The 140,845-nt window shown below is 50.1% G+C and overlaps 2 protein-coding genes and 1 long non-coding RNA gene across 3 annotated transcripts in view; 2 read left to right on the top strand and 1 right to left on the bottom strand.

Moving 5' to 3' along the window:
- The window catches only part of LOC121359799, a 7,502-nt gene extending 855 nt beyond the window's left edge, over positions 1–6,647 (top strand). Inside the window, exons 2-3 of the long non-coding RNA XR_005956083.1 lie at positions 4,851–5,000; positions 5,960–6,647. This is a non-coding gene — a long non-coding RNA (uncharacterized LOC121359799). The remainder of the gene's footprint in view (positions 1–4,850; positions 5,001–5,959) is intronic.
- A 21,425-nt stretch (positions 6,648–28,072) lies between these two features.
- On the top strand, positions 28,073–116,618 carry PAPPA2 (pappalysin 2). The gene is made up of 22 exons (XM_041479056.1): positions 28,073–28,544; positions 33,733–34,795; positions 57,814–57,959; positions 64,781–65,074; positions 65,754–65,946; positions 67,446–67,567; positions 69,046–69,538; positions 70,044–70,172; positions 71,187–71,278; positions 71,544–71,737; positions 72,863–72,997; positions 76,528–76,663; positions 76,865–77,090; positions 86,034–86,205; positions 88,419–88,596; positions 90,892–91,105; positions 97,416–97,584; positions 98,280–98,412; positions 99,470–99,579; positions 102,187–102,258; positions 114,521–114,619; positions 116,544–116,618. Exons 1-22 carry the CDS (start codon positions 28,073–28,075, stop codon positions 116,616–116,618), a joined length of 4,917 nt encoding a protein of 1,638 aa, XP_041334990.1.
- Positions 116,619–129,676: 13,058 nt separating this feature from the next.
- Positions 129,677–140,845, bottom strand: part of ASTN1 (astrotactin 1) — a 45,127-nt gene continuing 33,958 nt past the window's right edge. Inside the window, exons 9-22 of the mRNA XM_041479011.1 lie at positions 140,298–140,372; positions 139,705–139,842; positions 139,237–139,387; positions 138,387–138,553; positions 138,015–138,209; positions 137,617–137,744; positions 134,848–134,952; positions 134,489–134,677; positions 131,879–132,147; positions 131,536–131,669; positions 131,016–131,167; positions 130,542–130,677; positions 130,324–130,424; positions 129,677–129,864 (exon numbers count right to left, since the gene is read on the bottom strand). Coding sequence (XP_041334945.1) covers positions 129,677–129,864; positions 130,324–130,424; positions 130,542–130,677; positions 131,016–131,167; positions 131,536–131,669; positions 131,879–132,147; positions 134,489–134,677; positions 134,848–134,952; positions 137,617–137,744; positions 138,015–138,209; positions 138,387–138,553; positions 139,237–139,387; positions 139,705–139,842; positions 140,298–140,372 — 2,128 coding nt within the window. The remainder of the gene's footprint in view (positions 129,865–130,323; positions 130,425–130,541; positions 130,678–131,015; positions 131,168–131,535; positions 131,670–131,878; positions 132,148–134,488; positions 134,678–134,847; positions 134,953–137,616; positions 137,745–138,014; positions 138,210–138,386; positions 138,554–139,236; positions 139,388–139,704; positions 139,843–140,297; positions 140,373–140,845) is intronic.

A 140,845-nucleotide genomic window follows, 5' to 3' on the forward strand; every position in this document is an offset into this window, starting at 1 on the left:
CCCTCAGCCCCCGGCACCACAGAGAGATCCTCTGAAGGGTGGGGCTGATGTGTCTCTCACAGGAGGTTCTTCACCTTAGATAAGTGCCCCAAAAGGCAGCTCTAAGCATGCTGAGCTTTATCCTGTGCCATGCAGCCCCACATGAAGAAATGGATCCACAGACCGAGGCCCATTGTGTGAGGTTCAACAAGTGCCCAGTCTGCACTTGGGTCACAAGAATCCCAGGCAATGCAACAGACTGGAGGAGAAGTGGCCTATGGAGGAGGACCTGAGGTGGCAGCACCCTCACCTCAAGTACCCTGTCTAGTTCTGGGCCTCTGACTGCAAGAAAGACTTTGAGGGGCTGAAGTGGCTCCAGAGAAGGGCAACAGGGCTGGGAAAGGGGCTGGAGGACAAGTCCTCTGAGGAGCAGCTGAGGGAGCTGTGGGGGCTCATGCTGAAGAAAAGGAGGCTCAGGGGGGACTTTATCACTCTAAAACTCCCTGATAGGAGGGTGTAGCCAGGTGGGCATGAGGCTCTGCTCTCAGGTAACAAGTGACAGGAGAAGAGGAAATGGCCACAACCTCAGGTCAGAGTAGGTTAAGGCTGGACATCAGGAAGAATTTCTTTATGAAAAAGGTTGTTAGGCATTAGAACAGGCTGCCCAGGGACGTGCTGGAGTCCCCATCCCTGGAGCTGTTCATGAAATGACTGGACATGGCACTCAGTGCTCTAGTCTGGGTGACAAGGTGGTGATCAGTCACAGGTTGGACTAGATGATCTTGGAGGTATTTTCCAACCTAAATGATTCTGTGATTCTGTGAAAGGTGTCTGGTGATGAGTGAACAGTTTTTCCCAGGTATGTGCCAGCTCTCTGCTGCCTGGGTGGGTGGGAATCCCAATGGTGAGGACCACAGCCTGTTGGGTTCCTGTTGCCCAACAGCAGGCCTGAGTTTTACAGAGCAAGGGCAGACCAGTTTCTACACAAGTTAATGAGTTAAGTGTTGATAAAGGATGCCCCAAAGATGTTTTGGGTGTTAGGAGAAATGTTGTCCCCAGACCCAGCCTTTTGCAAGCCAAACTGAAAAGTTCATGAAACACAGCACTTGTCAACTCCTTGGCTTGGCCAGAAGTCCTGTGGAGAGATAGCTGCTGTTCCCTTTAATTTCTCTTTCAACAGGCTATGGAAACATATTGCCTCCTTTGCATTGAGTAACTGTATTTTCTGCAGTCAGCTTTACTTGTCCAGAGTGGAGGAGGCAGCTGGTGAAACACTAGGGCATTCCCTGAGGAGGGTAATCCTAAACCCACGTGTGGGAAAACGCCCAAAAAGATCAGCACTGCAGCACTCCTCCCAGCAGGGACAGCAGAGTGAGCTGTAAAACCAGTTTGGGAGCTGGTAAAACTGGTCTGAGAGAGAGAAAAGGGTGCTTCAGGTAGGCAGTATTGGTGAGGAGACCTCCCAGGCATGCAGCAGGCTGGCAGGGATGCTGGATGACAAATGTCCCAGAGGCAGCACGGCAAAACACAGTTCTGAATCAGCTGGAGGTGCAGCTGAAGGGGTAGAGCTCTGGAGTGCTCCTCCTGACCTCCCCTCTCAGAGGTGCTGGAATACCATTGGGTATTTGCATCTGTAGGTTTACCCCTCCTGTTGGGAAAAATCACTGAAGCAGTCAGCAAAACCCAAAATGTCTCTGAGGAATTCAATTCAAGCCAGGAAATTCAAAGTTAGAGTCCCTGTGAGATCCAGGTCAGCAGTCTCACCTTTACAAGCTGACATCTGCCATTAGAGTCACTCCCATGATTTAACTCTTTGCTGCTGTTGTCAAAAACATTTTTAATATAGTTTTGGGGGCTCTTTTTGGTGTTTTCTTTTGGGTTTGGAGTATTTTTTTTAAAGCCTTTGGGTTCCCCTGCTTTCTGTAAATAGCTTTCTGCCTGGCAGGTCTCAATACTATCTCCATAAAGTCATTGAAGTGTAGTGATTCCCCTTGTTTGCAGTGGAAGCAAAAGAGAACTGCGGTTATTTAGAGCTTTCTTTCAGCCTGGCTGTTAGTGTCTGTGTGCATCTTATTTTCTATTGCTAAGAGAAAGGGAACTCTCATTTCCTTCTCTTCCAGAGGGATAAAAAACTTTATGGATGAGTGCCTACAATAGACTTTCAGAACTAGTAAGCAGTAGTACTGGCAATAGCACAGCCCCATGCTTCACACTGAAATACTGGCTGATCCTTGAAAAGTCTTGCTGTTGCCATTACTGACTGCTCCAGAGAGGATAAAATTACACAGGCAAAAGCTGTTAAAGATCAAATATATGAGCACTTATGCCTGTGCATAACTGGCCTTCACAACATCCCCTCCACCCACAGCCCTGGCAATGAGTGTGACTCCCAGCACTTGGGAAGATCTCCCTGGTTCCTGAGCTTTAGGATACCATTATGAGCTCTTGGAGATCCTCTGAGTGAATATCTTCTTTCCACTGCCCAGGTGCATCAGGAGCAGACTCTGGCTCCTGGAGACACTTCTTTCCTGGGGGTTACCTTGCATTACCAGATCTACAATCCATGTATGCAGCCTAAGGGAAGGTTAGATGCCACTTACTGAAGATACCTCTGTGTTGTATCAGGAAAAAGGACATGGAAAAAGTCTTCCAGTTTTAAAGTTCACTGCAGCTGGAACAGTGATGTGCCAGTTATCTTCTTGTTAGCACAAGATGAGCTCTAAGAAATAGTTTGATTTAGTCCAGATATCAACAAGACTGTGATTACTCTCAGTGGCCAGGGTAGAAGAGTGAAACAGGATAGATCAGCTGTGAGAGGTTTCTCTGTCTCCTCCAGTCAGCAGTGTGCCTTTGCACTGCCTGCGGGCCAGAATCCTGCACTGCAGCGCAATTCACAATGGGCTCAGGACAGAGGGGAAAGTCTTGGTGTGGGGACACCTGCACCCTCATGTAGCACACTCTTCATAGGTCCTGCTTCAGAGGATTGCCTGTGTTTCCTCACTTAGTCTTAATGGACATAGGTCTGCCTGCCTTCAGAGGTGTGTGAATCAAGCATGGAAAGCAAACATCACCTATTCCCAAGTAGCCTGCAACTTAGGCCAAAAACAAATCAGTTTCTTTGGGATAAGCTGTCTCCAGCTATAGTCCTTAGTGGTTATTTTACACAAAGAAACTGGTATTTCAGACAGATGTACCTTTTGTAAGACTGACTAGAGGAATCTGCTCTCTTTTCTGTACTTTTTAGCCTCTCAAGCCAGTCACTGACAATGTCCCAGCAAAGTATCAGTTCTGATCCTGTGCAAAGAGAGAAGACACACTACCATGGCATTAAAGGAAGGAGAAGCCAAGTACTGTCTATAGATGAATCAACTTTAATAGCTTTGTAAGATTCTGCTCTTTTGGGTACACAAACCCTACTTAATACAACCTCCGAGTTTGTGACATTTGCAGCTGCAGCTCCATTTACCTGCTCAACAAGCAGCTGCAGCCATGGTGTCCAAGTCGCAGCACAGCCATGGAAATCATTAAGGATACTCTGCATGGATCATCTTGCAGGGAGACTGAGATTTCTTCCACACAGAGTGATCCATGGGCTGTGTGTCTGGGGGAAGTGACAGTCACCTCCCAGGCTCCAGGCTCTGGATTGTTGATGACTCATTAGGAAAATTGCTTCTACTTCCGTTTCTGAGCCTGCTGCTGCCACCTAATTTCCACTGAGTCCGTTAGTCCATTCAGGAGCTCAGCAAACCCTGCTAGGGGCTGCCACCCTGGCTTGGGAATTGCTTCTTTGGAGGTTATTAGGGAACTTTATTAATAATCATTGCATTAACCTCTCAGCTAGTCGGTGATAGAAATGCCATTTCTTCCATTTTATAGCTGAGAAAAATGAAGCGTAGACAGATTCATCACCTGGTTACAGAGTCAATGGGAATTCTTAATGCTCCATAAATCTGAAAATTAGGCTGTCAGCAACTTCTGGAGTGAACCTGCAGCAAAGCCATTCAGGAGACCGAGTTCCTACCCATCATATGTCTCCTTCCCCAGTTTACTGGGAGAAACCAGGACACATCTCTGAATTTCAATTCCTGCAGCCAGGCACAGAGACATGGGGATATGGAGGGGATGGAGGAACACAGCTCAGTGCTTCCTGCCCACAGCAGACATCTCCTCCACAGCAAAGAGCATTGAGGAGGGGGCATGATGCGCTTAGTGACCATGCTTTGATACAGCTTTGGTACATGCTTTGATACAATTAGTTCAGAGGTCATATAGAAACTCAGGTATGTGTCTGGTCGCCACCTGAAACTTGACTCTAAAAGATTATTTTATTGTTAAAATATACAATTTAGGTTAACTCAGGCTGCTTGGGATATGAGAAGAGCAGGAGCTGTGGAGGACTGAGCTGGTTGGTTGTTTTTAAAATTTCTAGTTTAGTAGTGCAAAAGCAAGTAGTGCTAGGACGGAGGATGCTTAGAGACATGTGCTCTATTTAAGATTATACAGAGTTCTTAAAGATTTTTTCCAATGCTTTATAACACCACCTTTGCTACTTGCAAGATGAAATTTGATGCCTCAGCCTTAGGCTAGCTTCAAGCTGATATAGGGACTTTAAGCAAAAATGGTTTAACCCCTTTCAGAAGCCAAGAATCAGCAAAAATAAAATATTTAAATTTATTTCTGTGTTTGAAAAGGTCAGCTGTTTTAAAGCAAAAAAAAAAAAGGCAAGAGGTATACGGTAGAAGTGTCACCTTTGCACTGCAAACAATTACATCATTTTGGTCTTCTGAGGAGAAATTTTCACTTGATTGAACTAAAATGAGGTTAAAATAATTTGGTGATTCTTCTGTAATACTGAAATACTGTCTTCAAAGTTTCTAGGCTCTACAGAGACCTGAAGAGAAATGTCCATGGAACTGCGGTTTTAATATGTGTGCACTGAAGCAAAGCTACAGAGGAGCCTGACCTACAGCAGCAGAAATACCTGATGCACTGCTCAAAATTAGGGAATTCCCTTTACACAGGTAAAAATGATGATACCATCTTATTATTAGACACCACACTGTAACAGATGTGGCCGGGGGCAGAGTGAAGGTTCCCTTATGGCACATCCTTTTGCTCCAAGAGTGTTTGACCTCCTATTAGGAGTAGGTTTTCTAGGCAAATATTAACTAAACCCTCTGCTCAGTATAAGCGTGGATAGAGATGGTTTCTGACACACACAGGCTTGACCCAGACTCAGCTTGTGCAGCCCCAGGTTTGTCTTGGGATGCTGAAGCTCTGCCAAGCTCTCTGCTTCTCATGCGGTGCAGCAGCAAGGCTCAGCTGTTCCTTACCTGCTCCCATTGACACCCCTAAACCTGGCCAAACTCAGCCCCTCTTGTCACTCCCACTCAGCTCATACACCATGTCTAAATGCAACCACAACCTAATTACCTTCTTGTCTAACTATAATAATCATTTTCATACAGATGATTTAGTATCTTATCTCTGTCTAGGCTGATTTCTCTCCCACAAAATATGATAGCAATGATGTAGTTATGTGCCCTTACAGTATGGAACAAGTCTATTTAGTGCATTTGGGTCTTTGAACATGAGCATGTGCTGCTATCTCTGAAAGCTCCCTCCTTTATTATTATGGAAAGCAAAAGTCATAGAACCACAGAATTGTTTGTGTTGGAAGGGACTTTAATGACCATCCAGTCCCCCTTTTTATGGACAGGGACAACTTCCACTAGACCAGGTTGCTCCCAGCTCCATCCAATCTGGCCTTGAGCACTTGCAGGCTTGGGGCAGCCACAGCTCTTCTCTTTCAACAGAGAAATAGAAGAGAGGCAGCATCATGCCAGGTGTCAGGACCTTGCAGGCACAAGAAGTGTTGCTTGCCTTGAGCAGCCTCATCTGGGACCTCCACACACACATTCTCTGGCAGTTGGCCCAGGCACTGTATTTAAGGTAATCCTGGGACTTCTGTCCTCCTTAGGATGTAGGGTGATGACGCCTGACCCTCTCAATGGATGGGACCTGGTGCCTCTGCTGTTGGTAGCTGGTTTCCAGTCCTGTCTCCTCTGCTGCTGCCTCTGGATGGGCCTAGGACCTGACTCTTCTGCTGTGTCTGAGAGCTGGTGGACCCTGTTACCAGAATCCTGCCCTCCCTGCTTGCTCAGACTGGACCCTTTTTGAGGAGTGCCCTGCTGTGCTGGGGTTACCCTGGGCTCCTGGCTTGGCCCCTGCATGGGGCAGCCCTCAGCTCCTTGGCTGCGTCCACTGCCTGCTGTCTCTTTGCTTGGCTGGGTGGATGGCAGGTGACAGGGGTTAGTGCTGCAAGAATCCCCCCAAAAGAGTCAGCTCTTGGTTTGTGGTAAGCTGTAGATGGCTGGGAGAAAATCATAGAATCTTAGAATGGTTTGGGCTGAAGGGGACCTTAAAGATTATCTAGTTCTAACGCCCTGCTATAGGTACGGACAACTTTTATTAGCCCAGGTTCCTCCAAGCCTTGTCCAGCCTGGCCTTGAACACTTCCAGGGACTGGGCAACCACAGATTTTCTGGGCAACCTGTTCTAGTGTGTCACCATCCTCATAGAGAAGAATTTCCTCCTAATATCCCATTTAAATCTGCCCTTTGTCAGTGTGAAGCCATTCCCCCTTGTCCTGCCACTCCAGGCTCTTTTCCGAAGTCCCTCTCCAGTTCTCCTGGAACCCCTCTAGACCCTAGGGTCTTTCTGAAGTCTTCTTCAGGCTGAACACTCCCAGTTCTCCCAGCCTGTCTTCACAGGAGTTTATTTTCCTTTGGTTTTCTGCTTCTTTTTTAAACTAGTCCATAAAAAAAATTTCTGTGGCCTTGCTACCCCTTTTGAGTTGCTGTAGCAACCCTGCATTGCCTCAGTTGGCCTTTGCCCCCCCAGCCCTGTGTAAGGCAGGGCACAATTTAGGCTGTCATGGCCAAGCAGAAGCTTCCCTCATTGGGAAGGACTTCAGCCCAGGAGCTGAGGATGCCTTCATGGCAGCAACACTCTTACATGCTGCTTTAGCATCGGGCGATAGCTGGAGTAGGGAAGACAAGGTTTTGAGAGCTGCTTCTTCTCAGTACCAGCGCTTGCCATCAGAGGGCAAACTCAGCCCAAGTGAAGATGCTCCGTACCCGGTTGTAGCAGCCTGCTGCTTCCCAGACTCATCTCTGCGAGGTAATGACAAAGGCAAGAGGCCATTTACCGTCCTTCTCACAGAGGACACATGCAGCTTCCCATCTCTGCCTGCTGCCGGGAAGGGCTCTGCTCCCCGGCTCCCTCGAGAGCAAATCTTGCTCTGCAGGAGCATCCCAGCCAGCAGCAAGAGGCAAGGATGGTGCTGGAGCTTCAATTCAGAACAGTGTGTCACTGTGGGTCTCACTAAAGAAAGATGCAGGACACATTTTTTTATGGAGCAAAAAAGAAGATCCCAGTTTGTTCATACATCTCTTCATATAGAGTTTCAGAAGAACATCCCCTGTCTATCTCCAGTTGATCAGTAACAAGTTGTTACCCTGTATTGATCGGTCACTCAATCCCCCTGTGTGTACATGCAGAGAGAGTTGTTTGTGACATACTGTTTTCATTCTCCTACCTAACAGTGTAAAAACAGTTTATACAGGTGCCTAGTGTTTTTCACAGTCCTAGAGTTCTTTCTCAGGAAAAGCAGGTTGTTTTCCACAGTCCTAGAGTTTTTCTCAAGGAAAACATGTTATTTTTCACTGCTGCAGGACTCTGTTCTCACAAAGAGCTGTCAGCTTTCTTATGGCTTCTGTTGGCTCAAGTTAGGGTTCAGTATGTAAGGCCTCTGGCCTGCTGTTCCACCACCACCCAGTGTAACACAGAAGGGATTCCCAGAAACCAGCAGGTCTGGGCTTTAATATCCCAAATAGAGTTTAACCTTCCTGCTCTAGCAGAATTTGTATTTATGGCTGAATATAGACTTTGAGCAGCACTCAAAAAACTGTACTGGTTGGTGCTTGCTTTCTGTACAGCTTCTTGCTGCTCTCCAGAGCCACAGGTGTTTATGGCTCTACAGCCCCATAAAACCAGTGGCATTAAAGTAACCTCTGCTTTAGGGAAGTGGTGCTTCTCAGATGCATCCTAGAGGAGCAAAGTGTTCTATACTGCTGCAGCTCTGACCTCTCCCAGGAGCCCCATCTGCTGGCATGTGGGCCCGGCTGCCAGCCCAAAACCCTCCATGCTTCCCAAGGCATTTGGGGAGGATTTAAATCTTGCCAGCTCTCCCCTTTGCCTCTTCCAATGAATCTCAGTCTTAATCCACACTCCCCTCATAGCCAGAGACTTCCTTTAAAAAGCTTCAGGGGTTTTCAAAGGGGAATAATGAACCAGACGCTTTCCCGGTGTCTCTCTTTGTTTTTACAGCTCTGGGTCTCCCCTGAGGACAGAGAGTCCTTTGTACTGCATGGGGTCTCCTTACAAAAAGGGGCTTGTGAACAGAGCATCCTCCCACTGGGTACCACACCACATGGATTTTTTTTCCCACCTGTCCTCCTAGGCATAGCCAGTGTCAAATCCCTTTCTGTGTGTGAGGGACTGAGTCAAAAGCTTTAACCTTGGAGATGCAAGGTGGATGTATGCCAAATTGCTCAGTGCCATCCTGCTGCCCACCCTCAGTCTAGCTGGAAGGTAAACAAAGGGTTAACCTGGTTGTCATCATCTCCCCTGCCCAGCTGATATTTGGAGTGAAGCCACATTCCAGTTTAAAGACAGCTGATAATTGAATAAACTCTGCATCTTGAGTGAATTTAAAACCAAGACAGGAGCTCTCCCCATCAGAAGTCAATACATTTCCTCTTGCAGGGATTTTTGTCCTGAGTTAATGCTGCAGCTGCTGCTTCTAGGGGATGAGTGCATGCTTGGGAGCAGTCAATTTTTGCTTGCCTTAAGGCTTTAAATTTAGGTCTCTGTGCGTAAAGGAGATTCCTATTTCTATTTCCTGCTAAAGGTGAAATCTCAGGACTACAACCTCAATTGCCCTTAAAACCATTAAGCTTTAAGCAACTTACTGATGGTGTGGTGTTGTCCAGAATCCTCGTCCAGGTAACAAGGAAAGAAAGGCAGAGGGCTGCAAATACAGCTCAGGTACCTTATTATGTTTAGATCATGGTATGAATGGAGGAAACCAATGTGATGTAGCTAATTGACATCATGCTAATTAAATGTTGGATACTCTCTGCATATATCCTTGCAATAAATCACTCCTAGTTTCAGGTGGGAAATTCTCTCATTGTCAATATACAGATACAGTATGGACCTGGAGAAAGATGTTTCCTGAAAAGCTGAGGTTGGTGATTTATTGAGCTCTGTAAAATATATTTGCTTTGGTCCTTCTTTGTGTTCACTGTTCAATGATATTCAAACAAATGCCTTTGAGCCTGGGAACCAGCAGCTTTTTGGCACCTGTTCCTTTTGCAAATGGGGGCATTCACACCAGAAATGCGGTTCTACGATTTCATAGCCACGTGGTGGGTAAGAAGGGATGTGCCATGCAATCTGTGCCCCATCAGAAATACCTGGCACTGCTTCTGTTTCAAACTTCACTAAGCAAAATAATTGCATGGAGCTGTTTACTGTCAATCTGCTGCCTGCATGTTATTAATAGGAGAGATGGAGTGAATAATTAGGACTAATGATTAGAGAAAGTTGTCATCTGTTCATGAATAATTTGAAGAGAGGCAGTGTTCAACAATTAACTTATTGGCAAAAAAATGATTTATTCCGTTTGGGAAATGTGTTCTCTATTGTGCCAATACATAAGCACCCACACACTGGGCCAATGTTCAGACTTCAGCTTCCCCCAGCTCTGTTTTTGGCACTCAAGCTGGTGTGATGTGATTTCCAGAGATGCTGGGGATCCCCTGCCCCAGTGAACTTCCCTACCAGGATTTGGAGTTGTGTGTCTTTAGGAAAGCAGGGACACCTTTCTAAAGTCCAAATCATGGTCTGAGGATCACAGAATGGTTTAGGTTGGAAGGGACCTTAAAGATCTTACAGTTCCAAACCCTTGCCATAGGCAGGGACATCTTAGACTGGATTGCTCCAAGCCCCATCCAGCCTGGCCTTGAACACTTCCAGGCATGGGGCATTAAATTCATGGCTTCTCTGGGCAATCTGTGTCAGGGTTTATCACCCTCATAGTTAAGAATTTCTTCCTAATATCTAGTCAAACCTGCCCTCTGTCAGTTGGAGGCCATTCCCCCTTGTCAGATTATGACATGGTCTGGTAAGAGTCTCCATTTTCTTTTAAGTCTCCTTGAAATATTGAAAAGCTGCAATAAGGTCTCCCTGGAATTTGTCAGGCTGAGCAACCCCAATTCTCTCAGCCTTTCCTCAAAGGGGAGGCTGTGAGTGCACATCACCCACTGCTATCCCCAAGTCCTTCTCTGTGAGGCTGCTCTCAATCTGACTTCAGGCTCTTCTGTTGGATGCTGACAACCAGCTTGTGGAGATGGATGAATCTTGGTTTTCAGTGGCCTCACAAATACCAGGAACTTAGTGTGAGTGTGGAAAAATTCGCCAGCGTGGGAAGACCAGGGAGCTGGGGCAGTTTACCAAGGGCAGAGAAGACTGAGGAAAGGGTGTAGAAATAGGCTCCAAAGGTATTGAAAACTGCCCCAAAAGGAAAAAAAAATCTGTTTCTTGAGAAAAAAGTGAGAAGTGATTGGTTTAAACTGCAGCAAAAAAATTATGAAAAATTGAGGAAACAGCTTTCTGCCAGTAAAATTAGTGAAGCACAAGGAGATATTGTGGGAGGTCTCTGTTCCTGGCAGAAGGATCCTCTATGGGAAAGGCCAAATAAGGTTTACCCTGTGAACTGGGGTGCCCTGCATTTTCCTCTCCCACTGCTGGCTGTGAAGGTGCAGCCTTCCTCATGCAACAGCTATGGGGGATAATGTGTGGAAGTGGACCTTGGAGAATGGGATGTTCAGACAGTGGGAGAGAGCTGCAGAGGTGCAACTGGGCACCAAGAGGTAGGATTCATTTTATCTAGCTTCAGCCATCCAAAAGCTAGTTATGGCAGCAAAAGCTATTGTCCAGTATCCCTCAATGACAAAAGGACTGAATGAGCAACTATGTGAGAGTTATCCATCCCATCTGAGCCAGTTGTCCCAAATACCTCGGATAAATAAACTCCTGGATTGAACCATAGCTTGTCTTTTCACTCACCACAGAGGGAGCCTGGATGATGTTCTGGCCTTACACAACAAAGCAAACCAGCCAATCTTACAGATGTGTGAGGTGTGTTCAATTTAAGCATCACAGGGATTCTCCATTGAACCGCTCAGGTGAGGGCAGGGGCTCTGCTGAACCTGTAAAAGCCCTCTCTAGACTACATCAGGCTGACTGATGTCAATACACCAACCCTATGCACCATTCCTTCTCCTCAACCACCTTCTGCCCACCAACGCTTTTTTGTTGAGTCTGGCTCTCACCAAGTCTGAGGCTTGCTGAAAAAGATCATCCCACAAAAGTTCAAATGTTTAAATCCATTTGCTTCCAGACAGGAACCATACATGGGGTGCTCACTATCCCAAAAGTTGTAGAGCCAACTAATTCTGTGGTGGGAAAGCCTGCCAGCATGTTGAAGGCTGAGGGAATTCTGTGGAACATGTTCAGAAAGCAAATGATTGATTCATCATCAGTGGTGGAGAACTGATTCCAGGAATTATGCGTGCGCCAAGCTGAAGCCTGTCGAAGCCAGGGAAAAGGCATCTTTGAATTCAGGTCATCAGTCAGGGCTGGGAAATGCATGGAGGCCCTGGTACAGGAAAGCTTAACTTCCAGTGCGTGCTCAAGCCTAACTAACCTCCGTTAACGTCAATGGTGATAAAATTAAACATGAGGTCAAGATTTTGGATAAGAATGTTATATGGCCTGGAGGCTTACAGGGATGAGAATGTCAGGCCAGCAAGCCAGGGCGTTCGATATTGATCAGCCTAATCAAGGAACTCCTGCGTAAGCTGCCACGTGAATCAGGGAATAATTCGGGATAGCAGACACATCTGAGTAATTTGTGAACTACTGGCAGATGATTCATGCAGACAGGCAACATCCATCAGATGCATTATTCCTCGCAAAGGACTTCTTGGAAGGCTTATGGGTCTGTGGGTGGTCCCACCTCCTCAGGGGGTTCATCAAGGGAGAAGCTGGGAGCAGGTGGGATTGTGGGGCTACCCCAGCACCCATTGCTGCATGGGGCAGAGCTCGTCCTTCATCCATCAGCAGCCCAAGAGCTTTGGGCAAAGAGGGATCTTCAGGATTTTCAAGCTGTCTTTGAGAAGAAATGGATCGAGATGAGGGGGTTGTAACTGTTGACCCCATATCCTGTCCCTGTTCTGCCACACATCTCCCATGTACCCTTGTTTGGGTGTTCTTTATACCTTACTTTCTCACCTGAAGCACCAGTGCTTGTCTCTGCTTTCTGTTCCAAGTGTAGTCTGCAAGATCGATCAACTATATCCTGATGTTTACCAAGAGTCATCATGGAACAGTACCACAGGTACTGGAAAAAGCCTGGTTTGGACCTCTGAAACTGGTGTTAAAGTGTAAGACTCAAAACCTGGAGAAAACCAAGCATTGTTCACCACAAATCAACTAGTTTTTGAGTAGGTAAATACCTACTCCAGGGACATATTGCCATGGGATAAAACACCTGCCTTGCCTCTCCAGCCTAGACACACAAAAATGTTATGGCATTACAGCTGTATCTGTGTTAGGGCTGTGGTTTGCCATGCTGTATCCAAGATTCTACATCAGACAGGAAAGAGGTTGAGCCTGACACTATCAAATTCCTGTTTGACAGTGAATCAGCAGTGCCTTTTATGAGCTTCTTTTGGGTACACTGTACCTTTGCTCCTTTTCATGGACCAAGTGATGCCAGGCAGTACCAAGTGTTCTAGAAGCAGAAAGTTCCTGTTCCCCTTAGGAGATCTAGTCCAGCTGTTTCACCTGGCTTGAAGGCACAAAGGGGAGAGGGTGGCCCCAAGGCATTGGCAGATGGGATAGGAAGTGTTATGGGGTGACAGGGCTTGGATGCAGCTGGAGAATCAGCAAAGAGTCAAGGGACAAAGCTTCCAGAGATCGCATCAGGAGACCTACACTGGCTCCAAATGTCCAGGGAAATGGGCTCCAAAGCAATAATCTGTGGGTCTGGTTCTTTGCCAGAAAGTCTGAAAATAATTGCAAGTGTAGCTGCAACCAGAATCTATGAAAGACCAGTGAGGAGAAAGAGTGTCTGCACTGTGTTTGCATGATCAGCATCAAGGCTGGAGATGCTAGAAAAAGAAAAATAAATCTCTTTTCTGCAATGGAAAACACAGTGAGAGGAGACAGCATGTCAGGTTCCTGATGGAGTTTGGCTGGGACCTCACTAATGCCAGGCTCTTGAAGAAGGTGTAAAAGGACTTGCAGATGTCCTGCTCAGGCTCTCCTTTTGTGGGATGCCCCCAGACCAGGGGGATGGTACCAGCAGGATGAGCACCTTTCTTTTCCCCAAAGGGCTTCTGCTCCACCTTGGAGATGAGAAGCAGCTCAGAGCAGTATGGAAATCTTCATCCTCACCTCATCACATGATCATGGACCTGACTTTTGTTAATTTCTCACAATTTTTGTCAATTGTTTGTACATCATTGGTGCTCTGGAGCCTCCTGCATGGGGGCTGTAGCCTGTCCCTGCTATCTGGCCTCTGTCTGCATGCTGCAGCGTGGCAGGTAACCTTCTAGTGGCTCCCACTTAGCTTTAAGAGTGGCTATAAAAAGAGCTTGACAAGATCAAATGCTAATAGAAAGGTTTTCCAAAGGTTGAAACTGATCTGCTCGAGGGCATTCGTGACTGGGAGATGCCAGAAGAAACCAAATAACCAGTTCATTGTGGAGTAAATAATTGGATTTTAAATACTCTCCGGGAAAGAATTCCGGGCAGGGTGGGGAATGGGGGGAATACTGCGCTAAGTGCTTGGAAAGCTGTTGCTCTTCTAAATCGTCACTTCACTGCAACATGTATAGAACATTGTCATTCAAAGCTACAGATGACAAATGGGGGACTTTCTTCCCTGAATTTGTCTGTGGTGTGTGAAGCTTTAGCTTCTACAGCATCCAGCACTCATGGTGTCCATGGATGATGTGGAAAGCCATGTCCCACTGCTCATATCCTTTGTTGGCCCTATTTTTGTGTAAGGGGGGTCAGCAAGCAATTCCCTGGACCCTCAGTCGCTGGAAGTGCTTTGGTCGCAACCCTAGGTATTGTCCCTTCCCACACTGGAAGAAAGGTCCTACCAGGAGAGCTACAACCTCCCACCCAGCTGCACCATGAAACAGTGCCCATCTCGGGGCCTGGAGAAGCTGTATGTCAGTATTGGCTTCTGGAGCTTAGCTCAGTGCAATTCCACCCAAAACATGACCACTGCCTCCTTCTGAAATGAGGAGGAGGATGTCAGGATTGCTCTTCCAGGTCAAGGGTCAAGAGCTGTAGCATCAGCAGCAACTGGGAAGCACCCAAATGGCTCATTCAGCCCTGCCAGCATCCACATCCTCACCCTGACTGGGTTGGCTGTCCATGTGAACAGCAGCCACATTACTGGGTCTTCAGGGCTTTATCCTTGTGAGCACCTGGGCCCAAGTATCCCAATTTTCAGTCTATTCTGGTGAACAAAGGCTCCCTCTTCAGTGACTTCTTTTTGCAGAATAGACGTGAACCAAAAATGGTCTCAGCCCTGCTGACATCCACTGCAGCTGAGCCAGGCATCCTGTTTTGCAGTGAGTCTGTCTGTGGGAGCACAGGACCACACAACCACGGTCACACAGCTCTTGGACCACAGCTGACTCCTAACCAGCCATGTCTGAGCTTTGCCTTGCCCCAAAAAAGCCATGCAGCCATGCTTTTGGGAAGAGCTGGCTCAGATCCTGCAGCAAGCATCCTCAGGCTGCCTGGGGACCAGAAATCTCCAGCTGTCCTGTGTGTGATCCCCATCTTCATGCTCCCACTCCTTCTCCCCCCATTCCTCCTCTCCACTAATGCATCCAGCATATAAAGCTGAGGTTTCCAAAAGATCTCTGAATCCAAAGAGACATTGAGGAGATGGAAAGAGAGAGAAAGAGAAAGAGGCTTTTTGAATATTGAATTAAAGCTGTCTCCAGCATTATTGGATTCCCATAAGGAGGCAGCCAGGGAGCCCACTGCTTTAGTGTCCTATGAATATTTCATTGTTTGACTTAAGCTCAGTGAGGGGTGTTTCTTTGCACAAAACCACCTTTTTGGCTTGTGGGTTTCTCTCCAAGCTTGTGGTTATTGTCCCTGCTCTTATAGTGGCTATGGAATCAACCTGGCTTGTGGACAGAGTCATCTGACACTACAGCAAGCTAAATTTGTCAAACCTGGGTGATCTTTTGGCACAATCTACCTAGGAATTTCCAGAAGACAGCCAGACATGGCTCAAAACATCTTGGTGGCCCACTGGGTCAGACTGCACAAGTGCAGCAGCAGTGATGCTCAGTACCTGTGTCCCATCCAACCATGGTGACATTGAAGAAGGTGCATGGTCAGGGGGGTCATTTCACCCCACTTCAACCTATGCAGTTGACTGCATAGAAGTGGGGAAATAAGTTGTGCTGCCTGGTACCCACTTGGAGGCACTGGCCTGAAGGGTCTGGGTCTGCCTTGGTTTCCCAAATTTTAGGTGCTTAGCTAGAGCTTCTCTGGGTATTCCAAACCATTAATTCCCCAGGCTGTAAATCTTTCTAAAATGAGCACTTTCACAAAAATTTGTGGGCGTCCTGCCTTCAGGTAGGCTGCAAACCACATTCACCAATGCAATGGAGAATCCCAACACGAGCATTGGTTGCCCATTCTGCACAGACGAAAATGGTCTCAAATACTGTGAAAACACCTAATTTTCCCTCTCCGGGACTGTTTTTTGGAAGTGCTGCTGCCCTACTCCTACCACCTGGTGCTTGTCCTCCATGACCCAGGAACTTCCTTTTATATTAGCCAACCTGCTCAGAGATGGCAGTGGCAGGAGCCTTTTCCATGTTTATTAGATGAGCTCAGAGGTCTCCCATTTAGCACCTCTCCTTGCTCTGCCAGGTGCTGTCACAGATCTAGAGTGATTCAATTCTGGAGGTGGTTGGCTAATTCCATTGCTTTCTTCTCCTTTTTTTTTTTTTTTTTTTTTTTGTCTTCTCTCTCTCTCCTGCCCCTCAGTCTACAAATCCTCTTCAAAGAAGGAAAATAATGAAAATTAATTGTTTTATTGTAGGCAGGGCAGATAACACTGCTTGTTACTGAGATTGCCCAATACTTCCCATTATGGGGCTGTGTTTTCCATTACTTAGAACAATGTCAAAACACAGACATTTAGGCAGAAATTGTCTCCCAGGGATTTGCCTCAACCTGAATTTCTGTGAAAGATTTCAGCCAAACTGGGTCAGTTTTTTCTGAGAGAGAAGCCATGGGAAAGCCATTTGGCTTGCCTGTGGCCAAACACTCTTCCTGAATTTCCTTGGGAAAACTTTCACCCTATGCTTCACCTGAAGAGGTGAAATTTGGTGAGAGAGTACCCTCTTGGGATTGGGAGCTGCAAACCCTTCCTGGTTTGCTTAGAAGGACACTGTGCCTTGTGCAGTTTATTTAAGGTTCTAGAATTATTTTTCTTAGTTTATAGTTTTTGCAGTGGTCGCACAACCTACTGACCAAGAGGTGCCCACCACATGGTGTGCAGCCCCAGTGCCATCCTCCCTGAGCCATGGGTGCAGGGTGGAGACCCTCCATGTCTCCTGCATTACTGAGGGGCATGCAGCATCTCCAGCGCATGGCTGTGGGATTGAACAGTCCCCACAGAACCCAGAACGACAGCAGACAGTGGGACAGAGAGCACAAATCCCACTTCTCCTTGCTGGGCACCTGCCTGCTGCATACAAGGAGCTTCTGCTTATCACAACTGTTCGTCTCTGAGGAAAGATGAGAAGGGAGGTGACAACACATTTTATGAGCAAATTTCTGATGACCATAGATCATAGCATCACAGACTGGTTTGGTTTTGAAGGGACCTTTAAAGACCATCTTGTTACAACACCCCTGCTGTGGGCAGGGACACTTTCCTCTAGACCCAGTTGCTCTAAGCCCCATCCAACCTTGTAACATCCTCATGGTGCTACACTTGCTACAAAGTTTGGAACCTCTCTTCCCCTTGAGGCAGGAGGGCAGCACCCTGCTACTACCTGAGACACCCCCTGAACCCCTCTGCAACATCCCAGGCAGGGACAGTGGGGAGCCAGGGTGCAGCTGCCACTGCTGGTTACCCATGTGGCACAGGTGCAGCCTGATCTTTTTATCACAGATGAGAAGATGATGCCCCAGGACCACACCACTGGCCCCCTTTTGCAATTTAATCAGGAGAATCAAGATGTTCTCTGGGTTAATTGGGCTCATTGCACACTGAGGCCACAAGGTCCATGTGCTCCACGGCAAGCCCGGTGGCACATCCAGTCCTGATTACAACTACAAACCCCTTCAGTGCCCACCTTGGTTCTTCCCATCCTAGGCTGTCATTTTCTAGGAGGGTGACAACGGGTGGCTCTGCTTGACGTCAGTGGAATTGTGTTAATGCTGCTGAAAACCAGCCCCGTGTCTTCTGCTCCAGCAGAGCCCTCTTGGAGCGTGGCAGCACACGGAGCCTTTTGGCATACATTAGGTGGGCAAGACGGATTGCTCAGCTCCTAGCTAGGACAGATAGATAAGGATAATGGATGGATGCCCAAAGAGCAACCAAGCTTTAGGCAGATGAATAAATCACTTTGATTGTTCTTATATAAACAGGAGGTACCAGGACAACTCAGCTTTCAGAGCAGGGTGCGTCCAATTTAAGCCCTATGATTGTGTTTAAGGATCTAAAAACCATTCAAAATGGACTTTGTTAATAGAGGAAACCCCATGTATAGTACTCCCACGACAGAGCCATTGTCACTTAGGGCTTGGCTGAGAGCCCCAGTCCCTCTGGTCCTTTGGAAACCTCCATCTGAGATAACCTGTCCCTGTGACACCTTTCCTGGGGAAGAAGGGGTGCCCAGGAAAGGGAGAGGGGCAGTGCTCTCCTGCTGAGAGAAGCTGACTGCAAGACCTGCCTTACAGCTGCCTACCTGTCTGCACCAATCACAGACCCCCAGCTATCCTGGGAACAGGAGGAGTCTTCAGGAGGCTTTACAGTGCATGGAGTGCCCTTAATTTCAAAGGATGCTCCACTCTGACTTCTCCAGTATCTTGGCATGTGGTGGTGGGGTGATATGGCTCAGTATGAGTGACATACCTCCAGCACCTGGAGATGGGGCCATGGGGTGTTACAGGGCCACTACCAGAGCCATTACGTCTCCAGCCTGGCCTCTTCATGCTACTGAGCACTGCATTTACAGCAGCCCATGTGTCCAGTGGGATGGCAACCACCAGGCTCTTGGGCTGTGACATGGGGACATCTTTCCCACCCAGAGCAGTGGACAGTGTGTGCCTGGTTTCAGTATTTTTGGTACACGAGTTCTGGCTGCTCCCGTGGGTATTCTGACTGTGCTGGGATCTGTGCTGAGCACTTGTGGAAATGCTACAGTGGCTGCAGAACGGATAGGAGGAGATCAGATAGGATCAGATAAGAGAAGACCTCCAGCTTGTGCAGGGATGGGGCAAGATATCAGGGCCAGCCCATGACCTGCTGTAAGAGGAGCACCTGGTGTGTTGCCATGCAAGGGCTGTGCCCACACTGAGAAACTGGCCTGTTGCCCTGCAGATATCCTCACATGCCCTGCACTAGGTTGGGAAAATATTTTGGTACCCATTGACGCCCCACACGTCTGTGTCTTCCTTGCCTATGCCCAAGTGAGTGTGGCTTCATTAGGAACTCCCCCTGTGTTTCCACCCCCAGATAACTGAGCTGTGAGTCTGGTTCATGAGGCTGGGCTGCCCTGGCTGCTCCCCCAGGCCAAACCACAAGGGCCAGCAATTGGACTCATCTCAATTCCGCTTCACTCACAGCACCAACTGCCAGCTCATCCTCGGCACCCAGCTCCAGAGATGCTTCTCACCTCCCTCTGAGGGCTGAAGCAAGCCCTGAGAGACTCCAGGAGCCAGCCAGTGGTGTCTATCTTCTGATCCATCATTTTCACCATCCCTTTTATTTGCCCTCAGCAACACAGCAAGCCAGGATGATGCTTCAGCCATTTCTTCCCAGAGCAGTCGGGGTCCTGGATGCAATTCTGCTCCTCTACCAAAAGCTGATTCAATCCCTTCCCACCAGGCAACCCCTCTTTCTCTGTCTGCTTGCTGCCTTAATATCCCTCTGATCAATCTCAGAAGGATCCAGTAACATGGAATGGCAGATGGGGAACAGAGCATGAATATTAATTAACAATGAATTCCAAACAGAGGACTTTAATTACATTAAGAGCGCAGGCTCAGAGGCAGTGACTTACTTCCTGCTGTAAATCTGTTGACAGGTCATTTGCCACAGTGGTGTCAGTGCTCCTTAATGAATCAATATATACATTTCTAGTGCTGGTGTATGGGAGAAATAGGGTCTTGTTACCAAAAGTGGCAACACAAGCCTGCACACCAGCGAAGAGGGCTTTGCTCACGGGGAGGATTCTGGGAAATAATGATTACTGTAATTACCTGGTAATCATCCACCAGGAGCTCTGCTCGTGGGGCTGGAAATCCCCAGCATGAGCCAGACCTGCTGCTTTGTCATATGTGGTCTGGTCACTGGGGGGAGACCAAGAACCGCAGCACCTTCGCCGGGGCCGGAGGGTGCCGGGTCCCGCCGCGCTCGGTGCCAGCGATGTGCCCGGCCCGCTGCCCGCCTCGCCCGGGGGGGGGTTCCCTCCACGCCGCTCCCACGGGGCTCACGGTGCCCTCGTGGTGAGATGCGGACACATCTCAGCCTCCAGTGCTGGTGGTGCTTTGGCAGCGTGGCAGGGGACATCAGTCCTGTGAGGCCAGGGGGTTAGCTGGGAAACCCATCTAGGCAGGATCCCCTCTCAGCCCAGGGGCAGTGGCAGGTTGGAAAAGCATGTTTTCCCCAGCACGGTTTAATCCCAGGAAAAATACAGCCAATGCTGAAGACCTTCTGTACTGGCAAAAAGGTCTTTCTGTTTTAATCCTTCAAATTGGCCTGGGACAGCAATGCTGCCAAATAGCCTTTTACAGGGACTACTCTTTCTGTACTCAGAGATTTTGCTGGATGAGTTTGATCTGAAGTTTTTTCACAGAAAACCAGCTTGAACTAAGAGGGTCGCATGAGTGCCAGCATGCCAATATCCCAGCAAAGTGAGGCTTTAGCTTTATCTTTCTTCTCAGCTGCCTTCAGTCTGGGCAGCAGCACGTTCCTCCACAGTACCCGGTGGCAATGCTGGAGAGCTGTGCTCTGGCTAGGAGCAGCACAAAGGCACAGACCCCGTTGGGCAATGGGTAATGCTCAAGGGACTGCTGCATCCCTGGAGCTCCTCCTGCTTAGCCTAGTGCCCCCAGGCCCAGCTGGGAAGCAGTGTGTGTTTTCAGAGTCTCCAGGGCCCTAGAGAAGGCAAGGAGGGAAAGGATCACTGTGGGTGATGGTGGTAGAGCTGCAGCAGTGGGCACAGTGCCGTGGTCTGCAAGAAGGAGATAACGTGGGATCTTGGCTGCTTGGCCACATTGAGCTGCAGGGGACTCTCCAGCAGCAGATTCAGGAACTGGAGGCTTGCACAGGGAGGACATGGCACGAACAGCCTCTCCATCTTTAACTGGAAAGACCTTGCCTAGTAGGTTTACATTCCAAGTGATAGATTACTGATTCTGCTGGCTCTCCCCAGCCTGAAATTCCTGCATTTTTCCTGTTCTTGCCAACACAGTGAGTCTGGCAGAAGCTGGAAGCGCTGCTGGCCAGCTCTGCCAGTGGCACGAAAGAGAAGTCAGGGATGGGTTTGAGTAACCCTTCTCAACCAGGGATCACTCATGCATTTACAGTTCCAAAAGAAGTCATAGAAATGGTTGAGAGGAAAACCTGACCTAGGATAAAGATAAAACAGCTAATTAGTTCTGACTGGGCTGAGATGAAGACTATGACAGCAGGCTACAAAAATCCAATGGGTTTTAGCACCAAGGAAGGTTCTGATTTGGAAGGGATGGTTCTTGCCAGCAAGATCTTGTCCTGACCAAGGCTTTCACACTTGTGCTTTGCTCTCTTCTGCTCAACATCTATGTTGAGCACTCTGGATTGAGAAGGTTTTAAGTGCCACTACTGGGGTTAAGATTGGGTAAAAAATGCCACAAACATCTCAGGAGCAAAACACCAAAAATCCTTAGGTGTCTCTGTGCTTGAGGTGGTCCACAGAGGTGCACCATAATCACAACACCATTGATAGAGACACTGAAGGGCTCAGGAGCACAAAACCAAAGATTCAAGGGCTTCAGCTAACTGGCACAGGAGGCACAACGTGGCAGGACACATCCCAATGCAAGTCCAATGGGAAATGGAGGTATCCACTCTGGCTGGAAAGGCTGGAACGAGCCAATGCTCTTGGTGCCTCCAGCTCCTGCTTCATGTATGGACTCACAAGCACCAGGATGCCACTGGCCTGGGGGTGCACACCTGGGCCTGCTGCCACTTCCTACAGTGCAGGTGCAAAACCACGCTGTGGGCAACATCCTACAAACAAACTAAAAAGTAGCTGAAAACTTGCTGGATAGTGGGCGGTGCCAGAGTGCATCTCTTGCTCTTTTCCTTGTCCAGGGAAAACCAGTAGGTGTCATATCCCCAGCCTGGTATAACCCCTTTTTTCTCTTGCTTTCTCATGTGTATGTGCTCAGCCTTTCTTCCACTTTTTAACCAGAGTTCCAACCTGCCCGAAGGTGGGACTTGAATGGCCTGAGTGGTGGATGTCCACAGCACAGTTGTGAGCTGGAGGCTGTGAGCTTCCTTGGCAGCTGGCACGTGGCTCCATCCCCTTCTCTCCCCTGTCTGTGGCTCTTCTGGAAAGTCTATTTTTATTTGTCTGTTCTAAAAATGAATGGGGAAGGCAGAGGTGTTTCCTTGTTGTGATGAACTTGTCCAAACCCCAAATACTTAAAACCCTGCTGGCCAGCTTTTAAGAGCTGAGTCTGACTCTTTCGTGCTTCTTTTTATTGCTCACTGCCAAATGACAAAGCAGGTTCTCTGCAGGATAGAGGGTGTCCCAATGACAGTGAGTTTTGGTTCAACAATAAGGTGCCACCTCTGATTCACAGTGCCAAAAATCCTGCTTTACCTGAAGGCAGAAGTTAAATGCAGCCCCTTTACCTCTACTCCAGCCACTGTGCTCATTTACTTCTGCTCCTTTCCTTCTTGCTGCAGCTGGCTGGGGTCAGATGAGAGATCTTAAAAAGTGAATTTTGAGGAACTGCTGGGCTTTGCATCTGCTCTGAGGTGGCACAAGGCATTTCTCCCTTCCCTCGTCCTTCAGATACCAGTACCAGATTAAGTGTTCACTTCATGTCTTATCAGCTGGCTCTAGCAAATGGTTTTTCTGTCTGGGCAACACATGGAAAGTGTCTAAAAATGCAGGAGCAGGGTGAAGGCTATCAGGAGATGGTGGAGCTTTGTACAGGTAATTACTCTGACCCTCCTGCAAGGGAAGTCATGCTCAGTTAAGGAAGTGATGTTATCATGTGAGCAGCATTTCCAGCAGGGATTAACAAGCAGATGTTGGTGTGGGCACACGGGCAATGAAAATGCAGCAAGATTGTGTCATTATTCCTCCTGGCCACCAGAGCTGCCATGAGTTGTAGTAGTGCTCTCCTGGAGCTCCTGCCAGCAGATTTGGCTCTGCTGGTGTGGGATTTTGAAAGTCTGAGCGAGTTCCTGCCTTGTTTGTACCAACATGTTTCTCCCTTTGGAGCCTGCACAGCTCCTCTGGGATCTTGCCTCTGCTGCAGGCACAGGGGCTGTGTGGCATCCCTTGGCAAGCACTTCCCACTGAGCTGGGATAGAGTTGTGCTTGGACTATCCTGACTTAATGGGGCTGAAACTCCCCAACAACAGTAGCAGAATGGAAGTGAGAAGCTAGATTCCATTTTCCCCCTGCTTTTTCATGTATGCTTTTCCTCCTTGGCTGCTAGAAGAGCCACATTACATAAAGGCAGATAAGTCCCTGCCTTTTGTCAGCAGTGGAAAAAAATTTCAATATCTGAGACACCCTGTCTGGCAAAGGTCATGCCCTGTTCTCTAGCAGATCTTAATTTAGCACCTGCAAGTTCTTGGTGAAGTGTAACACTTCAGGATGCAGGAAGATCCTTGGAAGCTGTTGTGTAGGGAATGTTTTCCCTACGCAGAGATGTGAATGAATTGCTGAGCATCTTCACCATCCTCCCAACTGGAAGCAAATGGTTTTTACTGGAAGCTTGCAAGAACCATCCAAAGCAGAGCTCTGCTGCAGCTCTGGGCTCCAGCATGATGTCTAAGGCTGCTCTGAAATAGCTGCAGCTGATGGTGATGCAGCGAACCAGCTTCCAAGCACCTCAGCTGATGGTGTGGCTAGTTGGCTTCCTCCATGGACTCCCTGCATTCCTGCTGCCCTGGGCAATCTACAGGCTGTGTGACTTGGAGCACAGGGGAGGAGGCAGGGGTGAGGTGTGAGGATGAGGCAGCAGACATATCCTTTGCTGTTATTTAAATTCATTCCCTGGCTCCATTGCCAAAGGACTTGAGGTCATGTATGTGGCTCGTTAAAGCCTTGAGGCAGGTACAGATGAATTCAGCAGAGAAATTGCCGTCACCACACTCATTAGACTGAACAGCACAGGGAAACCTTACTGGGTGTTGCAGGGTGAGGGGAACCCAGCCTCCCAGGCTGTGGAGAATCCAGGGGAGTGCCCGTGGGAGGTCTCTGTGATTGACTCTCATCTCTTACAAGATGTGTCCATCTGCAAGGCACAAACACACAGGGGACAGGAATTTGACAAGGGCATCTAGTGATAGGACAAGGGAGATTACTTTTAAGTGAAAGAGAGTAAGTTTTGATTCAGGTATTAAGAAGAAATTCTTCCCTGTGAGTGTGGGGAGGCCCTGGCACAGGGGGCCCAGAGAAGCTGTGTGTCTGCCCCTGGATCCCTGGAAGTGTCCAAGGTCAGGTCAGACAGGGCTTGGAGCAACCTGGGATAGTGGAAGGGTCCCTGCCCATGGCAAGAGAGTGGAACTAAATGATCTTTACAATCTCTTCCAATCCAAACCGTTCTGTGATCCTTTGATTGTATAGCTCTGGAGCTTTTGCTGCTGGACTTTCGGTGTGTGACTGTGGACTCCTACCGGCACTGGCAGCAGACGGTGGCTGCACACCAGGGCTTATCTCCAGACCTACCAGAAGCAGGAAACTCAGCGAGTTCCCAAACAAACCTCTGGTGCAGGAGGCCAGCGTCTCTGACCTCCGGGGGTCCTGAGTGTTTGAACAGGCTCCTAATCTGCTTGGGAAAAGCAGGAGAGCTGGGGAGGGAGAGGAGGGAGGGCTGGGGCTGTGCCCTGAGCGGGGTCGGCTGTTGCTCGTGGCTTTGATTGCTCAGGCTTGCTGTCTCAGCCTTGCGGGATTTGGCTGCCTGGCCGTGAACAAAAAAGCTGGATTCTCCCAGAGCCTTTATTCCCATGTCAAGATCACTGGTGGTTTTCCGAGGAGGAGTGGAGGGAGAGGAAGGCTATTGTTGATGGTTTTTGACAGGCGTGGGGAAAAGCAAGGCTCAGCCTCTGCTCCAGCTAAATCCTAGGATCACAGAATAGTTCGGGCAGGAAGGGTTCTTTAAAGGTCATCTTGTCCATTCCCCCTACAGTGCACCCCACAGCTGCTCCTCACCTTCCCCCAGTGTGGGCTGAACCAGCCCTGGGTACCTCACTCCTGTGCTGGAACCATCCCAGAGCCCTCACTCAGCATCTCACTTTGATAGGGTTCCCCCCGTGCCCTCCCTCCTTCCAGAGGCTCCTGGCTTCCTGCTCCTTCCCAGCATCATCAGCCTGTCTTATCCAATCTCCACCCCAAATAACCCTGACTGCAGAGACTGACAGACCAGAGGGTCCAAAGAACAGGGACATGCCAGGAAGGACAACAAGTGGGGAAGGGTTGAGGAATAACCAGGCACAGTGACCCTCTGACACCCCTCTGCCCTCCTCCTGCCTCCCACCCAGCATCCTTTTACTTGCTCCTGAACATCATTAGCAGATTTGAACTGCAGTGGCACCCTGCCTGCGAGGATCATCTCCATGGAAGGTCTCCATGGAAGGCTTGTTGCATGATTCCATGGCCTGGCTCGGAGCTGGGATCTCTAACAGATGCCCACTCTGCTTCCCTGAGAGACAGAAAACATGCTGAGGGCATGTTGCCACTAGTCAGTCACCCTGGAATCCCCACCTTATCCACAGGACCAGTCTTCTCTTCACAGGTTCACAGGCAGCAAAATCATCTCAGTAGTCAGTTAATTGTGGGGTTTTTTGTTTGTTTTGGTTTTGTTGGGTTTTTGTTTTGTTTTTGTTTTTTAAAGCAAATTGCTAACAAATTATCCAAATGACAGGGATTTACTCTGTAGCCCACAGTGGTGCTGGGATGGGAACAGCCTCCCAACATGTCTCTTCCCCAGACACTGAGCCAGCCCAATGATGTGCCCCCATTATCCTGCCATCCTCATCCTCACCAGCCCCACATTGGCAGGGATTGCCAGGGGAACCTGCCTGGGTGGAGAGTGCTCAGGAGCCAACACGGAATAATGATTCATAGTCTCAGCTTCCTGCTCCAGTGGTTCCTAAATCTGGACAGACTCAGGCTTGGACAGGCAGAGCAGGGGAAGACAGGGGCTTGGCATGGCAGGGAGCCTTCCTCTGCTGTAGTCCATCTTGCCCCCAGGAAGTGGGCTCCTTGGTGGGCTTTGCAGCTCCTGGTGCATCCTAACCCTGCAGATAGCGAAGCTATTTTGTTTGTGGGTGTTATTCTGTCAAGGGAGCAGCTTAGCCCAGGCCAGAGCCTATATATAGAGTCCCTGCCTGGGTGCACTTCTGGAGAGTTTTGTTGTCTTGATGCTGGATTCATCCCAGCTAGGCTGTCCCTGAGGAGGCAGTGCTGCTGAACCTCTTGGATGGCAGCTGAGGATCTTGCTGAGGGTCTTGCTTCTCTGGAGTACCTGGGGAAGAATGTTGTGTGGCAAGCCTCTTAATAAAGTCACCACCATTCAAAATTAGCCATCCCATGGGATCCTCTCTTATCAGACCGTGGTAGACAGAGCTATCAGGAGCCTGGTTCATTCCTGAATGAATACGCACTGTAAGCAGCGCTTGCTGGCGTTGGCCCCAGGACAACACTTGCTGGGCCACCTCACCAGTGCCAGGCCCTGAGCAGGGTTGTCTCTGTGCCCCCACTGCCAGTGGCTGCAGGCAGGAGAGCTGCAGACTTCTTCTCACCAGCTCCCTGCAAGCAATGGGTGTTGGTGTTGTGCTTGGATGTGGTTCACTCCGCACATGTCCTCGGGAGTTGCTTGAGCAACTTTGAATGAGCCATCCTTGCTCTGCCTGGCCTTGTTTGCTCCCTTGTGTCCTCCCTTCCTCTTCACACCCTGCCAGCCCAGCCCTCACCTCTCTGTGTGCTCACACCCACCTTCCTCCTTCCCAGGCAGCAGGAGATGTGCTGTGCTCACCCCTCCTAACCCTCAGATTTTCCAGCACTGTATTTTTCTATCTCCCCCTGACTAAAGGCACCAGTCCCCCACCCTTATTCCCATCACCCTCCCACCTTGAGAAGACAAAAAACCCGTCCAACCCCAGCCCCACTCAGCCAGCTCCTGCCGTTTATTCTTAAATCCCTTCCCTCCTGCCTTGCTGGTTTGAAAGCCTGTACCCTGGAATGGGCCTCCCAGCTTTCGCTGGCAACCCTGCTTCAGACTGACCGCCACAGATAGTGTTTGGGAGTGAAAAAAATAATATATAAAATAATAATAATAATAATGAAATGGAAGCGTGAAAAAGCTTCTCATCTCACTGAATCTCCTTGATGAAGTTTTCCTAGTCTCCTATGCCATGTACTGGTGTGAGGGAGTCTTGGGAACCAAGAGGAAACTTTGGGGGTTTGTTTTCTCACCTGTATGCTTTGAGAAACTCTCCCTAGCAGCGCTGGTGCTCCAGCAGAGGGTGGGTGAGATGCTTTTCACACTGCTGCCCACTCCCTTGGTGCATTCATAGGGGTTTTTTTGGCTTTTGGATGTGGTTTTTTCAGATAAGGCACATCCACCCCACCTTTCTGCACGTGTCATTGTTTGGGAAAGGAAAAAAAAAAAAAAACAATAAAAGCAAGAAAAAGCAGAAAAAAATCTCTTGCCGAGAAGGGACCCCGAGTCCAAGAAAACCTCTCACCTTGCCTGGGGCAGGGCTGAGGGAGGGTGTCCCCTCCTTTCAGCTTCTTTTCTAGGTGATGGAGATGGAGAATGGAGGCGAGGTGAGAACTACAACAGGAGAAAACACGGGCAGGGACAGGGCAGGTGCTGTCCCAAAACCCCGAGGGCGGGAAGGGGGTGAAGAGGGTTGTGTCCCTCCCGCATCCCCTCCCCGCCAGCATCCTGGGCAGCGCTCGGGAGGGCGGAGGGAAGGGAGGGCGATGCTCCGCTCGGGGTTTATTAGATTGGACATAATCATCTTTAAATAAGGGCAGCCCCCCCTCCACACCCCTCCTCGAGGTGGGGGTGGGGAGCGGAGCGCCTCGGGGCTTTCTAGATAAGGGCGACTAACGCATCCCCCGCTCCCGCAGGCAGAGCCGGGCAGCGCCGAGAGCCGCGCAGGGTCCGCCGTGCCCCGGGAGCCCCGGCTGCAGGCAGAGAGGGGGTCCCCGCCGCGGTGCTCTCGCCTTCCTTCTCCTCCTCCTCTTCCTCCTCCTCCTCCTCTCGCAGGAGCAGAAGGGAGGAGAGCGGTGCCGGGGAAAAGTTGGGGGCAGCGGCTGCGGCGGGGGGCGGGGGACTGTGCCCCGGCGCTGCCGCCCGCCGCCCCCCTGAACACCCCATTTCCCCCGCGGCCACTCGCCCCCCACCTCCCAGCCCCCAAACTTCGTTCCCAAGGAGGATGCTACGCGGCGGAGCACCCCTGGCCGCGCTGCTGCTGGCGGCGCTCAGCCTGGCCCGCGGGGAGCCCCCGCCGGTCTCGGGGTGCGGGATGGAGGCTCCGAGCCGCCGCGCCGCCCCCCCGCATCACCCGTACGGGCTGTACCCGCAGGGTCCCGCCGCGCACGGGGCGCTCGGAGCTGCATCCCCGCGGGGCCGGAGACCGCGGGGAGCCTGGGGAGGAGGAGAAGAGCCGGAGGGCGAGGCGGACGGCCGGGGCCGGGGCCGGAGCCGGGGGCAGAGGCGGCGGGGCCGGGAGCCGCAGGTGTCGGACCCTCCGCGGGAGCGGCCGCTGCCCGCCCTGTACTTCTCGGGCGGCCGGGAGCAGCTGGCGGCGCGGGCGGAGGCGCTGCCCGCAGTCCCGCGGGAGGAGTTCACTCTGGAGCTGTGGGTGAAGGCGGAGGGCGGACAGAACAACCCGGCCATCATCGCAGGTAAACCCCGGCAGGGAGGGATGGGGACCCGACACCCCCCGACCATCCGCAAACATCCGCACGGGGAACTCCCCGACTTCCCCGCTCTGGCAGGTGACACCCCGCGCCCACACCCGTGTTGTCAGCACCGCGGGCGTGGAATATTCCTCCTTCCCTTGAGACCAAACCCTAAACCATCCCCTCCCCTCTGTTCCCACCCGCCCCGTCCTCCCAGCCGCCGGGAGCTGGAATGTATCTCTGGGTGATACGCTCCCCCTGATTCTCCTCCCTTTCCCCCAACCCACCAGTCCCCCCTGCTCGGGCTCCGGGCACACTGAGGCTTTCGGGGCTCCCGGCGGGTCCCCGGGGCGGTGGCCGCACGGTGGCAGCCGCGCCGCGCTCACGGCCCGGCCCCGGCCCGATCCCCGGGCTGCGGCCCCGAGGGCTCTGCGGAACGGCTGCGGGGCAGGGGACGGCCCCAGGGGCTTGTTCTACCCATAACTACCCCCTCAAGAGCTTGCTGAGAAACCGGCAAGGAATGAGCGAGTGCTATGAGGAGCTGAGGGAGCTAGGGGGTCAGCCTGGAGAAGAGGAGGCTCAAGGGGGACCTTATTGCTCTCCACAGCTACCTGGAAGGAGGGTGTAGTGGTTGTCTGTCTCTTCTCGTAAGTAACAAGTGGACAAGAGGAAATTACCTTAAATTGTGCCAAGAGACGTTTATGTTGAATACTAAGAAAAATTTCTTCTCTGAAAGAGTTGTCATGCACTGAAACAGGCTGCCCAGGGAAGTGGTAGAATCACTATCCCTGGAATTGTTAACAAATGTAAAGATGTGGTGCTTAGGGACATGGTTTATTTGTGGGCTTGGCAGTGCTGGGTTAACTGTTGGACTTGACCTAAAAGGTTTTTTCCCAACCTTAATGATCCTTCTCCTTAATGGAGAAGCTGAGGAGACAGAGAAGACTGGCACACAGGCACAGAGTGGGGCAGATGCCACCTTCTGCAGTGGTGCTTCATTCAGCTGTGCCACGAGGGGTGTTTGTGTCTGGGTACAAGCTCGGCAGGGCAGTGCAGGGATGCTAGGAAGGGCTGGGAACAGATGGCAGAGTCAGGATGTCTGGGGTCCCCACAGTGTGGGCTCCTGTGCTCCTGTGCTGCCCCAGCCAAGCTGATTGGGGAATCCCTCTCTCCATCATAACTCTCCCTTGGCTTGTGCTCATCCCACTGAGCCTCCCTCTGCTTTGTCTGGTCCCTTTCATTGATTTATCTCCTCAGTTCTAGAGCAATAACCACACCTGTGATGTGGAAGTGGTAGGAGGGACGAGCTGGAGTCTGTGGCAGAGGGGAAAAACAGCCATGTACAAGGAAACTACCAAACTCCCTAGCATCCACCTCACTGTGTGCCTTCCCATCGCCATCCCTCTGCCCCCCTGCTGGCGGGCAGCACCTTGGGATGCATGGAGCACAGTTCTCAGTCATCACAGCGACAGCACGGCTGTTTGCATCTGGAGGTTTGGCCTGCAGGTGCTGGGTTCTGTTTCCCAGCTAGCTAGCAGAGTTTTTTTATTACTATTTTTTATTCTTTATTTTTTAATTTCCTTCTGGAGGGTGGGACAGTCGTTAGTGCTGAAAGCACCACCCGTGAACACTGGCATTCACTCGAGTAATATCCCCCAGCTTCCCTGCTCCGGGGCTTGAGTCAGCCCCAGGAACCTCTGGCTGTCTGAGTCACTGTTCACTTCCCACTGTCTCCCTGCAGTTGGGACCAAGGGGCCCGGGTGTGGGTGGCCAAAGAGCCCAGTGCTGCTGGCATTTTGTGTGAGCAGGTGACAGAAGCAGCTGCCAGCCCTCAGCAGGTGCCGAGTCTGCTCCTGATCTGTTGCTCCTGCTCTCTCAAAAGAGAGGCGACTGAGCATGAGGTCATCCAGAGGTGTGGAGGAGCTGGAGAGGCTCCAAGTGTCCATGTATGAGGGAAGGCAGGAGGAAAGCAGGGCAGAGCTGAGCTCTCCCAGCATCAGTGCCTGGGAAGTAAGGGCAGGCTAAGCATATCTTGCATGGAAAGCAAACTGTCCTGTCAGCTGGTGTAGTTGCTGCTTGGATTGAAGGCTCAGGAGTTGCTGGTGTTTTCCACTAGATGCCACATTTTGCCTCAGGGCCACCCTGGATGGGGTAGCTCATCCTTCTTAGTCACTCCTTCTGCTGGGGTATAACCTGCAACAGCCAGTGTTAGGGAAGGAAACTGGTCCTTCTTCCTTGTCCTACTCATTTTGGGCAGCAGATGAGAGTCCTTTCATGTGATGCTGTTTCCTTTTCTACCTTTTTTGTCTCCCGTCCATCTATGCCTGCTCTGCTTCTGGAGAACCCCAAGAAATTCCCCTATGTGCTGGGCTGAGGTTTGTTTTTACTCAGATTGTAGGTGATTTTGTTGGGTCAGATCCTTCACCAGAGACCATCTAAAACATCTGCTGTGTTTAAATCCGGATGTCCTCTTTGGGTCCCTGAGGTGGTTCCCACGGCATACCCTGAGGGGTGACCGTGACTAGAGGCTCCTGGCCTTTGTCACACCCTCTGGACCTTTAGCAGCCGATTTCCCACAGTATCTGGGTCTCAAAGCATGACTGAAAGCTATTCCTTGTGCTGCAAAATTCCTGGCCCCAGTGGGAGAGGCTGCTTCCAGTGTGGTCCTTACAAAGGAGCACACTTGATTTCTTTGTGGGCTTTTTCTCCTCAACCTTCCCTGGCAGGTACCTTCTTCAAATTTTTTTGCACTGTTACCAACAACTCTTGTTTCACCCCCGGAGGAATTCCCCTGAGGCACAGGTGAAAGATGAACAGCCTAAACCAGGCTAGAGCTCCTCTTTCCTGCCTGAGGTATCAGAGGCAGAGTTGTACTTAGAGCTGCTGAGGAGATACTTCACACTTCTTCTACAAAGCTTTCCCTTCTGGTGGGTTGCCTCAGGACAAAATGCCAAGCTCCTTGGCAAACCCTGGGGTCTTCAAACTGCTCCCCTGATGATTTCTCATGAAGGCCCTTGAGAGATGTCAGGACCTGCTGCTACACCTTTTTTGTTACACTGTTCTGCAGTGGTTGCCAGCTGTGGGACATGCTGCTCTGCCTGCAGAACTTTCACTGCTACTGATGTGCAGGTGTCATCCCTGGCCATGTCTAGGGTGCACCAGCTGCTGATATACTGATTTTCCTCCCCTGTTGTAGAGCTGGCCTTGGCCTCACATCCCTTTGAGAACTTCGATTAAGTCCTTATACCTGGGCTCACTTAAATTTCTTTTGGCCAGTGTTGTACTCATCAGGCACTGCCAGGCATGGCTTGGCTCCAGCATGAGTTTGTGAGGATGATAGCTTACATTCACCCCAGGGGCTGTTCCACCCTTGATGCTGTTTTTCCCATTTTTATCTTGGGATTTAATCAAATTTGGGCCACTCTGCATCATTTCAAGGTGAACTGCATGAGTTTTCCCAAGAGAGATGGTACCAAGCCCTGTTTCCTCAACCTCAGTGAGGACCAAAAGATGGCTTTTGAGTGTGCAGGTCTCAGCACATTTCAGCCAGCACCCAGCCCAAAAGTACTCTCCAGCTTTGCCTTCTCACTTCTGCAAGGCTCCTTTGCTGGCCTCCTGCTTTTTGGCTTCTCCTGGTTTCAGCTTCCCCTGGTCTTTCTGCTTCCCTTTCACAATCCACCAGAAAACAAGAGTTGGCCGAAGCCCATCCGCCCACGGAGGCTTTGTGTGCGGCTGCCTTTGTAGTGAGCAGTGACAGGGATCCATGCCCAGGGTGGTTACGGCCGTGGGATGGTTTAGAGGCCACCACCCATCTCGCTCTTGGTGAAAGTGATGGATGGAGGGAGGGATGCTGCTTCCTGGGGTGCAGCAGGGCTTGACATGGCCTTTGCCAGCCGTGTTTATAAGGGGGAAATGTGGGGTCATGGTAACCTGGCTTCGGACACATCCCCTGGATGAGAGCCAGGAGATCCTGCTCCTCCTGGAGCTCCTTCTGTTCTACACTTCTGCTTCTCTCTACTGGCCTCTTCACAATTCTGGCAGTAATTGGGGCATCCCCAGGGACAGGCAAGACAGTGGCACAGGCAGGAGTGCTTTGTTTTGGACCACAAGGTCCTGATGCCATGAGGATGGGCAGGCCGTGTATGTGACGAGAATGGCACAATGAGTGGAAGGAAAAGCAGGATGGAGGATATGAAATACCGCAGCAGAAACATAAAAAGAGTCTCTGGGCATGGCAGAAGGTTTTGTCAGCATTGGGACACTGTTTGTAGGGGTGATGAATGGGAGAGCAGGGTGCCCCCAGAAGGCACCACTGGTCGCTCAAAGAGTGACTTCAAGCTCATTCACCTCAGCCAATGTCCTGCAAGAACATCCTGGCTGTGGTGGTTTAGGAGCCCAAGGCATTTATTTCAAGCAGCAGGTTGCTTTATGCTTGCCAGCCTTTAAATGCCTTATGGCCACTGATTCCCAATGGCATTCCGTGCCTGCAAGCCTCTGGTTCTTTGTTGTGGGCACTCAGCAGTCTGGGAGAAAGTCAGCACAGCTCCAGGTCTTGCCCAGCCTAAAACAGGTTTGCAGCATGCTTGGGTACAAAGGGAGAGGCTATTCCTGGGAGTGGATTTGTGTTCAGGTGACCTTAGGGGCTGAGGAGTGCACTCGCCAGGCTGGAGGCAGCACAGCCCTCTCCAACCCTCTCCCGCCAGCACTGGATGCATGACTGGGAGGGAAACTGGAGCATAAACGAGAGCTGTAAATCTGTCTGGAAGCTGTTGGGGAAGCAGTCCCTGGAGGAGCCTGTATTGCTTTGGGTTGCTGTGCTCTAATTTTTAAAAGCTTTGGCTCGCAGATAAAAAGCTTAGCCTTTAATCCCATCCCGCCGGAGCACTCCTACAGAGAGCAACTCAGAAACACCTCGCTCTTCAGCCTCTCCTCCCATCCACGCTCTTCCTCCCCTCTCCATCCTGCCTTTCTGGCTCTGCCATTCTTCCTGGTTGCTCCACCTACTCATCCAAATGATTTTGAATGGGGGCTGGGGTGTCACCCGTGGCGGAGCACTCACTGCCCAGCCTCTGACCACCTTCATTTACCTGCTGCCGAGGACCCAGCCTGTGCTCCAGGGAGGGGTGGTGATGCTCTCTGGTCCTTACCAGCTCTCCTCTCTCTCTCCATCCCTGTCCCTGACCTGCTGCAGGTGTCTTCAACAACTGCTCTCACTCAGCCAGCGACAAGGGCTGGGCGCTGGGTATCCGTGCCCTGCAGCTCAGTGGCAAGAAGGACGCCCGCTTCTTCTTCTCCCTCCGCACGGACAGGGCAGCCAGTGCCACTGAGGTGACCTCCCACCACCGCTACCGCCCTGAGGCATGGACACACCTGGCTGCCAGCTACGATGGGCGGTGGATGGCCCTCTACGTCAATGGGGTGCGGGTTGGTCGTTCTGGCGGGCAGGAGGGACCCCTGCACAGTGCCTTCATGTCCTCCTGTCACACGCTGCTACTGGGGGGGGACGCCTGGGGGACCACCCACACTTTCCGGGGACACCTGGCTGGGCTGGCCCTGTGGCGTGGTGCCCTGTCGCAATCCCAACTCCAGCGTTCCTTTCTAGAGGAGGTGACTGGGGAGACGGCAGGGCTGGCTCTGGCCGCTGGCTTTGCCACCCCGGAGGAATGCTGGATGCCTTTTCGGGAGGGTGCCTTCCCCCAGCAGTGGGTGCTGCTGTCCCCACCATCCCCCATCCTGCGGCCGCTGGGCCCCCCTGCCTGTGGGCAGACTGCCTGCGATAACGTGGAGCTGGTGTCCCACTACAACCAGCACTGGCCGCTGCGCAGCTGGAAGGTGGTGTGGTACCGCGTGGTGAACCTGGCGGAGGATGATGGCGGGCGGCCGACGGTCAGCTGGGAGCAGATTTGGCGACAACACCGGGCTCTGAGCGAAGCTTTCCGGCCCTACAACATCTCCTGGCAGCTCAGCTTGCTGGAGGTACACAATTCTTCACTGCGCCGCCGCGCCGTCCTCCTGGGCTGCGAGCCCAGCAAGGTGGGCAACGAGCGCTGTGACCCCGAGTGCGAGCATCCCCTCACCGGCTACGATGGCGGGGACTGCCGAAGGCCCGGCCGCTGTTTCTCCTGGAAGCGCCGCGACGGCGTCTGCCACATGGAGTGCAACAACATGTTGGACGACTTCGATGACGGTGACTGCTGTGACCCGCGGGCCACCGACGTGGCCAGGACCTGCTTCGACCCTGACTCGCCCCACCGGTAGGCGTGGGGCTTGTGGGGGGTGGTATGTCAAAGGATGGGATGCACCCTCTCCCCAACAGCTGTTCTGCACCTGGGTATTGCTTCCGACCAGTGGCTTTCCAGTGTGGGAAGGCAGAGGGGCATTTTCCCATGGGATGGGTGTGTTTGCCATCAAAAGACGTGAATCCTATGGTGTGACATGGCACCCCTCTGTGAGACCCTGCCAGTGAGTGTTTTTCCCCCCCAGGGACACTCCTCCCCCCTGCCCCGTCAGGGGGATTCCCAGTGCAGAGCTGCCAACCTCTGGGTACATGCCAGTGGGAATGTGGGCATTCCTGTGGGTGGGCAGAGCAGCCCATGTGAAGGATATTCCTTACCCTGATCCCCTGCCTGGCATGTAGTTGAGGAATTGCTGTGCTTTTCCACCTTCCTTGGATGTGTCTAAAGTCTGATTTCTTAATTTGTGTTCAAAATGCCTTTTCTTGATTGCTGGACTGGGGAGAAGGAGGCAACCCAGCAGTGCTAGATGTGAGGTGCAGGATTTGAAAAGGTGTGGGTGGGTATGCATAAGCCTTCCTGAATCTTGCCCCAGGGTGTAATGCCCACAAGGAGATTCCCTTGGTTGGAGGAGGACGTGCGCCTTTATTGTGTGCTTCAGGTGCAAAATACCTTGAAAATCCACATGGACTAAAACCCATGGAACATCAATATGCTGTGTTAGGGGACCCTTGCTGTCCCCAGGGATCTTTGGAGTCAGCAGCAAGGCAGGGCGATGAAGACCCATTCACATAATGGGTGACCCTGGGTTGTTGTAAACAGTGTCCTTGGTGCAGTCGGTGGCTTGCACCCACCTGCTCTCCTTGCTGGAGCCTCTGAAGTGCAGACAGCCCGGTTGATGGCTTCCAGCCCTTGGGGCTCTGCTAAATGTACTTTCTGTATGGAGCTGGGGAAGGGGGAAAAAAAGTAATGGCTTTTCCTTTTTTTTTTTTTTTTTTTTTTTTTTTTTTTTTTTTGTTTTGTTTTGTTTTGTTTTGTTTAAAGCTGTTTCTGTCTCAGTGTCAGAGAAAATTCATTCCCTGCTGTTGGCTCCCAGTGACAGGCAGATGTGCCCACTGGAGCAGGAGCAGTACAGCACAGATGGCAGCATTTGTCAAGAAAGTTGCAAGGGAGGGTTTTAGGGACATATCTACCCTTTGATCTTATCTCTCCTTCACTTTCCTTTCCCTGGGCTGTGGGAGCAGATAGACTGCAGTCATAAATCCCTTTTTCCCAAGTCTGCTTCTTCTCTCTGCTCCTTCCCAAGCAGGATGGAGGGAGGAGGGAAGGAGGGGTCTCTGTTTGGGCACTGGTGATAGAGAGAAGCAGCACTTTCCCTCCTCCCTTCCTGAGTCCTTCTCACCCATCCTTAAGTTGGCTGAGAAAACCCGGGAAGAGGACAGGGAACCTTTCTTCCAGTGCATCCCAGTGACATAGAGAGGCATCACACTGTGTCCCTGCCCAAGCAACCCTCCCCAGATATTTTCCCACCTCTGGAAGTCTCTTTGGTGACAGCCACCATTGCTACCCTGTGACCACTTGTCCCCTTGTTTCCCATGCTGTGAGCCATCATGGAAGTGCTTTCCTGATCATGGAGCAGATGAAAAGCTTCCACAACAACTCTCCAATTGTGGTGGCCGTCAGCACCCAGCACCACTTGGCCTTGGCTTTGGCAGGGCAAAGGCTCTGTCCTTGCCTCTGTGTGCAGTTAGAGAAATGTTTTCATCCTCAGACAAGAAGGGCTCCACCTTAAATTGAAAAAGGCCAAATTTTTGCTGGTATGAATCAGGGCTTCCATTTGTCAGGATTTTCCCCTGAAAGTTGGGAAACAAAAAAGGCAGAACAAAAAAATCCCTTGCTTCTGTGGGAAAGGAATGGGAAAATGGGAACACTAGGGAAATAACAAATCTTTTGCAATTTTCTTTCCGCAGACCTCATTGGCCTGCGCAGAGAACAAGAATGATTGATTGTAGACTAAACTCAGAAAAATGAAATCCAATGTGCCTGGCATTTGGGAAATGAGGGGGCATGGGTTGAATCCTGCTGCCACTGAGGTCTTCTGAGCTGCTTTTGGCTGGCTTCTTCAGAGATCACAGGAAAAAGGAGTCATTGAATGGCTCGGGTGGGAAGAACTTTTAAGTGCATCCAGTTCCACCCCTCCTGTGATGGTCAGGGACACCTTTCACTACACCAGATTGCTCAAAGCCCTGTCCAGTCTGGTGATGCTGGTGGATATCCACCCTCCCTGTGCTCATCCCTGCTGAGGATGGTTTCTAGGGAGGAATATATCTGTTTGTGGGAAAACCGCTGGGAAACTAGTAGTGTGTGTTTGGGAAAAACCGAGGTGAACTTGTGCTTGCCAAAGGGCATGGCCAGGTTTGTGGTGTTCCCCCAAAATTGGCAGGTGAACCCCAAGACACAGAAGCAGGGGACCTCATCCTGGTGGGTTTTGTTCAGGCAGAGCTGAGTCCTGCTGCATTTGCTGTAAGGTATTGTACTTAAATGAGCAGGGTAGCTGGCAAACTTATAGAAGGGTTTTTAGGGTGGAAGCCAAAACAGAAGAAATAATGTGAAATAAAATTTAACAAACTGCGGAAAGGCAGCACAATAGGAGCCAGGTGCTTTGATGCAAACAGCTTTGGGTCTGTAACTGAAGGAGAGCACGCTGGCTGCTGCTCAGCCAGACATCTCTGTTTCCTCATACCTGTGCCAGAGCCCAGGAGGGAGCTGTGGCTTTGGGACAATCAGGGGAGAGGGAACCCCTCTCTCCTTGCAGATAAGATGGCAAGAACAAAAATCTTAAGATCTTTTTTCATGGGTTAAATAATCTCTACTTAATTTCAAGCCTTTCTCAAAGAGTGGTTTGGAGGTGAATGTTTCTTACTATGGCCAAAAATAATTGAATTGAGAAAGTCAGAGTGAGATGCTGGGCAATTTCTTACCAGCACTGTAGACAGATTCAATATATTTTGGTGAAGGGTCTCAACACCGTGTCTTGTCCTTCACAATTTTAAGCACTCAAGCAGAAGCTTTTTCCATCTTAACACATTTCTGATTTAAAATTCCCTCTTGGGCTGCAGCTTAGAGAGAAGTAAATTAGAGGAAAAGCTGAGGAACAGTGGTGGCTTCAGTGCTTCTTAGCTGGTGAACATCTCATTATAATTCCAGGGCTACAGCTGGTGCCAGCTCATACCCTCACCCAGGGAAGGGAAATGAGATTTTGAAAGAAGGATGATTAATTTTTTTTTTTTTACAAGGGTATGTAGTGGCAGGACAAGGGAGAATGGGTTTAAGCTGAAGGAGTCAGGTTTGGATTAGGTATCAGGAGGAAATTTTTCCCTGTGAGGGTGGTGAGACCCTGGCACAGATTGCCCAGAGAAGCTGTGGCTGCCCTGTCCCTGGCAGTGTTCAAGGCCAGGTTGGAAAGTGTCCCTGTCTTTGGAAGGGCAGGAATGAATTGATCCTTAAGGTCTTTTCCGATCCATACCATGCCAGGGTTCTGTGACAACTCTGGTGGGACTGGAGCCACCTGTGGCCGAGGCAGAAGCTGAGCACTGAAACACATTGCTGAGTCCCTCCTGCACCTGCTCTGATAGCACATGGAACCAGACAAGTTCTGCTGTGCTATGAGACAGCTGGGCCACCACCCACAGGTGAAACCCACCAGTGGGACTGCATTTGTGGCTGGAGTGAGACCTAAGCAAGAGCTCAGGTGGAGAGCTGTGTGTAGACATCCCTGCAAGGCAGCCCAACAGGAGACATGGGAAGCAAGTCACAGTCTCCAGACTCCCATTCACCCTTGGTCCACCTTATGAGGAACAAAAGGACAGGCAACATCAGGAGAGTTACTGACTATCATGCTTCACCCAGTTTTATCCTAACTTCAAGCGTTTTCCAGGAGTTTCTGGCAGTCCAGTGTCGGGGTCTGGAGTAAAATTTGCCTTAATTTTCTGCAGGCTCCCATCCTCTTGCAGAGCTTGAGTGCTGCTGTAATTGGTGCTCTTGGAAGGAAAGCAGCAACAGCTCATTAGCAGCAATTAACACTCAGCGAGGGTCCCCCTCGGGCACTTAGTCAATGAGAATCTGGTGTGTGACACAGTTAATGTGAAAAGAAAAACCGGAGGGGAGTCTGGAGAGCAAAGTGGGTAAGGGCAGAGCTGCTGGGCCTTTCATCTTACTGCCCAAAGTAATGGCAGAAATAACCTAAGTGACAAAAGGAGGTGAAAAATGATGAGGTGTCTCCAGGCTTGGTGGCCTCTGCAGGGATGACCAAAGCTCTGATGTTGAAATGTACCTGATTAACTGGACACTTGATGGGCTCTAACACAAGCTTAGCTGGCCTCCTTCCTAAGGGACTGGTGCTTAATTGGGTTAAGGCTGCTTGGGAGTCTCCTGCAGCTTAAGCCTTGCGTTCAAAAGCTGATCCAGACTAACCTCCCTGAAAGACTCTGGTGACAACCACGAGAAAGAAGGAATCACTCCAAGGTATCCCCAGGCACCTGAGCCTTGTCAGGAGATGTTCAGCTGAGTGTTGTTGGACCTGAGAGCATAAAGGGTGTCAAATTGAGAGCAGGTGAGGCAATGAGGTATCTCGGGCCAGAGCTGACCTGCCTAGGCCTTAATCTCAACCAGATGGTAAAAGAGCATTCCAATTAGCTGCTCCCTTCCCCTTCTTCTTCCCCTGCTACAGGAAACCTTAGCAGGTCTTTCTTACTGTGAAAGAGAGCAGAAACATGCAAAGTTATTGCAAAAGCTTTGCATACAACCTCAGGCCACTGAAGCTGTTGCAGAGAACAGATTCAACTGTGTGGCAGTACCTGTCGTTGGTTTTTCTGGGTCTGGATTGGAGGCCAACTGGAGATGGTGTCCGCTGCTTGTGGTGGTTGATTGTTTGAAGGGTGCATGGGAGAGGGTGTTTTCAGTGATTTTCACTGCCTGTACAGTGGCAGAGACTATGTTGGTCCCATGAGGAATGCATGGCAAGGGAGCTCTCTGCTCAGAACCTGAGCTCTGGCTGCTTTTGAGCTCCCTCTGGCACCTCTTGGAGTCCTACTGGCATGTGCCCGAATATTGTCCTGGTGTATCCAAAGAGCCTCAAGTTCTGAGCTTGGGGCTTTAAAGTGGTGAGGAGGGGAGTGCTTTGGAAGCACCAAAAGTGGCAGTGATGGGTTCACTGGCTTCTGAGCTTGCTGCTTCTAGTCTCTAGTATACTTGCTGGCACTGTGGGGATGCAGTAGTAAACAGGACCTTTTGCTGCAGCCTGATGGTTTGTTGGTGGATGCTTTAGAGTTTTGTGACTGCTTGGATTTGAGCTATTTGGAAAACTTCTCCTTTCCTTGTAGGAAAGTCCCTTCTCTCTGAGCTTTCCTATGGATTAACCGTTTTAAAACCTAGCAAAAACAGGAGGGAATGTTTTTGGTAGAGCCCATTACATCAGGTGGGCAGGATGTCTCCCAAGTTGCTTGCTTGTGACGGGATTTGGAGGCTGCAGCCATGTGAAGGTGCCTCAGCCTACCAGAGCCCTAACTTGGGGGTGAAGACCTTCTTGGGGCTTTTGACCTTCTCAAAATGTTGGCTAGTATGGAGATAGATATTTTCTGATTGGAGGGAGTTTGGCATGTTACCATTGCTTAGTTGCAGGAGCCCAGCAGTGGGATTCTGTTGCCAAGAGAGAGGACTTGGGATGGTGAGAGACTGCATTGCTGTGGCAGAGGAGGGGGTGGTGAGGGCTCCAGCATGGAGACTCCCTCTAAGGGAGGCACAACAGGGTCTAACTCACCCCATCCAACAGCTGGAGGGCAGTGGGACTGTGGAAATTACTTCTTTCCAGAGGGAAGTAACTAAGTACTGAGGTGCTGCTATCCAAGGACCTGTGCAGGCTCTCAGGAGCACTTTCCAGAGTCAGAGTGCTCCCTTCTGGTGGGGCCAGAGCTCTGTTGTGTTACCCTGTGGAGCTGAAAGAGCAGCATGAGAGTCTAGAGGTGTTTAGCTACAAAGGGAGGTTCCCAGTCCCATCTTGTTGATGTGCACAAATCTTCCCTGCTTTTTTTTTCGGGCGCTAAATTAGGAAATAAAATCACAATAATGCACTTCTTTTCTTGCCAAGGTAGAAAGCTCAGGGGTTAATTTCCAAAGAGCCTCTGTGGGATCATGAGTCTCACTCATTCCCATCAGTCTTCCTGTGAGCATGGAACTGCCAGGCAGCGAGTTCCTGGAGGAACCTGCTCAGTTCCCCCAGTGGTGACCACATCTCTGTGGGAGAGGGAGAACATGATCTGCGTGTGAGCGAGGGCACAGGACCCCTGCCCAGTGGCTGTAGGCAGCCCGGGTGCTTTTGGGGAAAACAGCTGTCCCAGATGTGAGCTATTGTTCTCGAAAACACCACCGACTCGGGGGCTCACTCGAGGGGGGCCAATTGTGTTGGGATGGCAATTGTGAAGGAACAGCGTGTGTCCCATGGCTGGGAGGGGTCACTCTTTGTTAGGCCTCCCCAGGGCTCCTCCTCATCCTACTGTACCCTTGCCTGTGGGTGGGGAACACCAGCCGAGGCCCTGGCCAGGCCAGTGGGACCCCAGGAGCCGAGGTGGCAGGAGCTTGGCAGCCATCGGGAGGGACACCCGTCGGCTGGTGCTGACAGGGTCTCTGGGATGATTTAATCTGCCTTGGGTTGGCAGCCTGAGCTACGGCCAGGGGAGTCTTTAAGCGAACATACTGCTTTTAGTTTTCCTTGGCCCAGCCAGCACTGTTATTTAGGAAATCAAATTGCCCCTTTCCAGAGGGCAGTGGGGTGAGAGGGAATGAGTCCAGCACCACCCAAACCAACTGAGATGGTGTGAAGCAGAGGACTTGCTTTGGAGGCTTTAAGAAGGATGAGGATGCTGATTGTTTGTGACTGTTGCTTTTCAAGGGCTGTGCTGGGGATGAAAGACAGCCTTGGTTTTATTTTTTTTTTCTGTTAATGTATGATTGTTACACTACAGAATTTCCCCAACAAATTATCTCATGTCCTTTTTATATCTGTGAGGAAGGCATTTTTAGAATACTGGCTTGTGCACTTTGTGCCCTGGCTGGGACATCCAGTTGCCTGGGTCTAAAAAAAAGTTGGAGGCTTGGGACTTGGTTTTACCCTAAAAAAAAAAAAAAAAAAAAAAAAAAGCATATAAAAAGCAAGTTGGAGATGTTTGGCTTGAACAGATTTCTTTTCCTCTGTCTCAGTCCCTTTCCCTACCAATATCATAGTTACAGGTTTTTGCCCTTCAGTGAGAAGTTTAGGGTGAATGAAGCAAAGTTTTGGATCTTTTGGGAAGATTAGACATTGCCATCATGGTGAAAAGTGCACGAGGAGGGGCTTATTGACCACAGGGCTGTGTGGTTCCTCTTGAGCAGTTAGCTTAATGCCCTGGGAGCTTCATCCTTGCTCAGCAAATTGATCCACTGTTGTCAGGCCTGTTAAAGCATCCTTATCCTGCCAGTGCCCAGGAATCTGAACAGAAGTGACAGGCCACGACTGGAAGGGACTGGTCTTCTGCCACCCTTTTATTGCCTATGCTGCCCTGCTGGTGGATAGGGATGCCCACTGCAGCTGGCTGCAGGCTTGTCTGGCACCAGCAGAAATCCTTCCCCAACTTTGCAGTGTCTGTGGTGCCTTTTCTGCTGCCCTGTTTGTCAGGGAGGCTGGATGAAGAAGAGAGACTGATTTTTTTTTTTCACCCCCCCACCCCCCCCGCTTCCTTGTCACTTTGGCTGTTTCTGGAGATGGCCTCAAGCTCAGGGTTCTGCCTTTTGCATCCATGTAGAAACCAGTTTGTGGTCTGGCCCCTCTTTGCCAGCCATGCCTTCTGTCAGGAGGTGACCAAGCTGCCTCCTGACACACCTCACACCATGTTTCTCTCCAGCCTTGACTGATTCCAGCACGGATCTCCACACACTCCCTCTGCTGAGGCCTGGTGCTGAAGGTGATGTGCACCGCTCCCAGCTCTTTGGTTTTAGGCAGCGTGTAGCAGATCTTCACTGTGGGGTCACCTTAACCATCTCAGCCAGTCCACTGCTCTCCCTCTTTCCCTGTAGCTGAGCTCTATCCCGTGGAGCAGGGTGGTGTGAGAGAGGAGGAGACATTTGGGAAGAGCTGGACACTTGCTTTCCCATGAACAGCAGTGAGATGTGGATGCCTCACTTCTCTGAGCTCCTGTGAAAACCCTGCAAAGCAGAGGTCACATCTTTCAAGATGCTCGCAAACACTTGCCTGTTCTGTGGCCAAAGGCAATCATCAGCCAGGGAAACTGAGGCACAGAAGTCTTGGACATCTTTCCTCCAGTCATGCAGCAATGGAGAGCTGCTGTTAGTGCTGGCATCTGGCCCTTCTGCCTCCCAGTTCTTGGGTAGCAAGGAGAGGCATTTAGTGAAAGGAGATGAAGCTGCTCTGTCCTGGCTAAACACAAGGAGAAAAGTTGCAGCATTCCCCTCTGTCTGGAGGACTTTAATGAGCCTGCTGGCACTGAGACACTGCTCAGTCATGGAAGCCCATGTAGTGGTGGGGCAGGAGAACTGCACCCACTGGGGTTATCCCCTCTCCCTTACCTCAGCAGATTGTGAATTGCACTATAAAAATTGATAGTGAAATTTGGATTCCTGGTGACCCTGAGCTGTGTTCAAATACCATAAGGCCTCCCTAAGCCTGGAACGTTACTTTGTTTTTTGTTTTAGGCAAAAAATAAAATAACTGATGTACAGATCTGTTCTTGTAGCTTAGGTGGGACAAGGCTAATCTGTGCAACCTTAGGCAAAAAAGACCTGTAAAACTTTGTCCTGGCTTGGGATGTTTTTTCTTATTTTGCTTTGAAACAAACAATCCAGACATAAAGGGAACCATCCCTGACTTTGTTTAGCTTGGAGCCAGCTCTAGAATAACTTGCCACCGTTGAGTTCTGCCTCCCAAAACCACACAGGGCTGCAAACATATTTCTCCATTTCCCCTGCTGCTTCTTGCTTGCCCTCTCTCCCACACACTGTGTAACTCCAGCCAGCATTGGCCTTGCCAGAGGAAGGTGAGTGCTTACCCTGTGCTGTGGATAGCAAGTCTCTCCCAAGTTGTTGGTGGGTGCTGGAGCTGGGATGCTGCCTGTGCTGGGCTTTGGAGGGCAAGGCTGGACTCCCCTCCTTCCCTGAGCTGCTGCTTCACTGCCTTTCTCCTAAGCAGAGCTCTCTTTCTTCCCCTCTATGGTTCCAAACTGGTTCTTCAACTCATTCTTTTGAATTTTTTTTACTAACTCCCTGCAACTACAGCTCTTTCCTTGTTTTCAAGGATGATGTCCCAGAGAAGCTGTGGCTGCCCCATCCCTGGAAGTGTTTAAGGCCTGGCTGGACAGGGCTTGGAGCAACCTGGTCTAATGGAAAGTGTCCCTGCCAATGGCAGAAGGGTGGAATGAGATGGTCCTTCAGGTCATTTCCAGCCTAAACCAACCCATGATACTTGAACATGGAAGTGGGAGATGCATTACTGGGGTGGAAGCAGGTGGGGACCTGCGGTGTTTGTCTCCTTTGCTTATTCCACTTATGAGGACAAGAGGCAACAGTCTGTGTCTCTGAACTCTCCAATTGCTGCTTCACTGTGTTTTTGAAGGAGAGGGTTAGAGGTATCAGGGAGATGTCCCTTTGAAATTTGGGAATTTTCAGGTCCTTGGGGTTTTTTTCTGCTTTATTCTAAGGGATCTTGCTGTGACCCTCACCCAGCCCTGCTGTACTGCACACCTGTCCTTGGATCTCCTCTTTGTAGGGGCTGAACCCACAGTATAGTTTCAAAGAGGTAAAAATATTGGGCCTCTGTGTTCCTGCAGCCTCACAAAAAAGGCAGCCAGGAAGGAGCTGCTCCAGTGTTGGGAAAAATGAGGAATAACTGCAGCCTTGTGCTTGGTAGACCTTGGAGGGCTATCGGGGGTGATAACCCTTAATACATGCCCTAGTTGGAGCAGGGGGGCTTCAGTCAGTGCTCACAGGCTCTGTGGAATAAATATCAGGGTTTAGTCTGTCCATTGCTTTTTAGCAATTAGTGCATTCCTTTGGAGTTCACTCCTGTTGATGTCTTTGATATGTGTCAACCCCAGACAAACCAAGATTTCTGCCTGGGAATTTCCCTGAAGGATTGTCAGCTGGGAGCCTGTAGGTTGAATTTAAACCTAAGAGTCTGAGGCACACATGTGTTTTCAGCTCCCAAGGAGTTGTCCTGTGAGCAATGGGTGCATCATCCATGGGAGATGGTCCGTGCATGCTCTGCTCCCACCATGGAAGCATCTGGGAGCCTGGCTGTTCTGAAAGCTCTGCATCATTGCCTGGTCTAATGAAAGACATCCCTAGACCCTCCTGGGGCTCAGATGGGCTGTGTGCTTTAGGATGATCTCAGCCGTGAGGAAATGGTGAGCCTCTCCGAGGAAGAGATGGCCATGATTCACTCGGATAGAAATAGAAAAGCCAAGCACGCAAATGGAGACTCCCTATTGACCAGGTTCCTGCAATTTAAATGGGTTTTTACTACCTATTCCAGTATTCATTTGAAAATCACATGCATTTACTCATACACACTACAATCAGATTGTTTTTAAGCCATTAAGGCCCATTGGGTCAATAACCAGCATTTTCAAAAATCTATTAAATTCCCATTTCCGTGGAAATAGAGCTTTTACAATTGATCATGGCTACTGACTCCCATTAAAATAAACCCTAAATGCTATCAACTCCCCCAAGATGTGGAGCACTAAAAGACAGTTTGCCAGGCCAAATTTATCCCAGGGGAAAGTTGATGGCCCATTATGCTTAAGCAACATGAGAATTGTCATATAAGTCAGGAAGTTTATGGGACTTGCCTGGATTTGTCTTCCCTGAGGGGTGAAAAGGAAGGTTCATGGGTTGAATCACTAGTGCTAACACAAGCTCAAAGCCAGACTCCTGCAGGAGCTTTTTGGGAACATTTAGCCTCTTTTGAATTAAATTTCAAGTGTGTATAGAGTTTGGTTGTTTGGCAGAAACAAATGATGCTTTAGGGCTGAAGTGCTGTAAGAAATGCTAAATTTGTGGACCAGTTCTTAGTGGCACAGGGTTTCCAGTGTTGCCTAGGTCTGCCCAGCAGAGGTGCTCCAGCCCTCTGATCACCTCTGTGGCCTCCTCTGGGCTCACCCTGACAGGTCCACATTTTCCTTACCCTGGTAGCCCCAAATGCTGTAGCTTGTGACCCCCGGCTCTGGATCACTGCAGGTGGGGTCTCACAAGAGCAGAGTAGAGGGGAATGGGCAGTGGTTTCCAGGACATGCACCAAGGCTGGGGGAAGAGCAATGCAGAAGGAAGGAGTCCTACATCTCAGCTTGGCAGAGAAGCATGGGGAGCTTTGTGATTCAGCTGTCCTTTCAGATTAGGGCTTTGCTGCCTGCCATCTCTGGCAGACAGCAGCAGCTCTCAGACCACAGGCTCGCTGCTGGCGTCAGCCCAAAGCTGCCGTGCCCCTTGGAGGAGAGGTCAGGCAGTCCCTGCAGAGCCAGAGGCCAGGCTTCCCTTGTTTGTCTCCCTTCATGCCTCCTTCAATCAGCTTCACTGCAGCCCTCTGCTCCCTCCCTGGATTTCTCTGCTGTGTGTGTGCCTGATCCAGCACTCCTTTCTGCTGTCCTCTCCTAAAGACCTATCTTGTTGGGGATGATGTCTGTGCTATGGGGCCATGTCTTGATGCTTCCATGAGGCCACTCATGGAAAAGACACCCCTTCCCCTCCAACAATGTGGTGATGTTGGATGGTATTTGTGATGGGAGTGGAGGAGGCAATGGAATGAATTGGTCCCTTCCTCCCTAAGAGAGTTTAATTTGAGGCAGGTGGAGAGGAGCATGGGGGTTCCTGTTCCTGGATGGAGCATAGACAGCTATCCCCAGAACAAGTGTTGTGGGGCTTTCTCTTATGATGGGTTCTGTGTCAGGCAGCAGGACCACTTGACCACTTAGGGTTATTGGTGGTTGGCTGTGGTGCTTTTTGCAGTGCAGGACTGACTCCGCCAGGAGCTCAGGAGAGAATGACTACAGGTCTATCAAATAGCCACAATCATCAGTGCTTTTTTCTTTTTTTTTTTTTTTGGAAACTGAAAAGCGACTTGAACAAAAATGCTGGTGTCTGAGTCCCAATGAGTATGTCTTAAAAACCTTATTGATGGCGATGGAGAGAGACAGGGAGACTGACTCGGTGATCAGAATCCGATTTTATTGTGGGATACAAATGCTTATATGCTATTTCAGGGAGACTAGTAATGTGGACTACAATGATTAGGTTAAAATCACATACACAAACTTATGCATATAACAACATCTCTTGCTTGCAGAGTTTAATGGGATTTTCTTTTTCCAGTAAACCTGTTTGATTTAATCTTCTTGCATCTAGGTCTAATTTTCAAAGTTCCATTTGCTTTTGCCAAGGCGTCCTGTTATGAAATCTCTTTTGTTAACCAGGTCCAAAGTCCATCATCTGTCTTGTGTCTCCCAACATTCCAACACCTTATTTCCTCCAAAGGTATGCTAGGGCTGGTGGTAGCTCAGTATGGTCTGGGAAGCCTACACACACACATGGAGATGTGCTGGGATTCCCAGCACAGCCATCCCCAGAGGCCCTTGGACAGGCTGTGGTGCCCATTATATGCATGGCAGCAAGCAGCTGAGTGAGGCAGTGAGCCAGCCCTGCCCTCAGGGTACAAATATCACAAACCCAGTGTTTTTCTGTGATTCCAGTATTTGATGCACATGTGCGTCCTGTTGGCACTGGTGTCCTGAGGGTGCCCACTATGGTGTGAGAGCACAGCTGGGGGTTAACCTCTCCTGAGGCTTATTCTCATGTATTCAGCACAAGTTGGGGACCATCCTCAGTTCAGACCCTAAAATATGAGTACCAACATGCAACCAGCCTTAAAATTGATCTCTGCCCTCTTGCCCTGCATGTAAGCTGTCAACAGAACTTTAACAAGATCCAGAGAGGAAAGCAGCATGTGGCAGAAAAGCAAAGTCTCTGGGCAGGCTGATAGGGAGGAATTAACACAGCTTTCCTCTAAAGCCAGGTGTCCTGTTGTGATGCCAGAGGCAAAGACAGCTCCTTGATGTCTGACTGTGGCTTTGCTCTTTGTGGAGGAGAACTTTGAATGTATGGAAGTCAGCTGTGATGATTGTGGAAGTCCTGTCAAATGTCTGAGTCAAGATCAGAGGGGCTGTCTCCAAGGAACATATTACAGTAGGGATCTGCTATTGACCTCCAAACCAAGACGATAAGGCCAGCAAAGCAATATTTGAGTAATTTAAGCTCTGAGTCATCAGAACTTTGTTCTTCTGGGTGACTTCAATTACCCAGATATCTGTTGGAAGAGTGATACAGCAGTTCACAGATCATCCATAAGTTTCCTGGAATGTGTGGAGGACTGCTCCTCACGCAAGTGTTGGATGCGCCAGCCAGGAATGAGGCACTGCTGGACTTGCTGCTCACAAACCAATCATACCTGGCTTGTAATAGCTTGGCTAGTGGTATTCTTGCCTGCAGTGATCACAATATTGGAGATTTTGCTGCAGTGCTGGTGGTTAGTGCTAAAACAAAGGTTTTAGATTTTTGAAGAGTAAATTTCAGCTGGCTCAAAGCTCAGTTGGGAGGGATTCACTTCCATGCAGGCTAAAGGAGTGAGTGCTGGGAGTTTTCAAGAACAGTCTCCTGGAACCACAAAAACAGTTCATCCCCTTTGAAGGCAAGAGAACCAGGCTGGAACAGGACTTTAGAGAGAGGACAACCGGATCAGCCTGTCTCATTGTGATTGTTGTTCACCCTCTCAGACATCTCTGCACGTACCATGTAAGCTGTTCTCCAGTCTTGTGTCCTGTGGTCAGTCCTTCTGGATCCAAGGTGGCATTTCCCCTGCAAATGTGTTACATCCACTGAGTTTTATCTATGAATGTTTGTATTTCTGCACTCTTTCCTTTTGCTTTTTGTCCCCTGCTCTGTATTCCTACATCCCACACTTTTGGAGTTGGGACTTGTCACCTCTTCAGTGGTCTGTTGTCCGCCCAGTCCCACTGACACTTCAGCTCCTCAGCAGATCTGCTTCTTCCTTCTTTTGCCCTTATTTCTAAAAGGATCTTTAACTCTTTGTTTTCACTGGAGTCAGCTTAATTTCAGGGAATTCCATTTCCCTGACAGCTCTGATGCAGCAGCGTCTGCTGGTCAGTCCTGGTTTTCAATTCTTCATTCAAGACCTGTGTTCATCCCTCCATTTAAGTTGATCTGAATCCACTCATTACAAGTTAAGGCCAAGTTTTCTTTCTCTCGTCTGCTCTTTCATAATTTGTGTGCTGCTTACCAAAACCAGGTCTAAAATAGCATTGCCTTTGGCTGATTCAGTGATGATTTAGTGAACAACTTTTTAGCCAACACTTCCAGGAATATCTGGGCTATGCCATTGTTAGCAGCACTTATTTTTCAGCCTATCTCAGGGCAAAATGCCCTGCAGGCCTTCTGGTCGAACACTAACGTTAATGCATTTCTTTCCCAAATCTGACCTCAAGAAGTTGCCTACTACCCTCTGACGTAACAGAGCTGTGTGCTAGCAATCTGCAGCCTTCTAGCTCCCTTTCCCCTGTAAATCTATTGTGGAAAGGTCACAGCCTTTAACTACAACGTGTCTTTTTGATCCCATCTGCAGCTTTTGCCAGTGCAGCTCTCTGACCCTTCAGCATCTGCTACTGCTTCAGTCCCATGCTCACACATGGAGATTGAGAGTTATCTCTGAATCCAACAGGAATGGCTCATACATAAGGGAACCTCCTGATCCTGAAGGATCCTGTTTTGCCCTCTTACCCTCTTTGGCATCTTGGTACTCAGCCACCCATGCAAAAGTTAAACTGTCCTGCCAGTGATAGCTGCTCTTGTACTCATGCTGTCGGTGCCTCAGAGGTAGATTTTTCCAGGCATGTCCAAGAACTGTGTGATATCCTCATCCCTTGTGGACTCAAATGCTCTTTGGCTGGAGTCCAGCACCCAGTGAAGTTGATGAAAGGCTCCTGAGCACTACAGAGGGTATTATTCCAGCAGTGTTGTGCTTCCCGTGATCCCAGGGGAATGTCTGGCTCTTTCTCAGCCTTCCCTTCCCATCTTGCATGTGTTTTGTATCTGGCTGTGTTACCAAAGCCTGTCCAGATGAGAGTCATTTGGATGTTACTGCCTTGTCAAGTTGTCATGATGCTGGCAGAGAATGTTTGTGGCGTACCAGCAGCGTGCTGGACTGGAGTCAGAGCTCCCAGACGTGGTCATGGGGATGCAAATAGTCTTAGTAAGTACAGAAGGACTTAAAAACACAGCATCGTCCCAGCTGCATAAATGCCAGAACTTTTGGGGCAGGTAAATCCAGAGTGTGAGGCAGCTACAGTTATAGTAATGACCATCAGCCTCATCTGGAAGCAGAGCAAGTAACACATCTGGGCCCATTCTCTGTGCCAGGGTCACACTGTGTTTATGCTGTGTGGTGGGCTTTGTCTGCCTGTGGCAGGGAGGAAGGGGGGCAAGGCTGAGGTGTGATGAGAACAGGGATGAGGGTTCCCAAATTCTAGCAAGGAAGATTCATTTATGCAAGCAGAGAGCCCAGGTGTGGAGGCCCACCTATTTAGACCCCCTGCTGAAGATTCACCATGAAGAGGAGTCCTTTGGTGGGCCAAAATGGAAGATATCCACTTTGGTTCACCATCTGGAGGAGCATCTCCCTTTACAGATGAATTTAGAGAGTCTGCTCTCCCAAAATGCTCACACCATTTGGATCAGCACCTGTCTTCATGGATTGAGCTGTGACTCAGAGACAAGGTTACTGTGTTTGTCATTAACCCTTTGCAGCCTTGGTGAAATGTTTTACCCACACAATAAAAATATTATTGGCAGACTGGTGCTCATTTCTGGAAAGTCTGAGGGATTCCTCATTTGTCAAGCAGAGGTTTGGGGGGCAAGGGAGCCTCTCTGCTTGCAGGAAGTAGGAAGAGGAATTTCCTTGCAGTGGTTGAAAGACATGAAAGCAGAGCCAGGAATCCCCTGTGACTTCTTTAGGCTGTATGGTTAGCTGGAGCTGGCTGGATCTCAAGTATTTTCTAGTTGTCCATGGAGGGCACTTGGACAGCTTCCACCCAACCCCACTCCCACATCCCCTCTGAAAGGTCTACAGGGAAAAGACTCCTATTTTTGAATTGCAGTGGAATTCCTGTGGCATTACATGCTGCACCCTTTGCGGTACCCAGAGAATTCAGTTTGATTTATGGTACTGCAAGGGCTATCTGCTGGTCTTGCTCTACATTTGGAGGTGCCATCTTTTGTGTCTTGCTCCTCATGGCCACTGTGGCCCCAAAGCTTCTTGTTGTAGTATAGCTGTCTCTAAAAAGTGCCACTCTTGCTCCTCTTCTCCCACGTCAGGCTTGTTTTACAGCTTGACTATGTTTTCTGCTGCCCCATGAATTAGCAGATCCTCTCCTCTCTTCCACTTGCCCACCAGCAGTGGTCCTGTTGTTGCTTCCAGAGACTTGTGCTGGAAAAGCTCCAACAGCTCTGTCTCTCTGTGGTATATCAAGTCTTCTTTGACCAAGCCAGCTCAGAGCCTGACTTACAACCGTGGTTAGGAAGGTGTTGTCTCTCCCATAGTCAGGACAAAAGTTTCCAGAATAGCATGAGAAAAGAATATGACATCTCCAGGGAGGTCTGGGATCATGGGTGGAGTGTGATTTTTCAACTGCTCAGAAAGGGAGCTTTGGTTCTTTAGACTTTAATAAGGTGAGGTCTAGTGCAGTAAGAGTTTACCATGTAAATCTACTGTCATTTGATGACTTTCCCCCTTGATATGAAGGGGTGACACAGGGAAGATGGAGCAGGACTCCAAGAAGACAATTGTCAGGAAGTAACGGACACAACTGGGAATGTAAGAAATTTGGATTAGACATTAAAAATTACTTTTATCTTGAGGATGCTTGAACACTAGAACAAGTTGCCCAGAAAGTTTGGGAAACCTCTGTCCTTGTGGCTGTTCAGGCCCCAGATGACCTTGAACAATGTGATCTAATTACACCTGTTTTTGAATGAGGGGGGCAGAATGGCCTGTGGAGATCCTCTCAGTCTGCAGTGGAGTCTCTGATTCTGCTGTTCTGTGGTGACAGTCACTAAAGCTGCTCCACTTTCTTCTCCTTTTTTCAGCAGCAAGAAGCACCACAGGATGACAGCCCCTCGTTATGTCCCATACAAGTAAAACAGGATGCAGTGTGGTGCCTTAGTGTCAGGTCATCAAACAGTGCCATTCAGCAGAATATCGCCTATTGTAAGGGAACCCACCATTTCTGGGCTCACTTCTTCAAATACCATTGTTTTGGATGGTGTTCATTCCCATGTTCATGTCTAATAATGTCTTTCCATAGCACTCCCATCCCTAATCTCTCTCCACTATTGCACATACTCTTCTTGCAAGCTTTGCTCTTCCAGGCCTGCAAGTGCTCCCCAGCTCCAGATGGCATCACCACACAGCTGGCTGTTCTTGGATGCCCTTGGAAAAACATTGACTTTGAACCTGGAAAACCTGATGTCCCATCTCTATCTCTTCTGTCCTCTACCCTATTCTTTGGGGTTGGTTTGTGTTTTGCTTCTCAGCTGACAGCTGTACCTTCATGTATCTTTCTGTCCTTCCTTTGTGGTTCCATGTTGGGTTGCAGTGCCCATCCTGCTGTAAATACCATCTAGTTTAGAATACTCTAGTCGTGCAGGTGTTGGAAAACTATTTGGGAAGCAGAGGAGAGTGCTGTCACATAGGCTGTTTGTGGAGACCAGAGGCTGCTCTGCCTTCACCTCAGAGAAAATCACAGAAGCGCTGAAGGAGAGGGAGAGCCTAACCTTGGCAGGAAGCAAAAGGGTCATATGCCAGTTGGATGATCCTTGTCTAACCTAGGGATGCCAGCAGGAAATGTACTTTGAGGGGAATTGGAGTTGCCCATTATAGAATTTTTCTGCTCACATCTTTGGGGATGTTAGTAGGATATTTGTGCTTTCTGTGCCATAGTGGGTGAAATTAGGGTCCTTTCTTCTCCTTGCCTATCCAACCCATCTGAACAGCTCTCAGTGCTGGAACTGCTCCCTCTAACCCTTACACATCCCTGAACCATCCAGATCTCTCAATGGAGGAAATTACAGTTATTTATAATTAAGCCTTGACAAAAAATGTTGCTAATGTCAAGGGAATGGCAGGCGACAGCCAGAAAAACATCATGTCTCCAGAAGAGGGACTGCAGGAATATCCCTCTGAATAGGGCTGACGTCGGCTCTTGGAATTTGGACAGCCTGGAAGGCTTTGGGGCTATTTTTCCGAGATATCATAGGTCAGGAATTGATGCTATTTTTAAGTCTTTGTCCCCCGAGCAGCTTTGATGAGTGAAGGAGACTTTCTCTCCCCCCTCCGCCCCATGCTCTATTTCTATGAAATTTTTGCTTCTATTCCTTCCGAGTCATGCCACAAGTATGTCCTTCAGGTTTGTTTATTCTTCTCACTATCTATTCCTCCCGGCCTGCTCCCGTCTTGGTTGGGTTGAAGGGGTGGCGTCAGCATGGCGCGTGTCTGGGATGCTCAGGCGAGACATCACAGAGAAGGGATCAAGTTCTCCTAATTTGTCCTTTCCGGTTGGGAGAGTTTTCTCTCCACAAGCTGATGTGGCTGGGGAAAGTGTTCTGGGAATGCTGCTTTGTGGTGGGAGATCTCAGGGCCGGGTGAAGACAAGCTGGTCATCTCATCTCGCCACATAGTCCAGCCAAGATTTGTCTGAAGTAACTGAATCTTCAGAGCTCCTGGGAAGATGGGTGAGATGCCTCCAGCTTGGGATGGTCTTTTGGGGCTGACTGGTAGGAGAGAGGCAGTCAGAAGACCCTGAATATCTGACACCTCCCAAGTCAGCAGTGGCTTTTGAAAGCCTCTGCTCTTTCAGGTCCAGGGAAATAGCCCTTGGGTTTACCCAGCTCTGTTCCACATGCCACCCTGCTCTAGTTTATTTCTGGAGCCCTTTATTTTTTTCATTTTTTTCTCCTTCTCTTCAATTTGCTGTAGCAACCTCTTTCTTTCTAAACAAGCCTGTTGGTGTAACAGCTTGACTAGGGATCTTGCCATTTCAAACAAGAAAGGAAACCGGTTTCCTTTCTCACTTCACATCTCAGATGAGAACGTGCCTTTTTCCCCTTAGCCCATCCTCAGCTCCATCCTCCTGTCTGTCATCCTGTGCAGTGAGGAATGCACTAATGGGCATCACTGCTAAAGGACACCACCAGAAACAGCTTGTTCAAACAGAGCTGGTGTTCCTTCATGGTGAGCCCAGTGTAAAGAAACAGCTGTGCTCCCTTCATAATCTATCCACGCAGCTCAAAGATGCCAGTTGCTCCTGGAAGCATGGGAATAAGTGAAATGCTTTCCGCCACCTTAATGTTGCTGTTGGCCTCATGCTGCAGGTTTAGTCATTCTTATGACATATTTCCACAATGGTGTGTTTCCATCATCATTCCACAGTGATGTATTTAAAGCCTTTCCATGAATTGTTTTTTTTTTTCTTCTTGCTCAGAATCTCTTAAATGAATGGCTTCACAAACTGTGGGTCAGGATCTTCAAGTTTTGAAGACTTAGAGACAAGTCATAGAAATGTGGAGACAATGTCTGCTACCTGTCCTAAGCTTGTCTCAGCCCATGAGGTTAATGGCACAGATGGTGGAAATGGTAGTACTTAATTTATAGAATAATAGAATATCCTAAGATGTAAGGGACCCACAAGGATCATAGAAGTCCATTTAAAAGGGTACCTGGCATTTGCAGCACCATCCAAGACCTTATAATTCCATTGCTATTGTTATTGGAATTAGTATTGCTGGTATTAGGTTGGACTTTGATTGTTTTGCATAGCTGAGGACATGAACTCTCTAAAGAGCAATGCTGGGATTGTTGATGTTCTGGTGAATGTGATACAGTCTTTTGACCTGTGCAGAAACACTCACATAGAGGGAAGAGTGAAACCTAAATTTCCTGACTGCTACCCACCTCTCCTAGCCTATTACCTTCCTGTGGCCTTTAGAAATGGATGTCTTGGATATCACATTCCAGTGTTTTTTCAACTCTTTATTCCCAGCTCTGAAGACAGGAGGAGAGACAGCCAGCAGTGTTGTCAGGAGACTTTCCCCTCTAAACTTGCCCTTTGATGAATCTGGCTCCAGAGATTACCCTCTCCTCATTTTGGGAAATCTTGTTTTTTTTCCTCTGCTGGCTCTTGTAGACATCCCAAACCTCATCTGAAAGATCCAGATCATGAGCAGAGGGGGCAGTCTTCTCCAAGGTCCATTTTGAGCAGAGCTGCAAGATTTTTTTTAATTTCTTTTTTTTTTTTTTTGAGCATGTTCCAAGATACCTTTTGCTCATACTCTTCCTTGTGCAATTCCCTGGGATGTGTTTTGATGAGAGATGTGCCTATGCACTGCTGGGACACCCTTGTTTTTACCACATACTGCCATCTCTGGCATACTGGTTTTCCTGGGGAAAAGGATGGAATGGAAGTCCAGATAGACTAGAGAAGCCAGAGAAGACACTTCTCAGCCCCAGCTGACAAACCCTCTCTGTTCCCAAAAGTAAGGCATGATGTCCATTCCTGTCTTGCCCCATATCAGGGGCAACCCCTGAAAAACTCTTGTTAGAAGCAGTTGGAGTTCTGGATTAATTCTTCTCTCCTTTCAACTCAGATTCCTCTTTTCTGATGCCAACCCCCCTCTCTTTTCCCTAGCAGGACCAACCTCTGCATTTCTTTCCTCCTCTCATATTTCTCCTCCTTTTTTGTTCCCTATTATCCTATTTTGTGGTGCTTCTTTTGTCACCATGCTTGGAAAGCCTTGTCTGGGAGTAGAACTCACCAACACAGCTACTGTAATGAGCAAAATTTCTTCAGGCTTGCATCAGTGCCTTCCACCCACAACCAAACCCCTCACTACGTGAACTTGCACCTTACAAATCACAGTTTGCAGAGCCACCAGAGAGCCTGTGGAAATGCTGAAAAACCTGATTCAGCCCCCAACGCCTACCTGTAACTCTCTAACCTACAAACATCATCCCTACGTTTTAATTGGGGTAACTACCTGCAGCTGCTGGGAGGGTTCTGGGGCTGTCCCACCATTGGGGTCACTGCCTTGTGCTGCTGGGAGGGTTCTGGGGCTGTCCCACCATTGGGGTCACTGCCTGCAGCTGCTGGGAGGGTTCTGGGGCTGTCCCACCATTGGGGTCACTGCCTTGTGACCTGCAGCTGCTGGGAGGGTTCTGGGGCTGTCCCACCATTGGGGTCACTGCCTTGTGCTGCTGTTGGGGAAAGCTGGTGTCCTAGGGGTGCTGTTTAGGGTGAGCTTAGGGCTGGGGTGAGGGCTGCTGCACCTGTGCCCTAGCCCTACCTGGTACCCTGTGTCCTTTGTGCCCCTAACCCTCAGTGTCACCTCTCCACATGTCAAGGCCCCCCCTCTTTGCCCCTCAGCCCGCAATGTCTGTGTGTCACCCCAAGCTCTTGACATTGTCCCTTGGCCCCCTAACCTCCACCGTGCACTCTCCACCCGGCTAGGGGTGGCTTTTAGGGTGAGGTTAGGGGTGGTGTGAGGGCTGGTTCACCTGTCACCCTCAAGCCCCCACTTTGCCCCTCAAGGCACCCCCTGCCCCTCAGCCTCTTTGTGTCACCCTCAAGTTCCCCAGTGCAGCCTCTCAGCATCTCTGTGCCAGCCTGGAGCCCCCTTTGCTCCTAAAGGCCCCTTCTGCCTCTCAGATGCCCCCATGCTCTGTGTCACCCTCCAGCCCCCTCCCCTCAGCCCGCAGCCCCTGGTGACACCCTGCAGCCCACAGACGTTGTCCCTGCCTGTTTTATTTGGGTGCTGACCTGCTGCCAGAGCCAAACTGCTCCTGTGTTCGGGCTCCTACATGCTGCTGCAGAGTCACAGGTGGGCGGTCAGAAGAGGTCTAAGGGGAGGAGGTAAGGGTTAGGAGGGGGCAACCCCATATCTCCCAGACCAAAGCTGCAGCACAATAAAACTCTGGTTGCCCTAGCAGCACCAAACGCGTCCTGCAAACTGGCATCAGGAGCCTGGGCTGGTGAGTTTCGGTTCCCATGGCAAAGGGCTGGAGGTCACGTTCAGTGGCCTTCTGCTTCCTCCAGTTCCGAATGGCGCAGGGTGCCTCCCAGACCCAGCCTACCACCACATCCAACTCGGGCTGCCATGGCAGTCCCAAGCGCCTCCTGCAAATTGACACCAGGAACCTGGGCTGGTGAGTTTTGTTTCCCAGGGAAGAGGCTGCCATTGGTGTTCAGGGGCCTGTGGTGCTGAGTGGGGGGACGTGGAGAGGGACCCATATTGTGGCAGTTTTGTGTTCCCCTTGGCATGCCTTTTGGAGCTGCAGTATGCCTGGAGCTCTGGGCTTCGTGGTTTTAGGAACCCTAACCCTAGGTGGAACCCTAACCCTAGGTCTAGCAGTAAAAGCCAGCCTTGGGCTAAGGCTGGTTCAAAGGAGAAAGCTGTGGAGGAAGCAATGCTGTGGCAGTTCTGTGTTCCACTTGGCGTGCCTTTTGCAGCTGCAGTGTGCCTGGAGCTCTGGGCTTTGTGGTATTCAGTAGCAGACAGCCGGCCGCTCAGCACCACAGGCCTCTGAACACCAGCACCACCCCTTTTCCCTGGGAAACAAAACTCACCAGCCCAGGTTCCTGGTGTCAGTTTGGAGGAGGCAAACTTGGCTCTGTCAAAGCAGCCTGAGTTGGTGGTAGTGGCAGGTTGGGTCTGGGAAGCATCCTGCGCCATGTGGAATTTTTCGAGTCGGCCGCCCTCTCATGGCCGCAGGCCCCTGAACACCAGCGCCCCTTTGTAGGATGTCTATGGGTGGCCCCGGCTTTTCCTCCTCACTCTGTCTGGAATGTGTGATGAGTTTTTCCTCTCTTTTGACCATCCAGGGCTTACATGAGCGTGAAGGAGCTGAAGGAGGCTCTGCAGCTGAACAGCACCCATTTCCTCAATATTTACTTCGCCAGTTCGGTGAGGGAAGAGTTGGCTGGTGCTGCCATTTGGCCATGGGACAAAGAGGCCCTTAGTCACCTGGGTAAGTAACTTATCCCATTCCTGGAGTCTCAGAATTATTGGTTTTCCTCTCTCTTCCTCGACTTGGCAAAAAGAGGCAAGTGTGCTGTGCCTCAACATTGTGTATATTTCATACGAAGGTCATGATAACAGGGTTTGGGTGTTCCAACAGCTGCTGCTGTAAGGAAAAGAGCTGCCTGTTCTCTGAATTCATGTGGATAAGGTTGTGAGCTTACCCATTGACAAGGGGCTTCAACATTGTTATGAGAAACTTTTGATGGTGAAGGCCATGGGACTACTGGTTTACCATAAGTGCAGGCTCTGGAAAGAGTTCTAGACTCACATTTGGTTTCTCCTGGTCCTTCCAGGTCTATCTTTTAGGATTCTGCAGATAGTGAACTTCACTCTGCAGCACGTAATAGCAAACAGATACAAACCAGAAGTGGCAATGTTTTCAGAGCTGAGATGGCAGATTTCAGCAACTCCAGGGCTGCCCAGGCAGCAACCAGAACGGGCCACTTCTGAATCCAGCTGCAAGTGTGAAGATAACTATCAAATTTTACCATGTTTTTATAACTTGGCCTACTACCTGCTGGAGGCAAAGTTCTCCTTGGCCTCAGAGGATTCAGGGTGTACCCTTAAGGTCATCAGTCCTCGTAGGTTGCAAAACAGCCAAAATGGCTACTGGTTGCCTAGAATGTGGTTGTTTTGTGCATTTTCTGCTATTTCTGTTGTTTCTCTTTTTCCTGCCTCTCCTACCACCTCTTCAGTTGTTGGAGTTTTCTGGCAAAGCCCTTTACACTTTGCAGTCAAAATGTCTAAAGTGTTTCTCAATAAGTAACTGGAAATAATTACTCCTGACACCTGCACAGCAGACCTAGACCTTCTGCTTTTACAAGTGCATGATCAACCCTGAAAAGTTTTGTACTGCTGTTAAAGACCTGTTTCAAAGTTCCTTTTTGCCAGTTTCCCTCCCTCAATGAGTTTCAGGGCTGTTTTTTCAATAGCATATTGCTACAGCTGCTTGTTGAGGAAGGCAAATCTCCATGAAATTTATTCTTTCAGCTTCCAGAAATCACTTCCAAGGCTCAGCTTGACAATAATCTGACTGCAGCAAGTGCTTCAGCCACACACGTTCCCCTCAGACCTCTCCCAGTGGCCTGCAAGCCATTGTACAGAGGGGTAATTGGGGTGACTGGTCTCATCAAAAGCTTGCATTTAGCTCCAGTCTCTGAGCTTGTGTCCAGCCAGGGACATGAGAAATGGCACCATCTGGAAGTGCTGGATCAGATCTTTAGCATGGAGGTTCAGGGGAAAAGGGGTGTTGTCTTGACTCTGGTGCCAGAGCTGTGAAGTATGAAGCTGGATCCGAACTTCTTTGAGTCTCTGGCACGAACTGAAGACTTTGGTTCAAGACTGTCCTTGGTTTTAGATTTAATGAGCATGGGAGGGCGGGTGGTGGACTCTGTTCTCCGTAAACAGTGAGCTTCACCACATCATCATTTGCTTTGTACCATGCACAATGTATATTATTGTCCCACACAGAAGAAACTCAGGACTGAGGAGGCCATGAATGTGTGGCTTTTGACAAAAGGTCTCACAAGAGGCTAATGGAGAATCTGAGTAGATGTGAAAGGAAAGCAGTAAGTAAAGAGAAGGAGAAGCCTTGGGAGGAGTTAATGGCAGTTTGAGAAAAATTCCTGAGCTTAAGGACCTAGCTATGGCCAGGGGTGGAGACAGGTCTATACACAAGAGAGGGGTCTGTCTCCAAAAAGACAGACTCCTTTCCTTGTGGTAAATCTTGCTAATCTCCTGTCTACTCTGACCTTAAAATATTAGGGTCAGCATACAAGACCTGCACCCCTCATACCACTGTCTGCTCCCATGGAGCAGAAACACCATGCTCATTTTTCCCTACACACATACAGACCCTCCATGCTTTAGTTCTCTGCATGAATCAAATTGGTTCCTTGGCTTCTATGAGAAGCCAAACTGCCTCGTCTGCAGAGAGTCTTGGTCAGATTTTGCTCTGTTTGTTTCTCTGAACTGCACTTTCTTAGATGTTTTCAGGAGAAGCATTATGAGACTTTTTCTTCTCCAGCTGCCTTCCCTTCTGCTATTTTAATACTTTGCCACAGCCCAAAGATCACTAGATTTATTGTTCTCCATCATCTCCATCTCTAGAAGTTGTTTAATCTGCCATATGGATTTCAATCTCCTTATAAACCATTTTTTCATGATCTTTGAGTGTGTTTTTCAGGAGGGTCGACCTCACCTTCCTGTTGGTGTCATCACCTTCTGGAAGTCTTCAGTGAACTTTGTTTTTCGTCCCCTTCTCTTCACAATGCTTCTTTGGGGCTACCAGAAGTTACATGACCATTCATATGCTGGTTACCTACAGTTCTATTGCTCTCCTCCAGACTTTTTTCCTGAGGAAATTTCATTTTCAGGCAGCCTTTCTGAAGGCTTGGGGATAGTTTAGCAATAATACGGCTAACAGCAACTACTTTCAGTGAAGCATAAAAGACAATTACTGGCTTGGAGAGGTTGAAGTAGTCTATGAAATTTCTATAGACATGTTTCAGCTGCTGTGGAGCTCCCAGAGAAAGACAACTTGCTGCCAGCAAGCAGCAGAGGTAGGTCTCAGGTCTGTTTGCACCACTCCCTGTGACTATACTGTCTGTCTCAGTCTTTCCACCATAATCACAGTGAGTTCCTCACAAATTCAGATTTCTTGGAGTCTGGAATGAGTTTTCTGAGAACTTAGAAGTAAATATTTTTAACTACAAAGCAGAAGGAGTCGAAGAACTTTCTTTAAAAAAAACTCCTTAACTTTCTGTGGTGGAAAGCCTTGTTCAAAAAACCCAGTAATGTAATAATGCTGATGCTTTGAACTTCATGTGTAGCTGCATGTGAACTGCATAAAAGTGGTCAAAAGGCAAGGGAATGGTGAACATTTGATGTTATAAATACTTTCTGTAGTTATATAAGCTGAGGCCAGCTCATATATCTGGCAGAGGTCAGTGGATCCTGAAGGAGGGCCAGCCCTTCCATCTGAGGTACCTTAGGCAATGGCATCTTCCTGTCTGACTAACTGTCATGCGTTTGTTCCATTAATTGCTCTGACTCAGTGTTTGAGGAAGACTGGCCCTGCAATGCAGGTTCAGCTTTGTGGTTTACTGTTTAAAGCTCCTGTGGTTACTTGGGAATGTCCTCCGGGATAGCCCTGACCTAGGAACAGGTTGGCTTCTTTGGGACTGGCATGGGCAGGAGTCCTTCAGCATTGCCATAGGTTCTGGCTAGCAGCAGAGAACATCCTGGGAGCAGGAGCTTCCAGGGCTGTGTGAGTAAAGGAGAAGCACAGTTTACACCTGCACAAATCTGATGGGCTGGGCATCTCTTGTTGCTTGATCAGAGTGGAGGCTTGGCCTTGGGGACATTACCAGGTCTGCGGCTGGTAGGTCTGGCCTGGAGAGACAAGGTGTTGAGGCCAGACCTGAATCTTTCCAGCTGCCTGGACTTGGTTGGGTGAGCAAGTCCAAAGAAGTCTCTGGTTCACCTGCCTTGGAGTACTTGACCCCCCGATATCACAGGGATATGGAAGTTTTTAGCTTTGTTGTGTAAATGCTGACCTTGTGAACCTCCTTAAGCTGATTCTCAGGCACTGAAAGCCCAGTTTAGCCCTTCGCCCAGGGCAGGAGGAGGCAGAGGTGAGAAGGGAATGCCTGAGCTGCAGTGGAGAGAGAGGGGAGGATGGTCCTGTTGGGATGTTATGAACACTTCCACATCTTGTCTTCTCATCCAGGATCCTGCAGAGGGGAAATAGAACTTCCTGGTCCAAAGCTGGGAGCACTCCCAACTCATCAGGGAGCAGTGGGGATAGGGAATGAAGGGATAGGGATGTTCTGGAAGGCAGAGTTCTCAGGCTGTTTCTAATTCTGCCATTTAATTAGTTGTTAAAATGAGCACTAAAAATATGGTCGTCCTTGTGGAGTGTGGGGGAGGAATGGAAGAGGGGAAGCCAGCAGAGAGGAGGGGAGGGGACAGAGTACTGTGGCCTTGGCATCCCTCTCTTGTGACAGTTTTCTGCCCCCCTGTACTGGAATCCCATTTATTCCACCACATGGGAAGAGCATTGGATTTCTGCAGGGAGGAGGGCTGGGCTGCTTGGTCCCAGGGTGCCCTGTGCCCCCGGTGCTCAGCCCCTTTCCCTGCGGTTACTGCTGCAGGATGCATGCAGGGCTTTCACGTCTCATTTACTTGTTTATGAACCCTATTTTCTTTCTGTGTGCACATTCCTCCTTTCAGACCTTTGGGCAGGCAGCCCCCCTGCCTTGCTCAGGCTTGGGTTTGGCTGTAGAGATGCCTTTTCTTTCTGTTCTCTCTTCTCTCATGCCCTGTTTTGATTGAAATGAGAAGCAGCTTTTCTTTTATGTGCCCACTGGGTTTCCCATCAATGGGATGCCCTTTGCTATCTATAGCATTTACTAGGGTGGTAATTGAGAGGGTGATGGCTTCCAGAAACCTAAGAGGTGACAGGACAGAACATGAAGGTCCCAAAAAGATTTTTCAGCCTCTGTGCCTTCTTGTGACCCGTCTCCAGGCAACTAAAGGGTAAAGAGCTGACTGATGGGATGCAAAGTCCTTTGCTCTCTTGTCTCACAACTAGGAAGAAAGGGAATGCAGCTACTTTGTGACCCATCCTTTGCCTCAAGCCCTGGGCAGAAGATCCACACTGTGGGAAGGAAGAGCAATAAACATGAATTTTGAGCTAAGAAACGGTGCCACTTGACAGGTCAGTGATGCCTCTCAGCCCTTCCATGGGCCACACACGCAGGATGTTCCACAGAAGATGCCACCCTCATTTCTTCACCCCTTGTTGGAAGGGCTTGGGAGAATTGCTCAGGGAGTCTCCGAAGGTCCCTTCCCAGCCCCCAGCTCAGTGTTCACCCAGCATGGCTCCCCCATGGGAGTCACAGACCTGCTGGTGTCTTGCCAGGGACACTGTGATCTGAAGAAAACCCTCTCTTGGAAGGAATGCCCTGTACTCGAGGACATGAGGTAGTCGGTAGTGCACGGAGCTGATCCAGGAGCAGATTTCAAGCAGCCTGTGTGGCTGGAGACAGGATCACACTGTGGCCACCTGCCAGCTCTAACTTTGCTGGCAGGGCAGTGATCATCAGCAGAGATGCAGTAGCAGAGGCTCTGCCGTGAGGTAGCTGGCACAGTAAATCCTCCAGGGCCCTGCAAAGGAGGGAACAAGCTGTGCTGGAGCCAACTATTCACCACACTGCCATCCAAGCTGTCTGGGTTAAAAGTAGTTGTGTAAAAACAGCCTCCCGAGACATGGAGGGGTTGCCTGGAGTCAGCCTGGGCACATGCTGGGGTCTGCTTTTAGCACCCCTATCTTGTTGATACTTCCCAGCCCTTGTTCCTCCACTGTAAGGCAGCATGGAAAAGTGGATGGAGCGTGAAAATGAGAAGAGAAAAAGGGGGGAAATGGCCAGTGAAAAACCTCAAAACAGGGAGAAAAATGAAGAGATTCCAAAGAAATTTTAGTCTGGACAAAGGAGGCAAATAAAAGGAGGCCAGTGAAGCAAATTTTTTTGTTCTTGAGCACCTTCTGTGGACAGTTTCCTAGCAGATGTGGTGCAGAGCCATCAGCACAGGGTGTGCATCCCAGGTCAGGAGCTGGAGATGCTGGCAGTGAGCAAAGGGAAGGCTCTGTTCCACCTGGCTTTTGCCAGTATCCTTGATCCTTGTTCTTCCCATCTCAGATGGGCTCACAGGAAAGGAAAAATCACTTGCCCTACAGCCACGGTTCAGTTTAGGGCAGGACAATCATGGGTCCTGTCCAGTTCCGTGCTGCTGCTCTCAGTATGAGGTGGCAGCTCTGGGGCAGTTTCTGGGAGCCTTATGTGTGCTCATCCTCTAACATCTTTGACAGCTGAACCTGCACCAAACTGGCTTGGAGACAAACTGCCCCTCTGTGTCCCCTTGAGTCAGAGGCTGGGGTACCCCAGTGAAGAGGAGTAGTTTTGTGATGGTTTGTGAGGATCTTGTTGAGTTCATTTGCCCCTTGCTCACATGCAGACCCCTCTGAAGGGGAGGAAGAGATCTTCCGAAGCTATGTCTTGGGAAATCCCACTCTAAAATACACTGAATTTGGGTCAGGTTTGTGGTAGAAGCTTAGTGGATTTCAACAATGCCTCATGAGACTTTTAGTTTACCCCCACAGAGTCTGGTTTGGAGGTTGAAGCAATAGGTCATGGGTGACTTCTCAGCAGGGGCGGGAGGTAGTGCACCTGAATCTCCATGTGGATTTGTGCTGAAGCTGGCTTCTAGTTGGCACAGCTGAGTATGTTTGGACATTGCTCAGCACCTCATTGTTCTTACCTGCCATGGGAGCTGGCCTGCCTTAGACACGTGTCTAGGCCAGGGAAGGACTTCTGTCCTCTGTTTCAAATGATGATTCCTGTAAAGGCACTGCATGGCTCAATTTGGTGCTGTGGCTCCAAACCTCCTTTGGAGCTGTGTGATCCAAAGCAGACGCTGAATTATAACTGTGCAAAAAGATGCAGAGGGCAGCAGTAGCTGAAATGATTGAAGATGTTGAGGGGGGGATAGAGTGGTAGGAGGGGAAGAAAAACCATCCACCCTGTTCCAACCCAAGAGGGCAAAGAAACCTCTTCCTGTCCTATAAGAGGCTGAATATGTCCATCTTTGGATCTTTGTCTGTGGCTTGGAAGCACAATGAGAGGAGTTTTACCTCACACATGTGAGTTATGACAGATGTCCACTGTCCCTTTCTTGCAATGATGCTCTCTCTACTTGCAATTCCAGGTGGAGTTGTCCTCAACCCTGCTTACTACGGCATGCCTGGCCACACCAACACCATGATCCACGAAGTGGGGCATGTCCTGGGGCTCTACCACGTCTTTAAGGGAGTGAGTGAGCGGGAATCTTGTGACGATCCCTGCAGGGAGACCACTCCATCCATGGAGACAGGAGACCTCTGTGCTGACACCGCCCCCACCCCAAAGAGCAAACTCTGTCGGGATCCAGACCCTACCAATGACACCTGTGGCCAGACACATTTCACAGGAACACCCTTCAACAACTACATGAGTTACACAGGTAACGAGTAATCCTTGTTGGGAGTCACAAGGGGTCACCTTCCTTAAAACTAGGGTTTCCCTCCCTTCTACCTCCATCAGTAGTGCCTTACCTCACTCCCTAACCAACAGGGACCCTCCTGGTGTATTGGGATGTGTCAGGCAGTGCTTGCAGTAGCTGCTTAAGCACATTCTTCCCTCAGGCTATTTCTATCCATTCCTCTCTTCCTGCCAGTCGGTCGCTGGACATACACCACGGCTGCTCTTGTCTGTGTGTGTGCTTTTGTTCTCCAGTCGTGACGCTATTTTTATTATTATTGTTAATTATTAGCCTCCTGAACCCTTTTGGCTTGGTTCCCAAAGGCACGCCGCGGGGGGCTGGCGTTTCTCCTGCCGTGCCAGGAGGACCGAAGCGGGAGGAGCAGTTCCATGCCCTGGCTGACCCTGCTGCGGTGCCGTGCGGGCGGTGGCACTGCCCAGGTGCCGGTGCCTGCGCCGGGCAGGTGCGGGGACGTGGAGTTGCTGAGGCAGTGCCATCTTGTGGCTTTGGGGACACACGACACCAGAGAGCCCCGGCAGCAGAGCCACCGCACGCTGGTGCCTCCCAGCCCTCCCTAGAAGTCCCCGAAAAAGTTTATCCAGGAGCAAAGGGCGCCTATTGCCGTGCCCTAACCCTCAGTCCGGCCTCTCTTGTCCCCCAGATGATGACTGCACCAACAGCTTCACCCCCAACCAGGTGGCCCGCATGCATTGCTACCTGGACCTGGTGTACCAGCGCTGGGGTCACAGCAGGAAGCCGGCGCCCATCCCGATCCCTCCCATGGTCACCGGGCAGACTCAGGACTCCCTCAGCATCTACTGGCTGCCTCCCATCAGCGGTGTCCTCCACGAGAGGTGAGGAGCTGTGCTCGCCGTGCTCCTGGGCTTGCACGGCAGCCTGCTGGAAGGGACGAGGGATCTCCGCAGTGTGGAATCCCCAGTCCCCTTCCCACCCTGCTCGTCTCCAGCAGAGCCCTGAGGCACAAGAGCCAGGCTGCTGCCATGGCCCCCTGGCAGATGGGCTCTCCTGCAAGCTTCCCGCTCTCGGGGTGCTGGGAGGGGAAGCCAAAGAGCATCAGGAGGCAAAGCCAGCTCTAAAACCCCAGAGTGCAATCAGGGAATGAAAAATGAGCTTCATTTAGCACTTATTGTATAAAGTAGCTATTTACCAGGAGGAAATGCAGCCTTGTGGTTAAGGCAGGGAGCTCGAACCACAAGAGCTGGGTTTCGTTCCCAGCGCTGTCATGGACTTGCAGAGCAGCTAACTGGGGGTAAGTCAGGAAACTTTTCAAGCCAGAGAAATGATGCCAAGGAGCCAGAGTTGTTTGGCTGTTGAGCAGTGCATGGCCATGAGTGTTGGGTGGATGTCTGTCTTCTCCCAACTAAGGGAGCCACCGAGACTTGAATACACCACCAGTGTCTCTATTCAGCAGCCCCTCTTACTAATATATTTCAGTTTCCACCAGGTTTTAGGTGGTGAGACTTTATTTTTAGGTTTTTTTTTTTTGCTCATGGGATCATAATCATGTACATGAAGAGCTTTTGAACTTGTTTTGAAGCTGCTTCATAAAGCTGTCTTTTATAATTAGAAGGAAAATGCTGTTTGATGGCAGCTGGGGCACTCCTGGGTCAGTGTTTGCTGACTTTTCAAAGAACAGGTGCTCTCTACAATGACCCTTTTGCATGTCACCCCACAGACAGGAGAGGCTCTGAGTGCTGAGTAGCCTTGAGTCATCCGAATAAATTGCTTTGTTGGGGAATTAAGTGATTTGGGAGCAGGAAAACATGGGTCTAGAAGGGAGACCCTTTGGAACCATCCCAAGTTGTCACTCATAACTGTGTCAAGAGCTGATCCATTGTGGCAGTCCTGAATCCCTGAGAAGAACTGGTCAAGGAAAGTGGCTGAGGCTGGCCCTTATAACAGAAAAGTGCCTTTATCTTTTCTGGAGAGCATGGCAATTGATATTATTGTGACTGGTTTGTATTACAATAATGCTGAAAGCCAAAACCTGACTCTAGGTTTAGCAGAGAGCGCCTTATTTGCACCCACTGTAGTCCAGAGGCATTGCCCTGGGATGTGTAGGGTCTGTTAGCTCTGACTGGCAGGGGTGGGATTCATCCAAGACTACCCAGAGAGCATGGAGAAGAGGAGAAATTAAATCCAGCCTGTCCCATGGGTGCTCATATTTCCCTGTCTTTCAAGAAGCTGATTCCAAGCAGGATGATATAGCCAGGGAGACTCTGAGACCTTAGCTCTGCTTCTCCAACTTCCTGTCTGGTGCCACCTGGAGAAATGTGGCTGGGGAGTTGACTGGTCCTCCTTAGACATGCCAGGGTGTGTGCTCTGTCAGCAGGGAGCAGGACACGCTGTGTGACAGCTGTGCTGAGGATGGCACCTTCCGTCAGTACGTGCACGAGGCCTCTTCCCCTCGGGTCTGCGACTCCTCCGGCTACTGGACCCCAGAAGAAGCAGAAGGTAAATGTCTCCTCTCTTTTCCTGTCTGTGAGTCCTCAGACAAAATCTTTCTGGTACAAGAAAGAGAATTATTTTTTTTCCTTTTAAAGAATCAGTTGTCTTCCCTTTGCAAGGGTTCTGTAGTGGAGGGAGGACTTCTTGGCACCCAGGAAAAACTTGGTAATGGCCAAACAGCTTTGGACAAACTGATTGGCATCCCAGTATTAACCCAAATCATTGTTCAGACAGGTGTTGTTGAAAGATACTGACCAAAGGGAGAAGCATTTAACTGAAATCAGTCTTAAAATACAGATCTTGGGACCTCATTCAAAACCTCAGGGACATTCACAGACTTCAATGTAGTCTTGTCCACAGAGAGCAAGAGGAGTTCTGTGCTGAGTCCCACTGAGTCTATGCCAAGCCCTGGGCAGTCCATTCCTCCCTAGCCAGGCCAGCAGCAACTGGGCATTACAGCTTCTCTTGTGCTGAGACCCAGATGTTGGTTTAGAGACCCACCTTGTGGGCACAGTGGTGACTTTCAGGGTTACACAGTTGCCCTAAGAGCTGTTGGCTTTTCTTGCTGCCTCAGCTCTTCCAAGAGCAGGGTAGAGGAGGCTGGAGACCAGGGGAGCTGATCCTGGGAGTTGTGTGAGGTGCATGTGCTGCTGCTGAACCATGCAGAGCCAGAGGGCTTGGTTCTGTGTGTCTGTAGTTATCACAAGTGCTTGTTTGTTCTGATAAAAAGAGAGAGTTTGTGGGTTTCAGAAACCTTTAGACTTGTCTTAGAAGGCTTTGAATTGGTGCTGGGCCCTAAGAAATGCTTCCAGTGGCTAATGAAGACAAGGGTATTTCTACTACAGAATGATAAATTCCAGTGATCCTTTCTGGGTCTGAAAGGCCAGCACTCCATTTCTCTTGCTGAGTGCTAATCCACCATCAGGGGGGGCAGGCTGGGGTTCTGAGGTTAGCCTGGGTACTGTCCTGGAGGATCTTCAGGAAAAACAGCCTTCCAGACCTGCTTCCCTGCTTTGGACCTGGTCCCTTCCTGACTATGACCTGTCCCAGTATGTGCTTGTGCAAAGCTTCAGTCTCTGCTCTGCTTGGAGCATTCAGGTGCCTTTGACAATGCTTCTGCACCTGTAAGGCTACAGAGCAAGCTTCACATTCCTCAGCTGTGTCTAGGCTGTCCCTAGATCTCTGCACTGTGTCCAGCTGCAGCGTGGATAACACTGTTCCCATTTGAGAGGGCTGTGAGTCACCAGGTCTGCTGAGCCTTGTGCACATGTGCAAGTACCCAGGAGCTGGGAGACCAGTGGGGATTATTGCTTTCCAGGATGTTAGGGCAGGTGCCACCAGGTCTCGGACATGTGGGTGCAAACCCACACCGGTGTGCAGTTATAGCCTGGAGATGCTTAAGCACCTACAGAGAAGATCACCCCTGTGGGTCTCCTGTGAAGCCAGCTGTCCCCTGGTTTTTATCAGTTTCCTTCTTGTCCCAGGTCCTCCAGACGTGGATCAGCCCTGTGAGCCCAGTCTGCAGGCCTGGAGCCCGGAGCTGCACTTGTACGACATGAACATGACAGTGCCGTGCCCCCAGCCGGACGGCTGCATCCTGGAGCTGCGCTTCCTGCACCCTGTCTACCCCGACTCTCTCACCCTCTGGACCACGTACCTCTCCACAGGCTCTCCCAAGGCACTGTCTGACATTGAAATCCTGACAGAGCAAGGGGAGTCCATCCACCTGGGCCCCCTGGACACGTTCTGTGATGTCCCCTTTACTGTGAAGCTCAATATCCCTAAAAAGATGTCTGGAGTTAAAATCTACACCTTTGACGAGAGGATGGAGATAGACACAGCCCTGCTGACCTCCAGGCCCCACAGCTCCCTGTGCTCTGCCTGCAGACTGATCCAGTACCGGGTGCTCCGTGACCCCCCATTTGCAGACGGGTCCCCTGCCACCCCCCTGCAGGTTCATCGCCAGTTTGTGGACACGTGAGTCACAGAGCTGCTCTGTCTTGGGCTGAAGGGGTGGCTGAGTCAGGTTTGATTACCTCCTTGTGTCTTCTTCCTTTGAATCCCTGGATGGTTTTGCTTCTGTTTTGTTTTTCCTCCTGTCCCCCTGCTCTGGGAATTACTGCATCCAGTGCCATTGAGCAAGGCCGTGGCAGACCCACCATGCTAGCACACCCCTTGTCCATGAGCCCAGGTTAACTAAAAGGAGGTTATTAATATTAAACCCAGAAACTTTCCCCCATGAATACAATGAGTAAAATGATTACTCAAGCTAATTCCACTTCTCCCCAGCTCAGACCCTTGGGAAATAAGCAGCATGACCTAAAAGAGACTCTCTTCCCACAGGCTCTGCCTCTGGCAGAGTGTGAAGACACATCAGATTGTGATACTGTGTGGATGTATACACGTGATGTTTATAGTTGTGGTGAGCAAATCTCAGTGCTGCATTTGTTGCTGCTCCCTCAAGTTCTCTCTGTCTCTGCAGGGAAGTCACTCCTGGGCAAGTGTACCGCTACCAGGTGCAGGTGGTCTCTGGGACAACCTCAGGAGAAGCCTCCCCACCGCTCATCCATGTGCACGGAACACCCTACTGTGGGGATGGGAAGGTGGCCACGTAAGTTGAAAAACTCCTCAAGCTCTTAGCTGAGGTTCTTTAAGATGTCAGATCATCCTGCCCCAAAGGGAAGCAGCAGGTGGGTCCTCCATGCACGGGTACATGGCTGAAGCTGCTGCACAAAATCCCTCCAGCAGACTGAGCTGCAGAGCTTGTGTTTTGTAAAATGCCATGTGCATAGGAGATGGAGATGGTCTTTTTGAGAGGCATGGTCTGCATGAGGGGTCCAACCTGAACATGCTCTGTTCTTGACTTCAGAGCTTGGATTCTGGCCCATCTCAGCAAACTGTGGCAGAGTCCAACCCAAAGGATCTGCCTTTGGAAGTGGGCAGTATAACATTTTGCTCAGGGCCCTGCAGGAGTAACTTCTGCAATGAGCACCGTCCCACATGGTGTGGTGTCTTTAGAGAGCTGTCCAGTCCCTGCTCAGAAACCCCAAATAATGAGGGGTGTACCACCTCTACACTGAGAGAGCCCAATGCTTCACCTGCTCTGCCTGGGAGATAATTATTTCAGATTTCCTTATTTGAGCTTTTTCAGACTTCAGCGTCCAGGACACTCAGGATAACTTTCATTTGAAACCAGTTTTTTTAGCAGGGTAAGGAAAGGGAAAGAGAGAGGAACCTTCTGTCTTTCCCTTCTCCTGCCTCCTTCTCCAGCTCCCACTGAAACTCTAGCCCCATTTCAGAATCTCCTACCTTCTCCAACACTTGCTTTCTCCAGCAACAGGTCTTCCTGATGCTTAGTTCTATACTTTTTCCATTCTCCCAGAGTTCTTGCCTCAGGTTTTACAGCAAAGTCACAGTACAATCATGTCTGCTCTCAAATGCTGCGACTTCAACCTCTTTTTATCCCCTGGCAAGGTGTTTTCTCTGTCTAATTCCATGTGTGGTTTGAACTGCTTTGGTGGAAATAGAACCAAGATAAGGGGTCCTGACTCATGACTGGGCAGGAGCACAGGGGTGGATGTTAAGTCAAAGGCGATAATAATATATCTGGCTGTTGCCCTCTTAGGAGCCTGGAGGAGGAATGTGATGATGGGGACTTGCTGGATGGAGATGGTTGTTCCCGGAAATGTAAAAAGGAAAAAGGCTTCAACTGTGTTGGTGAGTCCAACTGGATTGAGACAGGTCCAAATGCATTGACTCCTTTTGAGGCAGGAATCAAAACTGTATGTTATTCACACTGCTCCTTAGAGCAGAGGGCCATGAACCTCATCACAGCAGAACCTGGATTTGCAGCTGGAGTGGTCCATGGATCTTGTGGTGGGAAAAACCCCGGGCTAATGAGGCAGCAAATCTCTTAGAATGAGAGGAGGTGTGTGTGCCTGGAGCCTGGTTTGTGAGCAGCTCATCCCTCTTCTCCCTGCAGGGGAGCCAAGCCTGTGCTACATTCACGATGGGGATGGAGTGTGTGAGCCCTTTGAGAAGACAAGCAGCATGCTGGACTGTGGTCCCCACACTCCTGAGGGATATGTGGATCTGTGGGCAGTGAAAGCCTACGCCTCCCAACAGGATGCAAAGTCCTGCCCTGCTTCCATAGTCACTGGAGAGCCTGTTGTGAAGGTGAGTGAAGGCATGGACAAAGAAAAATTACAAAGTCTGTGCTGGGGAAGGCACAAACAAAATCAGCTCTGGAAGCATTCATTGATTATTATCTTCCCCACCAGGGACTGAAAGGAAGACCTGGGCATTTCTCACACTCCTGTTGCATAGTCCCTGAGTTCAGGAACTGCAGTTCATGGAGAGGTGCTTGATCCTGGCAGGGAGCACCTCCCCCAGCCATGCATTTCACTGAACAGTGACCACCCCATCCCACCAGCCAAATGCTCAACTTGAAGCATGTGATTTGTCCCACTGTTGGCTTAAAAAAAGTCCTGTCAGTCTAATACCTTATAAGGTCAGGGCCTGAAAGGATGAAATCACACACACATCAGCATCTGTACTGCTCCCAAACCCTCTGATCTGAAGCCAAGGAAAAATCAATGGGAGAATTCCCATCTTTCATATGGGCTTTGGAGCAGAGCCTGGAGGGGATTTTGCCTGATTGGTGTTAACGTGGTGTGTATGTTCTTTCCTAGCAAGCTGAAGAAAGGCAAGAAATATGTAAAGAGATCACATTTAGCCCTTTACACATGTGTTTCTACTGATTTGATATGAGGAACGATCTTCTTGAGGCCTGTAGCATGATTAAACTGCCCAGATACACATGTCTAATGAGGTGCCTTGGGCTCAGGTATCTGTTCCTTCACAATGACACCTGTATCTCCCAGGTTTTGTCTGCCAGGCGCCTGGAGATGTCTGGGATGCCACAGGGCACTGAATGGAACAGAAGAGTGTTATTCAGGCAAATGAATCATACCTTTGTATCTCATGAGCCCAGACAAAATCAGGATGCCATGGTCTCACCTACCAGCTCACAGCTTGGCTCATTGTTTGTTACTCAGCCCCACAAACACCATGAGATGCTTAAACAACACATTTACAGCACTCCAAAATGGCAAAGGTCTTCTGTGCACATGAGTAGGCAGTGAGATGTCACTTAGGAAGCCACATCCTAACTGTCTTCATGCTAAGAGCCACCTTGGGGTCCTTCTCAACACTCGTTCAATCTTCTTTGACATTTTGTAGGTGCTGTTTTTCTCTCCTTTCCTTGCAATCTTCTGGGTTGCAATAAATCTCTCCTTTCAGGTATGTAAATCCCACCTTCATGAGGTGCCAAGGGATCTTTTGCAGGCTGCTTGGTTTCCCTGCGCTCCCAGCCAAGAGAAAGCTCAGGACCCAAATGAGAAGATGCTTCTGGGCAACGAGGGAGTTTGGCTCAAGGTAAGTGAGGGTGTGTGGTTGGCACAAAGGATTTGTTTGTCTTTAACCAGCTCTGGTGACAAAACCCATCCTTTTCTGTCCTGTAGGAGCTACAGCAGCCTTTAAAACTACTCATGTAGTACTCCATATGCTACTGCACTCTTTGTAAATCCCAAAATACCTGTGTCTGGATCTGTCCTAGTTGCCCCATTCCCACTGTGAACAGCAAACCCATCCTGGGGAAGATTGCCAGAAGAAGGACTCTGCATGAAACCAAAATACCACAGAAATGCCTCGAGGCTGAGAAACAACTTGCTCCTGACTCTCCCCTGCAGTCAGTCTGTGCTTTAACACCCCCAAAGGGTAGGCACAGGCTGCGTTTAAAGTCCTAGATGCCTTTGTTCCAGCAGCAGAGGACAGCTGGATATCCTCTGCCATCCTGAGGGGTCCTGAGCACCCCAGGGTGCTGCTGAGCACCCCAAGCCCACAGTAACCAGCTGTGGCACACAGGTCCTTCTGAGAACTCCAGACCAGAAGTGGCATTTCTCTGCCCCAGGATGTTGGTCCTGCAGCCCAACAGGAGCTTAGGGACTGCCCCTGGGAGGGTCCAACCCGTCTGTCCCAGCAGGTAGAGGAGAGGGACAGAGGAGGGCTGAGGCTCAGGCCACTGGGATTTTTACAGCATAGGGTTTCTGACCACAGGCACAGTTTAGAGGTTTTGTGGCTGCTGCCTGGTGTTGCTGGAAAGCCAGGCTCTGGCATGCTGCTCCCTCTGCACTCTGAGGGGCAGCTCGTCCTGTTTTGCTCAGGGTTCTCTAGAGAAGGCCTCTTTCCCCAGATGCTCAGACAGTTCAGTGAATCATCAAACCTCAGTCAACAAACATGGGTACTGCTCTGAGGTCCTCTAACTCTCAAAAACAACTTCCTTTAGCCTTCTAATTTTCCCTCTCTTCCTTGTCTGTGTCCTCACAACCCAGTTTGTGGCTTCAGTCTCTGGCCATGACAAATGTGCCTCCTTTCCTCCTTTGCTGAGGAGAAAGCAGTAATCCTCCCCCTTGGCCTTACCTAGATGAAAGCTTGCTTGCTTTCCACTTCTCAGCAGGGGTTAAAACATGTTACAGTTTTATTGGAGCTTGTGGTCAGCTCTCTTCCTCTATGGATGTTTATACTAAAGACTTTCATTACTGGTTCTCTGTACACTCTCTAGGAGTGCTATTATTTTCCGCCCATAAAATTATTTATGGACTAGTAATAAATATGCCCTTTTTTTTTCTTTTTTTCTTTTTTTTTATTATTTTTTTTTTAAGAGTTGGCCTGATTGGGAACATATTGGGTTAGGAAAGATGGCTTTTTGTTGACAATTTGCCTAGCACAGCTGCCTGCCCAGACAGGAATGGTGCTGTTGATGCACATGTGTACCCATGTGCACAGGGTGTTTGGTGTCCCCCAGCTCCCAGGGCCATTTTAAAGCTGTTGCACCTGTGTCTCCCGGGTTAGAACTGCACCACAAAACTCATCAGATGGTAGGAATAACTTCTTACAGCGTTTCTGAAGAGGTGGCACCAATGAACAAGAGGAACTGCTGCGTCAAAGGATCATGGAATGGTTAGGGCTGGAAAGGAGATTAAATGCCCTCTAGTTCAAACCCCACTGCCATGAGCAGAGACACCTTCCACTAGACCAGGTGGCTGAGAACCCCACCAGATCTTGAGTGCTTCCAGGGATCCACAAGTGCTCTGGAAAGCTAGTGCCAGTGTTCTACTGTGCTTACTGTCATGCTGTAATTAGGCTGGGGACAAGAGGTATGTGTGTCTGTGCCACTGCACACAGCATCTGCCATGTCCCTTGGGTCTGTCTGCACATGCTAATCATTACAATTTGCACATCTCCAGCCATGCTTTGTTCTCAGTTTTTAATACACCTGATGAGGAAAGACATCAAAATCACTTGTAAGCAAGTCAGGATGTGTAATGCAGGAAATTAAATAAGAAGCAGGGAGAGGGAGGGAGAAAAATTAAGAAGATAGCCTGCTGTGGCCAAGCACATAATATGTATTGGAAAGGATTGGGATGTTAATCAAGGCAGCTGCTATTGGCCTAACTTGGGGCCAGTGCCTTTCACTCTCATGCAGATGTAGGAAGGGAAAGACTGAACTCTTCACCTCAAGATGTGTAGTCCGGGGAAAGCCTCACCTGACTTCTCCAACTACCTCTTCTCCCCTGAGGAACCACACTTGGAGGTTGGGTTAAAATCCTCCAGGTCCGTGGGATTTCACAGCTGTAGCTCTGTCTTAGGGGGCTCCTTGTCTGTGAGCCCTGCTGACTCTTCTCTCTTTCTTTTCCTCCCTTCTTGCTTTCCTGTTTCTTTTCCTTCTTCCCCCACTCATCTCAGTGGGGGAGACAGTGGGGATATACCAAATAAAAACATTGGAGTCCTTTGGTCCACTCCTTGCAGCCAGGCAGCCCTGTAAGCAAGCAAGCCCTGTTGAAGGGAGCAAGAAGACACCAGTGGGGCCAATGCTCATGGGGCTTTTGCTGATGAGCACCTCCCTGCAGGGTGGGAGCCCCGGGCTGAAGCCCAAGGTTTTCTCCTGTTCGCGTGTGTGAACAATGCCTGACGTGGCATGAACCACCCTGAGGCTAAGCTGCCATCACAGATTGCATGGTTGTCCCCTCCATTCCCACATTCTGCTCCTTGGGCTGTGCCTGGCCAGCCAGGACTTGTCTTCTTTCCAAATACACCTTTGCCTCAAATTTCTGAGCTTCCTCCACGCCAGCATTCCACAAAAACACTGTATCGAGAGGATCTTGATCAAAACACATCCCAGCACTGGGGAAAGGGGGGTAATGGGGTGGAGGAGAAAAACATTTCTGTCTTCTTACTTCCAAAGAACATCTGCTCTGCCATGATTGATGCCATGTGTTTCCCAGCTACTTCCAGCTGCCTTCAGGGTTGTAGACAAGTAGCAAGTTGCTGGCTCTCCTAGCAGGCAGGGCTTCTTCCCATGAATCTTTCCACGTGTTGGCTGGGGGACAGTTTGCTGTTGCAGTGGCTACTGGGGACATTCTTTAGGCTTGTTTTCTTTTTTGTCTTTTTTGAGGGCTTTTTTTTATTGGAAATATTTTGGTGGCAAGGCTGGTAGCTGTTTTCCGTGGGTGTCTCACTTGCCTGGCCAGCTCTGTGTAGGCAGAGCTCCTACCAAGCCTGGTGAAGGGGGAGCAAGAAAGAGGTTATCCAGGTCTTGCTTAATTTAAAGAGTAGCAAATGTGGATGCTGTGAAGATGTCATAAATTTATGTCAAAGTGGGGCTGAATGTGTGAGGAGAAGGCTAGTAAAAGGAAGAACAGAAATTCAGAGGGAAAGGACTGTTTTGGTTCCCTTCCTTCCTCCTCCCCACCTCTGCAGCCCTTTGCAGCCCTGCAAGGTCTCTGACCCCTTATCCCTGCTCCTGCTGTCCTACTGTTCCCTCTTCCTCTCTCTTGCCTGTATGGGCTCTGAGAAGCTGTATTTGATGTGCCTGCTCTCAGAGTGTCTCCTGCCCTCTTTCCTAGGTTTGCTTTGAGAGACCTGCAGTGCCCATCTCTCTCCTGCTCTTCCTGGCCTCCTCTGGCTCTGTACCAAGCCAGCAGCCCAAGCCGGTGGTTGCCGTGCAGTTGACTGACACAGACGGACAGAACCGCTCTTTGGGTGAGAACCTCTGGGTGTGGCACCAACGGGGACACCCAGAGCCACCACCACAGCTGTGACCTCTCACTGCTGTCCCCCGCCCCACCTTGCAGGAGCTTCTGCCTTCCGAGCCAGACTGTTGGTGTATGGGGGAGCAGATGTAAACCAAAAGCAAATCCCAGCAGCGGGATTAGTCACTTCTTTCTTTGCTTTGTCTCACAGGGACGTACGAGCTGTCATGTCAGCACAACCCCCTCATCATCAATGTGACCCATAGCCAGGAGGACCCACTCCCCCAGGTTGCTTCGGTGCTTTTCAACTTCTCCTCTCCACGTGTGGGCATTGCAGCCGTGGCCTTGCGGACCTTGGCTCAGCCTGGCTCCTCTGACACCCTCACCACCTGCCTCCTGCAGCAGCACCAGGAGGGATGTGGCCATCAGTGCTACAGGTAGGGATGGTCTTCTCAGAGCACATCCCAATGGCCACCCAGGGTTGCTGCTCTCCTCTGGAAATTTGTGTTTGAATTCTGGAGTTTTTATTGAGTGCTTTGTTGACTATCCTCAGATGGCTTTTGAGGTATTGTTGGAAGATCTGCTGTGTTGAGTCTTTGTTGGAAGATCTGCTGTGTTGAGTCTTGATTTGCTTATCTTGCTGGAGGAAACAGGAAGGCAGAAACCAGATTTTGTGCATGGCCTCTGCATCTGTAGAAAACTGTGCTAAAGGACTGATTCCTGGTGGGAAAACCAAGAGAAGTTTGAAAATGGCTGAGAAGTTATCACTGGGAGTTTATGCTAGAGCTGAAGCTTCTTCAGCACTTTCTTTACAAGCTCCACCTCCATCCATTCTGGTCTTCCCCATGCTGCACAAGGTGGGGATGGAGCTCTCCTCATCCTCTCTGCTCTCACTCCTGGTCCATCCAGGCCCCTCGCAGAGTCTCACACTGCCCTGCTGAACGTGGTGATAATGCCAACAGAGGCCTCTGTACTTTAAATCTGCCAAGTCTGGCTTTGCTTTCAGATCCCAGGCTCCCTGAAGCACACATGTGCTGATCCAGGGCTCCAGTTCAGCCAGTTACTCAAACCACACCACTGGGAATACTGATTTTTGAGATGAGCTTTGCTGAAGCTTTGGTGTTCTTAAGCACAGAAGGGCTTTTTCTAGGGTCATCTCATTGCTGTTCTTGTCATGTTCCTTCTGTTGATGGCCTGGATGGTTGAACATCTCTGATAACAAATGAGCGTGTGTGTGTTTGTATTAAAGCCTGTGGAACTGTGGTACAATTGATTTATGTCGAATTCTGGAAGCCATGAATATCCTGAAGTTGCTTTTTACTTTTTTTTTTTTTTTAAGTGCATGTGTGATTTATACAGAAACATAAATCTTAGTGAGTCAGTATATAAATATTATTCTCAACCTTACATTAAAAGATCAGTGTTCACCTGAAATGCAGCGTGTTTCCTCCTGGTAGCTGTTACAGCAATGTACCCACATGCTTCTAAGACCCTGGCCAACTGATGTGGTTTTTCAATTACATTTTCTCATCCCTTAAAATAATCTTGCATTCTTGTTTCTTGAGAGCTTCCCCCTTCCCCTGAGAAGTGACTGCAAGGAAGAAAAGACTCACTGGACACAGCTGAGCATTGACTGGGGATGAGGAGATGCCCATATAGGGGCAAATACAGAGGAAAATAGATATTTTTCTCATAAAAGTCACATTATAGCTGAAGCACAAGCCAGTTCCTGCATTGCCAAGGCACACCAAGCTGTGTCCCTCTTCCAGGGGCACAGCAGGATCCCTGTGTCTCCTCTTCCTCATGTTGCCCTCCCCTAGGCTCCCCATGGCCTTGACTTCCCAGCAACATGCTGAATTGCAGAATATGTGTATGCCCTTAGCAAATACTCAAAGTAAGTCAGGTTCCCAGGGTTTTCAGAGTAGAAAATTCTATTTAGAGTATTGATCTTCAGAATTAAAGTCTTGAATATTCGGAGGTGGGGGGGGGGGGGGGGGTTCTTCTTCATGGTCGNGGGGGGGGGGGTGGTTAGGCTTACAGCCTCGAGTAGCCACACTAATAATAAAGGATATTCCTCTGTTAAGTCAGGAAACATTCAAGTATGCCCCCTTTATTATATTTTTAAAATCTGTTCTATCTCCAAAAGTAATGCATTGCAGTATTTTTAAAGGTTAACAATTCATTTCATATAAGGTAGATGGATTCTGACAGTGGGCAGAGGGGGGAAATCCCCTATAAAAATCCAGGAATAGAAAATCTTCATAGGCTGAGAGACATTTGACTGTGAAAGACCACAGAACATCCTTGTTGTTCCTGCAGAGAGCTGAACTGACCGTTTGCACGCAGCCAGCCTCATGTGCACAGTACGTGCAAGTGAGGGCTTTCCTAAAATAACCTGAGAAAGGACAGTAACAAAAGCAACAAAGAAATGAGATTTCCTGCCTTCAGCCTAGAAATGCTCATTGCCAAAACAATAAATATATGACAGGTTGGTATTTCTGCAGCATCTTTCATCTTGAAGGATCTTGCAGTGCTTTGCAGGCTAGGGAGAACATAGAGATTGTGTTTATGCTGATGAAATGCAGCTTTCTCCAGGTCAGGGCAAAACAGGTGTTTGCCTCTAGAAAAGTACACATTTGTTTTGAAGAAAGTGTCACCTTTTGGACCCACTCAAGGTGCTGAAGGCTGGCAGAGCACTTACAGACCAAAGCAGTGCAGTGTCCTCACTGCCATCACCAGGAACCCCTCTCTGCTGTCTCTGCCAGCAGATCAGGGTTTGTCTGTGCATTCTGCTCCCAATCACAACCTTATGAGGTCAAACAGAAATCAGACTTTTAACACTTTTCCACCCCGGAGACCTAAAGCTTCTGGCTTTCATCCTTTTCTTTGCATTTTTAAACTGAGCCACAGTCCCTCCTGTTTAACTTGGTATAGGCTATACAGTGAACCAGGGGAACATTTTTCATTTCCTCTGTTATGTGTATTTTTAGCTTGCTTTTATTTTCAGTGTATTTTATGTTCACATATGCTGGGAAATGCCTGGGTGGGTTCACAGGAAAGGTGCTACAAAAGGTGATCTGCTTTGTGTTTGTATTTCCTGTGTGCAAGCTCTCCTCTGCTTCCCCAAAAGTGCAAAAGTGGGTATAAGGCATCAAGGGGAGTTGGGTTTGGATTCTTTTGGTATGAAAAATGGAGGTGAGGGAGAGAAAATTAGTTGGAGTATGGAGTTGTTTACATATTTTTAATTGATAAATTTTATTCAGCAATGAGGGCTGTTTCCCAAACAGGTTTTGTTTGGTTTGTTTTCTTTCTTCCAGGCACCAAATTTATGCAGGGTCAAGTTATGGGCTGCATGTGTTATGGCATGAAGATTTATGGGCACCCTGGGGGACATGCTGGTGTCTTATTTCACTGAAATGCAGAATAGTTTGGGTTGGAAGGGACCCTAAAATCCTGATTCTTTGCCTCTGGCTTAGGGTGCCCTGTGGATGGAGTCCCTGTCTCTGGAGGGATTTAAAACATGTAAACATGGCGCTAGGGGACATGGGTTAGTGGTGGCCTTGGCACTGCTGGATTAATGGCTGGACCTAATTTTACAGGGCTTCTCCAGCCTAAACATTTGCGTTTCCAGGGTCCTGATGACCACATTTCCTGGGGAATGGGCTCACTTTGTTTGAGATCTCTAGAGGTGCTTCTCCTCCAGCATCAAAGCCTGTTGACCTCTGGCATGTCTCTTGTAGGTCCCTGACTGGCTGATGGACAATGGTGGCCAAGACTGTTCTGTAGAATATGTTACTAATTTTAATTTAAGCTAAAATTTAAATTAATGTCAAGATGGAAGGTGTCATAGGTAACCCTTGGAGGGCCAGACACCATTTCATGGACTGCCCCATCCCATTTGTTCTCTGCAGTCTAATAAGCTTCTTCAGCTTAGTGCTCTATATATGGGCTTTTTTGGGAATGCTCAAGATGTCTTCCACCTTTCCCTGAGAATAGCCAGGGGAAAAAATATCTCCCAGCACAGGTTTTTCACCAATGTGATCTTGTGTCAAACAGAGAACAGCTTTCAAACAGGGTGCTTGGTGTCACCTCATGGAGAGGGTCTGATGCATTGTTCCAAGCAGAGCTGGCCCCAGATACATCGAGGGAATGTGAGTTCCAGCACAGATCAGTTGAATTCCCATGTCCAGTGAGGAAGGAAGCAAATACTGGGAGACCCCAGGTTTGCCAGCAGAGCCCTTGGTTTTCTGCTACAGTCACTCTCCCCATTCTGCCCTGATGTCATACACAGGCACAGGCATTTTTCCAGGGACTGGATTAAATGCATCCTTCAGAAGGTTCTCTTATCTCCTTTCACAAGCTGCAGGAGGTGATGAGTACACCATCACCCCTGCTGAGCTATTCTCATATCCAGTAACCCTCTCTGCTGAGAAGGTGCCTCTGATTTCAAGATGAAAGTTGTTGCTTTTGCTCCATCCTTGTCAGAAAGGTCTGAATGCCTCCTGCCAGCAGACAACTTTTCTGTGTCTATGTGTCTGTACAGAGACGTCAGATCCCCTCACTATCTCCTCTCTGTCATGATAAATATTTTTTCCTCCTCAAATCTTACAGCAGAAGTCTTGCAGCCCAGCTATGGCTTCTGCTTCCAGCTCCCTTTTGAAATCCGTGTGCTATTTTTACATCTTTCATGGTGATGGATGTGGCTCAGAAATTAATTCCCTCTGGACAAGATGAGAAAATGAGGTGGAGCGTGGTCCTGTGGAGATCGGATATGGATAAAGATGTTCTTTGGGTACAGTCTGTCCTGGCTGAGGTTGGGAAGGTGACTACACCAAACCTGACATCCCATTCAACCTCATTTTCTGTCCTCCTATATAACTATTTTGGTGTAGTGAACAACAACAAAAATACATGGAAAGGAACTGTCTGGAAACACATTATGTGCCCTTACTTCTTTTTTTCCCTTTTCCACTATGGCTATGGAGGGGCCAGCAGGTCATTTGATGTCTTGCTGCTGCCTTTTCTCTGTCTCTGAGGCAGATGACAGCAGATGACTCACAGGGATGTTACTTTTGCCAAGTTTCTTTTGGAGTCACGTACAGAAGCAAACACCTTTTCTTGAGATGGCAACCTCAGTGCAGATCGTAATCAAAAAGCATCACCACCGTTGGGTCTGTACACGCAGCCTGCTGCCACAAGGATGGTTGCCGTCAGATTTACTGGAAAAGTGAGACCTTTCGCCTTGCCTGAAGGGAGACATTCCCAAGTATTTCCAAAACACCTTTTCTCATTTCCTAGCTATTCTCTTCTGCTAGACCGCATTGGGGTAAACACCTTTTATCTCACTGATGTTGAGTGTTACAATTCAGACTCCACCAGAGTATGTGCAGTGATGACTTTTAACTTCAGGAGATTTGGCCAAAGCCTTTACTTTTCTGTCGACATCTCCTATACCCCCTCTCCCAAAAATTCACACCATGAGAAGAACTTACAAGTTTCTGCTGTTAAGAGTTGGATCTTGATGATAAGGGATGTTTCAGCAGCAGTCTTGGGGTTGAAAGCCTGAGTAGACACTACAGCAATGTATAGATGATTTATTATACTCAGCTGCACTGCTTTTGACTTGGCTTAGTTTGATGTGGGTAAATCCATCAGTATTTTCTGTGTTGCATTAAGTAGTTGCTGTAAAACATGAAATTTCAGCTATTTGGAATTTGGGATTTGTCACAACAAAGTAGTGTTGCCGTACTAGTTTTGCCACCACTGGTTTTACATGCTCTATTGCTGGTAGTGGCTGCCTGCTTTTATTCTGGAAGGATGAAGGATCCCAAAGGAAAAGTTTTGCTCTAGTTTATAGAATTGTTCCCATTTCAGAACAAAGCTCTTACCGTTCTGGAGCATTTAGGGCCATCACTAGGCAGAATTTCACAGATTTCCAGACCTGAAACTTTCTTTGATGTATAAGTTATGGGACTTGGTGAGCCCAGAGCATCGTGCAGGCTTGTGCTGACATGAAATAAGTTAGGAGAAAAATTTTGGTATTTTGTAAAAATGTTGTTGACAAATCATTAGTTTGAGCTTCAAAAGATGCTGGGATAGAAGTGGAAATTTTTTTTTGATGTCTTAGGCAGAAAAAAGTAAAAAAATATTGGCTTGTCCCACATCTTATATGGCCTGAATCAGAAATGGGCAGAAGTCAGGAGTTTGCAGCTGTGATACAGGAATTTCATTTATCATCAAAAGCAGAAAGAGCTCCTTCATGCTGAGATCAGAAATGGGCTAACTGCACCATTTCCTAGTCCAGCCTTTGTTTGGGTGTTCCAGGGCATGGGAGCTGTGATTTATTCCATCACTTTACCCCAGCCCTGGCATAGCATGTGGATCATGATGGGGCAGGTCACAGGGCTTTTTTTTCTCTTTTGACCTGCACTTATTCACCATCAGGCCCAAAAGTGTTCTGGCCCCAAGTACAGCAGTGATAGCAATGATGATGCTGATAAAGGAAACAATCAAGGCAATGTTTATTGATGGGGTTGGTACATATTTTTTAAGATTATTGATATATTTGGTAAAATCAGACAGCTTTCAGTGATGTGAGCCCTTTTTCAGGTCTGGGATAGCAGCACCAGACTTCAAGCAAGGTGTAGGATAAGCACAGCTTCTCAGAACTTGAGGTGATCAGGCTCAGATAATTTCCAAAATAAAATCTAGTGGATGTTTGTAGGGCTAGGGATGTTGTTAATCACAGAGAAAACAGTGCTAAGTTAGTCATCTCTGGGGGCAAAAAGAAAGGTAATTATTCTAACCCAAAATTTTCTGTTATTTTTGGAATATTTCTACATGCACGTATGGAACATGTGCATGAATATATATATATATATGTGATGTTCATAAAAATATTTTGTTGTTATGACCTGTAGTTCTCAATCTCTTATGCATAACTACCCTTTATAACATTCTGTATTTATAATCCTTAAGAAACTTTCTGATATCTTGATCTACTTTCTACCACATTGCTGGTTACATTTCCAAACTGGTGGAAAACCAAAATGTCCCCAGTAGCGCTCAAAAGGATTAGCGCTTCATTTAATTTTTATTTAATAACAGCATTGTCCCAACTGCCAAGGCTGCCCCAGACAACATGCTGTCTTTCCATCAGCACCAGCAGAGCTGCTCCAGCCAAGCACTTGGCCTGGACGCATCTGGAAGGTGCCAGGGCACACCCTCAAACCAGTGCTGTGATGGGCACATGCTCCAAAACTCAACGCCCTGATCATCAGCTGTGAGGGTGGGGAGGCCCTGGCACTGGCTGCCCAGAGAAGCTGTGGCTGCCCCGTTCCTTGAAGTGTTCCAGGACAATTTGGAGGGGGCTTGGAGCAACCTGATCTAGTGGAAAGGTTCATCTCCATGTTGTACCCATGACTGGTGAGGAAGGAGATAGAATGGAGAAGCAAGGCTGGAAAGAGGACATGTGTGTCCAGAGGCAAACACACAAGGAAGTTTGGGACAGTGGTTCCATCACTAGGGATGGAAGCAAGTATGAGCCAGGGGCACAGGCAGGGAGCAGAGCGACTGCCCAGAGAAGGTGACTGCAGGAGGGGAGGGGAGAGGGCTACAATTGGTAACAGATGCCCTCAGAAGCTAATGACCTGACAAATGCTGCACTCATAAAACAAATTCTTTAAAAAGGAAGCAAATGGAAATATAAGCTAGTGAAAGAATTTGCAGCAGCTGCCCTGAAACCATTTCTCACTTCATAAACAGGTCTGCATTGAAAAAACAGCCCCTTTCTTCTTGTTCTCCTTTGTGGTCCCCTCCTGTGCCCACCGGCTCTTTCAGGGCTGTGGCCTGCAGGTTTCCACCATGTCTTTGGCTCGGTGGACTTGTCCAGAGTCAACAGCACATTGCGTTCCCTTAACGTCTGTGTCGGCACCAATTTGGGTTTTTTTGGGGTTTGTTGTTTTTTTGTTTTTTGTGTGCATGTCTTTTGTGGTATTTCTAGCTCTGTGCATCCTTGGCTGGAAATGTTGAGTAAAGGCTGGAGGCAGAGGCCTCTGCCTTGCTGGGAGAAAGGCAGTGCCTGAAAACAGCAACAGCCCTGTGCCAAGCAGGAAGCAGAGGAGAGCAAGGCATTCAGGTACAGCTCCCTCCCTTCTCTCCCCAGTTATTGCCTGGAGCTGCAGCACCTCTGTCCCTGGCTGAGGAAGGCTGGCTGAGATCAGGTGTTGCACCTATATCACTTGGTAGCAGATAAAGCCAGACTGATGGATAACCAGGGTGTGGGAGCTGTTGTGTATTGCCTTATGTCTTTTCCCAGTTCCATCCCAGGTAGTTAATCGGCGGGCTGCATTTCACTGATGGCGATCACAACCCTTTGACCCACATGGGTTCTCATAATGGAATTGTGATGCTGAAATAGTCAGTACCTCATGACTGCTCCTCAGTGGGAAGCTGCTGAAGTGAGGAGATGGCGTGGGTGATGCATTGCAAACCAAGGAATGGGTGATGCATTTCAAACTTTCCTGGAACCTCTTCTGACTGGCAGCTGTGCCGAGGGGAAGGTTATTCCTCCCTTTAGCTACATCTCACCTTGGTGGCCACAGCTGAGGCTGTACAGCTGGACAGGTGTGTGTCTGATCCCAAAGAGTCTGACATTGGCATGCAAAGGCTTGGGATGCTGCGTTGGCCTGCGGGAAGAGCAGAGGTGCTGAAGACCATCAGAGCAGAGGGGGAAGGTGACAGGAGTGGGGCTGGGGAGCCAGCTGTATATCCAGCTTCTCATTTCCACTGCAGGCTGTGGTGTAGCTGTATGGATGTGAAGGGGACTGCACAGGATCTGAAGAACATCTTATGGATGATTCCCTAATATTTGCAGAGGTTTTCTCTTAGCTTTCCTTGCAGTTGGAGAATCATCTGTGAATTCTTCAGTGTCCTATACAGAGTTTGACATACCTGATTCTAAAGTTAAACAGAGGTATTCCTTCTGCCTTCCCTCTCCTTATCACCTACCTCCTTTTTTTCTCTTGGCCTACCTGCAACAAGCCCCCCTTTGGTGCCGGGCTGTGTGCACACTCTGTGCCTGTGTACAGGCAGCACAATTTTTGGAATATTGTTGAGTTGTGCCTCCTTTCATCAGCTTGAAAGAACATGGTGGTGGTTGGTGGGAAGGTGTGGGCTGGGGTTGGGATGAAGTTTCTGGCCTCATTGTCAGGGGACTCCAAGCCTGGAAGAAGCTGGAGCTGCGAGGGATAGGTATGCATCTCTGGACATCTGTGACCTGCTGAGCATTGAGTCCACACAAGTGCCACCTGGAGAGAGCCCTTCCTTGCTGAAGTAGTCCTGGGACCCACTGGTTGATCCCTTATTGTTCTCCTCCACAGCTGTGCCCACGGTGCCTGCGTGGGATCGGGAACCTGCATGCAGCCACTGCTTGCTCACGCTGCCACCCTGAACTGTAGCTCGGATGGCCCAAGGCACATGACGTGTGCTGTCTCCTGTGAAAAGGGCTTCTTCCTCCACTCCAGTGGTGGGAAGAGGCTGGGCTCCACGCAGGTGAGTGGGCCTCAGGGTGACCCATGGGACCAAGACATAGTTAAAAAAGATTTAACCACCCTGAGGTGGTTGGAGAGAGCACAGACCACTTCGTTCCTCCAGCCCCAGCCATTTTGCTGCTTTCCCAACATATCCCAGCGAAATGAAGCTCTAGTGCTGGACCCCTGTGTTCATGGCTGGTGTTTCTGCTCTGGAGATCCCTCTCTTTTCCTTGCTGCAGTCCTAGTTCTCCCAGTCCAGTGCTGCCTGCACAGCACAGCTCTGCTAGGCTGAAAGCTGCTGCAGGGCATGTCCCAAGTCAAGGTGATGCACTCCAGCAGAAAGAGAGTAGATATTTCTGCTCTCCAGATGGGCATTGCTTGGAGGGTTAAACATCCCTGGGATGTTTTCTCTCTTAAAGCTGAAGTTAGTGGCTGAGGAAAACATGAAGTCATTGCAGAGCAACTATATTTAGAGGCAGCTGAGAGCATGGAGAGCTTTTCTTCCTTTGTGTTGTGTTGCAATAATGGCACAGAGGTCACCGTGAAAGAGTTTGTCCCACTTTCCAGAGGGTTGGGGGTTACCTCATAAAAGCCAGGAGCCAGCATAGCTCTTAGCTATTGACTGAGGAGACCTGGGATGATGTGTCCTTGGGAGCTGAACTGCCTTGGTCCAGGCAGTCACCTTGGCAGGGGTGTAGGCACACAGTGTCCTGTCCTTGGGCTGTTTCTGGCGGGGGGGAACAGGAGTCTCTGGGGCTGAGCTGGTCTACATGCCAGACTGAGTGAGGGTGTGGACTTGCTTGGGCCAGACAGACAAAAGTGAGTTGGGCCGTGTCAGGAGGGTGACATTTCCTCTCCTTGGAGATCTGCTTGTGACACCTGGCAGGCAGGTTCCCCATGCTGCAGTGTTGGCCAAAGGAGAGGTGGACACTGGGGAGTGCAATAGGGCAGCTGGAGATGCACTGCTCATCACTGGGAGGTTGTTAATTACATGGCCACTGGGTCTGTGGGCCAAGGCCTGCCCAGGGAAAACAAAATGTTCCCATTCTCTGAAATGAAACCACACAAAATGAATCTGCCTGGGGTGACAGTTTTCCTGTGTTTGGCAGTGAGATGGGAAACTTCTGAATAGAGTTCTACCAAGTGTCTGTCACAGCAGAAGGCAGCTTGCAAGGGCCTTGCCCTGAGCCCTCCAGTGGTATTACAGTGGTGTCTGGCTTGTAACCCTATTGAGGAAAATACACACAGCTCTTCTCCTGAGCATCCTGTCCAGCTAGTTCAGCTACACTATGATCCTGCTGCACACTTGGGAGTGCCAGACTCAAATTTATTGATGTCCTTCAGAGCCACCACATCCAGGTTCAATCGAAACATGCTGGTTAAGATGATAGGTCATGTGTTCAGCTGCACCAGTAGTGTGACTGTACACAGCCATGAAGGGACACCAGGAACATTGTTCTGCAGCCCCTGGCTGAGGGCTGCTGGGCTGGAGTTAGCAGTTTTAGAATGGAAATCATAGAAGAATTGGGGTTGGAAGGGACCTTTAACAAATCACTTAGTCCAACCCCCCCTGTTGTGGCTAGGAACACCTTCCACTATACCAGGTTGCTCATAGCAAGCCATCATCCACCACTCAATTTTGATGAAGTCTGTAGCCCGTGTTGACCATATTTAGTGGTGGGACCATGGTGGTTTTTGATCTTGGGCAGTTCTGAGTAAGAAGGGGTGTATAATTAGGATTTGTAAATGAGGTTATATGATTTCATTGGGGTCTGGGGGCTGAGGCATGAGGGAATTGGTGCATTTAGGGAAAAACAATAAACAGAAGAGCTCTCTGATAACAGCTGAAGTAAGACTTGATGTTTTAGGGGAGGAAATTGCAGCACATACTGCTGGAAATAGCTTAGCTCAAGAGTTTTCAGTGAATCTTGAAGGGACTTTCCTTTTTTCCCTAATGGGGACTGGTACTGCCCAGACAATGTAGCATGCACAGTGGCTGGATTGTTACCTCAAGGTACATGTGCTGCTCTCACATCCCACACATCTCCCTGTGAACAGATCAGGGCTTTGTGATTCATTGTCCAGAGTGGGGAGAAAGGGCACAGTAGGGGACGAAAAATGTTAGAGAGCTCTCCTCATCCTGAAAACTGGGTTGGACCTTTCTGCTGTGGTGGCACAGCTGTAGATCAAAGCTCTTTTCAGGAGTCTGATGGAGCTTTGCTTTTTCTGCAGCAGGAGGTGGTGCTGACGTGCAGTTCAGGACAGTGGGACAGATCTGTGACTTGTGACCCTGTTGACTGCCGTGTCCCTGACCAGTCCCACGTGTACCATGCCGAGTTCTCCTGCCCTGTGGGGACCACCTACCTGCAGAGATGCTCCTTCTCCTGCATCCCCCCAGCCAAGCTTCAAGGTATGGTCTGGAGTGTCAAGACATTTAACCACCCTTTTTGATGCCACATTTCCATGCCTGTCCCAAACAGTTCAAACAGAGCATTGCTACTTGGAATTTCTCACTTATTCTGGATTTGCCAGCTGGATGAGCTCTTGAGATACTTCCTGAAATGATGGGTGTCCCACCCCCTGGAACAGAGACATCCTAGTGTGAGGATAATTCCCTCTGACTCCCATCCCCTGGCAGGCAGCCCTTATCCATCCACCTCAGGGTGTAGTGATGTCCTCTCCTGATAACCAGTCCAGCCTCTCCAGTATTACAGTGATGGAGACACAAAACATGCAGGCAGACAGAGAGGACTTCAGAGAGCCAGCAGTGGCTCTGTGCCTGGTGGCTGTGGGGAAGCCTGTGGTTCAGGGGGCTGGGGCTGTATAAAGCCATAGAGACTGATGCCCACAGCTGTAGAGCAGTCTGGGAGATGTTCACCACCCAGACACACCATGGCCTGGCTTTCATTCTGCCGACTCCATCAGTAGCCACAGGAATTTCTTAAGCCAAGTCAGAGAAAGAGAGCTACTGTTCTGTCTATGCAAGGGCTGAGCTGGATGGGATTTCAGGGGTAATTGCCTTGACAGCTTCAAGCATTGGGACTTTTTGAGTTTCCACCAGCGCCTTTGCTCTGAAAAAATCACATACAACAAATCATTTTAATGGGTGCCCTACTTTATGGAGACATTTATAGCTGAAATGTATGAGAATTGTTTACTTATTGTAAAAGAAAAAACGTTAAATCTAAGGATCAAAAACTGCAGAGAATTAAGGTCTCATTTCATGACAGGGAGGATGGTGGCAGATCCCCAGTGTGGGCTGATCAATGGGTAGCATGCAAATGTCATCTCAACAACACAAATTCTGCATGAACTGATGCCCATTGCCTTGGGTTGGTCAACTGAGGCAGAGCTTTAATCTGATCTTGCACTCACAGCTGCCTCTTAGTCCTGCTGCAGTCCCTGGGAGGTTTGTTGTGGGCTCCCTCCGTGGGAAGGCGTGCCCTCCATGGGTCCCTGGGTGACTTCCAGCATGATGGCTGGAGGTGCTCAGCCAAGGCTGCCAAGCCATGTGGGTAAACTCCTAGAGTCCCGCTGACACAACTGAGCCACTGAGGCAGGGACATGCTCTGTGCTTGTTCCCCCCAAAGACTCGCGTCTTTACAAGCAAGCTGTCCATGCTAACAAATGCTAAGAGTAGGCAAGGAAAGGATGACATGGCTGTGTGGCACTTGGAGGTGGGAGATGACCCCTGGCAGCCTTGACCCATCAGGAACTGAGTAGACATGTGACCTTGTCTCTGGCCCAGAAGTGTTTCTGTAAAAAGAAAGTGATGTTTGAAGGAACTGTAGAGCAGCCTGGCTGCCCCACAAATATGTTGATCCAAACCTCTCACTAGGAATAGTCCCATTCACTCCAGTCCAGCTTTTTTTTTTTTTTTGCTCATCAGTTCCCAATGAACTATCCATCACCCACACCATGGAGGTGATGTAGTCTGGGCATTTCCTGCAGGCATCCACAGCCATGCAGTTTTGGCCACCCATTTAGCTGGGTCTATCAGGGACAGCAGAGAGCTGGGCTGTAATACTCAACCCAAACCTCTAATGATGGGTGGTTTGAATTCTCAGTCACACCAGTGAAGCCTCCCACATCTGTCCTTTTGGCATTTTCCATCCTCCTGACTCTCAGGTTGCGCAGAGAGGTGATGGATTCCCCATCTTTGGAAACATTGAAAGCCAGGTTGGGAAGGGCTCTGAGCTACCTGACGTGGTGGAAGATGTCCCTGTCCATGGCAGAGGGAGGTTGGACTAGATGGCCTTTAAAGATCCTTTCCAGCCCAAACCATTCCATGATTCTATGATCTTACACTGCATCTGTAGTAGGGTATGACAGCTTGATCAGCATAGCTAAGGACAAGCTGCAAAAAGTCCTTGGGGGGGATGAAGGTGGGCTGTCCTACAGCCTATGACTATCCTGGGGCACCATGAAAGAGAGCAAGTTTAAGGGAAAGATTTGAGGAGATTTGCAGAACCAAGATCCTTACTCCAGCCTCTAGAAGTTGACCCTACCATACTTTTGTCTGCATTCAAGTATTTTCTGCTTCAGCCTGACCAAGCAGCTGATGGAGTCCATGGTCTTTGTGTTTGTTACCCCTTTTTGTACACTCTAACAAGAGGACTTCTGCTGGTTGCTCTGAGCTCCCCTCAGCAGTTCTCCATTCCCGGCTGAAATGTAACCCCACACTGTGCTTCTCTTTTGGGGTCAGGAACAAACCAGTGGCTCACCTGCCTGGAGGATGGTCTCTGGTCCCTGCCCGAAGCCTACTGCAAGCTGGAGTGTGACGCGCCTCCCGCTGTGGCCAACGCCAAGCTCCTGGTGCCGCGGTGCCTGCAGGGGAACCACGACGTGGGCTCGGTCTGTCGCTACAAGTGCAAGCCTGGCTACCACGTGGCTGAGAACACAGCAGACAAGCCTAAGAAGTAAGTCTGTAGCAGGTCTGTTATCACCATTTCTTTCCTCCTCCCAGTGTGTACAAGGAGCAGAGGTGATAGGACAATGGCAGTCTCGGAGACCTGGCTTCATAGGTGGTAGAAGGCAAAGCAGCTTTCTCTGACCACGCAGATGTCTTGAAATACAAGAGGCATTCCCTGGTCTAGGTGAACCTGGTGGGAAAAAGGTGCTGTTGCACACACAAGAGCGTTAAGTACTTTAACCTGAAACAAGCAGATCTTCCTGTGCACCTCAAGGTATTTGTCACTCTGTGAAAGTTAAGCACCAAATTAAGTGTTTGTGGAATCCCAGGTAATTAGAAATTTACAAGATGTAGGCAAATTCCTGGAGCTTCTGTCTTTCCTGAAAGCGATAAAACATAGAACAGAGGCACTGCAAGAATGAATGGCTGCCTTCTGTCAGGGTTAACATCTCACCCACTGTGCCTCTTGGCTAAATTTAATCTCAGTCATTGGTATTTCAATGGGAGAAGATTTTTCCTGATGCTTCGGGGAAAAATTCCTGGTGGTTCACTAGCCTTGCTCTCAGCCAATATCGCGATGCTGGGGGATAAAGCAGCATTTTGTCTGTGACGCCTCCAGCCAAAGTCCCCACTGGGTTTGGTCACTAAAGATTCCCTGGCACTGGCTGGGTCCTCCCCAGAGTCTTGATTCTAGCCCAGATCAGGTAATTATGTGTTAATTGTTTAATGCCCCCTTCCAGTTTTAATTGGATGCAGACTTCTCTTCTTTGCTCTGGGGTAGAGTTGTTGTGCAGTGGAAGCAGTTGCCAAATTTCTTGCCTAGTAATGAAGGAAGTGGTTTCTGTAAACAGCTTTTCACAGTGTTAGGAGCGTTTCTTGGGCCAAAGGGAGCTGAGCAAATGATGATTATGGCAGTGATCACATGGACTGCTTTGCAAACTCTAGAGCAGCTTTTGTGCCTGTGGCGCTTCAGGCACTGGGCTTTCAAACAGATCCACTCAGCTTGCAAAGTTAGGCCCCCTCTGTCCTGCTGCAGCAACTGCTGGTGAAAATGATGACCCCTGGGAGATCTTGAGGCTCCTCTGATGTGTGACTAACTTCCATATGGGTCTGAACAGCCTGTGAGACAAGTCAAGGAAAATCATGAAGAGGCTTACGTTTTCATAGCAATGCGCATTGACATTGCATTTTCCTCTTTGCAATTGTCACTGCTGCTATTTCATCAGACATCTCTGATGGTGGAATACAAAAAAAAAACCACATTAACAAAACTAGAAAAAGTATTGCTTTCCTATCATGCAGATTAATTCCTATGTGAGTGGCCCAGCCCAAGCAAAAACCTTTCCTTGGGCTTGTAAATGTCATTGTACCCTCTCATCAGGAGCTCTTGGTGTACTCTCAGCATGAGTGCAAACCCCTTGGTGTGGTGTAGCAGCTCTCAGCCCTTAAGTCAGTTTGTGGATTGCTAGAAATCCTTCTGGTATGTCAGCCCTGGCAAGGAGAGGGTGGGAGCTGCCAGAGTGAGAGGTTGATCTCTTTGATCATGCCAGTTTTGGAAAAAGGGAGGTGCTAGGGAGTTCTGGAAGCACCCAGCTCTGGTGAGGTGCAGGTTCCTGATGTGCTGGTGTGAAAGTAAGGTCTGACCTGGTGATTTGGACATCAGGTTTTTAGGGTCTTCTGCTGTGTCTCTGGGTTCAGAAAACTGAGTTCTTTATCTGTTGTGTCCTGTTGTCCACCAACCAACCCAGCAAGTACAAGCCTTGCTAAAGGATTTAGTGCCATACAGGTGTCAAGGTACATAAAGAAGCAAGACTCTCTATGTGTGCTATATATTGGACAAAAATCAAACATAACCTGTGACTGACACTGAAGATTCCTCATGCCCACTAACCAGCTCACCCTTGGAAGTACAGTCAGGCTTCCTTTGAATTATTCTTCCAGCTCTAGCTTTACTCCTCATGTGGAGTTGCCCACCTTATGCAGGCCTGAACCATGGTTGGGATCCAGCTGTCTCCATGCAAGTGAAGATAATCTTGGAGACATGTTCATGCATTACCTCACTTATATTTTTTATTTGAATTTTACTGCAGGAGCAGTGAGGATGCTTAGAAGGGGCGGGGGACATAGTTGAAATTCATTTCCCATAGTTTAAGTGTAAGAGAAAGGGGATGAAGAAATCAGTTGTCCCAGAGATGCTTTTGTCTTTTAACCTGGGTGAGGAAAGGCCCTTGGGAAATCACTGCTTGTCAACAAGGGATCCTTGAGGAAATACTGATTGTGTAATCAAGATCCTGCCAGAAAGTTGCTGCCTTCCTGCTGGCAGGTTCATCTGACTGACAATGCTGACATGAAGGGTAAAGCTTCTTTGCCACTTCCTAAAGAAGATCTGTTATCAGCCTGGAGAGGCCAGGAACAGCCTGGCTTCCAGCTGCCAGGCTACTTCACTTCTAATTCCAAAATAAGGGTAACAAGGGAACTTCACATATGCATTTTTGCTTTGTGATGGGAGCTTTCTGGATTTAGGCAGAAATCTGCCTGTGCCATGGCAGTACCAACCCACCACCTGTATCACACAAATATATGAACTGTCAAGGAGAAATGTTCAGCATCACCCAGAGCTGCAGCATTGAAAAGTGCTGTCCTAAAAGTCAGGGGTCAGATACTTTGGGGTAAAGGGCATCACCCCCACAGTGCTCCTTGCAGTTGCTTCCAGCCTGAAGTGCCATCTGAAGCAGATCTCCAACAGGAATAGACAAGTTGGATGGGGCTTGGAGAAACTTGGTCTAGTAGAAAGTGTCCCTGTCCATAGCAGGGGGGTTGGAACAAGATGGTCTTTAAGATCCCTCCAACCCAAAACAATTCCATGATTGTCTGATTGTGCTCTTTTAGAGGAGCTCTCTAATGTTGCGAGGATGTTCTCAGGTTGGGGAGCTAAGAGGTCAGACCCTTCAGGGGACTTGTTTCACTTGCCAGATGTGGGATGATTCCTTGAAGAGATTTGGGGATCTCAAAGCTGCCTTTGTGAGGGGTTGAGCTCCTTCCACTAGCTTGAGGGAATGAAGCAAAAACCACTTTGGTATTTTCAGGCAGATTTGAAAGTCTCAGCCTGCATTTTGACCAGAGATCAAGGGAGCCCAGCACAGTCCCCAGTCAGCTTCCATGAAGATGTTGGCCCCTCTTCCTTCTCTCCTGATTCCTAAACAGCAGAGACCATGGAAGAAGGAGAAGAAGTGGGAGAATGTGAAGGAGAAAATGGGGACTGGAAGGAGTTAGCAGACTGGGGACTGGAAAAAACCCAAAGTTCACAGCGGGGAAAGCAGGAGAGCCTAATCCAGGAGCACTGCAGTTTAGTAGAGCACCAGGCACACGTGTGGTGGGCACAAGGCACTTGCTGCCTCTGCCTGTATCTGGCCCCTTCCAACTAAAGGGCAAACACACAGCTGTTGGAGCCAAGAGCCAGATAAAGAAAACTCAGGCTGTCAACCAGTTCCTGTCACTTCCACCTCTAAGATCTCTGAGCATTTACAGCCCAGGTTGTCCAGGCTGTTTGGAGGGAGCACAGCAGTGCAGGGTCCTACATGCGGGTGCAGCTTTCTTTCAATTTACTGACAAATCTCTCTCCTTTCCCCCTATTCTTTTTGAAGCCATCAGTCTCCTGCCATAGGAGATGAGGCTTTAGGCTCATTTGTCACCATTCCTGCACAGCAAACCAACTCTGCCCCAAGCTGGCTGCCTCAGAAGATGGCTGGATCCCTGCATGTTCAGCTCCTGGAGCCAGGCATGTGCTTGTGCCTTCACCTCAGATACAGCCCTTGCTGGCCTCAAACATCTCCCTTGCCTCCTCTGTCCATTAGGCTTGCCTGGTTGGAGGGTTGACTCTGATTTTCCTGGCTTCCTTGTTAATCCTCAAGAAGTACCACTAACCCAGATCAGAAGAAGTTGGGGGGTGGGAGGGGGTCCAGAAATTTCAAGCTTCTGTGAAGTTGTGTGTATTTATGCATATATTCTTTTTAAAAAATCCTCTCCTTTCCCTTCACCATGCTTCCACATGAACTGCTTATTTCACATATGTGGGAGTGGTCCACACCCCACCCTCTACCCTGGGGTTAGCCTGGGCTAACTGTGTTTGAAGTCCCTGGATGGATGGGTTGAGCCTCCAGAGCAAGGTGGTCTAGGGGGTGCAGGTTTGGGGGGGAGGTGTGAGAGGCCATACATGGCCTGGCTCTGACTGGGGTCACTCCAGCACCACATCAAAATGAGGAGCCCCTGTGAGGATGATGGGGCTGCAAACCACAGCCTGCACCTGAGCAAACTGCAGCTGCCGCAGCGTGTCCTCCCCGTGCTTGACCCATCTCCCCAGGCCTCCCTGGGCACAGGGCCTGTGCCATGATTTGGAGAGCAACTCGGAGGTGCAGTGACCAGGGAAAAGTCATGTGTGGCTGGGAAGCTCCTGGTCTTTAAAGGAGTTTGCTCAGTGCCTGAGGTATTGCTGTTGCAGTGACTTCACACTAGCAGTTTGTTTCTATCTCCATAACCCCCAGTGCTTTACTCCTTCCAAGTCCTGCAGCTGGATCACACCCTGTGAGCCAGGAAGTTCAAGAAGGGGAAAATGCTGCTTGTGGAGCTGGACATCCAACATGGATTAGTACCTCTTGGCATGTGTCTTTGCTTACCTTTAAACTTGGGCAGGGCAAAGCATTCAGTCAGATTTGGGAGAAGGCAAAGTCTGATGGGGGCATTTTTGCAAAGCAGTGACTATTATCCTCATGGAAAGGAAGGCAAACAATAAAGTTAAATGAGGAATGGACTGAAACCACAGATGCCTACAATGGAATCCAGAGTCCCTCCACCTCACCAGCTTTCTGAAATACTTCATAGCTGCAGTTCCCTTATTCAAGGCTGCTGCTGTAGAGCTGATATTGTGGCAACCCTCACTGCTCGGGTGCTCACACCACAGCCATCCTCACTTCTCAGGTGGGCTGCAGGGAAGATTTGTGCAGAACTCTGTGCCAGTGGACTTGCTGCATCCCATTCCCTATCCTGCCTGCCTCACCTGCTGGAGCCTGCATTCACCTTGGGAGGAACCCACTGTCCCTTTATACAGCTTGAGAAAAAACAGATCCCTGATTTTGGAAGGGAGAAGGGGACTCCCCAAGAGCTGCAAATATTTTAAAATATGAGAATGCTGCAAAAACCTCTAAAATGTCTCATCCAAGAGTTCCCAGCAGAAATCTGACAGGGAGCACCCCGGTCTGGCAGCAGGGTGCAAATAGGGTCCCCTTGCTTCTCCAGGCTGTGTGACCCTGTACCATGTGTGGAGGCACAGCTGGGTGGCCCCGCACAGTGTCATGACCCTGCACCAGGTGTTAAGGAGCACATGGGTGGCCCCACACTTTGTCTGCTGCCTCTCAGAACAAGGGACAATTTAGTGCCTTCCCCCAGGGGTTTCTCTAACCCCTGGCGGCCCCCTCCACATACCTGTGGCAGGCTATAAACTCCCTAGCGTGGCGCCTGGAGCCCTGCCTGCTGGCACCCGTGGTGGGAGAGGGCAGGGGCAGGCAGCTGGAGTGTGCTGTCTAGTAAAGGAGGACAGGAGTGGGGAGAAAAGCCTCATTAAGGATGGAGCAATCAGCTTTGTCTCAGGTAAAGCCCCTCAGGGCAGTGACATGTCCTCTGCTGAGAGAGTAGGCCTTGGCCAGCCTGATGCCTCACCAGTTTTGATGCCTCTATGTAAAAGATGTGGTGTCTCTATCACTGTCAGGGACGGGAGACTGAAAAGTGGGTGGGCTCCACTCCTGGACTTTTTCTTTCTTTCTTTTCTTGGCAAGTAGCTCATGTCTGGGCTGTTTTAGCTGCACAGGGTGGTACTGGTCTGCTGCGGCATGGCAGCCCCTTGGCAAGAGCAGGATTGACAGATCTGGCTGGAGTACAAAGAGGAGCCTCAGGAGTAGCTGGGCACAGGCCAGAGGATTTACTGGTGGAGGCAAACTCCATCCAGCAAAGTATGCAGCTACTGGCTGTGGGACAAAGCAGACCAGGACCTGCAGGGACTGTGGGAGGAAGGGTCTAGGGGCACCACAAGAGGTGGGGAGCAGCGGGGTGGTGAGTGCAAGGGAAATGCATCCACTGCAATCCCACAAGGGAGGAGAAGAAAAGGTTCTGGTTAAGCATGGGGTATCCCTTTGGAAGATGTGCCCATGGTGAGGGATTGTATGGTATGGGAAAGTCCTACACAAGGGGCGTATGACTGCTCCAGGAGAGATGTCTTCAGTCTGCTCCTGATATCTGTGTGATGTCTGGTGTCTGTGTTTCCCCAGGAAGTTCCTGAAGGTCCAGTGCCTGGAGAGTGGGCAGTGGGAAGAGGGACACTGTGTCCCCGTGGTTTGCAAGCCCCCGCCCCCCGTCTTCGAGGGCATGTACAACTGCACACAGGGCTTCGAGCTGGACAGCCAGTGTGTCCTCAACTGCGAGCAGCAGGGACAGCAGGTGAGTGTCTGGGGGAGGCACACACCTCTGAGGTGTCTGACCACACCTCGTGTTTCAGAGCGTCTACAAAGTGCAGGGCTCCCTGTGCCCTGCTGTGCCAAGTTTGACCCATCCCCAAGGCCAAATACCCTTTTACCACCAAAGAGTATTCCCTCTACAAGCCCAGAGCTGTTCTTGCTGGGCCCCATATATGGCAGGAGGTGCACCACTGCCTGGGGATGCTCACCTGCTCCCTGGAAAGCAGTGGTCCTAAGGAAGGAAGCTGGCTTATCTTGTGTGAAAAGGGTCAGAAAGCATTAGTAGGGTGTTTCCAGTAGGTTTTGGGAGCTGCTGTGAAAGCATTCACTTGGGATGATGGGCAAGCTTGCTGCAGCAGCTGTGGTCACCAAGGGGCTTCCGTGGGCATGGAGGCTGCTGCCTGCCAGCTCTTCCACCCAGGTATCTATCTTATCAATGCTTAGAAAGGGGCTTGTCAAAAGAAGGGTGACTGATTCCCTCTGGTGGGATCCTTCAGCAGCGGGGAAACAATTGCCTTTCTGGTCAGTGCACATAGACTGGAGAGATGGCTGCAGCCCAGCTGCCTTGGGGAACTTTTCTCTGGATGCGGCTGGTGGGAGGGATGTCCTTGCACCCCCAGTGATGGGCAGTGGCCAGGCAGGGCAAGTAACACCAGCTGCTCTCCCTCTGCTTTGCAGGTTCCCATCATCTGCACTAAGGAGGGCTTGTGGACAGAGGAGTTCAAACTGTGTGAGAGCTTGCAGGGCACCTGCCCACCGCCCCCGGAGCTGAATTTCGTGGAGTACAAGTGTGAGCAGGGACATGGCATAGGTGAGGGCAGACGAAAACCAAACTTTGTGTTGACTCACTCATCCCAGAGAGCTGATAGTCACAATAGGCTATAGATAGACTCTTCCTGTACCAATCCCTACTTAAGACAAAAAAAAATCCTGTTTTCTCTCCCATGATCTCTATAAACACAGAGCCAGGGAGGTTTTAGCCTTTTGCTCACCTTGGTTGCACTCTTGGGCAAGACCCAAATCTAAAGCTGTCTCCAGCATTAAGCATCTCTCTTTTCAGAAGCAGCAGGGATTGTCTTTAGGGCAAACCCAGCTCTTTGCACATTTCCTGATCTCTCCATCTTTCCTGAGGTCTCTCCACTTGCTACTGCTGCTGCTGTTTGCAGGGTTAATGTGACAAGTCCTAGATAAAAGCCATAAAAGCTGCAGTGACAATTGAGTGTAACAGGGCACTTTCACCAGAGGAGGGACCGCATCATCCATTTCTGTCTGTAGGACCTGTTGTGCTTTCAGGAAAATCTACAACACTCAGCTATGGTTGTTGCATCTGGTCTGGCATCCCACTGGGCAGGATGCTTGAGCTCAGCCTGTATTAGTCTGAAGCAAACGCACCAGTGTCCTCCCAGTCTGGTCAAACCAGGCTGAGGACAGTCTAACGGCAAGGACTACTGAGGTTTAGGATTAGGGCTGGATTCCACCTGTTTTTCCAAGGTGGTTTTTGCAGCTTTTTTTCTTCCTGGGTCATGGGAAGGCAGTGAGGATTCTCTGTGGTAGAAAAATTAAAGAGACACTTCTTAACAGATCATATCACATCCAGGCCAGACTTATTTTCATGCTGGGTCCCATGTCCTGCCCATCAAGGTTGGAATCTTTCTCTTAGGTTGTGTTCAGTTTTCCTTTCATCTGGGAGAAGAGAATAGGGCACAACTCCTGGCTCTTGGATAATTCAGGATTTGGGGAAGGAATTGCTATCCCAGGCTGGGAGGAAAAGGGTTCTCTTTACATCTCTCTACATCAGTGGTGGCCTCCTACAAGACATTGATGCCTGGCTCCAGGTAAGGTCCTCAAGGCTCTCCCTCCTCCCACAGGTGCTGTGTGCATTCCTTCCTGTATCATTCCTCCCAGTGACCCCGTCATACTGCCCAAAAATGTCACTGCTGAGACAATGGATCACCGGCTGCAGCCCACCAGAGTCCAGGTAAAAGGGGGGATGAATTCTTCTAGCAGGGGATTGCTGGTAGCATAGAAAGGGAACCTCCCTCCTTCTCCATCTGGTGTTTTAGCCCAAAATCTCTGCCTCAGGTAAGGGTAAGACTTGTAAATTCAAGCAGTGGATGCTACGACACATCCTCCTGCTCTCCTATATTAAAGTTCAGCACAGTTATCAGCTCCCAAGCCAGCTTTCAAGGAATTGCATGATACCACAATATATGAAGTTTTAATGCAAGAATCCTGTCGTATTCCATTTTGTTAACCAACTGCAACAGAATCCCAGTGATTTTTCAGGATGTGCTGTGTGCCTAAACCTGTTAAGCTACTGTTTATTGTCAGCCAGTGTGCTGGGAGAGCAGAAGCCGCCTCTGGCACAGTGTAAGCCTGGGTCCCCACTTACCTGGCAGCAGAGATGCAATCCTAGGCAGGCATTTCCCTGCCAAGGAAGAGGCAGGGCACTGTCAGCTGAAAGGTGTCTCCAGCTGCCAGGACCTGCTGGCCGGCTGGGTGCCTCTGCTGCTGGAACAGGGGAGCCTTTCCCTCCCCACTTCTTACTCATTTTGTAGGCAAAGCAGCTCAAATAGCTCAAATAGTTTGGATCCTCATGGCACGACTTTACCAAAAAGCAGCTCTGCCGGGGTAATATTTCTTAAAATAAAAACGAGATGTATAAGGAAGGAGGTGGAACAAAGAAAAGCAAACAATCTTCCCAGGAGCCAGTGCTCCCATCCAAATGCTTTCCCCTCCTCCTGGGAAGCCGCAGGAGGCCCAGCATCATGCCTGTGGATACTACTGTGCATTGCCTTGAATCAGACCCACGGCAGGCAGCTGCCGGGGGGGTGAGGATGCCTGGGGCATGTGGGATGGTTAAGCACGAGCCTTGGAAGGAGTCCTTGCCTTTGAGGGATCGGATGGCTTGGCCCGTTGAGGCAGTGGCGTTCAGCTTCCCTTTCACCACCACTGCAGGCTTTCGTGCAAGGGAGGCATTTTGCAGAGAGGAGGAGGAGGGAGAGGAGACACTATTTTAAGAAGGAGCTCTGTCCTTTGCCAGGAGCTCTCTCCCTAGACCATCTTGTTTTCCTCTCTGTCCTGGCTTCTGTCTCCGCTCCCCACTTGGCTCCCCCAAGCCTCCAACAGTTTGCTGTTCCCGGGAGCTGCCATGCTCCATGAGATGGAGAGGATGGGGCAAACAACACTGGGAACTGCACAGACTGCTCAGAGAAGGCACAGTCCTGTTTTGCTTTCAGCTCTGATTCATTGCATCCCACAGCTGAGCAGGTTTGTCTCTCTGCCCTTATTTCCCAGGCTGGAATATGAGTATACTAATATGAGTATGCTAAAATGGCATTTGAGTTGCACAACAACCACGTACAAAGCAACTCCGTGGGCTTGGGACGCACACATCCTCTTGACTGAGCAGGATCTGGTGGGCTCTGGAATTCCCCAGTCTTTGCCCCATTAAGCTGGCTCTCTCTGGGGCTGGCTGAGGAGGACCAGGACCTCGTCTTGCTCCAGTCTCATCACAGTCTTGACCAAAGATGCTGCAGAAAAGAAGGAACTTCACCTGGTCTGCGTGGGCAGAGCTGCCCCATCCCTAGCTGCCATGCCACCTGGGAATACTGGAGCTGGTCTTCCTGCCACTGAACATATCAAACAAGGCTGGGAGCAAACACACCTACCCCTCTGTGCAATTCCCGTGCTGTGAAGGGCATCCTAGGACACTTTCACAGGCCAGATGCCGTTTTATGGGGCCTCAGATTTCAAAGCCTGCCTGAACTTTACAAGGAGGAAATTGCATGTGCGGTGGGGCTTTTCTTCCCCCTGTGTAATCATGAGTGTTCCCCACAAACCCCAGCTAAATGAGCAGGGTGGTGCATTCCAGGGCCGGGAAACTGAGCCCTTCACATCTTGCTCTTGTGTCCATCTGGCTGCAACAGCTGAGTTTGTAAATACCAGTGAGAACCTCAGAGTGACCGTGAGTCTGGTGTATCTACTTCAAGTCAGGTCTGGGGAGATGAGTCCTCCCAGGATGCACTTTTCAGAGCCTGAGCAGGGATCAGTGAGCCAGTTGTAGGCACTGAGTGATGACCAGCTGGTGAATTCAGCATCACTCAGATATGATGGTAGATTCCAGCCTCTTGTGGCTTACCTCCAGCAGCAGCTCCGGGCCAAGTCAGACATAAGGGTGGCACTGCCAACCAAATCCACTTCTCAGGTAGTCTCTGTCCTTTCTCTTTGTCCTCTTCCAGTTTTGTTTCAATATAGAAGCATAGAATCACTAAGGCTGGAAAAGACGTTCAAGATCAGCAAGTCCAACCAATATACATCACCATACACACACACATACACACGTACACACACGTGTGTATATCTGGCCTCTGCCTTGAACAGTGTCCATGGGTTCCTGGGTGCAGCTACCCTGGCTTTGCTGGGCTTCAATGGGTGCCAGGAGGGCCCTGGGGGTGTCACTGCTGTTCTGCCCCACAGTGAGTAATGCAGCGCTGCAGGAGACCCTGTAGCTCCAGAAAGCACTGCTGGCTGTTCCCCTGCCTCATCCACCTCGCCTAACTGCTGTCTTCTCCTCCTCTCCCAGAACATCGTGTGCACAGGCAGGCTGCGGTGGTATCCGGACCCCTCTGTCATTCACTGCATCCAGTCGTGTGAGGTAAGCCCTCCCTGTCCCCAGCACAAGCTGCCTGCTCCTTGCAGGAGAGCTCCTGGCAGTGAAGACCTGCTCCAGCACAAACCAGACTGCTTTGACCTTATGTTTGCTCTGAGCTGGGCTTGCTGGATGAGCAGAGATAGCAGAGGAAGCATCCTTAGGTAGAGTCCCCAAAGCCAGGATGATGCTGGGGAACAAGAGCTGCACAATAACCCATTTCCTTCCTTGCCTGCTTCTTTTTGACCAGCCCGGGCAGAATATTCTAGCAAAAGGATTTCACTGGCAAGGGGTATCCCCCAAAAGCCTGAGCTGACTCCAAGCTGGAATATTTCCCTAACCAGAACCGCAGTTCTAGAGTAACATGGGTCCAGAAAAGCCCTGTGTGACTCACCTGTCCAAATCAAACAATCAGGATTTCCAGCCTTGTATATGCAAAACAAACTGCTTCTGAAGAATCTGCAGACAAAGAATTCCTTGCAGAAATTGGTTAGCCACTCATTTAGCTTTGAATAATGACCAGGCAGGAGAAAATCATAGGCAGCCTGGAGTCAGTTCACAAAGGAAATTAAAAATAGGCAGTCTTTGTCAAGCACTAGTTGTTATTATGATTGAGGATAAAAGGAAAAAGGGGGGAAATTTTGGAATGTTGTATGCTGAAAATTTGGGATTTTTACCAAAAAGGAAAATGTAAATGGAGTTTGCACACCAAAAATAGCTTTGGGGTTTGCTGATTGTATTTTTTTCTTGTGCTCATTTCAATGCGAATGATTGCTTTTCCTCGCTGGTTCTGCTGAGCTCAGCTCTTTGTCGACTGTTGTGTGGGGGAAAGGGCAATGTTGCAGGGGGCACGTCCCCAGGAAGGAAACCTCATGGTCTACAGAAGGTGCAGCAATTATTTCCCAAATTTGATGTGTGTGTTGTGCCTGTCTACTGCGAGACACAGGCAGAAAGAGTAGGGGAATGGGGTACTGTGTGCTAGAGAGGTGTTTGGTGATTGAGTACCAGAAGTTAGTGATCCTCTGACATTTTGGGAGCTCTGTGTCTTCTAAACCACAACTTTTAGCACAAATTTGGGGTAATGTGTTTGAAATGGGATGGCTTAAGTGGAAGAGCAGACCAGATGGTTGAGTGATTGTCTCTGTGGTGGTTCTGCTAGCACAAGAGAATTTCTTGTGCTCTCTGGGACTAGGTCCTTTCAAAAAAGAAGCCAATGGAGTGTGAGGTGTTTCTTCTTCCCTTCCTGTGCAGCTCAGGCAACATAAAGCTGACACAATTGTGAGGCCTCTGCCTTAGGCTCAGGTACACCAGACTGACCCTAGTGTTTCCTTCTCTGTGGTTCCTGTGCTTCACCTTGGATCTGTGTGTTCAGTGAGAGATCCCATAGGGAATGATGAAAAGTGCCAGTTTATGTGTGTGTGTGAGAGAGAGACACAGTGAGTACCTCAAGTCCCAGTGTAAGTCACTGTGCTCTCATCAACCACCCAAACATTCTCACAGCCAACATGAGCCCTTTCTGTTCCTATTTGCTTGTCACCCTCCTTTATTCTTAGAAAGCAGTCCCAGGCAGGACTCTTGGCACACAGGAGGTTAATCAAGCCAAAATCTTGCAGTGTCCCACCAGAAGATGGAGAGATTCCATGTTCTTCATCACCCTTGTAGACTTTTAAATTATTTTTCTGCTTTCAATTATTGTTTCATCAGGAATGACCAAACAGTTAGTACATGTTCTTCCATCTGAGGTCCACCAAAACCCTGCATAAAGCTTTCTTGTGCTGGAAATGTCTCTTTTGATGGGACACAGGACTATAACTGTTGTTTCTGCAGTTGCATCAGTCTGGCAGTTCAGATATCCTGAGGTCAGCAAGTACACCCAGATCTTTCTCTTCCTCCTTTGTTTCCAACTGATGAGCACCAAGCTAACAGCAGATGTTTTGCTATCAGTACAAGAGCTTGCCCTTCGATTTTATACAAGAGAATGTCATCTTGTTTCTCTCTCTAGTCCTTCAGGTCATCTAACTATTTGTTAGATATCCTGATTCTCCTCTGTGGAACAGTGCCTCCTTCCTTGTTAGCAGTTTCATCAGGGCAGGCCTATTCTTAAGGCCACAGTCACTCACTCACTGTAGCACTAATGAACATTCATCCTCAGACAGTTTCTTTCACCCTTATGCTCTCCTTTTTGATACAACTCCCAGCCTCCTCCTCATCCCTGTTTTGCTTCTCCTCACTTCTCATACATGTCTTGGTTTATTCTTTTCCACGTGTTTTCTCCTATGGTGCTGCAAGCTGTTAAGGTTGGATCAATAATCCAAATTTTCCTAGATAACTTTTTCTCCCACATGAGTTTCATAGTAGTCATTGTCTTGCTGTGAAGCGTAACTCTTGCTGAAAGTGCCTCATTCAAAGTATTGCTCTGGGAGCTGCTGCTTGGCACTGGCAAGAAGGGAGATGTCACCAGTCTCCCCATTTGACCACAGAATACCCTGAATGTTGTTTGTCCCTCATCTGTGCTGACTTCCATCCTCATTCCTAGTCCTCTCTGTACTCCTCCTTGTGAAGAAAAATTCTGCCATTCTCAGAGGCTGTTTCTCTTCCCCCACTCCCTTGTGGAGGCATCACATAGCAGGAGCAGGGGTACAGAAAGAATATAACCTGTACTCTGTCCTCACTGTGTGGTAGCCCCCCTCACACACATGGTTCAGCTTCACTTGCCATGGGTCATATTAGTCCCTCTCATTTCAATGGAGACCCCTCCTTTAAGAGCTCACACTCTGCCATCCTTGGGCAGTGAAATGCTGTTCCAGTGGACTCTCCATGTCACCTCAGGTCTGAGTCACCCCTTGGAGATTCCATTGTCTCTCCATTGACTGCCAAGTGTGTGTTGGATCAGGAAGTTTTCTCTTCTGGATGCCACAGTGAGGGGAGCAACCCTACATAACAGAAATCCAGGCCACCTGGCAGCTCCTACTGTCTCTCTCTGGTGGAGTCACTTCAGGCCGGGGCATGGGAACAGTAGCCAAGGCTCAACCTTCCCAGCTCCATCTGGAGCTCTGCCTCATATTGGAAAGTCCAGGTCACCATGCAATGGCATTAGAGGGACTCTCACTCCCTCCCTAAAGAAGGACCGCATCTTTATCCTGTGCTGGCAGATCAGCCTGCCTGCTCATCCCTCTCACTCCTCTCCCACCTCCCTTCTCTTTCCGTTAATCTGGTCATCCATCTGCCTCCCGCTCTCTTGCTGTGCCTTGCCAAGTTCCCCAGTGCCGGAGCAGTGAGGCACGCACGTCAGGGAGGGAAGGAGGGAGGGAGGGAGGGATGCAAACCCTTCCAGGAGCCCATCAGGAATTCAAGTTAGCGCTGAGCGCACTTTGCCTTTCAAGGGCCAGCGGAACATCTCGTCCCCTGCCATCAGTAGAAAAACAGATGGCGGCACCAAGGGAGGGGGCTTAGGGCTGTCAGGAGAGGCGAGTGGAGGAGGAGAGAAACCCCTCCTCCCCGCCATGGGTTGGGAGGAGGTGGTTTTGGTCCTGGTGGTGTGTTTGACTGCTGTGAGGGAGGTGTTTGCAGCATCTGGGTCATGTTCTCCTAAGCTATCCCAAGGAGATCACCTCTGATGCATCATCCTCCTGTGCTCAAAAGCAAGTGATACTGTTGACTTCAGAGGAAGAGACAGCATGTACAGAGATCCAGGTTGCTCCCTTGGACTGCCATGGTGCAAAGTAGTCTGTGCATGAGCACCTCCTACCCTGTGCAATGCCCTACACCTGTACCCTCTGTCTCCCACCACAGGGGCTCCTGTGCTTCACACAGTAGATGTGATTTAGATGCAAATGTTCACTTATTTCATCATCATTGTGTCTACCCAATGTTATTTACAGGATGGGGTAACCACCACTGTCCTGCTCAAATACACTCAGGGAAAGCTAGGCTGTTCTTGCAGTGACCAGACTGAACTCAGGCAGCTTTTTTTGGGCAGCCAACACATTGTGTAACATGCTTGCCTTATTGTGACCTCCAGCTTCATGTCATTATGTGCAGGTAGTAAAGGGTTAATTGGAATGGACTTCAACTTGAGGTCTCTGCCTTATGCTCTGGATGAAGATGGGCAGAGAACAGAACACTGTTGTGAGCATGAGCTGCTGGGAATTTCTCAGGTCTTCCCTGCATGAGGACAAGGTCTCGCTGCCCTCTCGTGTTGCTGGTCATGTTATCACAATCGTAAAACATTAATCTGTTCTCTGTTTTGTGGTTTTCCTGAGGTATTACAATGGAAATTATTAAATAGGGACTGGAGTGTATTTGTGGTTGCAAGTTGTTCCTCAGTCTCTTGATCCAACAGGTAGTGAAGGACCCTGAAGGATCCTTAGCTCTTCCTACCAGCATGCACAAAACCCTCACTCGGCACATTTGTCCAGCATTTCTCAGTCAGAATTAACCCTTTGGAAGGCATATGCAATAAGGATGGAGGAAAGTGTCCCCAAAAATCTGCTGTTCTTTCAGCAGGTATGTGATGGGAGACAGGGTGAGACTTGTCCCCTGGGCCAGCACTGCAACTGGGCTCCAGCTGCCCCTGCTCCTCAGTATCAGTGGGGCTGGAGACCCTTGGTTCTCACTCATCCCAGACTTGTGGGTCTCTGATTTTGTACCATGGCAAAACTCAACACAGGAAACTGGTAAGAAATGTGATGCTGGTGGAATGCTCTGCTCCAGGAAAGATTGTCTTCTGTACTTCTGAGGCTTAAGGCAATGAGGACCACAGGCACCCCAGCTGCACCAAGGAGACTCTCTAGGGCAACTACAGCATTGTGGCCAGAATTTAGTCACCCTCTCATGATTCACACATCTTTCTTCTCTCTTGGACCAGGCAGTGCTATACCTTCCACCCTGTTTAATGCAGCTTGTACAGATAGTGGGGGAACATGAGGAGCAAGGACTGCAGGTAGTGGTCACTTCTGCATCAGACCTGACCTCTGACTGGTGAAGGCAAAGCCCTTCATTCTGGGGAGGTGGAAGGCAAGGTGGGGAGCTCTTTAGATACCTGCTGGGTACATTTTCATCCTGCTTTTGGCATGGGTGATGTGGGCTGCTCAGCATGGAATATAGCCTTCCAAAGGATGATCCCAAAGAAATCTATTCCTCTTCCAAAAATCTCAGCTGAGGTGTGCTTTTCCTAAACAGTGAGAAGATCTCTGTCCCCTGCACACACATAGAGTGTAATTGTAGCAGCATCATTTTATTAAGAGACAAAGCAGAGGGAAATAGATCACACAGCAGCAAGGATAAGGGAAAGATGCTGCTCCCCTACCTGCAGGGTCAGGCTCACAGCACATGGGGCATCTTTTGGCATGGGTAGGGCTCCAGCACCCAGACATACCACCAGTAGTGGTGGAGCCCCAAAGAGGTGTGAGCAGCCTCAGCTTCCCCAACCACATTGTGCCAGCAGCTCTGCACTGGGGATGTGCTGACCTATGGCTGCTTCTCTGCCCTCTCCAGTTCAGGTGCCTTCCCTTCATCCCTATCCATGTCCCATTTTTCACCCTCCCAGCAGTCACAGTCGTGCAGCCAGTGGTATAGACGGAGTGGAAAACCACTGAAAGCACCCGCTGAAATAAAAATCAATGAGTCGTTTCTGATAATAAACATCCCCAAGCATAGTCCAGCCAACTGCTCTTCCAACACGAATATTCATTCCCCTTCAGCTCCTTCATCCCTTGTACATTGTTTTTCTTTCTGTTTAAGATCTGTAACAAGAACTTGGCAGAAATCAGATACAAGTGGGTCAGGAGGCCCTTGTGGTTTTCAAGGCTTGTTTTCCATAACCCATTCTATCCTGTAACATATTTTGCACAAATGGCTTGGCAGGAGATCTAATCCATGCAGCAGGCGAGCCACTGAGGGCAGGATGGCAGGCTGGTGCTCATGGCATGGGAAGCCCTGCTTTCTCTTGTGTGTCCCAGCAGTATCCCTGTGAATTGGTGAGCCACCATGCTTGCCAGGAGCACTACTGACACACAGCAACTTCCTCTGCTCCTCTCTCCGTGTTCTTTCCTGCTTCTGCTTCTCTTCTGTTAGCACTAGATCAGGGTGTAAAAAGAACAAGGCTGAGGAACTCACCATGAACAGATCATAGACATGGATGTGTAAATGGAAGCAAATATCTACTCTGATGTGATCTACACCAGCATTTCACCCCTTTCTTCCCTCTTGTCCTTGGACTGTGCAAAGACCTTTCCAGATGGCTCTCTGCTGAGACATGGGGCCTCTGAGCAGCACAGTGCAGAGGGATAATGAAACACATCCGCATTCAGGGATCCACACTGCTACATGTTCACTTCTGCAGCAGAAGTGTGTCCAAGCCAAATCCTGGCCTGGGACAGAGAAGCACTTTCAGGCACTGTGAAGGAAAGGACCTGCTCTCCCAGGATGGCCATTGACAGCAGCCTATGGAGCCTCTGTGCACTCCATCCCTCTTACAGACACCAGTCCTGCACAACCTCAGCCCAGACTGGTTCAAATGGGCCCAGCTGTTTGCAGGAAGCCCATGTCCAAGGGACCCCAGTGTCCTGAAGAGCACCTAGAGCTCCACACCAAGACTGCTGGGAGCATGTGGTATGGAAGTACCAGTGATGGTCCCTGAGCTGAACTCAGACAGCAGGATGTTACAACCCTCCAGCCCACCACCTCTTCCCTGAAGTGTTCATTCAGGTACGTGGAGAATGTTCTCAAGCAGCAAGCCTCTGTTTCTGTAGTGAGACTTGGGGAGAAGACATTGGAGCTGGAACAGATATTTCTGGAGATCTGAGATGTGGTATAAACGAGCTGCATGCTTAGCTGCCGAGTGGCTCAGGGACACCAGCAGGCTCAGAAGCAGTTAGAATTTCTCTGTTTTGCTTTCTGACCATGTCTCAGGTGATGGGGTAGGTCCGTGATGTCTCCAACAAGCCATGCAACAGGCATGTACCTCCAAGGGACAGCTGCCACAGTTCAAAAGGAACAGAGGGATGGCTCAGGGGACAGAAACTGGAAGACATAAAAATGGACAATGAAGCATTAAGTCTGTAGGATTTTGTTTCTCTTTTTCAGGCCACTTGGTCCCAGGTTCCTGTTTCAAATTTCTAGAGGTCTCCTCCTCTGGGTAGTGCTCACCCTGCTTCCCTCTTTACAATGGGCCAGGTAGACCTTGCTCACTGCTCAGGGTGGCTCAGGGCACAAAAACATCCCAAAAAACTTTCTGAGCATAAGCCAAACCTGTTCCCTCTCTGTCCCTCACTGTTTTTCAGAGCTGATTTCCTCCTTGTGCCAAAGAGCCTCCAAAAAGAGAGAAGGAAAGTGAATGTGCTTGGGGTGTCAAGGGGGGGAGGAAAAATAAAATAAAAGACACTGCAACAGAGAGAGGGCCAAGAAAAATATTTAATCCAAACAATGAACATTGTCATTTCCTCCCACAGTCTGCATTCCCAGTCAACTTCCCTGGGCAAGCAGGGAGAGCCAAGAATGACCGGGCTCTCTGCCTCACCAGCGTGAATGTGTGTAAGGAAAGAGATGTGTCCTGGGGACACGGTGCTGTAGCATCACTTTAGCCAGCTCCTGTCACATCTCTGGCTTTAAGGACTGACAGTTTTCTGCAGGGGAACAGTGGTTTGGGAGGATGTTGGAGGGATTGGGACAGGGATGGGAAGGGGAATGTTCAGGGACCCCAGCTGGGGTGGTGGATGCATAGAGGCTTTAAGTGAACCAGATGTTTAACAATGCTTTGGGCACTCTTCAAGTCCTCCCAGGGACCTCCCAGAGCTTTTGGAAAGATCTTGCTAGTGACTAAGGTGGGGAGGAAGGGGAGAGATCCGGTAGGGAGAAGCTGCCCTGTGCCTCTCCAAGGACTACTGCAGCCTGTCCATACTTTCCTGTCCCCACACATCCTGCCTGTTCCTCCCTGCCACGGGCAGCACCTTCACCTAGGACACAGCTTCTCCTGCATGCCTAAGAACCCTGCAGTGTAGCACTCTCCAGCCCTGGGGCAACTCAGGCTCATGTCCCGTGGTTCTGTGAAGCCTGGTTTGGGCTGACATCCCCCTGCCACCAAAGGGATGGGGTTTCCAACTCATCTTCCCACCACTAGTGACTCATCCGTCCCAGGAGCAGAATTACCGGTGGTGAAGCTGATGCACAAGGCGTAAGTCTGAGGGCAGCAGCAGCTTTTCCAGGGCTTGTCCCTGCCCAAATGGTGGTTCCCCTGTTTCTCTGGGGCTGCTTTCAAAGTGACAGCTGAGGAAGGCAAAAACACACACATCTTCTCAGGCACGTGGTTGAATTAGCATGCAAATGGTCTGAGCTTGATGCCCAGAATACCAATTCCCAAAGGGAAAAATGACACCAACATTCATGCTGACTTAGAAGCTCCATGACAGCAAACTATGCACCCTCCTTGGATGGATCAGCAAAGCCCAGGACCAGTGTGGGAGAAAGCATTTTTTCTTCTTAAGGCTGGGCTTGACTCCCTGAGATTGGACTCTAGCTTTTCAATGGCTGTGTACAAATAAAAATGACAAGCACTTTCCATCTCAGTGGCAGATCAGGGGAGTGTTTCAGCTCCTCAGTTACACAGTTGGCCAGGTGAATGCTGATTTTTTAAATTTTTTTTCCTTTTTTCCACCTTCCTCCAAAGCATCTGGAATGGGGCATGGCCAAAAGCAAGGTGCTAGGCCTTCAGGTGTGCTCAACCAGAGCAAAACCTGCATTCCTGGAAAATAATGTGTATCAAACAAACAGCAAGGTAGCACTGAAATATGTCCAACACTTATGTGATCTGTGATTGAGTCTTCATGATCCACCTTTCCCTCACCTGTTGCAACCTTTCAGGCTCTTCCACACTCAAACAAACTATGTGTAAGGTGGATCTGAAGAAAAATACCTGGACCCTGCCCGCCTCACTGATGGCACTGAGGGACTCCCTGCTGGGCAGAACAACAGCCTCAGGGATGGAGCCAGCCTGGGGACTCTTCAAGGGTTGTGGAAAAATACTGTGCACAGGCACTGCTCCCTGCATGACATCTCCCAGCATCCTTGAGAGAAACTCCACCACTGAGCACTCGGAGATGCTTCTGGCTGGAATGCAGTGGGATCTAACCAGTCCTTCCTCGCATCCTTCCTTTGCCTGCAATATTTTTCCCTCTTTCATTCTTTTTCCCCTTTGATTTTTTTTGCCTTTTCATCTGTGCCTGCTCCCAGCTTTGAGAGCCTGTGTTTTTTTAGCCTATTTAAATTGCCAAGCACTTGATTTGCCGTTACTATTTTCGTGCCGGCAGCGCAGGGCTCCGGCCCGGCAGTGCCAGATGCTGCACCTCCACGTGCTGACACACGCCCCACCGGAGCTGCTGTCTGAACAAACAGGGAAGATGGATGGCCGAGCGGGAGATCCGCTGACACAGCCCGTCTCCCTGGCTGCCTCGGTGGCACGCCGCCTGGCCCAGCAGCTCCCCACCACTCAACACAGCCTAGAGCGGCTGCTGCAATTACCTTATTCATTTTTTCCCTGTTTATAAGAGACATTTCAACCAGCCCACCACTCCCATCCCCCCCACTGGAGGATGCGTATTCTGGCAGCTGAGACCCAGCTGACCGTTTCCCTGGATCATATCCATCACCTTCATGTGGCACAGCTGGGCATTGGTGTTTTCCTTTTCTTGACAGCATCTTAAAACATCATCAGGTGTTTTTGCAAGTTGCAGATGTGAGCAAACCGCCTTCTCCCACCACAGGCATTGCTTTTTGTAGAGCCACACGTCTCAAGCACAGGCTGAACAGGCTCTGTATGGGGTCTGCTCTCTCACGTCACCTACCTTTGGTAGTTTGTATTGCCTGTGTCCTCCCTTGCCATGATTCCTGCAAGGCCAAAATGAGACTGATGCAAGTACAAGGGCTCCTGTGCCCTCGAGGGTAACCAGCATCTTACTTTGTTCTTTCTGCTTGCAAAGACAAAACCATGTGGAGGTTCTCAGTAAGGCACAGGCACAGGAGTCACTGTGTTTTCCAAACACTAGGCAAGGAGCAGGGACAGAAATCCCCAAGCCCTGTGCCTGGCTCTCCTGAGCCTCGAGTCCAATTAGTCATTTTTTATTTTCCCTTCATGTGTTTTTCCAGTGTAATTTGGAGCATGAGTTGTTAAGTTTCCCCAACAAGTGTTGCCATAGGAGCCTGTATTTGTTTAGGGTGGGGTATGGGCTCTGGCTGGGTGAGAGGAGGGGGCAGTTAGCCCTGATAGGTGTAGTGAGAGACTGGGAGCCTCTCCTTCCCCATGCTGTCCCTGCCTCTGTCCACCCCCCACCTTGCACGCAAGATCTGGAAATCGTTTCAGACCTGTGCAGCCGGGATGGGCAAACCTCCCCATAATTGTATGGAAACTACCAAAGCGACGGGTGTTGTTTTGCCAGTGAGTCATGACACATGGAGCAAAGCTCAAGGAAAAACTCCACCGTGTGGAAGGCTGCAAAAGCAAATCACACCCAGAAGAGCCTTCCCCTGCCAGGGGCCCTGGCCAGTCCCGACTGCATCCTGGCACCTGCCAGCTCCAACATCCCTGCCCTGGCCCTCCCGGTGCTCAAAGCTGCTTTGAGTCTAGGAAACCTCCTTTGATCACAATCATTTAAGACCCTCCTTATGCTTTTTAGTGGAAGAGGGGTGTTAACACTATTGCCTTGAAGAAATTGCACCCTGGTCTCCTCTGGACACGGTTTGTGACAGCAATGATTGGAGTCAAATCCCTTCTTGTTTTGGAGTGAGCTACCTAACTCGGCTGTGCCTCAATTTCCCAGCTGTAGGAAGGTGTGCTCTTTCTTCTGCTCTTCCAAAATCTTCCAGGCTACTACGATCTCTCTGTGGCTGCCTGAATTTGGCCTGTGGCCTGTGCTACTGATAGTGGAGACCAGACTTGGTGGTTTGCCATAATCCCTGCTGCTACTTCCTAAAGTGTTATTAGCCTGTGTTGAGCCCATTTCTGTTCCTTTTGAGTCACAAGGACAAAAAGCCACATGAGTTCTCTGGTTTTGGCATGGTTTTTTCATGTGAATTACTGGTATTATCACCAGGCCCACATGTTGGCTTTGGCACAGTGGGTGCAGGGCTATTGCGGTGTAGTGACATTTTTCAGCAGGCTCTCATTCAGTTTAAGGGTGCTATGTGTGAGTGTCAATCATCAAAGGCTAAGTCTGGGCATTTTTGGGATTTTAGTTGTTGTTTGGGGCCAACCAGATCCAATGAAATGGGTCAGCTGCTTCCATGAGCAACAGGATAGCCAGGTTTCCACCAAGAGTCCTGTTCAGTCTGGAGAAGAGAAGACTCTGTGGAGACCTTAAACCACCTTCCAGGACTAAAAGGGTCTACACAAGGGTCAGGGAGGGACTTTTGGCAAGGGCATGGAGTGATAGGATAAGGGGTAGTAGCTTTAAACTGAAAGAGGGTGGCTTTAGACTAGACATTAGGAGGAAATTTTTGACTCTGAGGGTGGTGGGACACAGGCACAGGTTGTCCAGCGCAACTGTGGCTACCACATCCCTGGAGATGTTCAAGACCAGATTGGACAGGGCTTGAACACATGGTCTAGTGGAAGATGTCCCTGCCCATGGCAGGGGTGTTGGAATGAGATGGTCTTTAAGGCTCCTTCCAATGAAAACCATTCAATGATTCCAAGATTCTGATGGAAAATGTCCTGGAGGTCAGCCATGGTTGCTGGGCCAGTAAGTACAATCACAGAGCCCGAAGTGAAAGAAGCATTTCATTACTAATCACTCTATGAAGAAATGGCTTCTCCATGCTGTAGCTGGTTCAGTGGCTGCTTGGCAGTGCTGGTGTAGATCTGTGATAAATAAACCTTGGCTGCTGACCACTCCTGACGCCTCCTTGTGAGTGCTTCCCATGCATGGCGCTGGTCACAGCCCTTGCACGGGAGAGTTCTGCAGCCATCGCTGGCTGCTTCTCAGCCCCAGTTGCTCCTTCTCTGATCAGATGACTCATGTAACTAAACAACAATAAACTGGTTTTCTGAATGGCTGCTCATGCCATTTAACACTTCTGACACAATTCCACGATCCTCTAGCTGCTGCCCTTGGAGCACCTGCTGCTCCATCCACACCAGCTGGGATATCTGGTGCCCTTTGGAGAGGGGGTTGTGTATGGTGGAAGTGGGCCTTGCTGAGGACCTGGGACCTCTACTTTTGGGGATCACCTTATGCTTTTGAACAACCTTTCACAGAGCCTTCTTCCTCTGCCTTAGCCCTTCCAAGCAGACGGCTGGTGTGACACCATCAACAACCGAGCGTACTGCCAGTATGACGGTGGGGACTGCTGCTCCTCCACACTGTCCTCCAGGAAGGTAAGAGAGCACCTCCCGTGGCCTTGGCCAGGATCTATGGATTCAGGGGTGACTGCTATCTATGTTCTTTGGCTTTGCTGGCTGTGGAACTGAGCCTGCAGTGTAATTCTCCCATGAATGGAGAACAAACGCACGATTTTAAACCAAAGCCAGCTGAAGCTGATGGACAGCATCACACTGATTAAGAGTGGGGTTTGGACTCAGGCCAGTGTGATTGAAACCTCAGCCCAGCTCCCACTGAGGTTCATGGGACTTCCTCTCGTTTTGGGAAACGTGTCCCAAAGAAATGACTTCCATAGGACATAGTGCTAGACATGGTGAGTCAGAAGTCACCTTGTGTAATTGAGCTGTCTCAGGGGGTTTTTGGTATGGTCCACTGGCATCTGCTACAAGTGATGTTTTCCTCCCTCTCTGAGGAGGGAAGGAGGGAAGAACAGTATAGAGGGAGCAACTTGGCATTGGAGTTGCACAGACCCTTCTTTCAAGACAATCTTCCCTCCCACCTAACTTGCTATCCAGCACTCACAGCCCATTCTTCCTAATCATATCCAACAGCAAAACAAATCACAGGGCATGAAATAATTTCTCACTGCGAAAATATGTGAATTTGGATCTTCTCATCTTTGTTGTGGAGCTTGAATCATTTCTCCTTTCATCACGCATACATACACAGAGAAAGGAAAAATAAAATCCTGGGAAGATCCACTTGAGATAGGAAAGAAGAGGCTTTACACCCAAGTGATGAGTGAAATCCCCACAACAATATCATGACATCTCAGAGCAAGGCATGGCCAAAATAAAGGATGGGTTCACAGTAGAAAGTGGGGGTTTAGTCCCACGGCTCCCAGACCCAGCTTGCATCCCCCACAGGTCCTAGATCTTCCGCTCAACAAGCCTCCAGCACATCCCTGTTAAGGCAGATGGAGAAATACAGGATTTAAACTTCAAAAAGTCCCCAAAGCACTCCAGCCCTTCCTTTGCTGATCCAGTCTGTGAAAAACCAAATGTTTTCACAGTAAGAAAAACTCCTGGCTCTGAGCCTGGTGTGTATAAAACCTCTGAAGAAAACTCTTTTCTCAGCTCCCATGGCTCATGACCAGGCCACTGTCAACCAGGAGTCAGATGCTCAGTGTATGCCCTCCCTCCTTTCTCTGCTACCAGCAGCTAAGGGGACACAGGCTTGCTTGGTCACATGCAGTTGTTGTAGAGAAAGTTATGTGAACTGAGCCTCCCAACCTGCATGGGCTGTCTCAAAGCTGCACAGCTTGTGAGTGGCCCTAGATGAACCCACTGCCTGCCCCATGGAAGGCTGCTCCTGCTCACAGAGCCTCTGTCCCGCCTGGCTTTCCTCAATCCACAAGGCACAGGGACACTGCACCTACCTTGGCTTTTATGTTGGGCAGTGTGCAGGTCAGCTTTGCAGCTGAGAGCTTGGCTGAGTTCCTCTAAGAGCTGCAGAAGACAAGGCTATGTTGTCTTCATGTTTTGCTGGAAGAGTCAGGAGTAGCTGACAGGTCCACAGGGTCAGACATGGATGAAGGGGGTTTTCTAATAGCAAAAAGTAAAACTTTGAAACTAATAGACCAAAGTAAATCTTTAATCTGGAGGTGCCTCACCACTGCCAGGCCTAGTCTGAATGTCTTACACCCATCAGGGGACACTTCGTCCCAGGGTTTGACATTTGGGGGACAAGATTCAACTGGACCATTGGCTGTAAAAATCGAAACATGTTAACAAAAAGGAAAAGGCTAAGAACAAAACTCAGCTGGGGGCAGGTTGTATTAGAGCCCAGCGCAGCGCCTGGCAGTGCCAACAACAGGGCACGGCCCAAAAAGTCTGTCTGTCCTTAGCAGCGTGGAGAGGCCTTTTGGGGGTCAGAGGGGTGTCCCAGGGCAGAGGCTGAGCTGTCCCTTTGTTCCCCCAGGTGATCCCGTTTGCCGCTGACTGCGACCAGGACGAGTGCACGTGCCGCGACCCGGCGGCCGAGGAGAACCAGTAGCGGCGCCATGAGGGCCTCTCTGGGTCAGGCGGCGCCGGGGGAGCCAAGGGGCAGCAGCGGGGCCGTGGGCATGGCGGGGGCAAGGGGAGCGTCAGGGACAGCCGGGCAGGGGGACGGCGACTGGGGGTCGGGTCCAGGCCTCCGAGGAGCCCAGGAGGGCGGGCATGCGGCCCCTCCCCATCGCTGCTCCCTCCAGAAGCCACACGAGGCGCTCAGCCGGGGGTCTGGTGCCGCCTCAGCCACACGCTGGGCTAGGCTCCATCCGCGCCCAGGTGCTGCCATGGATGTCTGTCCTGGTCTGGCTCCTGGGCGTCTGTCTTTGTCACTATTCACCCCTCTCTGCTGTACAGACTTCTTTTAGCAAGGTCGAGGTAGTTGTGATCTCTCTGCAAATATTTAAACTTAATTATATCTATATACATATATATAATATATATATATAAATATATATTTTCTTTGCTCTTGATGAAGCTGAGAAAGGATATCCTCTATCACACACCCATGCTGCTGTGAAGTAATAACCATTGGGAGAAGCACAGGTCAGGGCAGGAGGAGCAGGGATTTTGCCCTTCCTTGCTGAGCTGGAAGGAGGACAGAGAGCAGCCAAACATCCAGGCTGTGCCAGGAGAGCTCCCCAGGCATGGAGGCTCCCACCTCAAGGTGATTTCGGTATCTGGCAGGGACCAAGTTTTGCCCTTGGTATTTGCCAGTGTTTTTTGCCTTGTTCTTCTTAGGGTGTGGATCTGGATCAGTATTCTGGGGTTGAGAAAAAATGTTATTGTGCCCTTGAATCATCCCAGTGAGCACAACAGATTCCAAGGGTACCACAGGCATCCATCACACATTATTTTAGAGCCCTCTGGGCAGGGTTATGTGTCTATGGGGATCACTGCATGGTCAATAGGAGCAAAGACTCAGCATGCTCCCTCTCTGTCTCACTCCCCCAGCCACTGCACACCCAACTGGATGTAGAGGCCAAACCAGCGTAGCTGTGTGATGCTTGAATGAAGGTTGCTGTGGTGGTCCTTCTTCTCTTTCCCTCACATCTGAGCTCCAACTGAGTTGTGTTGTCAGCAGCTCTCAGAGGAGACTAGACCCTGTAATGCCAAAAGGACCAAAAAAAACCTGTCAGGAGAGTTTGAGAATTATCTTTTTTCATTGGGATTTTCCTTAGTATTAGTATTCCTTATTATCTCTGTCCCAACCCCTCAGGCTGGACATACAGTTGCTAACTCCCAAGAGGCTCTTGCTCCTGTAGACACTAAGTGAAAATCTGCAGATTCATTTCTGGCCTCAAAGAAGCCCAGCAAGAAACTCTGTGCCCCATAATTGATTCCCAGAAGCTCAGCTTGGACCCAGTTGCATAAAGGCAGCAATAGGGAAGGTGCCTGGCTCCAGCTGGGATTATCACTGATGGTTTTGTGCTGTAAAGAGGCAGAGAAAAGGGACAGAAAGAGGAGAGGAGAGCAGAGAAGGGACCACAGAGTAGGAATTCATGGCAGTGTCCCCGGGTGAGCTGCAGGCTGGGACCAAAGGACTCCAGGCTGTGTCCTGCCTGCATGGCCTGTGCTGTTGGATACAGGCTTTGAGACAGTTTGTCTGATGAAGGAGTGGTGGAGAGAGGGTGACACGGTGTGGAGAGACCAGGAATTTTCAAGGCATCGTTGAAAATGATGCATCATTGAAAACAGAGCTTCCACTAGCTCTACCCCATCCTATTTTGTCAGGCATTTCCTACGGCTGTGTTTTACTGGAGGGCCCGAGTAGGGGCAGAGGTGCTCAGACATCCTACCAGCATCCAGGCAGGAGATGCTTGTCCTTCTCCGAGCCCTTTCCTGACACCCAGTGTCCCCATCCACCTGGCCTAGGCAGAGATTTGAAGAGAGCTGGGGGACAAGGAGCCCCATCTCCTCTTGGGACACTGACATTTTTGTTCTCATCACGCACGAGTGACACCGCCCCAGAATTCACTGTCGCTTGGACAGATAGCAGCAATATCCTGTCAGATATCCACTTTTCAATCAAAAAACAACCCACAAGCAACCCAAGGAAATTCAAATAATAGTTGGCCCTACACCCCCAGGATGTGCAGCCTGGGCAGCCTGTCCTGCTCCACCAGTGCAGGAAAGGGGAGATCCAGGGGTTTCAACACAGCAGAAGTGGGATTCTGGCAGCCCCCCACAGGTGGGGACAGTGGGGACATGGGATGAATGTGACACACAGAAGCAGAATTTCAAGTCCCAGCATCTTGCCAAGACAAACCCTTCCCTGCCTGGTGTCAGCATTACCTGGATGCCTACGTGTCTGTATACCAAATTTGTATCCTTTTGGCATGAAAGCCCTGTTTTTTTCCTCTGCTCACCTGTGTGTGCAGGGAAGGGACTGTGCCCCGTGGACAGGGGAACTGGGGGGTTGGGACAGGAAGTGCTGGCTTGGCTGGTAGACATTTGTGCTTCTTATGACCAGACAGCTTCTATGTACCGAAATATTGTTCTTCTATAGTGACACTGAGCGGTTTTTGTCCCCTTTAGGGTTTTATTCACAATGGAGGCTGCTGCTATTTTTATTTTTTTGTATTTGATAATTATTTTTTATAAAAATCTATGAAAAATAAATAATCTTCTCATCCTCCATCTCTCCTGCCTCCTTGATTCACCCAAAAGGGGGCAAGGGAGGTGGTTTGGTCTGACATATTCTCCTCTTCCCAAAGCACAGACTGTCCCAGAACAGTCACAGCCCAACAGGAGATTTCCTTTGGGTTTTGGGGTGTGGAGGGACACTCACCTCCACTGCACCCCTAATTCAAGGCTGCCACCCAGGCAGGTTTTGCTTCACCACCAGCTGCAAGAACACTTTTGCAGAAGGTCTTCTCCTGGTTATGCTATAAACTGGTCACTTTCTGTAATTAATCCACTTAAAATGGAAGGAAATGTGTGTGTGTGTGTGTGTGTGTGTGAGTGTGTTCACATCCCTGGGGATGGGGAGCAGAAGGTGGCCCACACTAGAGCCAGAGGACCATGTGATATCCTGGCAAGAAAGTAAAACCCAAGACAATAAAGCTGCTTTAGGATTTGGGGAATTTTTTTTTCCCCTTGTTTTCTTCAGTGACCAGGTAAATTTTGTACCTATGGACTGAGAAGCAACAAAAAGCCCTTGCCCTGTGTTTAAACCCCACTCTTCTTCCTCCAGCCATCTCTGATGCTCCTCATTGGTCTTTTCATCCTGTCTGGTCTTTGCACAGGGACTCAGTCCCAGAGGAGGAACAGCATCTCCTGATGACATCAAAGGTCCTCTCTAGGGCAAAGCTCCCCAAATCGCACCCTCTGGAGAGGAGCCAAAATCAACCCTTCCAAAACACACACACACATTACTAAACCCTTCCTAAAAACCTGCCAATGTGCTGGTGATGCACCCCTTGCAGTCCACTTCACCCTTTTTTGGGGTGGCTTTCTCCAAACCCCCGTGGATTGCAAGCCAGATGACCCCTGAGAAGATTTTGCGATGAGCCAGCTGTGCTGAGATATTGACACAGCAGTTTAGGCTTGCAGCTGCACACCCTGCTGCCACACAGACCCTCTCCTCTTCCTCCTCCTCCTCCTCCATCTCACTCTATAGCCACAGCTTATTGTCCGACGAGATGGTGGTTAACTGCATGGAAAATAGCAGAAGGAAAGTATTGGGTGTATTTTTAGCTTATTTTCCTGCAATTTAGCACTGGGAAAAGAAAAAAAAAATCAAGTTGTTCCATGAGACTTGATGAAGTCTGGTTTCCTATGGATTCGTGTGTTATAGCCCCTAAATCCCCCCTGTGCCGTCCCAAGTGTCCTGCCTGTCTGCCTGTCTGTCTGCCCAGCGTGTCCCTGAGTCTTCCACCCATCTGGCAGGGCAGGTGGCAATACACACTGGGCTTGGCCAAGGGACCTGCCCTCATAGTCCTGATGGCCTGGCCATTCGACACAACACAGCACTGTAAGTGGCTTTTGGCATCTTTTGCAGATCTCACCTCTGTTCAGGCACTGGTTTTCACATTCTTTGTGGGACATTAATACTCATGTGGCTGCTAGTCCTCTGTCAAAAGTCTGCCAGATGGACCAGGACATTCTCCCAGGGTGGTTGATCACCAGACAGCACCATCCCATCCACCTTATATACTAAAAGAATGGTTAAAAGGTGGGTAAAATCCACCTTATATACAAAAAAAAAAGGCTTTTTTAAACTCTGTTTCCAAGTTCCCAGCCTCTGTGGAGGTTTGCAAATCAAGGGCTGAGAGACCCTTGCCAAGGATGTGTAAATGCAGTTTTCCCCCAAAAAAGGGATGACTGGAGACATCTTTACCTTCCCACGTCCAGCAGAGCAGGTGGGCAGGACGAGGCGCAGGACATAGCTCCATCTGCGTGTGCTGAGTGGTTTGGGACTTGGCTAACCCAGTGGGCAGACAGGATAATGCTAAACTTGTGTGAAGACTCACCCGAGTTCAAAGGCTGAGAGTGTTTCATCTGCAACCAAAGATGACATCAACTGGACCAAAACTATAAACAAACACTCCAGTTTGCCAGAGCCAGGGATTACTAACAGCTCCGTTTAATAGTCAGTTAAATTATCATCTGGAGTTTTACATAGTGGTACAATGATTTTTGTTGCTGTTGTTTAAAACCTTTCATTTTTATTCTTTTTTTTTTTTTTTAAGTAATCCAGAAGGGTTTTGTATTTCTTGCCACATGGCTATCTCACCCTAAAGCACCCTACTTTCAATCTACAGTAGTAAAACGTCACATTAGAGTTTTAATAGAACATCAAGGAACATGAATTGTAGCCATCTTTGTAAAGAAAAGGACCAAACTGTTTTATATGTTAAATAACTCCACGACAAGGAAAAGGTAGTAATGCTATTACAGGGGTACGGACGCAGCAAAGAAAAGTTAACGACCCAGAGGTTCATCTCAGGTGAATGATTGCTCATTAATTCAGAAATAAAACAAAAAAAAGGGCAGGGGGGGTGAAGGAGGTTGCAGAAATGGTTGGAAAGCAGTTCTCCTGTTGCTGGCAGCTTGGGAAGAATCAGGAGTCCAAGAGAGAAAATATTGTGCAGGCCCAACAGCAGGACCCTGCAGCAGATGTGGATGGTGTCAGCTCTGCAGGGAATCACAGGGACACAGAATGGTTTAGGTTGGAAGGGGCCTTAATGAGCATTTGGTACCAACCCTGCTGCTGTGGACAGGGACACCTCCCACTAGAGCAGGGCACGCCTGTTTTGGGTGAGCAAGCCCCACACAACACATCTCACCAAGGCCATGGGACAGCCCCCATGCTGGACTGGCCTGGTACCCCATGGTGGCTGCTGGCATTTGTCTGAGATGGACTCGTGTGGTGGCTGAGGGACTTGGGCAAGAAAATCCAAGCAAGGGCAAGGTTCTGACTTGCAAAGCTAGAGTGAGGAAACCAAGAAGGAAGCCCTCACAAAGCCAGGGTCACTGTGAAAATGGCCCCACAGATGTGCCAGGCTGCCAGGCCCAGCCAGCAGCCTGCACAGTCTGTCACCCAGCTGTGCAAGGGTGCTGCCAAAGGACCCCAAAGGAGGGTGGCTTTCCCCTCACTCTCCGAAGCCCAGCCCATGGAGAAGCCAGGACTCAGGAAGCAGATCCTGGCCCAGCTGGCTGATGATGCTGCAGGGCTTTGGTTGCCCATGCAAGGGTTTTGAAGTGTCAGCACAGAAGCAGAACAGAAATATCTGCAGAGCCTCAGCGTAAATCTTGGGGCCAGATGAAAAAGTAACCTAGGCAGGTGTGAATGCATGGGGTGTCCAGGGTTTTCCTGGCAGTGACAGAGCGAGTGGCTGGCAGACAGCACTGCTCCTGTCCTTGCTGCTGCACCTAGTAAGCAATAAAAGAGAGGAGTCTGCTACCCAAAGGAAAACAGTCTGCATTTCACATAAAGGCCATGTACACGGTATTACTTGGCGAGAAACCAACTGCTGTCTGGGCCAGAGCAACCTTGGTTCAAACATCCCTTCGAGGCGTTGAGCAGAGGTGCCCTTTGCCCATGGCTGGATGGCTGCCTGGCTGGAAGTTAAAAGTTGTCTCAGCATCTGCTGGGATAAGCAAAAGGATAAACAGAAGTGTCTTGGCCACGAGTCTCACTAAAAGGAAAAGGAGTGATGACTCAGTACAGATCACCTGCCCATCTACACCTGTGCATGGACATGGCACTGGTCTCACTCTGAGCCCTAAGCCCTTGGCAGCATCAGGCACATCAAAATATAAGGACAAACACGTAAGAAAAAGCCAAAAGGATCCAGGAGACTTCCATCTTGCACAGATCAAATGTTTGTCTGATGACCCTTGCTAGACACACATTACAGCGATGACACAGGTCATACTGACTGATGGTGGCTGCTCCCAGCAGCTCCCCAGCCCAGGCCAGCTGCCCCTGGAGAGATGTCTGCCCATGAGAAGGAAAGAGCAAAGCACTGTGTGGTCCTGCAGGAAGACACTGAGCTGCTCTTGAGAAAATATGGTGCTGCAGCGGTGTCGGCAGTGATGGGGTGCAGAGCACAGCCTCCTCCCTCTCAGCACCACACAAATATTCAAGCCATGTCCTTGGCAGGTAGGAGGAGGAATGAGGCAGAAAATCATATGAGACAGGCTAAAGACTGTTCCTGCCAAGACTGAAAAAAATGAAAAGGAAATTTCTCTCTGGAGGCATCGTAAAAATCTCACTGTAAGGGTCTGGTCTTGTCTAGATCAAAGGTGCACGGCTGGCAAGTCCAGAGGTGCCTCCTCTGCAAACCAGGCAGGAAGCTGAAGCTAAAAGGAACCTGTTTTCTGCCTCCAACACCATCAGCAGTGACAGGGATTTGGAGAATCGTTTACTCTGAACCAAACCCAGTGTCCCAGTACAACCCCAGCTCTCTAGCTTAAAAAAAAAAAAGTTACCAGAGGAAGAGGCAGATGTGAGCCTGAACATGGGCAAGCAACGCCCCCAGGAGCCTGTCCTCCATGCCCTCTCTGGGATCAGAACCTTCAGGACCATCCTGCATCATGGCACTGGGGTATCTTGCATCCCTCTCCCCTCACCATGCAGAGCCTGGGCTATACGACAGCTGTAAGTGTCTGGTGCAGAACATCTTGTCTGTGTCATCTGGCTGCTGCTCTCCTAGCTGAGTTCTCCTCAGCAGCAGCTTGATATCGCTTCTAAGTTTTTATTACAGTGGGTTAAAAAAAGAAAAAAAGAAAAAAGATAATAGGATTTAAAAGTTGATTTCCAAGGAATGTAGTCCCTCAAGAAGAAAGCTCATGATGTCCAGCTGACTACTGGCCCTGAGGCCAAGTTGCTTTTGTTCTGGAGGACTCTGCATCTTGGAGCACATGTGGGTTTCGACCATGGCAGAAGAACCTGAGGAGATGGGGTCACAATGCCCCTGCCTCTTCGCCCCAGATGATGACACCACGCCAGCTCTGCCCATCAACAGCACCATTGCTCTCTCAGGTCTCCCCCAGACCTCCTGCTTTACAGTTGCAAAAAACCCCATCCCAACCCTACTGGCCATCCAGGGGCTGATTAGCTCAGCCATAACCATAAGCATCTCAACCTGACCTGCATGCCCTGCCTCCATTTTTGCCTGCATCATCTGCTCTCCCATTCTGGCTGTGTCACCATGTTTCTCCCACGACTGGTGTCGCCCACCTTTGCAGACAGTCCCCACAGCCAGGGCAGGGATGGGGCAGGAGAAGAGGGCTGTGCCCTCCCAGCCTGCCTTCTCCACCAATGCTGAGGAACCTCTTGGCAAAATGAATAAAACAAAACCAAGAAAACTGGGTCCCACAAGACTTCTAACTAGAAAGGCTTTTGGCCAAGTTGAAGAAGAAACTAATACTGAGTCAATCCTGCACAGAGCAGCCGGTTTTGCGCCCCAGTCCAAATTCTCGCCTCCAGAAACATCAGTGACACCCTCCCCCTCCATGGGTCCATGTGTAAAACCCTCAGAAACGCCCATGGGAAGGCCAGCCTGAGAGCAGGTGCCCAGAACCCTCAGTAGTCCTTGTCACCATAGTCATTGTAAAGGACACTCAGCGTCTGCTCCTCGCACGTCTTCCTGAGGTCCCGGCTGAGCTCCGACCAGTCGAGCCCATAGGGCTTGATCTCGCTGTAGCGGCAGGCGAGGTACTTGAGGGATGAGCGCTGCAGGCTGATCTTGGGCTCCTGCAGGAGGCCATTGCACCAGCTGCTGAGGTCCCCCAGCTGCGAGAGGATGAGGCCAGCCTTCCTGCAGCGAGGGCGGGCAAGGGGAGATGCCAGGGGGGCGATGGACAGCGAGGGGTGGCAGGAGTGATGGAGACACCACGGAGAGGATGGCAGGAAGGGCGGGAGGAATGTATGAGGAGAGAAAAGTAAAGACAGTTAAGGACACCACGGGAGCTCCTTGAGGGAGAAGAGTATTGCAAGAGCAGCTGTGAGGAGCTGCCAGGACAGGGAGGGATGGCAGGGTTGTGGGGACACACCATTCCCAAGGCAGTACTGCGAGCTAAATCCATGTGAGAACAGCCCCTACCCAGGGCAGAGATGCCAATGTCACCATGGCAGTGCTGGACCTGTTGCACTGGTCTTGGGACTCACATTTCACTGTCCTGTCCCCTCTTCTTCTTCCACCCTGTACTACTCACACAACAAGGCCAGGGTTGCTGAGAGTTTATTAAGGAGACAGTCACAGGTGTAGCTGTGAAACCCCCAGCACCCCCTGGGCTGGACGTCACCAAGGACTCAAGTGGCACCTCCAGTCACTATTGCAGCTACTGGACCCCAAATATTACAGTATGGGAAACAGAGCCAACAGCACTGTAGGCAGTGGGGATAAAAGCTAAGAAGTGTCAGGCATGACATATATGGCCAGCCCAGAACAGTGTCACCATGTGTGTCTTCTCCATTAAGTGTATGTGCTGCATATTCAGGAGCTATGCTGCTCATTCATGGCTTGGTGTAGGAATCACAGAATGGTTTGGTTGGAAGAGACCTTAAAGATGATTTTGTTCCACTCCCCAGCCCATGGCAGGGACATCTTCCACTTGATCAGGTTGCTCCAAGTCCCAATCTGACCCTGAACATTTCCAGAAATGGGGCATCCTCAACTTCTCCAGTGCCAGAAATGCACAGTATTGCGAGCAGCAAGCCAAGATACCACTGAGGAGGAGGGAGATTTAAGAAAAAAGCCAAACCAGAATGTCATGTCTGGCTTGTGAGGGTCTGTATGGAAGGTTGAAGGTGAGATAAAAATTATGATCCACACAGGATGCAATGTCACAAGACATAAGTACAGTGAATGACACTCCTACTGCATGACCCACAATATTTAGTAACTGCTTTGGAAATGTGTCCTACAGGACACCGTGCAAACCAGAAGGGATACACTGGGGCTACACCATCCAAAAAGCTCTGAGAGAGCAGGGGATGTGGCAGAGCTCCCTGGTTCTTTGCATGTGCATTTTACATCTTCAGCTGTGGAGAACAAGACGAGGAAAGGCAAGTCACTGCAGCAGCAGCTTGTAAAGAGCCACAATCCAGCCAAGGAAGCCTTCAGAGAAGGTCAGGTGACAGAGGCAGAGGAGGTCCAGGAGGAATCCATCTTCTGCAAGAGACACCCAGCACACCCAGGGCATCATAGCCTCAGCGCAGGCTTGTCCTGCTAGTAAGTGCTAAATCACCAACCTCTTGTATTGGATGAGATATTGGAAGAGCACAGAGGATCATGGCCAAACATGATCTAAGTTGTGTTCTCTTCCTTTCAAATCTGTCCTCTTAAAATTGCACTTCTAATGTTTTACTTCTAATGTTTTTATCAGGAAAATCAGTTTGTACAGATAAAACACATTGTGTTCATTTTAAATTTGTCTCACACTTTGGGTGACCTCCAGGGAGTGTGGCCGCTGTGGAGGCAATGGATTCAAATGAAGCATCTTGAAGGTATCTCATGTGCCTGGAAACCCAAAGTTTAAGTGTCTGATGAGCTGAGATAAGTTTCCTACTCAGCTACAAGGTCAGTTGGTGGGTTAGAATAGTCAGGGAAAATAAGATACAGTCTCTCACTAGCTTTAACTCAGCATCTGCTCAGCCCAGAACAGGCAGCAGTCACAAATCATGATTCTGAAGGAAAAAAAAAAATCACATTCTTACTGGACATTCTCACTCAGGAAAAGCAGGGTGGGCTGGTTTGACAGCTCCAGGATATGTGTACCAACCATGAAGGAACATCCACTGCCTCTCCACACCTCCCTCCAGGCCAGGCACACCATGGGAGAGCTGCTTGAAAAGGAATTAATTTACCCCAAGTCCAGTCAGAGCCAACACTGGCTTTCCTGGAGAAAAACCTTGGATGTGACTGCAGCTCCAAGGGCCCAATCCAGAGCCACTGAAAGGTTGCCCAGCTCTGCAGCCACATGACAAGTGCCACCCCAGAGCTCATGTCCAGGGCATGCCAGAGAGGAAAAGGTGGTTAACATGGTGTTGGCTCTGGAGACAGCCACCCAAGCTGGCCAGCCACGAGAAAATAGAAAAGCTGTCACTTGTCTTGGTCTCTGCATCTGACACTGAAGCAAGGTGCCACAAGTGCCTCTCTTCCTCCAGCACTACAGGTACCCTCACAGGAATGCCTGATATGATCCCAAGATTTTCATTCAAAGCCCATAGGCCCCACCAGACTTCACTAGGCTTTGCACCAAATCCAACTTCCACTTACTGCTTGCTTTTTTCTCCGTTTCCTTTCCTTATGCAAAGACCAGGACTCTCTGCAGCCCTTCTTGGACCGTGAGGGAGCGGCTTGCTTTCGCAGCCTCAGACAAGTTATCTGTGCACTCACAACAAGCTGTGCTTCTTCGGTCCACCAGCAGCACTGCCAAGAAGGGAGCTGAGTGTGCCACAAATGAGCAGAGTAGGAGGTGCCCTGGACGTGTGGAGGAGGAGGGACGTGGTAGAGTCAGTCGCATGGGTCCGCATCCACGACTTCAAAGGAGCATCAGTAACAGTCAAACAAACACTGTCTGCTGGCTAAATAATGTCATCTGCAAGTGATTTGTCCTGTCACCACCAGTCTGGGTGCTTCGCCCTCGCAGACGATCAAACAGGAGGTCTGCTTTCCAAGATTTGTCATCACCAGAGCCCGCTGCAGCTGCCTAAATGCCTCTTTCCAAGGAGCGCGAGCTGCAAACACTTCATCAGCAACTTGCGTCATCCTATCCTGAGCACTCCAGCCTTTCCAGAGGGTGCAATTAACCCTCTGGCTCGTAGATTCACACAGAAAATGGTGTCGTTTGGGTAATTCAGTGGCATTTCTGGCTGCTCCATGGCAATGCCTCTGCCTCGTGGGGCTCGAGGAGGCAGCTTCCACGCCGTGCTCTGGCTGGTCCTCACTGGGGCAGAGAGCAGCAGTGGCAACACCGAGCCTCGGCGATGGCAGCGGCTTGTGACGACTCCAGTCTGTCACGTAAGGAATTTTATGTGCTCCTCATGCAAATCTCCACAACAGATGTCAGATGATCTGTGCAAACTGGGGCTGGATTTTACATCTGGAAATGGAGACAGAGCGGCATCACCGCAGCTGGGATCAAGACAAAGGTGAGAGAGACTAAAGTCCAAGCCGGCTGATCCCGCTCGGTGTGGGGGAATGAGGCAACCCTCGGCAGAGGAGCAGCTGGGAGCCTCTGCCCTAAAAAGACTCCGTGTGCTGCAATGTTGCTACTGAGCTTTGAGGTTGTGCCTCAAATAGTGCACATTTCTTAGGACACAAATGGGAAAAGGGAAAAGAGAGGAGACCCCACCTCCACTCCAGGGCATGGAGAGCCTCCTCAGAGTTTCCCACCAAAGCTGTACCAGGAGACAAGTCCAATGCACTGAGTGCAAGATAGGCACAAGCTACTTGCTGAGTAGCTACTTGCTACTTTGGAGGACACAGAAAGTACATGGAGAATCTCCTATCCCCTGCTAGAAGTACACAAGTGATCACCTGGAGAAGCAGGGCTGGAAGACAGACAGTGGTGAGACCAGCAAGAGGAGGGGTGGGACATGGTGTAAGGGAGAGGCCATGAATTCCATACATGGGAGCTCTTGCTGATGCACATTTGAAAGTAACCCTGATTTCCAGATGAGGTCACAGCTCTGGTTGTTTGGAGGCCAGATGCTATGAAACACCACTGCAGCACATGCAATCTCCCAGCCCAGCTTGCTAAACTGACTGGAAATATTTACATTACTGGGAAACCACGCAGACTAAACCAGATGTTGAAGGACATGGGGGGAAGGGAACATCTGGCTATCTCCACAAGCCTGGGACATTCTCAGGCAGCTGGAGGGGCTTCAGTGACCTGGAGAAGCCTGAAGAGAAGACATGGTGCTTACTCAGGCACAAAGAGACTATTTTAGACACGAAGAGCTCAGGAGAACCTCCTCCAAAAGCTGCTGTGGCAGCTCAGCACTGCCTGGGCACCAAAAACACTTGTGTCAGCCCCACACAACCACAGAAGTGAATCACAAGTGAGGAAATGCACAATTCAGACCTCAAGCCAGTCCTCTGCCTGCTGGGGACCACAAGTTGACAGAGCTCAGCACAGAGAGGTGCATTCAGCTCAAGCCAAAGCTCAGGAAAAGGCAGAAGCAGAATCCAATCTCCATCCCTCAAAGGTGTGTTATTTTTCCAAGACCTTCTGCCTTTTTGCCTGTGGCATCAGCTATGAAGGAAAAGAGAATCACATCCCTTTCCCACTCTGTTGTGGTGCATCAGTCTGCCTAGCATGAACATGTTAGGGCAGACTCCAGAGACAGGATAGGGCCGATGGGATGGACAGCAGTGTTGGGTTGACAAGAGCCAACCACTTTCCACCTTGTCCTAAGTTAATGGTCCTTGCACATGCACAGCACCCAGCAAGATAGAAACCCCACTGTGACACTCTGAGGTCTATCATCCGTCATCATACAATGAGATCTGCTGAAGAGATGCCTTCCTGGTGACCACTATCCATGAGGGACAAGCCTGCTGCTGGGCAGGCCTGCCTGCTTAGCCAGCTCAGCTCCCGAGCCTACCTGGGCCCCAGCTCATCCTCACAGCGCCAGGTGAACTCCCCAAAGCTCTCGTAGTGCTGGTTGTAGTGGTAGAGGACTCGGTGGAGGCTGGGGGAGCCCAGGTCCAGCAGGGTGTTGTAGGCTGTCTGCTGCTCCTTGCCACTCGTGTAGCCGTTGAAGAGGTTGTAGATCTTGTCTGCTATTTCTGGGCAGAAGGACAGGGGCTGTTCAGTGGGGTGCAAGGGAAGGCATGAATAAAGCCTGCCAGGGCTAAAGCTCAGTTCTAGGGGAGCCAGGACCACAACCAAGATTTGTCCACGGAGTTATGATTTACATCACATCAGGACAAGGTCCCAACAGACTAGATGGCATTCCCTGGACTCAGTCCAGGTTAGCTTCCCACAGTTTGGTCTAATTAAGAAAAGAAATGGGTGATGCCATCAGGTAGCATTAGTGAAACACCATTTATTCACTTTTGTTTTCAGAGAGGACATGTGCCTCCTGCAGCCCCCCATCTCAGCCCTCCACACCATGTGGCAGCTCCTGGGCCACTGTGGGTGAAGGAGATGTTACAGCCAGGACATGAGATGTGTACAGGAACATGCTGGAAGGGGAACTCCCTCTTGTCCCAAGCACCACAGTCCAGCAGCTCCCTCCGTCTCACCTTGAGCTTTCACATCATCCACCACAGGGCAGGGCGTCTTGACTGTCACATCGCTTGACCTGGAACGTCTTCCTGTGTTGTCAACTCCCCAGAGCGTGAACCTGGATGAGAAGGGGAAAAAACAAAGCTCTGGGCTCCCAAGGCCACATGGAACTGCAGGCAGCAGCAAACGGGATCAGGATGTCAGCAGTGCCACAGGCATGGCACAGGGCACTCACATGTAGGTGGTGTCGGGCTCCAGGCAGCGGATGATGAGGGAGATGGTGGAGGAGAGTCTGTCAGGCACTTGGGCTGGCATGGCACAGGGGGACTTGGCACCAGAGATGATGTCATCCACAAAGCTCAGCACTGTCTCTAGGGAGAGAGGGGAGGATGTGCCACTGGTGATGGCACAGGGACACCTGGGGCTGTGGAGAGCCTGTGCCTGCTGCCACACTACACTGCCTGGTGCCAAGGGGGAACAAGGCTAACGCAGGAAGTTGGTGTGAAGTTGGACCCACTGTTCTTCCAGAAATGTTCATCCCTATGGTATGGAGCTGTCCCTTTCTGTAGCATGGTGGGCAGGAGAAGGGCTACTCTCTCTTCCACAGGTATTTGATTTTTTGCAGCATTCCCTTGCAAAAACAGAGGCTCTCTTCTAACATCTCCATCCCACTCTCCCTAGAGAAGCAGGGGAGTCCCCACTCACTCACCTGTCTCCACCTTGGAGTGGTCCATTCTGTCGGTGACTTTCTCTTGACGGAGGAGGTAGTCCACAATCTGCACCCCAATGGGGGGCTCCGAGTGGCCCCACTCCAGTACCACCAGTGTGCTGCTGGGCTCATGGACAGTGGAGAGACGCAGGCTGGGGGACAATTTTTGCATTACTTTCTTACAAAAAAAGGGATTCAAAGCCATTAACTCACAGGAGACAGCAACCTCAGGAGAGAAATTACTTCCCCCCCCTTTCCCCTCTTGGTTCTGGGCATGTTGGTCCAAAGGACTCATACCCTAGGGTTGCTTTACCAGGATGGATCCACAACCAGTCCCGCAATCCTCACCTGAACTCAGAAAAGACACTGCAACTCTGTACTCTCAATTCCCAGGTCACCCATCAGTTTTCAAACCTGCCCCACAAAGGCACACAGCCCCATCACCTCCTGCCACCACACTGCTGGCTGTCACCACCTCTTCACAGCCCCATCACACCAAAAAGCCAGGCTGGGCACCTACATTGGGTGCGGGAGAGGCGCACAGGTGGGCAGCCCGTCAGCCCCGAAGGCACTGGAGTCACAGCGGCACCAGTCCTCGATGACATCCCCACTGCCCGAGCACCACAGCAAGCTCATGGTGGCCTCCTGCAGGAGCTGGGAGAGAGGAGAAGGGGCAGGTGAGCTCCCATCCCAGGTGAGCCACCACTTGTGCCAGTGTTCATCCATCCCCCGGTGGGTTCAGCACAGTCCATCCACCCTGGAGAGCAGGGCTGGCCACGATGCTGTCTGGGCAAGCTGCCTCCAAGACAGCCCCAGCGCAGTCCTGCTCCCTCCTGCGCACCCCATCACCCCCAGCTCCTCACCCGCTGGGTCTGGTTGTTGGTGACCAGCTCGTAGAGGGGGGCTGCTTTGGTGACCTCCAGCAGGATGGGCTCGGCTGGCACGTCGGGGCCGGAGGTGACGTGGCAGAGCGGGCAGGAGGACGGGCAGCGCCCGCGGCTCTGGCACTCCATCCGGACGCCGGCTGCCACGCGCTTGGTGCCAGACTCGGAGAGGCTGGCGATGTACTCGGGGAACGTCAGCACCTTGGGGTCCCGCTCCCGCTCCTCTGACTCATCCGAGGGGGAGTTGCCTGGAGAAGGGGGGGAAAAGTGACACCAGGGTGGGCTCCAAGCCATTGTAACAGAATATGAGGGGGCCAGAGCTCTGCCTTCCACCCAGGAGAGAGGCAGCGCTTCCGAAGAGCCCCCTGTATCCTTTTGCTCTGTAGGGATTAAATACTTGTCTCCAGAGGATGAATCAGGACTAAAAAGCCCACCCTGGCCCCTGTGATTGCAGGTCCTCTGGTCTCCCCGTGCCTCAGTTTACCCAGCCCCATCCCTACACCTGGACTGGGACAGTCCACCCTTACAGCAGGTCCCCACGAGAGGGAGCCTCCTCCATGTGGCTGGGGACTCCTGGAGGAGCTGCCTGGGCACCTTCACGTCACACTGAGTCCCCAACAAAGACCCCTGCAGGACCCCTCTGCTGCAAAAGCCCTCCTGGCCCTACGCAGCAGGAAATATTTTGGCACAAGAGGAACAGTCCTCGCACAGAAGTCAGAAAGGTAAAATCTGTAAAATCTCTGCTATGCCCTGGATAGCATCACCCTACCATGGCAAGCCTTGCCATGAAGGGAAACGCTGCTTTTCACATAAAATCCCTGCCAAAGGATGTCCCTGGATTTATACAGAAGACAGAGGGGCTTAGAGGGACCATTGAAGATGGTTGGTGGGGTTGGAGGAAGCTGAAGGACAACCAGGCAAAGCCTCACCCCCAGGGCAGGCTCAAGCCATCCTTAGTGGTGACTCGGTATGGGCTGGCTGCTGTGGGGAGCCACCATCCACGACTCAACAGGAAAATCTCCCCATAGCAAGGATTTGTGGAGAAATGATGGGCCAGCAGTAGCCCATCCTTGAGACTCCTGCAAAGAAAACAAGGCTGCTAAAACAAAAACTGGGATACAAAAGTGTTACTCTGCTCCCCCAGGAAGCTGGAGATGGATCACTTTAGGCTGGCTGTGAATTGCAGCTTAGTAGGCACTGAGGAAAAGCAGAGGAGCCAGGGAATGATTTGTCTCTTGCAATTTCTCAATCGATATCCAGCCCCTGACGTTTGCAAACAAAAAGCAAAGGAAGGAAAGTGGCAGGTGCCAGAGTGAAACCTAAATGTGATACCGTGGGTGGAAAAAGGCTGCCAGACCTGAAAAGCCTCCAAGCACGAAAATCAAAGAGGAGGAAATTGCAGGAGAAAAAAAGAAGCACTTGCAATCAGGAGGTGCTACATCTGGAGACAGCCTATCAGCCAAACAGCACCGGGTCTGTGAAGAAGTCCAGGCTCCAGGAGACCTGAGCCCACAGGATCCAGACTCAGGCTTTGAAAGAAGCCCTTCCCACACAAGAGCCCTGGGGAGATAATAAATATCTCTGTGGCTGGGACATAGCAAGAGCAGCACCACAGGCTGGTGCCAATACTGAGAATTATGAAGCTTCATGATGGAAATGTTGTGTCTGTTGTGGCACCTGTGAGCTCCAAGCTCACACTGCCTGCACCTGGGAATTCCTGGGCAGCAGCAGCAAAGCAAGGTCATCTAAAAAGCAGCAGCTCTGCTCAGCATCCCCCATGCCCAGGCTTGGGAGCTGGCTCTTGTTTGCTGCCCAAGCCTGGATGCTGCCACCCACCATCCCCAGCACAGACAGGAAACCTCCTACAGGCAGCTTTGCTGAGGCCAGCACAAGAGATCACAGAATAGCTTGGAATGGGAGGGACAATAAAGACCATCTCATTCCAGTCTCATGCCATGGGCAGGGACACTCTCCACTAGACCAAGCTGCCACAGACCTGAGGACAGATGGCAGCAGGCAGGAGTTAGGCTGCCTCAGCTAACTTTTGTAAAGCTGCCATTCAAAGTGGGCACGAGCTCTTCCACAGGGGATCCATCACAGCTCACTGCAGCCAGGGCACTGGGGGGGATGCAGCAGTGCCATACGGCCTGTGCACCATGATGAACCTCCCAGCTCCTAACTGCTTCCCTGGCATTAAAAACATTCTCCCCACGAGAAGGAAACACACTGGAGGGAGAAAAGTCTGGCTGCGGGATGCATGTGGAAGAGAGTAGATATGGCAGAGACAAAAGGAAGGAAAGAATAAGATTAAAGACAACAGTGAAGTCCAGAATGAGGCAGGATGGCTCGGCGGGATTGTGCACTTGTCTTTCCCTGGGGCTGTGGGTATTGGTCTTTTTGCACCAGTGCCTGCTGCAATCCACGGGAATCCTTCAGGTGGCTTCAAAGGCTGCAAGAGCAGGGTGGGGACAATGACATGGGATGCAGTCCTGACACAGGCTGGGCACCTTCCAAAATGCCAAAAGCAAACCCTGCTTCCCACTCCCACGGCGGGGGCTATGAGTACCCTTCCCAAGGATAAGCTCCTACCTTTGCTGATGTCCTCATACTCCAGCCAGAGCTGCCTCTGGACCTGCCTGTTGGGATACCAGATGGAGCAGGACTCCTCAAAGCCGTACACTGCCTCTTGGATGTAGTGGTTGCCAAACTGGTCCAGCAGCGCCACAAAATCTCCACGGGAGGTGGCTCCATCCAGAGAGTGGAGTGCATTGCTGAAGGCTGGGAAGGAGATGGAGGAGATGCTGAGTTTCCAGAGCCCACCAAGCCCTTGCTATCCCCCTACACACTTGCAATGCACAACCAGCCTTTGAGCCCATCACTGCCAGCGAGGGCTATGTCACCTCTTGCCCTCCTTTCTCCCCTTATTCCCCATGTCCCTGCACACTCACACTGGGAGATGGTCATCTGGTTGAGCCGGACATGGTACATGACAGACTGCACCTTCCAGTGCTGCAGGAGGGGGTACCCCGACACCTCGCTGAAGTTCACCATCCCTGCCAGAGAAAGGACACAGGCACTCAGTGCCACTGCTGAGCAACACCTCACCACGGGGTGGCTGCAGCCCTTCGTGCCTTGGGCAACACAGCCAAAGGTGGGAAGAAGTCAGCAAAGAGAGTTCTGTACACACCACATCCCCCCAGGGAGGCTTTCAGAGCTGAGGTCAGGTGGTCCCCAGCAATTAAAACGACGGCTTTGAAGGAAAACACGTAGGCTTGTTTCATTTTGCCGTCCGGGGCTCTGCGCTGGAAGATAATGAGCCTCCTCCTGCACTCCCTCCTGCTTCCTTCCCAGTGCCCACTCCCAAGGCATGCCCAGGTGTGCTAATTATGTCACTAATGAGAGCTGTGCTGTTTAATGAGCTGTTTGCAGGCCTGGGAAGGGTCACCGTCATGCCACATGTGCCCAAGTGCGACCGGCCGAGAGGCCCTGGGTCCCCTTGGGCTGGGACTGAGCTGAGTGGGCAGCAGATGGACGGGGAAATCACTTGCCTGTTGGTGCTAATGTTCCCCCAGGACATTATGGCAATGCTGGGGCTGAAGAGGACCCGGGGTTTGTCCTTCTCCTTCAAAGACATCCCGTTCTTCAGCCACTTAGCTGTGAGTTACAGAAGCCAGGAATTCATGGAGACCTGGGCTGGGCAGCTACTTACTCCTGCCCAAGGCACAAGGCAGCTCAGCTTCTATGAGCAGAGGGACAGAGAGGCCACAGAGCCTCAGACAAAGCCCCAGCAAGGGAACTGAAGGCTGCTCATGGCTCTGAATTTGGTGGCCAGAGCACCCCCAGAGTGCCACAGCAGGATGCTGGGACAGGCCACCTCCTCCCTCGCAGCACCAGTGCTGCACAGCCAGCACATCACGCCAAACTCTGCTGCCAACAGACCCCCAGCAGGAGTTCAGGAGGACAACAGTGGGCATCCCCCCCTCTGTAACAAGACCTGAAGACAGAGTATAAGCAGGATAAGATCCTTTGCCTTCAGCGCCTCCCTCTTCAGCGCTGGCTGCTGCCGACAGCTTCAAAGCCTTGCTCTCTTCCCTGCGAAGTGTTTATGCAAAAACAGCCCTTCCTTACTCAGCAGCTCTGCCTCTGTGTATTCACAGCGATACCCAAGCTTCTGACAAGCAGAGAATATTTTACTACTTTTCCTTTTTTCCCTTTTTTTTTCTCTAAATCAGCCCACAAAGCCAGCAGACAGTGGGAAATGAATAGGATCATTTACTGGCTTTTACCTCCCCAGCATAATTGCTAGTGAAATCCCAGTCCCACTGACACTGCTGTGATGCTGAGGCTGTGTGCTGGCAGTGCCTTCCTTACATCCATGTAGCCATGTGACAGGCAGCAGAGCCCCCTTGGGAGGCAGGTGTCCTCCAGCACCTCCAGGCAGGGTTGAGCATTCCTAGGGAAGCAAGAGTGACCCACCCATCCAGCTCTCCCGGGGAAGCTCAGCCCCCCAGGACCCACCAGCACCCTCCTCCCTGCTGAATCTGCCTGCACCTTCACAGCCATGCACCCTGCCAGGGCAACCAGCATCCACCAGACCCTGGATACAGTCCATGGGTGCTCCCCAAAATCCTCCTGGAAGCTCTGCCAGACAAAGGGAATGCACAAGGTCTCCTATGAGACAAAAACACCTTACTAGCCTTACATCCTGTGCTTAGTAGCTCCTCAATGTCAGGGCCATTTCAGTCAACAGTGTTGCAGTAAGGTAGAAAAATCACAGAGAAAGGCTTCATAAAATCAAACCTGCTCTCCTAAATCAGTGGCTGGCCTTGTCAAGCTAGCACTTTGCAAGTTCCCATGTGAAAGCAATGTGTGAGCAGCTCATTAGCATAACAAACTATTCCTGGGTAAAAAAAACAACTAGCACCTGTATAAACTGGATTTACACTGTTAGATAGAAAAATGAAAACTATCTTAAACAACTGTCCCTGCACATAGACACCAAGAGTTTGAGTGACCAATCAATACAGACTAACCAATAAAAGTAATTGGCAAGAAAACTACTGACCAATTGTAGTCCTACACGAGATCTGTAAAACTGTATAAAAAAGAGTTACGTGAATAAAGAATGGCTTTTTTCCACCATTAAGAAAATGGAGTCCCAGGTGATTTATTCCCATAAACAGCAACAAATACCAAGGAAAATGAAGGCTATTTATGAGTACTGGCAACTTGGAAAAAAGGAAAATCCTTGAAGGCTGTCTAGGAACCCATGATAACCTATCACTCATGGCCCATGATGCTCTGGTATGGCAAACCAAAACATTTTGGTTTGTTGGCTCTGGGTTTTGAATGCTTCATTATACCAGAAAAAAAATCAAAGGTAGTTGGAAAAGCTTTTGCCTTCAAAAAAAAAAAAAAAAAAGAAAAAAAAATCCTTTTGCAAATGCCCCAAATATTTGACGGATGCTTGAGCTTTTACACCCCACAATTAATTTACAGCCTTTGCCTTTCCTTCATTTTTAATGCCTTCCTCTTCCTGGGAAAAGGAACCAACCCTCAGCTGCTGATTCCTTTATGTGCAGCTGAGCACCAGGTGCTAAAGCCAGACTAGATATATCCCCCAGCAGATCTATCCTGTGGGAGCTAAGGGTGCTGAAGCTGGACAGGCTGACAGCTGCCTCAGTGGGAGAGACGTGGATCCAGCTGGACTCACTCACCAGTGAGGAACTCAGGGTCGGGCGTGGGGTCAGAGAGCTCCTCCTGGCACTGGTTCTCCAAGGGCACTGTGGCCACCACCAGCCCATCCGGCAGCTGCTGCTCCAGGCCCCGGGCAAAGTTGTTCTGCCTGGAAGTTAATTGAAGAGAGAAGAGCAAGGCTGGAGGGCAGCAGAAATGACTGCCAGCAAGTGACCCATCCCAAAAAAACACCTGGCACTTCTCCTTTCCTCCAGGAACAGATTAAAAAGATGTCTACTCTTGATGGAAAGTGTCAGATCCAGGGATGGACCAGGCAGTCTGCTACAGTCCAGCCCCAGGCTCCTTCCCACACCTTCCTCTTGGAGAGAATGGTGAGGTCTGACCCTGCTGGGGTCCCCTCCCCACGTCTGCAACTCACCTGAACGTGCCTTTGAGCACCTGCCCTGGTGCCACCTCCTTGGAGTGGTTGTTGTAGCCGTAGAAGAGCTCCCCAAAGAGCGTCTGGTTCATGGGCAGCTCGCGGGGCTCGCCGCAGTCCCCCGCCTCGGGGCACGACTCCGAGATCAGCTGGCACGAGCGCCCATCCGCGCCCAGCTTGTAGTCCTCAATGCACCTGGGGAGCCAGCACGGGGTCTGCTGTCAGCTGCAGCCCCCCCAGCACCGGGGACAGACGCAAGAACAGAGGGGACCCCCTCCATCCCAACCCGACAAGCTCAGGGCGGCAGCAGCAATGGACAGCAGCGCTTTGGGGGTGTCCCCGTGGCCAGGGAGGTGACGATGGGTCACTCACCCACAGAACATGAGGATGTTGTAGAGCAGGGGGTCTTCAGGCAGGGGGACCATCTGCTGCAGGCACAGCTGCTCGCAGCCCCCGTTGAAGCCGTCGGAGCAGTCCACGCCGACGTGACGGTCGTAGCAGCCTGTGCCGTCCTTCATGGGGCTCAGTCCCGTCGGGCACTGGTGGGGTGGGGAAGGAGGAGGTGAAAACCCATGGGAAAACGTCTGTCTCTGGGGCTGAGGTGGAGGGCAGGGCTCCAGCGTTGCTCTCCACCAGAAACTGCAGCCTGAGCAGTGCTCAGGGGCTGCAGGAAGGACAGCAGCACCATCCACAGCTGCAGGTATTCCTCCTGCACCAAAGCCTCTCTGCAGCCCTCAGGAGTGTAATCCCTGAGGTGGGAGCCCCCCAAGCCATCTCCTACCAAGGCAACGTGCTGGTATCAACCCCACTCTGCAGCAACCCAGCTCCAGGGACTGACAAAGCAGTGCTGCCCTTTCCACACCCACTTTCTGCCCCACACTCACAGCCTCTTCACCGCAATGCCCAGCTCTGGTGACACTGCAGCAGGGCACCCCAGCCCCACAGACCCCCTGTTTTGGGGCAGAGAAGCTGTGGTGGTGACAGGGCACACACGAGTGATCTGGAGCCTCCCACAGAGCCAACAAACAGATGGACTCTTATTGCCTCGTGTGTGTGTGTGTGCCCAGCAACAGAGGAGACACCAGCCCAAAAACATCTTCCTGCTACAAAATCAACCTCAAAATATCCACCCCGCAGTGACAGTAAGGGAGGAAGGATTCCCTTTGTGGCCTCCCCTTCCTCGCTCACACCAAGGGGGATCCCAGGTCCCGGGGTCACGCACCACACAGCCCGTGGAGTCCAGCTTGCGGTCCGAGATGCAGCGGAAATTCTTGCTGCAGCCCCCGTTGTCCCGGGAGCAGTCTCGGACGGGGCCGAAGGAGTCAAGAAGGACCTCCAGGCTGTCGAAGGAGGACGAGGTCATCAGCTCTTCCCTGTCAGGAGGAAGAGGAGATGTGTCACTGCTTCCATGAGATCTTGTGGATGCACGCATGACCGTGGCTGCTGCGTGGGTTTCTCCAGAGCTCTGGCTTTCCTCGGGCTGACGGTGAACTGGATGGCAGCCAAGCTTTTAGAAGGATGCAGGAGCTACTGAGATGAGGAGGAATACTGCCAAAGGCTTGGCTTTGCAGGACTAAAGAGGGGCAGGCTAATGGTTGTACTAATCTCCACCTGCAAAACGTGGGATGGGGATGCCAGCTCTGTTTGCTGACGCCCCTCCTGAGCTCCCTCGCCCTGCCATGGCACCTACCTGACCTCCACTGCATCCTCCATCACCGTCATGTCAGTCTTGCACTTGGCTGAGGGGTTGATGGCCAGCTCAGCTGGTGGGATGACGAAGCTCTTGCTCAGGGGCAGCCACATGCCCTCCCCCAAGGTGTAGGTGAACCTGCCAGCGAGAGCAGCAAAGGCTGGCACAGAGGGAAAAGCTGACCCTGGAAGGTTGTCTCCACCCAAATCCAAGCCCTTGAGCCTCCCTGCTCATCCTTCAAGGATGTCAGCCCAAACTAAGGTGTGGGCAGGGTAAAATGGGGTGGCTCCTCCAAATACACCCAATGATTCCCAAAAATTGCATGTAACTTTAAAAAAAAGGCACTTCCATTTTCCATAGAAACCCTCCTCCAGAGACTAAAATTCACTCTCACCACAGACAGAGAGGAGGAACTGATTGCTGGGTATCCAGCACCCACATGAAGCTGCAGGGGGATCTTCCCAGCCATGCTCGCATGTCCCCAGGAGGTGGCACAGGATAGCTGTGCTCAGCCCTGCCAGCTGGGCTACCTGCATGCCCTGAGTCGTATTTAAGCCCCAAAATGTGCTGAGCAGGTTGCCTTCACCGCTTACCGAAAAATCTTGTCAGAAGGCTGCTCGCCCAGCACCAAGTCAAAGCCACGCTGGAAGATGGTGTACGGCCAGGGCCTGGAAAAGAAACCCAGGAGCATCACACCAGCATCATGTCCTCACAGCTGCTCACAGCCCAAAATGCTTCCCCTGCTCAGCCCTCAGCTCACATGCAGGAGGGTCCTAGGGTAGGGTGACCCCGAGGGTAGCCAGGACAACACAATAAAACAGCATCAGATCCGAGATCTTAATTTTGGTGTCCCTACAACATCAGATTCTCGTCCCAGCTCCCTGCCAATAGGCCAGTGGTGTGTTGTATCTGTTATTTTGGGGTTGGATGCACTCCAGCCATCCTCACATCCCTTCATGTTTGGTACCACCTGCCTGGTCCTGTTTCAGGGATTTGTATCACAGCTATTGAATTGCAAAAAGAAAATCAAGCCACAGCTGGACCCTTTCTCTGTGAGGCTTTTGCCAGGCAGCACATCAAGCCTGGGACCCCATGTTCAGCACCTGCCTTATTACCACCCTTGTGTTTCACTGTTCCAGGA

This window comes from Pyrgilauda ruficollis, unplaced genomic scaffold, assembly GCF_017590135.1.
Source record: "Pyrgilauda ruficollis isolate IOZ18807 unplaced genomic scaffold, ASM1759013v1 scaffold47, whole genome shotgun sequence".
In the NCBI taxonomy this organism is placed as follows: Eukaryota; Metazoa; Chordata; class Aves; order Passeriformes; family Passeridae; genus Pyrgilauda; species Pyrgilauda ruficollis.

Coding starts and splice junctions, on each gene's coding strand:
- PAPPA2 (XM_041479056.1), top strand. CDS start 28,073: ATGCTACGCGGCGGAGCACCCCTGGCCGCGCTGCTGCTGGCGGCGCTC. Junction 77,091..86,033: donor TGTGGCCATCAGTGCTACAG/GTAGGGATGGTC, acceptor TCTCCTCCACAG/CTGTGCCCACGGTGCCTGCG. Junction 86,206..88,418: donor AGAGGCTGGGCTCCACGCAG/GTGAGTGGGCCT, acceptor CTTTTTCTGCAG/CAGGAGGTGGTGCTGACGTG.